Below are 121,896 nucleotides of genomic sequence, written 5' to 3'. Positions count from 1 at the left end.
TCCTCTCTACAGTTTATATATGTTGCTTTATTAAATTCAGTAGTTCTAAACCTGTGACTGCCTCCTGCCTGCTCCTCTCTACAGTTTATATATGTTGCTTTATTAAATTCAGTAGTTCTAAACCTGCGACTGGCTCCTGCCTGCTCCTCTCTACAGTTTATATATGTTGCTTTATTAAATTCAGTAGTTCTAAACCTGTGACTGCCTCCTGCCTGCTCCTCTCTACAGTTTATATATGTTGCTTTATTAAATTCAGTAGTTCTAAACCTGTGACTGCCTCCTGCCTGCTCCTCTCTACAGTTTATATATGTTGCTTTATTAAATTCAGTAGTTCTAAACCTGTGACTGCCTCCTGCCTGCTCCTCTCTACAGTTTATATATGTTGCTTTATTAAATTCAGTAGTTCTAAACCTGTGACTGCCTCCTGCCTGCTCCTCTCTACAGTTTATATATGTTGCTTTATTAAATTCAGTAGTTCTAAACCTGTGACTGCCTCCTGCCTGCTCCTCTCTACAGTTTATATATGTTGCTTTATTAAATTCAGTAGTTCTAAACCTGTGACTGCCTCCTGCCTGCTCCTCTCTACAGTTTATATATGTTGCTTTATTAAATTCAGTAGTTCTAAACCTGTGACTGCCTCCTGCCTGCTCCTCTCTACAGTTTATATATGTTGCTTTATTAAATTCAGTAGTTCTAAACCTGTGACTGCCTCCTGCCTGCTCCTCTCTACAGTTTATATATGTTGCTTTATTAAATTCAGTAGTTCTAAACCTGTGACTGCCTCCTGCCTGCTCCTCTCTACAGTTTATATATGTTGCTTTATTAAATTCAGTAGTTCTAAACCTGTGACTGCCTCCTGCCTGCTCCTCTCTACAGTTTATATATGTTGCTTTATTAAATTCAGTAGTTCTAAACCTGTGACTGCCTCCTGCCTGCTCCTCTCTACAGTTTATATATGTTGCTTTATTAAATTCAGTAGTTCTAAACCTGTGACTGCCTCCTGCCTGCTCCTCTCTACACTTGTGACAAGTAGGAAGAGATTCTTTCACATTTGATGGCTCTTCATTGTTCTTGCACAATTAAGTTATCAATGTGGTCATTTATGACCATTTGAACATCTTGGCCATGTTCTGTTATAATCTCCACCCGGCACAGCCAGAAGAGGACTGGCCACCCCACATAGCCTGGTTCCTCTCTAGGTTTCTTCCTAGGTTTTGGCCTTTCTAGGGAGTTTTTCCTAGCCACCGTGCTTCTACACCTGCATTGCTTGCTGTTTGGGGTTTTAGGCTGGGTTTCTGTACAGCACTTTGAGATATCAGCTGATGTACGAAGGGCTATATAAATACATTTGATTTGATTTGATTTGACCCTAGCCCCCCGACACATAAACTACTGCAGCATAAATACTGGAGGCTGAGACAGGAGGGGTCAGGAGACACTGTGGCCCCATCCAACAGGGCCAAACAGGAAAGATATAACCCCACCCACTTTGCCAAAGCATAGCCCCCACACCACTAGAGGGATATCTTCAACCACCAACATACCATCCTGAGACAAGGCCGAGTATAGCCCACTGTTTCATGCAACAGACTTAACAAAAGTTTAACCTTGAAAAGAAAACACTGCATAGGAGCATGCAAGGAGCAATGCTCCAGCGCCAGGACTGAAGGCGTTAGTTTTCAGTGCCCCACAGTGGTTTCACTACATAAACTACTCACTCATGTAGACATGGGGGGTTAGAGTCCACCCACAAACACATGCACACACACGCACGCACACACACACACACACACACACACACACACACACACACACACACACAGACACACACACACACACACACACACACACACACACACACACACACACACACACACACACACACACACACACACACACACACACACACACAAACAGAGCAGGCAGGGACTTTCCAGGGTCACTCATGTGAGAGCCTATTGAGGGCTGAAATGTGAAATTCTTTTGTGCAGCTTACAACTACAGTGGGCTAAAAACTGTCCAAGCTACGCCCAGAAATAAACATGTCACAAAAAGCTAGTGTTACCTAAAGCAACAGAGAGGGATTACAGCTCAAAACAGGGATTTAACTGACATGCAGCAGCAGCGAATTGCATTTCCGAATTTCATAATAGCTTATTACTTTATTATACAATATGCATATCTTTATCTATACTGAAGATGCCAATTGCATGCTCGCTCTAAACTTGAGACATACGTGGAATTGTGTTGTGTGACAAAACTGCACATTTTTAGAGTGGTGCAGGCCTACCTGCAGACTCTGTTGCCACGGCTGCAGGAGGGCACAGAGGAGCTCCTCTGGGAAGCGATGGAGGTGTCTCGCCTGCTTTCCCTGCTCTTGACAGATGTGGCCCGCGTCAACGGATGGGCCATGACGCAGGTGGCTACCTCCCGGCACCATCTCTGGCTGGCCCAATCCCGTCTGTCAGCTGCTCTCCAGAGCACATTTGCCACTCTCCCCCAGGGCGGACGTTTGGCCCAGGGGTTGATGATATTCTGGAGCGGACCGATAAGGTTCATAGGGACCGGGAGACGCTGAGACGGTTCATGCCGCCTCCTCAGGCCGGGTCCAAGGCAGACGGACCGTCGCCACCCACCTGCACTCGAACAATAGTGGGGTCCCTCTCCTGCTCATCGCCTCATGCCGAGGGATGACAGTAGGGAGGGGCACAGCATGCGGTGGAGCAACAACCTGTCAACCGTCACCACCACAGAGGGGAACCCAGGCGCTCGGGGCACCAGAGGCGGGCTACAGCAGGACCTCTGACACACCCTTCCCCGGCCTCGGCCGCTTTTCCCGGTCTCAAAGGGCAAAGTGGGGGGAGGGTGTGGAGTCCCACTGGGTGTTGTCAACAATGCTGGAGGGGTACCGACTCCAATTCCGGTGCCGGCCCTCATCCTTCAGGGGCCTTTGTGTCACCGCGGTGGCCGACCTCCTGAAGAAAACCCTGCTGCTGGAGATCTCCTCACTCCTGGACAAGCATCATTTATAATAATAATAATCCACCATAATTTGCAAATAAATTCATAAAAAATCCTACAATGTGATTTTCTGGTTTTTATTTTCTCATTTTGTCTGTCATAGTTGAAGTGTACCTATGATGAAAATTACAGGCCTCTCTCATCTTTTTAAGTGGGAGAACTTGCACAATTGATGGCTGACTAAATACTTTTTTGCCCCACTGTAGCTCACATAACCACGGTTACATACGTATCCTTTGTTTTTCATGGTTCGAGGTTAGGCCCCTTAGTTCCAGTGAAGGGTAATCTTAATGCTACAGCATACATTTTAGATGATTCTTTGCTTCCAACCTTGTGGAAACAGTTTGGGGGAAGGCCCTTTCCTGTTTCAGCATGACGTTGCCCCTGTGCACAAAGCGAAGTCCATACAGAAATGGTTTGTCGAGATCGGTGTGGAAGAACTTGACGTGCCTGCACAGAGCCCTGACCTCAACCCCATCGAACACCTTTGGGATGAATTGGAATTGAATTGGAAGGCTGTTATAGCAGCCAAAGGGGGACCAACTCCATATTAATGACCATGATTTTGGAAGATGTTCGATGAGCAGCTGTCCACATACTTTTGGTAATGTAGTGTATCTGTACAAAAAGGAGTTCCCATGCTCCCACTAAGACAAAACAGAATTAACAAGGTGTTTTCCCCACAGTAGTCTGTAGGTTATATTGTGTATAAAGGCTTTCACACATCGCAATGAATGTGTATCTAGCGTTCGTCTGCCGATCGTTCAGTGCGCTGTGTCCCACCCGCGGTAGACGTCTGACTACCAACATTTTCACAAAATTCTATATGTAAAATCGGTGGGCAAATTACGTTCAGAGGTGCTAAGTACTCTTAGACTGTAAATGCTATTGTTGTGTCTGAGCCCTAAGGAGTATTAGGTACATAAGATAAGACTCAGTCTCAAAGAATTGTGTGTTTCCTCCCATGCGTCTGTAGATTTCTTATTGATGAAACATAAATGTCCACATATAGGTACAGTGATAAATGGAGGTAAGCTAGATACTGTACAAATATTTTGACCTGAGAAGAGCTTACAAGCAGCTATCATCAAACACTGCATTTAGACAGGCGGAAGAATTCTGATATTTTTGACCAATCACATTAGATCTTTCCACATCAGCCCTTTTTCTGAGCTGATCTGATTGGTCAAAAGACCAATTAGTGAAAAAAAACTATCAGATTTGGGCTGCCTGTCTAACAAAGCCAATGAGGTGCAACAGGTCTTTGCCAGTAAAGGCTGAAATGTATTTGGTCACCTACATATTGACCAGCCTTTGCTAGTGTCTGCAATGTGTGGCTGGACTGAGCTGACTGACTATGAGCGGGCTCAGTGGGGGATGCATAGAGAGACACAGGGAGCTAAATGTGCTGCAACTGGAAATCCCCATAATCTCATCTAATTGTGAAACATGCTTGATTCTTTGGAGGACATCTGGCTATTTAATCAGTAGACACCCAGCTCATACAAGAGGCCCCCATGCAGCAAATGATCTTGTCTAATTCAGGAATGAGATAAATCGTTAAACTACAGCAAACTCTAAGACTAAAGCAAGATCAGCCCTGAACAACACTGTATCATGCAATAATGCATTTCTCAGCTGATTAGTTTGACCAATACTTTTAAAATGTTTGCCCAAACATCCAGCACCAAAGGAATAGTTCAATGCAAAATCAAAAATGTGCAAATCTCACTGCATGCATCTGGAGAAATGCAGGAGAAATCTGCAGTTGCTTGACAATACAACCCTTTTCCATTAAATTCACATCGTGCAGACTTGATTTAATACAACACTAGCACCATCTACTGGCTATTGTATCTATCTACTTTTACATGATGTGTTTTTTCAACCAAATGTACTCAAAAGGATCAGCTGATAAAAAAACATAAAGCTGACCTGTAGTGCAGACAGTTTGCATAATGTTTTTGGAGACTATCAGTGTGGTGATAGACAAGAGGGAGACAAATAAGAAAGAAAAAGAGGTTCCCAAACCTCTGGAGTGGTCTCATTTAAGACATCTCTGCCTTGGATCACATCCCCCATAATCCTGTCCTTGAGCTGGGCGTACTCCTCCTGACTCTGTGTGATGAATTCCAGCTCTGCCTGACAGCTCAGACATAATCCCCTGGTTACAGGGGGTAAAGAGGCCAGAGGTAAAAAATTTATTAAATTTTCCAGCCATCTAGATTGATTTTAGAAGTATAGAAGTAGCCTATGAAGTGCTGATTAAAAATATGAATTCATTAGGTCTAATGGTTTAATGAAGAGGAGAATGTTTATGTCGTTACCTGGGGTCTACGGTGGACCAGCTTCCACTCCACTTCTGGTCTAGAAGATTGGCAGAAGAGAGGAAGATATCATCATCAAACTAAAATAGGCACAACCCATGCTTTGTCCCAATAATATTGTGTGATTGTATGCCTATTCAGTAACCTATACTCAGGACTTACCTCTCAAACCAAGCTTTGATATCTTTATCCAGAGTCTCCATGGGATAGGTTGTCTGATAGGTTGTCTGGTTGTCTCTATATGAAGCAGGATGGACTGCAGCCTGTCCCCGTGGCCCTGATGAGAGAGGTCACACTGGAATAGGGCCTGCCATGTCTCCTGGTTGGGAATGAGGCCCTTCTCCATCAGTTCGGCATACAGGGCCCCGGCAGTGGCACCGTCACCATGCAGTACTGCCCCCATGATGGCATCGCCATACTTACGCGGTGATGGCCCTCTTGATGGGTGTGATAGCGCCTCCTTCCAGCGTTCTGATCGGCTGAAGTCCTTTATGAGCATTGATGCCATCATCGTCAAAGCGATGGGGGGTTTGGTGAAGTCAATTTGAGTCACTCCCATTCTGAGGCAGTGAGAGGGTGGTCTGGGGGTTCCACTCTCTTATTCTTTCTGGGGAAGTCTGGTTCTTCCTCCTACAGGGCCGCCTCAGCCCTCTTCTTTTGGTATTCAGTCAGGGAGGGGAGGACGGCAGGAAGGGACAGAAGAGAGGAGGCTATTTTTACAAGATTAAGGGTGGGACACAGCCTGTTGAATAAGTCCTTAAATGTGATAGGAAAGCATCCAACAGGAAAGTGTGATTATTGCCAGGAAACAGAGATGGTGGAGCATGTATTGCTACAGTGTGGGCAGATCAAGTATGAGGGAGAATTTTAATTATTTTATTTTATTTAACCCTTATTTATCTAGGCAAGTCAGTTAAGAACACATTCTTATTTACAATGATGGCCTTCCCCTGCCAAACCCGGACGACGCTGGGCCAATTGTGCGCCACACTATGTGACTCCCAATCACGGTCGGTTGTGATACAGGCCTGGAATCGAACCAGAGTCTGTAGTGACACTGGAGAAGGGGATACAGGAAATTAGTTGAAAGAGTATATTGATTAGAACGTCATTAGATATAGTCTCAAATATTTTATATTTTTTAAGAGCAATGTGGCAGGTAGAATTTTGTTCTCCGTCTCTGGTCTACACCCCCAGTACAGTAGGTGGCGGTAATGCACCATAACATTGGATGCCAAGCGCCGATAAACCCCCACCGAATAAGAAGAAGTCGCTAGCCGACCAATCCCAAGCGAGCTAACGATTGTTTAGACATTTCAGAGAAGCTGAACAAATAAGTTATCATAACATTGATTAGCTTGTTTTCATGTTATTAGGAATAAACAGAAGTTAAAATGTCAAACGAGACGGTAGTACACTGGAAGGAACTTTTGAAAAGAAGATTGGCATCCTCCAAGAAAGGTTTTCTACGTCCATAGCTAGATCTGTTGTGTTTATTTAGATAGCAAGTTAGCTAGCTAACGTTAGGCTCATTTCAGCTAGCTAGTCATATTTATGAATAGCTAGTTAGCTACTTATTTATTTTCGTGTTTAGAAAAACTAGATAACTAGCAATCTACCCACTCAATTATTGAACATTCACAAAGCCTTGTTGTGTCAACGTGTATCCATTTCTGTTCAGATGAGAGGACTGAGGAGGAGAAGAAAGCAGAGGAGACAGCACTTTTCACTAAATACTACACAGAGTGGAGGGGTGGAGGCAACAGAGAGAACTACAGGAACATTCCACGCTTCTACTACAGGGCAATTGAACATTCTGACAAACATTCTAGCTAACTAATCAGATAATTTTTGGGGGGTGTTTTGACATCTTTATAGCAATTGTGATATTCACAATGTGTCAATTTAAAAGAAATGTTAGGGTCATTTAGCAGACGCTCTTCTTCAGAGCGACTTACAGAATCAGTGCATACATATCCCCTGTGGGAATGGAATCCACAACCCTGGAGTTGCAAAGCACCAAGCTCTACCAACTGAGCCAAACAGGACTGAAGTGCTTTTGTGAGGGGCTGAAAGGATCATGGTTTCTGAAGTCTTATATATCTGTGTGATCCCTATAGCTTCCTGCAGAGGATGAAGTTCTCCTGCAGAAGCTGCGAGAGGAGTCCAGAGCCGTCTTTCTGCAGAGGAAGAGCCGGGAGCTTCTGGACAATGAGGAGTTACAGGTGAGTCTGACATCTGGTTCGATCAAACAACTATTTAGTGAAATAGAAAGATTTACAAGCACTGGAATCTGGTAAGTCCATGGCACTATTAAAGTAATCAAACCTAATTCTTTCTGTTATATAGAATCTGTGGTTTCTGCTGGACAAACATCAAGTGCCACCCATGACAGGAGAGGAGGCAATGATAAGCTATGACAGTTTTCTGAAGGTTGGAGAAAAAGCAGGAGTTAAGTGCAAGTGAGTACTCGGCATATTACGTTTTGGAGCCACACATTTTGTGCTAATCACTTGAGCAGAATTAACACTTTACATTCATATTAGCCCAAAAGCATGTTTTTAGCTGGTGTGAAAAGGCAACATGAATACCATAATGAGACATACTGTATGTGTAAACTAGGGGTGGATTTATTAGTCGTCGCAAAACGTTTTGCACCGTAGCAATTTTTATTTTGTAAATCTGCTCCAAAGTATTCCCACGAATAATAGAGAGGTACAGGATATGTGATTGTATACAAATGTAAGCAAGGTTTGAAAATATTTAGCTTTAGTCTAATATTATATTAGTTTCTTGTTGTAAATTTGCAGTCTACAAATGATTTGTAATTATGTTTCTGCCCACTTACCATCTGCTCAAGAAAACATTTGCCTGCAACTGAATCTAGTTGATGATCCCTGGTTTAGAGTAAATGTTTCCGTTGCAAAACGTTTTACACTGCAAAAAAAACACATTTTGCAATGGTGAGCAACTAATGAATACACCCCAGGACTATGTGTGTCACAAGCATATGGAACACTAAGCTCATTAACCATTTTTGACGTATCTTGGAATGGAACGTAGAATTCTTCTAACAGTTTTTTTTTGTCCTGCCTTTCGCTCCTAGGCAGTTCTTCACTGCCAGGGTGTATGCCAAACTTCTCCACAATGATCCATATGGCAGGATATCAATTATGCAGTTCTTTAACTATGTCATGAGAAAAGGTCAGTTTCTTATCCATGTCTCCTATTGTCTTGCATCCATAACTTTTTCAGTCAGAGCATCTGGATAATGGAACACCCTGCCAACCAAGAGAGTGCAGTACCTTTACTAGCATCAAAGCAAACATGAAAAAGTGGCGAAAGACAAACCAGTCATGTGAAAATTAATACATTCCTACACTTAAGATGTCAGATACCTTTAAACAAAATATTATCATTATATTGTCTATTATTGTATATTAGTGTTATATTGCTGTTTTCTGCCTAGGGACTACAGAAGAAAATTATCACATAAAATGTGCTATCTAACTAAGTCTGGTGTAATGGCATGTTATACATCAGGGATGGGCAACTTTGATGGGGTGGGAGCCACAAAAAATTGGAACTCATCATGAGGGCCGCAGTGGCTTGTGGGTCTGCGAACCCACATCCATACTTTTTGAGGGCCCTAAGTGAAAATGTGTTGAGTTTGGTGGGAAAGTGAAGTTGGTATTTTGTAACAGTGTTCGATAAGTGCCTTGTCCTGATTTTGATATTCATGTCTCTTCTTCCAGTATGGCTTCACCAGACGAGGATAGGACTGAGTCTCTATGACGTGGCTGGACAGGGCTACCTCCGTGAGTCTGTAAGCACTCTCACTACTTTACTTTTACACCAAAATCTTGTGATGGTGGCTCCTTAGCAAAATAGGGATATTCCTTCCCTCCCTACTTTCTCATGACTCCTATTGAGGCCCATTTGTGCTTTTCAGAGATGTGAAAGATGATATTTACTATGACCATGATGCAGGAATCACCCTCCTGTGAAGCATCTCTGGTTACAGGGTGGTGTTCTTCTCTGTGACATGTTCTTCTCAGTGACCCTTTTGCCTTTGGTTAACCAACCAATGGTGTTTTTTTGTTAATTTATTTGTGTTTGTAACTGATTTTTTAAACCTTCATTTGTACATAATGTTGCCGCTACCATCTCTTATCAGGACTGCGATTACTCACCACGGATTGACAGAATCCTTTTTTCCTTTTAACGAGTCTGATGAGATCGACACGAACGATATAATACTTTCTCTGGAACAGGCCCAGATCCCCGTGATTTGCATGAAGAGGAGGCGGCGAAAAAGAGGCCAGAGGCTGGGCTGCCTTCTGAGAATTTGTAGGCGATTGATTAAACCCCCACTTCCTTCCATTCTGCTTGCAAACGTGCAATCTTTGGTGAATAAAATTGATGACCTACACGCAGATTTAAACTACCAACAGGACATTCAAAACTGTAAAATCTTATGCTTCATGGAGTCGTGGCTGAATGACGACACTATCAACATACAGTTGTCTGGTTATACGCTTGCTCGCCTTATCTCATGATAAGCTGTAGACCACACTATCTACCTAGAGAGTTTTCATCTGTATTTTTTGTAGCTGTTTACATACCACCACAGTCAGAAGCTGAGCTGTATTCCACCATAAGCAAACAAGAAAATGCTCACCCAGAGGCGGCGCTCCCAGTAGCCAGGGACATTAATGCAGGGAAACTTAAATCCGTTTTACCAAATTTCTATCAGCGTGTTAAATCTGGACCACATTTACTCCACACACAGAGATGCATACCAAGCTGTCCCTCGCCCTCCATTTGGCAAATCTGACCATAATTCTATCTTCTAAAAATTTAAGCAGGAAGCACTAGTGACTAGATCAATAAAAAAGTGGTCAGAGGAAGCAGATGCTAAGCTACAGGACTGTTTTGCTAGCACAGACTGGAATATGTTCTGGGATTCCTCTGATGGCATTGAGTAGTACACCACATCAGTCATTGGCTTCATCAATAAGTGCATTGATGACGTCGTCCCAACAGTGACCTTACATACATAACCAATCTAGAAGCCATGGATTACAGGCAACATCCTCACTGAATTAAAGGGTAGAGCTGCCGCTTTCAAGGAGCTCTCTAACCCGGAAGCTTATAAGAAATCCCGCTTTGCCCTCAGACGAATCATCAAACGTCAATAAAAAAGCTTCAATAAATAATAACTAAGAACGAATATTACTACACCGACTCTGACTCTAATCGGATGTGGCAGGGCTTGCAAACCATTACAGACTACAAGAGCTGCCCAGTGACACGATCCTACCAGACGAGCTAAACTACTATGCTCACTTCGAGGCAAGCAACACTGAAGCATTTATGAGAGCACCAGCTGTTCCAGAAGACTGTGTGATCATTCTCTCCGCTCTCTTTAAAAAAAAAAAAAAAAAATTTTTAACTCCTTTTTCAAATCAAATCCAATTTTATTTATTTTTCTCACCAATTTCGTGGTATCCAATTGTTTTTAGTAGCTACTATCTTGTCTCATCGCTACAACTCCCGGGCTCGGGAGAGACGAAGGTTGAAAGTCATGCGTCCTCCGATACACAACCCAACCAAGCCGCACTGCTTCTTAACACAGCGTGCATCCAACCCGGAAGCCAGCCGCACCAATGTGTCGGAGGAAACACTGCACCTGGCAACCTTGGTTAGCGCGCACTGCGCCTGGCCCGCCACCGCCACAGGAGTCGATGGTGCGCGATGAGACAAGTATATCCCTACCGGCCTAACCCGGACGACGCTAGGCCAATTGTGCGTCGCCCCACGGACCTCCCGGTCGCGGACGGTTACGACAGAGCCTGGGCGCGAACCCAGAGTCTCTGGTGGCACAGCTGGCGCTGCAGTACAGCCCTTAACCACTGCGCCACCCAGGAGGCCGTGAGTAAGACAGGTCAACATTCACAAGGCCGCAGGGCCAGAATGTTTACCAGGACGTGTACTGCGAGCATGCGCTGACCAACTGGCAAGTGTCTTCACTGACATTTTCAACCTCTCCCTGTCCGAGTCTATAATAGCAACATGACCACCATAGTGCCTGTGCCGAAGAACACTAAGGTAACCTGCCTAAATGACTACCGACCCGTAGCTTTCACGTCTGTATCCTTGAAGTGCTTTGAAAGGCTGGTCATGACTCACATCAACAACATTATCCCAGAAACCCTAGACCCACACCAATTAACATACCGACGCCAACAGATCCACAGATGACGCAATCTCTATTGCACTCCACCCTGCCCTTTCCCACCTGGACAAAAGGAACACCTATGTGAGAATGCTATTCATTGACTACAGCTCAGCGTTCAACACCATAGTGCCCTCAAAGCTCATCAATAAGCTAAGGACCCTGGGACTAAACACCTCTCTCTGCAACTGGATCCTGGACTTCCTGACGGCCGCCCCCAGGTGGTAAGGGTAAGTAACAACACATCCACCACACTGATCCTCAACACAGGGGCCCCTCAGGGGTGCGTGCTCAGTCCCCTCCTGTACTCATGACTGTGTGGCCAGGCACGACTTCAACACCATCATTAAGTTTGCAAATGATTACCGGCAACGACGAGACAGGCTATAGGGAGGAGGTCAGAGACCTTGCCGTGTGGTGCCAGGACAACAACCTCTCCCTCAATGTGATCAAGACAAAGGAAATAATTGTGGACTACAGGAAAAAGAGGACCAAGCATGCTCCCATTCTCACCGACGGGGTTGCAGTGGAGCAGTTTGAGAGCTTCAAGTTCCTTGGTGTCCACATCACCAACAAACTAACATGGTCTAAGCACACCAAGACAATCGTGAAGAGGTCACGACAAAACCTATTCCCCCTCAGGAGACTGAAAAGATTTGGCATGGGTCCTCAGATCCTCAAAAGGTTCAACAGCTGCACCATCGAGAGCATCCTGACTGCTTGCATCACTGCCTGGTATGGCAACTGCTCTGCCTCCGACCACATGTGACTAATACAATTTTATTTTATTTGTTCTTTCCAGCAAAGCAACAAATATTATGACTTTTGGGGTGTAAATTGTCCAAGTTGCCCCAGATTCACTATAGGTTGAACATCAGACTGTTTAGAATTCAGATTTGACTTATTGTTGAGATGATATGTGTGTGTTTTGTAATGTAATAGGACTTGGAGAACTACATTTTAGAGCTGATTCCCACACTCCCTCAGCTGGATGGCCTGGAGAAGTCCTTCTATTCCTTCTATGTCTGCACCGCTGTCCGCAAGTTTTTCTTCTTCCTGGATCCCCTACGGACTGGTTTGTTACTTATGATAACTAACCAAAAAGATATTTGTCAAATGTGCACATTTCTGTAAGATTCCTATAACTCCTTTGTCATGCCTATAACTTGTTTGTCACTGCCTGCTCTGACAAAATAACATCTTGTTCCATTTATTCATGTTTATTCTCAGGGAAAATTAAGATTCAAGACATCTTGGCCTGCAGCTTTTTGGATGATCTACTCGAGCTGAGAGATGAGGAGCTTTCCAAGGAGAGCCAGGAATCCAACTGGTTCTCTGCACCCTCTGCTCTTAGAGTTTATGGTATGCAGCAGCTATTTGATAAAAAAAAAAATGCCTCATAGACATTAGGCTAATCTGAAGCCGGTAACACCTGAATGTTCAAATTAAAAAGAGATTCTAGATGATCTTTGTCCTTGCCCTCTTGGTAAGATGGTCGATCATGTGTTCCCTTTTGTAAGGTCAGTACCTGAATCTTGACAAGGACCACAACGGCATGCTCAGTAAGGAGGAGCTGTCTCGCTACGGCACTGGCACTCTGACCAGCATATTTCTGGACCGTGTGTACCAGGAGTGCCTCACCTACGACGGAGAGATGGTAAGAACCTTGCCTGCTGTTCTGACCTATTTTACTATACATGTGCGTACTTAGAATAGATGATTGATGTCAGTGTGTTGCAAAGACTGTCCTTTATTTGTCTAAATTTAAAATAGTTTAACCAAATACAATGACTTTGAACTATACGAAACCATCTAAAACACACTCTTACTCAGAATTGCTCAGATTCCACATGGCATAAGACCATTATCACATAGTCGTTCTAAGATTTTATCAAAGGACACAGTAAGTGCGAAATGTGTTATGACCTGATTTGATGCTTAATCTGGTCTTGACTCTGTGTCTCTCACAGGACTATAAGACGTACCTGGACTTTGTCCTGGCTCTGGAGAACAGGAAGGAGCCTGCAGCGCTGCAGTACATCTTCAAGCTGCTGGACATGGAGAATAAGGGCTACCTCAACGTCTTCGCACTCAACTACTTCTTCAGGGTGAGACATCAGAGGGATAAATAGAGACAGCAGAGTAGACAGTGGGACCTCTCCATCTGAAATCCTGCCCACTGAATAAAAAGTGTTGTCATGGGCCTCCCGAGTGGCGCAGCAGTCTAAGGCACTGCATGGCAGTGCTGAGGCATCACTACAGACTCGGGTTCGATCCCAGGCTGTGTCAGTCGGCTGTGCCCGGGAGACCCATGAGGCTGCGCACAATTGGCTCAGCGTCATCCGGGTTATGGGAGGGTTTGTCGGGCCTCATCGTGCTCTAGCGACTCCTTGTGGTGGGCCGGGCTTGGCAGGGTCGTGTTTCGGAGGACGCATGGCTCTCGACCTTCGCATCTCCCAAGTCTATAGAGGAGTTGAAGCGCTGACACAAGACTGTAACTACCAATTGGATACCACGAAATTGGGGAGAAAACAAAATATATATAACAATTATCAACTTTTTTTGTGAACAATTATTATTTATTAAGTCACTTTATCAAAACAATCAATGAGAGTAATAATAATTGATCTACATCTGAAAACTGTTGTAATCATGTATTTTTGCTTCATGTATTTTCCACCAGGCCATTCAGGAGCAGATGAAAATCCATGGCCAGGAGTCGGTGTCCTTCCAGGATGTCAAGGTAAATGGACTTTGTCCCCTGTTACCGTATTCACCATGGAGGAAGTAACTCTGAAGTATACTACTGGTTACTGTAAATCAGCTTAAAGTATCCATTTCCTCCAGAAATATTGTGTGGTTACACCATGCCCAAAAGCCATTGGGCGCAAATTGATTTTGTCCCCCCACACCAAATGCGATCACAACTCGCAGGTTGAAATATCACAACAAACTCTGAAGCAATTATATTAATTTGAAGAGAGGTCAAAAAGTATGAAAAATGTATGGCAATTTAGCTAGCTAGCTTGCAGTTGCTAGCAAATTTGTCCTGGGATATAAACGTTGAGTTGTTATTTTACCTGAAATACACAAGGTCATCTACTCCAACAATTAATCCACACATAAAACGGTCAACTGAATCATTTCTAGTCATCTCTCCTCCTTCCAGGGTTTTTCTTCTTTGGACTTTATATGGCGATTGGCATCTAGCTTTCATAATAAGGTGTATTACCACAACTGACCCACCAACCTCAGTTCATCTTTCAATTACCCACGTGGGTATAACCAATGAGGAGATGGGAGAGGCAGGAATTGCACTGCTTTCAGTGTCACAAATAGAACTGACTTCTATTTTAGCGCTTGGCAACACAGATGCTCGTTGGCGTGCACGAGCAGTGTGGGTGAAATTATTGAATAACATGCGTGTCCATTTATTTTGGAACGCACACGACGTGAATGTTCTGGTCAGCATGTTAGTGTGGGCATCAAGCATTTGTAGAAGGTATTGTGCTCAGTAGTTGTTCAGTGTTTCCCCAAGCTTTATTCTGTTTGTTTATACAAATTTTACATTGATGCAAATTTGTCATGCCATAAAATCGAAGTTCCCTGACGCTTTTTACAGTCTCAAACTGCATTCTCATTTGTACTAGTAGGGATTTTGTTTTTAAAACTGGAATCTTTAATGGTGATACTTTCATTTGCGATATTACAAGAAGTTACTGCAAAGAACAGTTTTTTCCCTCAGACGTCATTGCATGCGTGATAGAACAGCAGCATATCTTCTGACATTTCTTTTACCATGATGCGTGATGCTCCCCAGCTCTGCTTCAACAAAACAAAAACAACGGCTGTGGGGCAGACAGTGGCGCTGTTTTCCCCACTGTGGATTCCATCTTTAATAATGATTTCAATAATTAACTCAAATGATTTTAATAAGTTGTTTTAAAAAAAAGTTGCAATGTTGTGCCTTCAGGATGAGATCTTTGACATGGTGAAGCCAAAGGATCCCTACAAGATCACGCTGCAGGATCTAGTGAACAGCAGCCAAGGAGACACAGTAACCAGCATCCTCATTGATCTCAACGGATTCTGGACTTATGAAAACAGGGAAGTTCTGGTTGCTAATGACAACGACAGCAACACAGCTGACCTTGACGATACATGAATCTTCAGTCAAACTGGGGACTACTAGACTCAGCAAGAAGAAGATAAATGTTACGGTAAAGATTCTAGACACACTCACTGGAACTCAGTTGTTTAAAAAATAACTTGTCAAGACTTCGAAATACAACAGTTGTATGACCTGTTTATTAATGTAGTGTACATACTATAGAAAATGAAAATACTATGTATTTTACTCTAAAAATGACTATAAAAAGCCTTCAAATTAAACTGTTTTTCCATTAACACAAAATGATTTTACATAATTATGTTGGCCTTTCAGTTTTTCTTTCCTTGGGTAAAGGTGTGTAGTGTGAATACACCAGCCCTACTAAAGGGGCATTTCATATTATTTGGGGACTGCTGTTCAAAAGAAAAGCAGTAGATATTTTTTAAACATGTTTCGCTTTACCCTGGGCTTCCTTCTCAAGCCTTATACACACACTCAGAAGGGATCATGGCAGATTAGATCAACTTCAGCAAAGCTATTTCTAAATGTATGGTTCTGGACAATAGTAATGATTGAAGTGTGAGCACAGATGCCAACAAACAACGTGTGAAGTTTTGTTAAAGGAGAACTGGAGGACAGTTCTCAACATCATTTTGATGACCTTTCTGAAAAGTACTGGAGAACTAGTCATAGTAAAACAATACGATTTTTGTGGGTATTTTAAGGGGATAATTGTCACGGTTGACAATGAATATAAAAAACAATTTCCAACTGAAATAAATAAACTATTCCAATAACATTATGCACCTCTGGAATGGTTTTAGAAAGGTCACTTATCTCGCTGCTAACTTATTGTACAACAATGTTATTAAGTACCTGAAAAAATGTATCAGATCTCTTAAACCCGCAAATAGTTAAAATAAGCATCATATCTATAATGTGTGTGCTCATTCACTGACGCACAGCAATGTTCATTGCACACAAAAGTTCATGCATATTGACAACGCAGCAACTAAAAAATATGTATTCTGTCTCATGTCTGACTTATTAATAGAACATGATCAATATGATACAAAAATAAGAACTACACTTTAGCAGAAATGCTGAGGCTACATCGTGAAATGTGAAGATGTCCATTTAATTGAACTGTTAGGTGGGGATGGGGGCAGGGAATCTGTTGGCATCAGATGTGGCATCTTGATCCAGCTCAAAGGTGACGTTGACGAAGGAGGCTTTACCCTCCGGCTGCTCCATGGCTGGCTGCTGCATCTCCTGTTCACGCTCCTCCTCAAAACGACGCTCTGCCTCCTCAGACAGCCGGTTCTCCTCCTCCTCCTCCTCCTCCTGTCAGTCACAACATGAATGAGGAGCAGGGATACTAAACTACACCTTGGAGTAGTAACAAGTAGTGAAAATAGTGGTAACACATTAGTAGTAATTAAGCATTCCAAGGTCTGCCAGTAGATGCTTCCCCATTGACAAGACAACGTACCTCCTTTTTCATTCTGTAGTACTCGTCGATAGCATACTGGTACTTAGGTGACGTAATGCCAAACAATGAGGCCATTCTCTCCCCAAGATAGTCACAAACTGAAAGCACAAGGCAGATGCACAGTATTACCAAGACACAAAACATTACATTTATATAGGATATATTTTGACACTCATATGTGTGTATCTTTAGTCTAGTACACATAATACCATATTTACCTGAAATAGTGGAGGTTGCCACTCTCCACATGTGAAACAAAAAATATGGACCCCAAGTCAACCTGGACTATAACAAAATTATGACACAATAAGAAAAAGTTAACAAAATGCAGGAATATTTCATTCTATTCAAGCTCATGTCATGGAGTAAAGTCCAATTTGAATTTATAAGGACATAGAAACTAACAGGGTCAGCTGAGGTCTTAACAGCTATAGAAGCTTGCACTTCCTCCTCTTCTTCTTCATCTGTGCTGTATTCCTCCATGGTCTCTCCACTGGCAAAGTAAATTGTTCTTCGGGGCACCTTCTGCTTCTTCATCCCTATGTCTCCCAGCTCCACACTCTCAAACTCCTTCACCATATTGGAGCTCTGTCAATCATCATCACCAACAAAAACAGTATATTCTCAAAACATGTCTGGTTACAGCTGGTAGAAACAGGATTTTACTATCATGTTAGCGCTAGAAAACTTAGCAGCTACATTATAGGGCTGTTTACATTTGTCTCACGTTATTTTGAGGTTAGTAAATCACCATTTGAATGAAAATATTCCAACAGGTTTTTCAAGCAGTTTCTGTGAGTGATTGATTCATAGCCAGCTTTGTCTGTGTTATAATTGTGAACAAATAACCTACAGAATGCACATATTTATTCATGTTCGAGATAGCTGATATATAGCTAGCTGCTGATGCTACAGGGAAGTATTAACGTTAGATCGCTAGCTAAAACAAACACAACACACAATGTTTTTTTATTGGCTAAACTCATGAGAACAGGTCTAAAATTGGAATTATGACACAATCGCACCTTTTCAGCGTCCATAGTTTTCCCCAAAGAGATGTTGACATTAGTGAGATATAGCGACAGCTCTGCCATCTCACTTCTCTCTCAAATTTCGGAAGTGACGTAGATAGGGGTTTGGCCATAGAGATCCTATTAAATTACAAGACTGATTTCTCATAAACCCTCAAAGATCCAGAATGGAAACAATGGCAGCCACCTTGGTCAGGGAGAAATCCAAAACCTGTCGAATTGGAATGAATGGCAGTAAAGGCATAGGTGATGCATTTCCTGCTTTTACTTACACAGGACAATAAATGTAACGCATAAGTAAGTTACCAGGGGGCAGGGCTACCGACGTTAAAACGAATCTGAAGAGGGGGCTGGCTAAGGCTAAAACTGGCGAGTGTAGAGAGTATAGGGATATTGTTATCCACGTCGGCACCAACGATGTTCGGATGAAACAGCCAGAGGTCACCAAGCACAACATAGCTTCAGCGTGTAAATTAGCTAGAAAGATGTGTCGGCATTGATTAATTGTTTCTGGCCCCCTCCCAGTTAGGGGGAGTGATGAGCTCTACAACAGTCTCACAACTCAATCGCTGGTTGAAAACTGTTTTCTGTGCAACCCAAAAGATACAATATGTAGATAACATGCCCTCTTTCTGGGACTCATCCACAACATGTTGTCTAATCGGTTGTCCACAAACAGGACCAAGCTTGGCTTGCTGAGGAATGACAGGGCTCAAACTCCTCTAGCTCCACAATGAGATAAGGTGCAGACCAGGCAGCAGGCTGTCAGCAGCCTGCCAGTTTAGTGGAGTCTGCCACTAGCATAGTTAGTGTAGTCAGCTCAGCTATCCCCATTGAGACCGTGTCTGTGCCTCGATCTAGGTTCACTTTAGCAATCTCACTGGAATAAAGACCTCCATGCCTGTCATTATTGAAAAAGATTATGATATCTCAAAATAGGGCTACTTAATGTTAGATCCCTCACTTCCAAGGCAGTTAAAGTCAATGAACTAATCACTGATCATAATCTTGATGTGATTGGCTTGACTGGAACATGGCTTAAACCTGATGAATTTACTGTGTTAAATGAGACCTCTCCTCCTGGTTACGCTAGTGACCATATCCCCACGCATCCCGCAAAGGCGGAGGTGTTGCTAACATTTATGATAGCAAATTTCAATATACCTAAAACAAAATGGCTGTGTTTTTGTCTTTTGAGCTTCTAGTCATGAAATCTATGCAGCCTACTCATTCACTTTTTATGGCTACTGTTTACAGACCTCCAGGACCATATACAGAGTTCCTCACTGAGTTCCCTGAATTCTTATTGGACCTTGTAGTCATGGCAGATAATATTCACATTTTTGGTGACTTTAATATTCATGGAAAAGTCCACAGATCCAAAAGGCTTTCGGCGCAATCACCGACTCAGTGGGTTTTGTCTCCGGACCTACTCACTGCCAGAGTCATACCCTGGACCTAATTTTGTCCCGTGGCATAAATATTGTGGATCTTAATGTTTTTCCTCATAATCCTGGACCATCGGACCACCATCTTATTATGTTTACAATCGCAACAGGTAATCTACATAGACCCCAACCAAGGATCATCAAAAGCCATGCTATGAATTCTCAGATAACCCAAAGATTCCTAGATGCCCTTCCAGACTCCCTCCACCTACCCAAGGAGTACAAAAATTGGTTAACCACCTAACTGAGGAACTCAATTTAACCTTGCGTAATACCCGAGATGCAGTCACACCCCTAAAAACAAAAAACATTTGTCACAAGAAACTTGCTCCCTGGTATACAGAAAATACCAGAGGCCTGAAGCAAGCTTTCAGAATATTGGAATGGAAATGGAACTCCGCCAAACTGGAAGACGTCCGACTAGCTTGGAAAGACAGTACCGTGCAATATCGAAGGGCCCTCACTGCTTTTGATGAACATATCAATACTATTTCATAACATTGCAAAACTGAAACTTTTTGTCCAAAAATGATGCAGAAAATCTAATCCATGCTTTTGTTACTTCTAGATTAGACTACTGCAATGCTCTACTCCCCAGCTACCTGGATAAAGCACTAAATAAACTTCAGTTCGTGCTGAACATGGCTGCTAGAATCTTGACTAGAACCCAAAAATGTGATCATATTACTCCAGTGCTAGACTCTCTAAACTGTAAAGGCTAGGGCTGATTTCAGGGTTTTACTGCTAACCTACAAAGCATTACATGGGCTTGCTCCTACCCATCTCTCTGATTTGGTCCTGCCGTACATACCTACATGTACGCTACGGTCATAAGACGCAGGCCTCCTTATTGTCCCTAGGGCTTTCTATAGAGCTCTATTTTTATGGAATGGTCTGCCTATCCATGTGAGAGACGCAGACTCAACCTTTAAGTCTTTATTGAACACTCATCTCTTCAGTAGGTCCTATGATTGAGTGTAGTCTGGCCCAAGGGTGCGAAGGTGAACTGAAAGGCACTGGAGCGACGCACCACCCTTGCTGTCTGCCTGGTGGGTTCCCCTCTCTCCACTGGGATTCTCTGCCTCTGACCCTATTACGGGTGCTGAGTCACTGGCTTACTAGTGCTCCTCCATGCCGTCCCTAGGAGGGGTGCGTCACTTGAGTGGGTTGAGTCACTGACGTGATCTTCCTGTCCGAGTTGGCGTCCCCTCGGGTTTGTGCCGTGGGGGAGATCTTTGTGGGCTATACTCAGCCTTGCCTCAGGGTAGTAAGTTGGTGGTTTGCGGATATCCCTCTAGTGTTGTGGGGGCTGTGCTTTGGCAAAGTTGGTGGGGTTATATACTGCCTGGTTGGCCCTGTCCGGGGGTATCATTGGACGGGGCCGCAGTGTCTCCCGACCCCTCCTATCTCAGCCTCCAGTATCTATTTTGCAATAGTTTGTGTCAGGGGGCTAGAGTCAGTCTGTTATATCTGGTGTAATTCTCCTGTCTTATCCAGTGTCCTGTGTGAATTTAAGTTTTCTCCCTCTAATTCTCTCTCCCTTCCCTCCCCGGAGGACCTGAGGCCTAGGACCATGCCTCAGGACTACCTGGCCTGATGACTCCTTGCTGTCCCCAGTCCACTTAGTTGTGCTGCTGCTCCAGTTTCAACTGCTCTGCCTGCGGCTATGGAACCCTGACCTGTTCACAGGGTGTGCTACCTTGTCCTGGACCTGCTGTTTTCGACTCTCTCTCTCTACCACACCATAGCCGAGCTCTGAATGCTCGGCTATGAAAAGCCAATTGACATTTACTCCTGAGGTGCTGACCTGTTGCACCCTCTACAACCACTGTGATTATTATTATTTGACCCTGCTCAACTGCAATGTAAGTGCGGGGCTCAACTGCAATGTAAGTGCGGGGCTCAACTGCAATGTAAGTGCGGGGCTCAACTGCAATGTATGTGCGGGGCTCAACTGCAATGTAAGTGCGGGGCTCAACTGCAATGTAAGTGCGGGGCTCAACTGCAATGTAAGTGCGGGGCTCAACTGCAATGAAAGTCCTCCACCTTGCGCACTTGAGCGGTATGGCAAAAATAACAGCACTTGGGTCAAACCATTTCTCTAAATGGCTTGATAAAATAATACTACATTTGAAGATGTCGTCAGTACAACTAAATGGACAACATACTATAGAGAAACTAAACGTGTATCAAACAGATGTATTTTCATAAGGAAAACAAACTATGTCGGCCTGTTTCATGAGTGGGATTTTGCAGAGTATTGTTTTCATCCCCACGTAGTCATAGAAGTGGTATGATCCAATAGTATTGAACGCAAAGCTGCTGAATGTTGTTTGTTTTCCACACAGAGAGTAGCGGAACAGTACCGTTGTCGCACAATCTTACAACGGTTATATTTACACTTTTGTTTGCGAATAATAGTTTAGTGGCCTGCGCCATGGCTCTGTGCGGGGGTGTTGGAGCCATGGCTTTACCAAGCGAGCTTATCGTCCACATATTTTCATTCTTGTCCGACCGTGACAAGCTTCGGGCCTCGTCCGTATGCTCTCGCTGGAGGGAGTGTCTGTTTTACCCATCGCTTTGGATGGAGCTCAAGTTGCGTGTCGGAGGTGGCTCGAATGGGGGAGGCTATGGCTCCGAACAGACCCCAAGATTAGACTTTCTCATGAGGAAGTTTGGCTCCTTCGTGCGCGAGCTACAGCTCGAGTTTGCCCCAGTTGAAGGATATCTAAGGCCATTGAATGGCGTGGAGGGCAGGATGGAATCTGTCGAAAGCGACCCTCAGTTCCCTGGCCGCTGGAAAGAGGCAATTATCACCTATTTGGACCAGGTGTTGTGTGTCCTCGGATGTATTCGAAACAACAGGTAGTTGGATACATCAACATAATGTTTAATGCGAAGTGCGTCAGCTACGCCATACTCGACAATTTCAGTGTGTTGGGTCTGCGTAGTCAGTGAGCTAACCTTTAGCTAGCCTAACTATAAACAAACCCACCATGTCATTACGTAATCGGGCCATGTCGTTCTCTACGGATTTCTGCTTATACTGCCTGATTGACGTGTCGTTGTTCGCCTATTCAAGCTATAATCTAGCTACTTGGTATATAGGACATGTCAGTCTGAAGTCTGTTTTTCTGCCTGGTATGCAAATGTTGCTATGGCATGTTTATCATTTGAACTGCATTGCTGCAGCAGTGGTGGTCAAGCTCAGGTAATCTATTAACGGAACCACTAAGGTCAGCAATGACATTGGCAGCATGCTTTCATTTGAAAGTCCGGCTTCTCGAACCTGTACTAGCAATATGCCAATATCTTTTGGACACGTACTGTCCTGAAAAGTTCCAGTTGCATTGCCACATAGGGAGACTAAAGCTGTCTTGAGGCATTTTTTTGTTGGTAGTTCATTCCAGTACTCATTCAATAACAGCACACTTGTGAAAGAGAGCTCTAGAGATGTTGGTTGTACAGTCATGAGGAATGCTGAGTTTGTGGTGTACACCAGTGATGTTGAAAGGTGCTGATTGTCACAGGCCTTCTGGAAAATTGGTGAGGATGTGCTTGTTTGCAGTCGTGTTTGTTGCAGTGTACAATTAGTGTACTGACCTCCACTATGTATGATTGTGTCTGGTTTTGTCTAAAGCTCACTACTTTCTCGCTCTAGAAATCTCCAGAAGCTGAGTCTGTATGGGGATACCTGCATTCTTCAGGATGAGGGCATTCTGGACAGTGCCTATCTCAACCAGGTTGACCAAGGAGGAGTGAAAATCAAAGAGTGAGTGGCTTTATATCTTGCCCAAGTTGACAAAATCACAATCACAGTACAAACTGTCCTCAGTTGAAATTCTGCCTCATAGAATTACATAACTAGGTTATTTATTTAACCTTTATTTGATTAGGAAATTCTTATTTACAATGAAGGTGCCTTATGACAGATTTTGACCGTGTCTGCTCGGTGATTTGATCTAGCATTCTAGCAACCTTTCGGTTACTGGGCCAATGCTCTAACCACTAGGCTACCTGCTGCCCCAGGTAACCTAATAGGATTTATGTTCTGCCTAGTTTTTTTTTCCTGTATTAATTTAGAGTAGGCTTTTATTTGCAGATATGAGAGTTAGACGTTATAAAGATTTAAACTTTCTCTCTCCTCTCTCTCTCTCTGTCTTTGTGTTTGTATTCCTCTGGCCTGAAATAGGATCCAGCAGCTGTTAGTGGAAGTTTTGTCTAACAGCAGGCAGATGAAGTGGCTGTCCTCAGCCTTCATGCTGGGTGTGGTGACCCCCTGCTCCCTGGCCTCTCTGTCCAACCCCAGCGCTGCCTCCCTGGAGCACCTCAGCCTGTTGGACAACCAGCTGCCCTGCCTGTCCTCCCCTGTGGAGCTGGAGCGCCTTGTCCACCTGCGTTCCCTGGCCCTCGACTTCTGTGACTTCACCTCTGAGATGTGCCGCCTGCTGGCTGGAGGACACCGTGCTCCACTACACCGCCTCTCCTTGATGGTGAATGGCGCCGCTCTGGAGGCCAAGCCGCTGGATTGCACCGCCAGTGAGGATGACTGGAAGGCCCTGGTCCGACGCTGCGCTAACCTGCGGGTCTACATGATGGCCCTGGATGTGTCCAGCCAGGACCTGCTGAGGGTGCTCAAGCCCAGCCTGCCCCTGGAGAGGATCCACCTGGACAGCTACTCCACCCTGGTCACAGACGGCACTCTGGAGCTCATTTCCCAGCAGTACAACAAGACCCTGAGTCACTTCGTCCTGATGAGGGATGACACCGGCTTCCCTGACCTCAGCGTCAACCGCAACGAGGACCCGCTGGTCCTACTAGCCTGGCGCTGCGTACACCTCTCTGTCCTGGTTATCCATGGTGAGTCAGCCTGGGTCAAAAGCTAGTATTACATAGCTCAACACTTTTAGTGTAGCCTAACATTTTAATGGGAGTGATTTACATTTCAAATATCATGGGTTCTAGTTGCGCAGATAAAATAACCAGTTATAGATCTTTTCTATAGGAGTAATGTTATGTCTAGTGTGTGTATAGTGTAGAGGTCATATTGGCAGCATGTTTATTTGTATAGCACAGATCAAATGGAGTTGGTTTACATTCAGTATGCAGTATGTTTTTTCTACATTGGTGTTCAATGTGATTCTCCTCTGTCTGAACACCACAGGCTACACTGTGTGGTCCCACAACCTGGTGGCCATCTCCCGTCTACGTGGCTCCAGCCTCAAGGTCCTGGCTGTGTCCGAGGAGAGTATCGACTTCGACCCGGACCAGGGGGTCTTCATGGAGGGTGACCCCGTCCACAACCTGGTGAAGGAGGTGTCCCAGGGCCTGGGGCGTATCTGGCACCCCTCCATGGACTCCAACTTGGTGCTCAGCGAGCCCACCCAGCACTTCCACAGAGAGATGCAGAGCTTCAGCCTGGGCATGTAGACTAAAGCTACAACCGCCAGGCCGGGCCTCCATCTGGGTCGTGTTCATTAGGCACCAAACGGAAGAAAACAAGACAGGGAGGGACTACCCGGACTTGTCCAGTAAGAAACGCTCATCTTCTGTTTTCTGTTGCAAAACATTTTGAAATGTTTTCTGTTGCGTGCCCTAAAGAACACGACCCTGGTCTGGCCTGCTGCACATGCTCAGTGCTTGTCATGATGATATAATCTAAACCTTATGGGTCCTATCTCATTTGCATACTTTATTTTTAGTTTATATTTTCTTTCTTTGTAGAATGAACTAATCCTTTATATGTGCTGTGTTTAATCAGTATTAGCTCTATATTTATATCTATCTATATATATCCTGCTTATGAATAGGAGAGTATAGTTGGGTATTTGATTAGTAGCTAATTGAGCGATTGGTGTATGGAGGGGGCTTTTTTTTTTACACAGCTAGCTTACTTGTATTGCAAGTTTTCTTTTTGGTTTTGTCTGTTTGTTGTTTTTCTCTTAGCGAGTGCTGAGTTACCGTAAACTAACTTATCAGTTAATCCACCTTGGCTTTTTGCAATGACGGAATCCTTTGTAATTGCTTGTTCACCTTTTTAAGGGGAGATTAGTCCAGTGGTCTTCCGGCAGAGGGGGGGAGAGTGCTGGTGGACTGTTAGGCCCCTCTAACCCCTCCCTTCCTGTCTGCTCTTTACTTTTGTGTTTTGGAGATAATATGATTGCTATGTTACGGGACTAAGATCCTGCTGGTTCTTCTCAGCCTAGAGGTGGGATATGATACAGTTCTGTTGGTGAAACCAATTGCTGAGGTTTCCACACTGACACACTCATGCTGAGGCCCTTTGAGCTGCCTACGTACAGCTGCAGTACTTTAGTCAGGGGTCAGCATCGACAGTTATGTGTTGCAGTTTGCTCTCAGAAAAATCCTCTCTGTCTGTCTCAGGTAGGCAAAACATGATGATGATGAAGATGGTGGTGGTGGTGATGATGTATACTATGAAACAATCAGCTAGTCTGTCAGTTTAATCCAGTTTTTCTTGAGTCACAGTTGCCTTGGAAATCCCCTTGTGTTCTGGATTCAATCGTTTTTGCCATCAAATCTGCCCCTTTTACCACGGGGTAAACAAACTTAGTCGTACATTTGTTTTAAGATTAAGGTGTTGAAAGAGTTTAAAGAATGGCAAACTACTCCTTGCACGTATTTCTCTTGTTCACAGTTTTAGGGCAAAGTACTTGCTGTGTTGACTGACTCCAGGGCCACAGTGTTTCACCTGCTGAGCGTTGGATGGAGGGAGGCATATATTTGCTTGTTCCATATCTCAGGATTTTTGCACTTTCTGTACTTTTTTCCAATGAAGGCTTTATTTTAATGCAAAGCTATCTGTTGTTCTAAGGACCAGTGTGCGTGGTGGTGGGACTGAATACTGGATGCTAATACTGGGGAAAGAAATCTTCCAACACAACGCACACCAGAGGTTGTTGGTTTTATTTTTCTAGCCCCGCCTCGTTCCCTCAATTGAACTTTTAAGAAGGTTAAGATCTGTGATGTCCGTCTGTGAAAAGACTTTTAATGACGTTTTCTATTGTTGTGTACTTGCTGTTTTAGAGCTCAGAGTAGTAGAGGGAATCTGAAGTTGGTTGCTCAGTGGTAGAATGTAAGTGTGAAGCTAACAACCTTTTTTAATGTGTAAAGTTGTCTGCTATCCAGAATTCCCCCGACGTACGAATATCTTCTTCTTTATCCTCGCTTGTAAAGCTTAGGGAACCAGTCTTGACTGATAAGGCAGTACAGTGTGTGGGGCCTGGAATAGGTGACCTCTCTGGTAGGCCTCTGCTTGTTCTGTGCTGCTGAGATGTTGTAACATTCCAGAGAAACGAGAGTAGGCTACATCTCTTGACCTTGAGTGGTTATGAAGCCGTCGGTCGGCTATTGCTTCTTGTTGCGTTCCTCCGTGCCCATGACTTTCATTGGTACTACCAAAGCCAGCCATTTCAGTTAAAGAATAGATAAAGTACTGTATATTGAGGAAAAAATGATCTTTCATAGAAACATCTGACATCAGATGGCAAGAAGTGTGTGTGTGTGATCCATGTTTCAAACAATGTCACAATCAGCCTGTGGAATCCACTACTAATCTGTTTAGCTGTTGCAGTCAGATATGAGCCTGCATGCAAGGTTCCACTCGGAGTAAACTTAGTCTATCTACGGTTTATGCATGAGAAGCATCAATATGGGGAAAAAGTAATATTGAAACTATATGCATGTTAAGAGGGATTCTAAAAGTGTTCAAGTCCTGTCTATTTTTAGTACCACACCAAAAAGGATAGATAATATTCTATATTTGGAGTTAACTTGTTTGTGCTGAACAGGGGTAGGGTAAGACCTTGTTCGAGGTAGAGGATGACGAATGCCAGTCAATTGTTACAATGTGTAAAACATCCTAATGTTGCATTCATGCTGTGCCTAAATCCAGAGGAGCTTTAATTTCAAATGTTCCATTTGTTCTGCGTTCGTTTCCAGTTCATTGTCTAGTACCGCATTTGACTACCGTTACAAAAGCATAGCTCATTTACGCATCAGTGTTTGTTTTTTTGGTGTGTGTTTTGTTTAAAGTTTCAAAAGTGCATACATCAGAGAAGGGGGTGTATGGTGTGTTTGAAGTAAAACATGGTGTACCACTTTCTCACCAGTGAGCAGGAAACAGCCTTTCTCAGGGTTACTGTCAGTTGCGGGAGAGGAGGAAATGATTTCCATCGCTCAGGCCTCAACATCATAATGAAAGTTAGGATCAATCTTTTTTCCAACAAGTCACTGGATTTTAAAAACGTTGTGTCAGCGCGTCTGCCAAAGATCACGGTGTGAAACAACTCTTAAAGTGCCCACATGCTGGCAGAGGGCAGGGCCCATGGCTGATCAGCCGTGATGTACTACTACGACTACTCCTTTACAACTACTACTATACTTCTAGAAATATGATATACTTACTGAATAGGGGGTGAAGTTGGACCACATGTGGTGCACAGCTGAGCTGTGGTTTGGTCAACAACAGTAGAGCTCTCTCTCTTTACAAATGCACCTGTATCACTGTGAAGAGTGAATGTAATTTAAGTATAGATAAAATCAAGATTGGTTGATTCTATCAGACCAGTACGCTGCTAAGAAACGTGTAAGGAACATTCCACTGGGGAGTTAAAAACAAACAAAATGGCCAAATGTCTGCATGAGATGACTTACTTTTTTTACTGTTTTATTCTTTGTTTTGAAGGGTAACGGGATCCAGTAGGTAGGTCACAACTGGTCTTTTGATGAAAATAATTGTTTGCATAGAGGTTGTGTAGACCAGTCTTTCTGCATGTTAAAAGGCACAGGAGAGCAGACGGGATATTTTGTTACTATGGACAAAAAGACCAGTTGGGTTATTTGTAGGTTACAACTGTGAGGTTGAATCCCTTTTTTATTTGCTATTGTTTTATTATTTCTGAACACTTTTTATATGCATTTGCAATCCAAATCTCTCTTGAGTAGGATGAAGCTGTGTAGCTACAGTGAGCTGCTTGGAGGGCAGGTCTAACTGTTGCCTATAGAAGCGTATTGCACTCAGAAAGCTACAGTACCTTACAGCTAAATGAACTCATGCCAGCCTTAAGAGTGTAAATGCTTGAAGTTAAGAGACCTGAGTGAGGAGAACTGATGCTTTCTGTCTTTGGTTTTATTCCATTATTAAAAACCTGAACCACTGTAATACCACAGGTCCACTGTTGTGAGGGTCAGGAGGGAGGCGAGCTTAAAACAAGCCACATCTCTTAATGGCTGGCTTGCATTACAGCAGTCAAACTATGCAAGTGGAATGCATATAATCCAGTGGATTTTTTTTTTGTCACTTACAAATGGAAATAACTTGCTACGATACTTGGCCTTATTACAATTATTATTGTTTTAAGATCTTGATTCTTCGGAAGCCAAACTGTTTCAAAGGCAACCGTGGGTTACAGACATGGTCTCTATGAGACTGGCCAGCAGGCCCCAGTTAAGTGGTACGAATGTCGTGCATTTGTTTAAAATCAGGACAGTTTGCAATAAAATAAGTCATACATTACAAGTGGCAACCACGGGGGCACGAGCAGTGCGAACACCTGGGCTGCGTCCTTATACATTTTTGGGGAAGAAAATAACTCTCATTGCATATTTGTATATATCAATACATATACTCTTATGCAACATGTCTGGGTTCTATTTATGAACGAGGTTTGTTACCATCTTAAATGTTTAAATATTTGGACAGGTGTGTTCTGTTTCAACTGAGCACATAGCATTGGATTTTATATGTACATCTGCTAATGGGAAATCCACTGGCGCATGTGTGAAAATGCCAGGTGTGGAGAGAATTTTATTGATTTAGAAAAGTGATCCAAGGTTTCAAGATAGCTAAAGAAGGAAAATCCTATGAAAAAAAAACCCTAACTGACAGATTGGGTAAACCAGCCGAATGTTGATTTGAATCAATGTTGAATGCTTCTTTTAATCAGTGAATAAAAGCATTATAAAGACACATGGTCTTTTGTATTATTCATTAGTGCTAATGATCCTTAGTTTTTATTGCAGAGTTTAATCTTGTGCAACATCTCACCCTTAATATTCATCAGGTGTAATTTGACCTTACAGGAACATGTCAGAGCTAGACACCGTTGGACGTTTGACTTGGCACAGCTTATGGTTCAGATCATGAGGTTACAGCTATACCTGAATAGGAACAATGTCATTTTTAATGAAACATTTGATACTATATGAACATTACAACAGCAACAATTGAATTACTTGAGCATAACATTTTACATTTTTACAATAAATCTCTTCATATTCCATGACCTTTAATGATCAAACTATGGACGGTCAAGACCTCAATGCTAAAAGTTATTTTTTAGCTCAATTTAGACAATTCCTTCACAATCTCTATACCCATGTCAAGAATGCAAGGGACATAAGATTGATTTAAAAGGCCTTTAACAATACAAGCAAACGCACTCTTCAAGTTAGACCAAGTCGCCACTCAGAACAAGGCAGATTCACATAGCTAGTCATCATACCCATAACACCTAGTGGTCAGAGAAATCATTTTTCCACTTTTCCTGTAGGGATTTCAGAAACACTTAAGGTCTGTGTAGGCTTACCCTGGCGTGACATTTTGATAACTCTCTTGGACAAAGGAGACATAGTCGGCTCTATTTATTCAGATTCAAAAATGCTAATTACTAGACATCATGCAAAATTGCAAATCCCTGCAAGCCCCTGAACATCATTTTTAGGTGACACCTTTGCCAACAGATAAGGTCAATTTAAAACTTGCTCAAGACAGTTTACAGAAATGTAGCCAATTTATTACTGCACTGAAAAATATGAAACGCAACAAGTGTTGGGCCCATGTTTCACGAGCTGAAATAAGACCCCTGAAATTCTCCATATGTACAAAAAGCTTATTTCTCTCAAATGTTTCGCACACATCTGTTAGTGAGCATTTCTCCTCTGCCAAGATAATCCATCCACCTGAATGGCATATCAAGAAGTTGATTAAACAGCATCATTATTGGACAATAGAAGGCCACTCTAAAATGTGCAGTTGTCACATGCCACAGTTGAGGGAGCGTTCAATTGGAATGCCCACCAAAGCTATTTCAAGATAATTTCTCACCAGTAAGCCGCCTCCGCCGTTTTAGAGAATTTGGCATCCGCAGACCATGTGTATGGTGTCATGTGGGTGATCAGTTTGCTGATGTTTATGTTGTGAACTTGGTTTTGGTATGGGCAAGCATAAGCAAAATAGCATTTTATCAATTGCAATTTGAATGTACATAAATACCTTGACATGATCGGGAAGCCCTTTTCTTAAGGTAACTATGTCCAACAGTTGCATATCAATATTCCCAGTCATGTGAAATGCATAGATTAGGGCCTAATGAATTCATTTCAATTGACTGATTTCCTCATGAACTTTCAGTGAAATTCCTGCATGTTGTGTTCATATTTTGTTCAGTATACATTTTGTGAAAATTAGATCTTTAATAGAGATTCTTACCTTTGCCTCAATTCATCCATTTTAAGTGTTTCTAAAATCCCCTATGGGAAAAATGGTTGGAAAAACAACTGGAAACAATTCCCTGTTTGACTGCTAGGTTTTATGAGTATTATGACTCATACAGCTATGTGAATCTACAAAAAAAACTGTTACATAAATGATCGCTCAGTACTCCTAGTGGTACTGTATTGTTCTCTCATTAAGTCCTAAGACACAGTGATCTATGTTTGTGTGTGCAACAGACTGTGGGGGAAACAATTCCACTCCCAGCCTCTAGAAAAGGGAGAAAGAGTCATATGAATGTTGAAGTTACACTTCAGGAAACAGTCCCTGAACACACGCTCAGTCACTCACTACTATCACAACAACAGGAAATGAAGTTTCACACAGGAAGCGGGCCAAGAGAGTTTCTCCCACACAGAGAGAGAGAGAGAGATGGCTCAGATGACATCATGTGGAGAGGGAGATTGGTCAGAAGACACTTCACTGCCAGGTGGGGAGGGCCTTGGAGGGGGTCCAGGGGGAAAACTGTCTGGGTGGGGTCTCATGGGAGGGTACCCCATATGCTGCGGTGGTGGAGGGGGGACTCGCCCGAACATTCCCGGGGGAGGTGGTCCTCGCACTACAGGGGAAATAAGGGGGAAAGGATTACATTTAGTCAGTCTAACAGTATGAAGGCAGAGACATTTAATCTGCAAGATGTAGCAAATTATGTATGGAATGACAATCTTCATCTCCCACCCAAAACTTAATAGAAACAAATTACATAAAAACATGTAATACTACTTAACCTGCAGTTTAAATGCATTATAAATGTATATTTAATATACCCCCTTTTCTCCCCAATTGGTAGTTACAGTCTTGTCTCGTCTTGCTGTACGGACTCGGGAGAGATGAAGGTCGAGAGCCGTGAATCCTCCAAAACACAACCCAACCAAGCCGCACTGCTTCTTGTCACAATGTCCACTTAAACCGGAAGCCAGCCGCACCAATGTGTCGGAGGAAACACCGTACATCTGGTGACCGTGTCAGTGTGCTCTGCGCCCAGCCCGCCACAAGAGTCACTAGTGCGTGATGGGACAAGGCCAAACCCTCCCCTAACCCAGACGACGCTGGGCCAATTGTGCGCCGCCCGATGGGTCTCCCGGTCGCGGCCGGCAGCAACAGAGCCTGGACTCGAACCCAGAATCTCTAGTGGCACAGCTAGCACTGTGATGCAGTGCCTTGCGCCACTGGGAAGGCACGTAATGCCTTTATTATGTAGGGAAAACAGCATACTTACTGCCCATGGGGGCTGGACCTCGTGGGGAGAAAAAGTCTGGAGGTCCGTAAGGGCCTTTGTGTGCAAAGTAAGGGTCCCTGTGGTCCATGGGTGGGAGGGGACCCATACCAGGGGGTACTAAGAGAGGAGGTCCCATCCTCATGTCTCGCAGATCTCCAGGTGCTGACAGATGGGACTGAGGGAACACATTTCAAATACCCAATAATGGAGGGCACTGTAGTGGTACAACACTATTATCCCCATGGGGAAATTAGTTATATATAAATATGAGAAAGAGAGAGTGCATGACTGGACCCCTATTGTTAGTAGAAGGGTGAGAAAACTTACGTCTCTTTCATTTTCACCAGGACCCATACTGTTTCCCATAAATGACGAGTCTGCAAGAACACAAGAGAAAAAAACAGTAATAACCTAGCTAGATCCACTTCCGTCTTTGGTGGGTTTATTTGATGAAGAGGGCTCATTCATGCCTCGATAATGCTATTAGCTTAACTCTATTAAACCAAGGGAGTTTCCAGATTAGGCACAATATCCTGCCCATTCTCTAACATTGGATTGTTCTTCAGGGGTATACTAATCATCGACACTCCTACTATTCACTGCTGACGAAGGAGATCGGTCTGAATCACGTCAGCATTAAAGATCCTGTCTTCGAAATATATTAAATCACTTTAGTTACATACACCTAGCACAAACATATTTTTGAAGTTAATTTGACAGAGTGGCTATAGTGCAGACACAGAAATAATCTCAGACATTTTAAAACTAAATCTATGGTCCTGTAATACATGTTAGAAAGGAAGGTTCTCACCAGGTTGGTGGCCAAAGCTGTGGGGCTCAGCAGGACCGGGGCCCCTGGGTGGAAGGGGGCCCATAGGAAGGGCTCCGGGCAGAGGTCTCCTGTAGGGAAGGCCTGTGTCTAGATACATATACCCTTTATGAGAAAAAAAAGAGAGCACTGTTTCATCAGATTTATTTAGACCAGCTGAGCCAAAGGAGGGGATCACACAGTCAGAAGTGTACAAAGCACAGGAGGTTGGTGGCACCTTAATTGGAAAGGCTCATGGTAATGGCTGGAGCAGAATAATATCAAACACATGGTTTCTATGTGTTTAATGACATTCCATTCGCTCCATTCTAGCCATTATTATGAGCCATCCTCCCTTTAGCAACCTCCACTGGTCCAAAGGGGATTGGAGCAAAAAGCAAAAGCCTCTCCATCATATCAGAAACAAAAAACAAGCACACATTTAAATCATGATGCATTGAGTTAGTACACATCAAAACAGTGACAGTAGTAGGCAGGGTGGGCATGATGGAATTGTCAATGTATAATCAAAATACAGTGATGCCACATGCTAATTGCTCCCCCATGATAACTCAACTAAATAAATAATAGTTCCTAACTCAAGTGAATATTAGACATCTCAAACCAGGCTGAGGCCAGACTTGGGTTAGAGTAGCGTAGGGGCCCAGGTGACAAAGGCCAAAGTGTGGGTGGGGGAAAACTCTAGAACAAACCAGTGGAGGCTCAGGCTCCTCAATGCAGTGGTCTACAGTCAGTGTGCCCAACCTGCTGACTCTGCCCATCTCTGTGGTCCTGTCACATGACTCAGACAGAGATGAGGCTGGAACTACGACAACCGACCACATCAGTACTGGACAAATAGTAGTCATACACTCACTGACCTATGCCTCACAGACTGACAACCAAAAGACAGAATCTCAAACCTTTCACAGGGCCGGCTGACCACACTACAGCACCACAATCAAATCATATAAAAATGTATTTGTCACGTGTCAAATACAACAGATGTAGACTTCACCGTGAAATTGAAATAGTAACCCAACTGAGGGGAAATATTTTGCTGTGAACAAAATCTGACAGTTGGTTAACAAACATAATTAGTAATCAGGTTAGAGTGAGTTATCTAAAACCCAAAAGAAAGTCAGGACCTCTTTACGTAGAAAGATGGTAAAACATACTGAAGTAAATAAAGAACACAAACCCTTTAGGGCTGATATTAAAAAACAAATGAATGTGTCAAAGAGTAGACTAGAAGACTTGAATATCGTGTCTATTGTGATTGGAGCGGCTGCTGCCTGAGATCATAGGGGGGGGGCGATAGCGGGTGGTCATCACTGTACCTGGAGGGTGTATAGGTGGGCCCCTGCGATCCCTCTCCCAGGTGGGAGATATCGAGCCGCTGTCAGAGTGAGGACCACCACTACGATCAGAGTCCACCCCACCAGGGGGATCTAACAGGCCTCGAGATACTGGTTATGGGGGAGAGAGAAAGGGGGGGTGGGAGGTGGAGAGAAAGAGGGAGGGCAGAAAGAGAGAGCATGACAAAGAGCATATGAGAAAGAGGTGAGATATGTGGGAGTGGTTGGTGAGTAAGAAAGGGAGAGCCAGCATAATGTCAATGAGTTCATGAAGCATGGATGACAAGACCAAAACATGTGCAAAGACCACACTCCCCTCACTGTAGGTGATAGGAAATGCTATTCTGCTGCAGGCTCACTGCCAAGGCAATTTAGACTATAAAGATAAGCATCTTTAACAGATGTTGTGCCAATCTTACAGCCAATCAAGACTTGGTACGCATTTGTATTATGTGCTTAAGAACAGGTTTTCAGCGTTGTTTTAGTCAATAAGAAGACTATAAAAATCAAAACTCTAATATCATTGAATTATTTAAATTATCCTGCAGATCATTTTTCTTAATGTCATTTTTACAAGGTCATGGCACATAGGAAATTGGTACTAAATACAAAGGTAAAAATATTTATGCTAAATATAAACTCATAACACGGCATTCCAAGGAGTATAACATGGCACTGATGGTAAAAGGGCACACATGTCACAAGACATGTAAATTCAGCTGTGGTGTTATTGTATGACCGGAATGACCCAGGCCTGCAGTGCATTGGCGTGGACTGGAGAGGTCACCTCTGCCTCCTGGTCCCATGGGGGGGAAGTTTGGAGAGAGGCGGAGTGGGCCATCCATCAGGGTAGGCGGAGACAGGAAGGCTCTGTTCTCAGAGGCGGGGCGATGTAGGGGGGAGGGGCCATACGGTGACCTTTCACCTGCAGGACAGGGAGGGACATATGGTTCAATATACAGAATGACAGAAATTCTAAATCAACACCCAGAACATGATAGGCAAGCCATAAGATATCTAAATAGTTAACCAGTAGCTACAAGGACTACCTATCTACATTGAACCTTTTTGCACCAACTCTTTGACTGCTACTGTCCAACTATCCTGTTGCCTAGTCACTTTACCCCTACCTACATGTACAGTGGGAAAGTACGCAGACCTCTTGACCTTTTCCACATTTTGTTACATTAAAGCCTTTTTCTATAATGGATTACATTACAATGTATCATCTACATACAATACCCCATAATGACAGAGTGAAAACAGGTTCAGAACTTTTTCTAAATATGTAAATGAAGTATTTCTGTTTATACAAGTCTTCAGACCCTTTGCTATGAGCCTCAAAATCAAGCTCAGGTGCATTCTGTTTCCATTGATCATCCATTGATGTTTCTACAACTTGATTTGAGTCCACCTGTGGTCAATTCAATTGATTGGACATGATTTGGAAAGGCGCACACACCCGTATATAAGCTCCCACAGTTGACAGTGCAAGTCAGAGCAAAAACCAAGCCATGAGGTCGAAGGAATTGTCCGTAGAGCTCAGAGACAGGATTGTGTCGAGGCACAGATCTGGGGATGGGTACCAAAAACATTCTGCAGCAGTGAAGGTCACCAATGACACAGTGGCCTCCATCATTCTTAAAATGGAAGAAGTTTGGCTGCCTGGCCAAACTGAGCAATCGGGGGAGAAGGGCCTTGGTCAAGGAGGAGACCAAGAACCCGATGGTCACTGACAGAGCTCCAGAGTTTCTCTGAGGAGATGAGAGAACCTTCCAGAATGACAACCCTCTCTGCAGCACTCCACCAATCAGGCCTTTATGGTAGAGTGGCCAGACGGAAGCCACTCCTCAGTAAAAGACACATGACAGCCCGCTTGGTGTTTGCCAAAAGGCACCTAAAGGACTCAAGACCATGAGCAACAAGATTCTTTGGTCTGATGAAACCAAGATTGACATTTTTGGCCTGAATGCCAAGCCTTGAGGAAACCTGGCACCAACCCTACGGTGAAGCATTGTGGTGGCAGTATCATGCTGTGGGGATGATTTTCAGGGGCAGGGACTGGGAGACTAGTCAGGATGGAGGGAAAGATGAACGGAGCAAAGTACAGAGAGATGTTTGATGAAAACCTGCTCCAGAGAGCTCAGGACCTCAGACTGGGGCAAAGGTTCACCTTCCAACAGTACAAAGACCCTAAGCACAGAGCCAAGACAATGCACGAGTGGCTTCGGGAAAAGTCACTGAATGTCCTTGAGTGGCCCAGCCAGAGTCTGGACTTGAACCCGATCGAACATCTCTGGAGAGACCTGAAAATAGCTCTGCAGCGATGCTCCCCATCCAACCTGACAGAGCTTAATATGATCTGCAAAGAAGAAATGGGAGAAACTCTCCAAATACAGATGAGCCAAGCTTATAGCTTCATACCCAAGGAGACTTATTGCATAGGTTTTCCCCCTCACCAATCAATTATAGAATAAAGCTGTAACGTAACAAAATGTGGAAAAAGTCTAGGGGTCTGAATACTTTCCAGATCTACCTCAATTACCTCGTACCCCTGCACATCAACACAGTACTGGTACCCAGTGTATATAGATTTTAAAATTATAGCCAAGTTATCAATACTCATTGTGTATTTGTTATTCTTTTTCTCTGCATTGTTAGGAAGGGCCTGTAAGTAAGAATTTCACAGTTAGTCTACACCTGTTTTTATGAAGCATGTGACAAATAACATTTGATTTGATGCACTCCTGTAGATCTGAGAGGATGGATATTATACAAATAATAATTAGGTGGGTGCTTACATCTGTCCTATTTCACACATGTACAAGTGCATGTGTGAATTAGAAATGTGTATTTTTTGCATATTACACCCCCCCCCCCCAGTTAGGGAGGTTTATTAGAGACTCACCTCTGAACAGAGGTCTGTCCATGTTGTCCAGAGTATAGGGGTCCTTCTCCACAACATCCAGCTTGAACTGAGTATCAGTCAATCTGCATGGAGACAAACCACAGCTGGAGAATACTTCTCACTACAGGGAAATACTATTTTGTAGCGACAACTGCCATGTCTGGTGAAACTGACTTCAACAGAAAAGTATTCTTTAGTACTTACTTCTGCCTGAGGTGTGCATTCTCTCTTTTAACTTCAGCCAGGTCGCGGTCAGCACCTCGTGCTGCTAGCTACAATGCAGACAAAAGAAATTACAGATGAGTTGCCTGAGGTGTGCTCCATAGTGTATGTATGATGCAACTATGTACTTACCCAGTTATTGTGTGCCTTCTTTTCCTGAGAAGTTATCTGAAAGATGGAAAGAGAATATTAAATGAGTTATTGGCCATACATCATTGCACGTGATGAATGTTTTTGCCCTCTCCCAGTCTCTTATGATACAACAGTGTCAGATCTCCCACCTGGGTTTTGTAGGCCTGGTTAGTCTTCTCCAGCTCATCCTCCAGGTCTTGTGCCCTTTGCCTGTATGTGTGAAAACTGCACCCTGAGACAAGCACTCACAACAAAAACACCCAGCAAAGTAGAGTCTCATTGGATCTATTTGAATGACAAGAACTCCCTCTGGGGTGCACGCTTTGGGTTCTTGCCCTAGCACTTCACAGCTGATTCAAATAATCAAAGTTTGATGAGTTATTGGAATCAGCGGTCTAGTGCCAAGGCAAAAACCATGCAGAAACTGACCTGTAGCTGTTGAGCTCCTCCACGGCCAGGGTGATGCTCTTGTCAGCCTTGGTCAGCTTCTCGTCCTTCTGAAGACGCTCCCTCTCCTCCACAGTCAACATCCTGACACCAGGGGAGAACACCCAGTATCAGACAGACATTATCAGGCATAGTACAGTTCAATAGCCCCACTCTAATTAGTGAAACCTTGAAATGTGGGCTTTCCTTCTCTGTGGCCGAGAGACTAGTCAAGGATCATATCACCTCTACCTTACCTGCCACCCTAGACCCACCCAGACGGCATCCCTAGCCACGTCCTCAGAGCATGTGCAGATCAGCTGGCTGGTACTTAAAGATGGCCACCATTGTCCCTGTACCCAAGAAGGCAAAAGGTAACTGAACTTAATGACTATCGCCCCCCCGTAGCACTCACTTCTGTCATCTTGAAGTGCTTTGAGAGACTAGACAAGGATCATATCACCTCTACCTTACCTGCCACCCTAGACCCACTTCAGTTTGCTTACCACCCTAATAGAGACACAGAGGAGGCAGTCGCCATCACTCTGCACACTGCCCTATCCAATCCGGACAAGAGGAATACCTGTATATATATATTAGAATGCTGTTTATCGACTATAGCGCAGCCATCAACACCATAGTACCCTCCAAGCTCATCATTAAGCTCAAGGCCCTGGGTCTGAACCCTGCCCTGCGCAACTGGGTCCTGGACTTCCTGACGGGCCACCCCCAGGGGGTGAAGGAAGGAAACATCACATCCACTCCCTCTTGTACTCCCTGTTTACCCATGACTGCGTGGCAAAGCATGCCTCCAACTCAATCAAGTTTGCAGACAACAACGGTAGTAGGCTTGATGACCAACAATGATGAGACAGCCTTCAGGGAGGAAGTGAGGGCTCTGGGAGTGTGGTGCCAGGAAAACAACCTCAATGTCAACAAAACAAAAAGGAGATGATCGTGGACTTCAGGAAACAGCAGGTGCACCCCCCTATCTACATCGACGGGACTGCAGTGGAGAAGGTGGAAACCTTAAAGTTCCTTGGTGTACACACCACAGACAAACTGAAATGGTTCACCCACACAAACAGCGTGGTGAAGAAGGCACAACAGAGCCTCTAAAGAATTTTGGCTTGTCATCTAAAAACAGATGCACAATTGAGAGCATTCTGTCAGGCTGTATCACTACCTGCTATGGCAACTGCACTGCCCACAACAGCAAGGCTCTCCAGAGGGTGGTGCGATCTGCACAACGCATTACTGGGGGCAAACTACCCGACCTCCAGGACACCTACAGCACCCAATGTCATATTTTTTTATTTCACCTTTATTTAACCAGGTAGGCTAGTTGAGAACCCGTTCTCATTTACAACTGCGACCTGGCCAAGATAAAGCAAAGCAGTGCGGCACAAACAACAGAGTTACACATGGAATAAACAAACATACAGTCAGTAATACAATAGAAAAAGTATATATACAGTGTGGGCAAATGAGGTAGGATGAGGGAGGAAAGGCAATAAACAGGCCATAGTGGCAAAATAATTACATTATACCAATTAAACACTGGAGTGATAGATGTGCAGAAGATGAATGTGCAAGTAGAGATACTGGGGTGCAAAGGAGCAAAATAAATAAAATAACCGTATGGGGATGAGGTAGTGAGGATGGGCTATTTACAGATGGGCTGTGTACAGGTGCAGTGTTCTGTGAGCTGCTCTGACAGCTGGTGCTTAAAGTTAGTGAGGGAGATACGAGTCTCCAGCTTCAGTGATTTTTGCAGTTCGTTCTAGTCATTGACAGCAGAGAACTGGAAGGCGGCCAAAGGAGGAATTGCCTTTGGGTGTGACCAGTGAAATATACCTGCTGGAGCGTGTGCTACTGGTGGGTGCTGCTATGGTGACCAGTGAGCTGAGATAAGGCAATGCTTTACCTAGCAAAGACTTGTAGATGACCTGGAGCCAGTGAGTTTGGCGACGAACATGAAGCAAGGGCCAGCCAACGAGAGCATACAGGTCACAGTGGTGGGTAGTATATGGGGCTTTGGTGACAAAACGGATGGCACTGTGTTAGACTGCATCCAATTTGCTGAGTAGAGTGTTGGAGGCTATTTTGTAAATGACATCGCCGAAGTCGAGGATCGGTAGGATGGTCTGCTTTACGAGGGTATGTTTGGCAGCATGAGTGAAGGATGCTTTGTTGCGAAATTGGAAGCTGAGTCTAAATACAATTTTGGATTGGAGATGCTTAATGTGAGTCTGGAAGGAGAGTTTACAATCTAACCAGACACCTAGGTATTTGTCCACATATTCTAAGTCAGAAACGTCCAGAGTAGTGATGCTGGACGGGCATGCAGGGATCGGTTGAAGAGCATGCATTTAGTTTTACTTGCATTTAAAAGCAGTTGGAGGGCACGGAAGGAAAGTTGTATGGCATTGAAGCTTGTCTGGAGGTTAGTTAACTTCTTGCGACTAGGGGGCGATAGTTGAATTTTTTGGATGAAAAACGTTCCCGTTTTAAACAAGATATTGTCACGAAAAGATGCTCGACTATGCATATAATTGACAGCTTTGGATAGAAAACACTGACGTTTCCAAAACTGCAAAGATATTGTCTGTGAGTGCAACAGAACTGATGTTTTTTGAAACCGCCTCATGCCAATGACTCCTTATATGGCTGTGACTGAGCTACGAATGCGCTTACGTTTCCCACGTATTCCCCAAGGTGTCTACAGCATTCTATCGTCTTTTTACGCATTTCCGTTGAAGAATAGCCTTAAGGGACCATATTTAGCAAGTGGTCACATGGTGTCTCCCGCAGAAAATCTTTAAAATACGTAAAATACTGAGGTAGCCATTTTTCCAATCGCTTCTTATGAGAAACCAATTGCCTCGACGGATATATATGTTAAAAACACCTTCAGGATTGATCCTAAACAATGTTTGCCGTGTTTGTCGATATTATGGAGCTAATTTGGAAAAAAGTTTGGCGTTGTAGTGGTAGCATTTTCCGGTTGATTTCTCAGCCAAGCATGATGAACAAACGGGAGCTATTTTGCCTAGAAAAATAATCTTTTTGGAAAAAGGAACATTTGCTATCTAACTGGGAGTCTCCTGAGTGAAAACATCCGATGTTCTTCAAAGGTAAATGATTTAATTTGGTTGCTTTTCTTATTTTCGTGAAAATGTTGCCTGCTGCCAGCAGAGCCTAGCATAGCATTATGCCATGATAAACTTATGCTTGTCTAGCGTTGGCTGTAACGCATATTTTGAAAATCTGAGATGACAGTGTGATTAACAAAAGGCTAAGCTTGTGTTTGAATATATTTCATTTGCGATTTTCATGAATAGGAAAAGTTTCTAGGGGTATTTATGTCCGCTGCGTTATGCTAATTCGTTTGAGGCTATGATTACGCTCCTGGATTGCTAGTCGCAAAAGGTTAACAGTGTCCAAAGAAGGGCCAGAAGTATACAGAATGGTGTCGTCTGCGTAGAGATGGATCAGAGAATCACCAGCAGCAAGAGTGACATCATTGATGTATACAGAGAAGAGAGTCGGCCCGAGAATTGAACCCTGTGGCACCCCCACATAGACTGCCAGAGGTCCAGACAACAGGCCCTCCAACTTGACACACTGAACTCTATCAGAGAAGTAGTTGGTGAACCAGGCGAGGCAGTCATTTGAGAAACCAAGGCTATTGAGACTGCCAATAAGAATGTGGTGATTGACAGAGTCAAAAGCCTTGGTCAGGTCGATGAATACAGCTGCATAGTATTGTCTCTTATCGATGGCGGTTATGATATCTTTTAGGACCTTGAGCGCGGCGGAGGTGCAACCATGACCAGCTCAGAAACCAGATTGCATAGCGGAGAAGGGATGGTGGGATTTGAAATGGTCGGTGATCTGTTAACTTGGCTTTCGAAGACCTTAGAAAAAGCAGGGTAGGTTAGATATAGGTCTGTAGCAGTTTGGGTCTAGAGTGTCTCCCCTTTGAAGAGGGGGATGACCACGGCAGCCTTCCACTCTTTGGGGATCTCAGACGATATACGAAAGAGAGGTTGAACAGGCTAGTAATAGGGGTTGCAAAAATTTCGGCAGATAATTTTAGAAAGAGAGGGTACAGATTGTCTAGCCGGCTGATTTGTAGGGGTCCAGATTTTGCAGCTCTTTCAGAACATCAGCTATCTGGATTTGGGTGAAGGAGAAACGTGGGAGGCTTGGGCAAGAGGCTGTGGGGGGTGCAGGGCTGTTTTGACCGGGGTAGGGTAGCCAGGTGGAAAGCATGGCCAGCTGTAGAAAAATGCTTATTGAAATTCTCAATTATTGTGGATTTATCGGTGGTGACAGTGTTTCCTAGCCTCAGTGCAGTGGGCAGCTGGAGGAGGTGCTCTTATTCTCCATGGACTTTACAGTGTCCCAGAACTTTTTATATTGTCCCAGAACTTGTATATTGCTTTCCATATTGCCCGTATATATTGTTTCCTAACTTCCCTGAAAAGTTACATATCATGGGGGCTATTCGATGCTAATGCAGTACACCACAGGATGTTTTTGTGCTGGTCAAGGGCAGTCAGGTCTGGAGTGAACCAAGGGCTATATCGGTTTCTTGGTTCTACATTTTTTGAACGGGGAGTAAGGAAGGCCAAAAATATCATCAAGGACATCAACCACCCGAAGCTACTGCCTGTTCACTCCGCTATCATCCAGAGGGCGAGGTCAGTACAGGTGCATCAAAGCTGGGACCGAGAGACTGAAAAACCGCTTCTAACAGCCATCACTAGCACATTAGAGACTGCTGCCTATAGGTATAGACTAGGAATCACTGGCCACTTTAAGGAATGGAACACTAGTCACTTGAATAATGTTTTACATATCTGGCATTACACATCTCATATGTACAGTGGGGCAAAAAAGTATTTAGTCAGCCACCAATTGTGCAAGTTCTCCCACTTAAAAAGATGAGGCCTATAATTTTCATCATAGGTACACTTCAACTATAACAGACAAAATGAAGAAAAAAAAATCCAGAAAAATCACATTGTAGGATTTTTTATGAATTTATTTGCAAATTATGGTGGAAAATAAGTATTTGGTCACCTACAAACAAGCAAGATTTCTGGCTCTCACAGACCTGTAATTTCTTTAAGAGGCTCCTCTTGTCCTCCACTCGTTACCTGTATTAATGGCACCTGTTTGAACTTGTTATCAGTATAAAAAAAGACACCTGTCCACAACCGCAAACAGTCACACTCCAAACTCCACTATGGCCAAGACCAAAGAGCTGTCAAAGGACACCAGAAACAAAATTGTAGACCTGCACCAGGCTGGGAAGACTGAATCTGCAATAGGTAAGCAGCTTGGTTTGAAGAAATCAACTGTGGGAGCAATTATTAGGAAATGGAAGATACAAGACCACTGATAATCTCCCTCGATCTGGGGCTCCATGCAAGATCTCACCCCGTGGGGTCAAAATGATCACAAGAACGGTGGGCAAAAATCCCAGAACCACGCGGGGGGACCCAGTGAATGACCTGCAGAGAGCTGGGACCAAAGTAACAAAGCCTACCATCAGTAACACACTACGCCGCCAGGGACTCAAATCCTGCAGTGCCAGACATGTCCCCCTACTTAAGCCAGTACATGTCCAGGCCCGTCTGAAGTTTGCTAGAGAGCATGTGGATGATCCAGAAGAAGATTGGGAGAATGTCATATGGTCAGATGAAACCAAAATATAACTTTTGGGTAAAAACTCAACTCGTCGTGTTTGGAGGACAAAGAATGCTGAGTTGCATCCAAAGAACACCATACCTACTGTGAAGCATGGGGGTGGAAACATCATGCTTTGGGGCTGTTTTTCTGCAAAGGGACCAGGACGACTGATCCGTGTAAAGGAAAGAATTAATGGGGCCATGTATCGTGAGATTTTGAGTGAAACCCTCCTTCCATCAGCAAGGGCATTGAAGATGAAACGTGGCTGGGTCTTTCAGCATGACAATGATCCCAAACACACCGTCCGGGCAACGAAGGAGTGGCTTCGTAAGAAGCATTTCAAGGTCCTGGAGTGGCCTAGCCAGTCTCCAGATCTCAACCCCATAGAAAATCTTTGGAGGGAGTTGAAAGTCCGTGTTGCCCAGCAACAGTCCCAAACATCACTGCTCTAGAGGAGATCTGCATGGAGGAATGGGCCAAAATACCAGCAACAGTGTGTGAAAACCTTGTGAAGACTTACAGAAAACATTTGACCTCTGTCATTGCCAAAGGGTATATAACAAAGTATTGAGATAAACTTTTGTTATTGACCAAATACTTATTTTCCACCATAATTTGCAAATAAATTCTTAAAAAATCCTACAATGTGATTTTCTGGATTTTTTTTTCTCATTTTGTCTGTCATAGTTGAAGTGTACCTATGATGAAAATTACAGGCCTCATCTTTTTAATTGGGAGAACTTGCACAATTGGTGGCTGACAATACTTTTTGCCCCACTGTATTCTATACTATTCTACGGTATCTTAGACACTTAATTCTTATATATCTTGCATTACTCATCCCATATGTATATACTGTTTTTCTATACTATTCTACTGTATCCGTTCCGCTCTGACATCGCTCGTCCATATGTATATAGTCTTAATTCATTCCTACTTAGATGTGTGTATATGTTGTGTAATTTCATATATATATATATATATATATAACTTGTTAGATATTACTGCACTGTCAGAGCTAGAAGCACAAGAATTGCGTTACACCCGCAATAACATCTGCCAGTCACGTGTATGTGACCAATAAAATGTTATTCGATTTGAATGTTTATAGATGAAGCTGTGCATTTGGGTCAGCGTTGGTGTGGCTCCCGTACAGTACCTGTGTAGTTTGAGCTCATTCTCCTGGTACATCTCTGTCATGATCTGCAGTTTCTGCTGGAGTTTCTGCACCTGGCCCGTGTACTTCTCACTGTCTGTCTGCAGAGAGGCCTTCTCATTCTCCAGTTTCTTAATCCCCTCTGCAAAACAACAGTAAAAGCTGTTAAATCCAGGTCTAGGCTCAAAGGGATACTTTGGGATTTTGGTAATGAGGCCCTTTAAATCGACTTCCCCAAAGTCAGATGAACTTGTGGATACCAGTTTTATGTAATCTCTGTCTAGTATGAAGGAAGTTAGAGGTAGTTTCACGAACCAATGCTAACTAGCTTTAGTGCAATAACTGGAAGTCTATGGGTATCTACTAGTAATGCTAAGTATCCCTTTAATCTGTGTCTGGGAAACCGACCATTTGTCTTTACATCTTGATTATTCCCAAAACACCCTCGCTTTTCTTGAACTAACCCTAGTATTTGGCTTTTCTTACTTGCACTGACTTCGCTAATAGCTACTTAATTGAGGAAAACGTTTACTTACTATGACTGCGATATGTGGTTCTCACCTAGCTATTTTAAGATTAATGCACTAACTGTAAGTCGCTCTGGATAATTGCATCTGCTAAATGACCAAAATGTAAAAATTGTCTGTTATCATGAAAACAGCTATTGAAGCATCTTTCAATAGACCTACATTTATGTACATTATAAAACAAACGTTGTTTTGTTACCCACCGTGATCAGAGGAATTACTATTGAACAGCAGACTACTCTGCTTACCTTGGAGGTCCTCCTTGGCCTTGACTTCATCTGCTAGCTTAGCAAACACCCTGTCCTTGTCTTCATCCACCGACTTCAAGTCTGCATTCATCTAAAGAGAAGGAAAAAAAAGTCTGATATCTTCCATTTATCGCTGATAAGAGTTTTGTTTTTAAGCCATAATTTCAGTTGTTGAAGAGAAGACATACCTTGGCTGCATGAATGAGTTTCTGTATTCTTCGTCGTTGATGGTTATCTGTGGACCAAAAAATACAAACAAATAAGTTACATCTGGGAAGACACATACACATATGTAGAGACACATCCCTCAGTCAATAGCTTGACTCCTTACATTTATTTTTAAAGTCCAATGATGGCTGTGCATAACGATCCAAAGAGATGGTGAGCAAAAGCCTGCTGACCATGCCTTACTCTCCTTTCGTGGCCTCCCAACCGCTCTTAATTAAAGTAAAACTAAATGCATGCTCTTCAACCGATCGCTGCCCGCACCTGCCCGCCTGTCCAGCATCACTACTCTGGACGGTTATGACTTAGAATATGTGGACAACTACCTAAGTGTCTGGTTAGACTGTAAACTCTCCTTCCAGACTCACATTAAGCATCTCCAATCCAAAATTGAATCGGCTTCCAATTTCACAACAAAGCCTCCTTCACTCCTTCAATGCTGCCAAACATACCCTTGTAAAACTGACCATCCTACCGATCCTTCAGCGATGTCATTTACAAAATAGCCTCCAACACTCTACTCAGCAAATTGGATGCAGTCTAACACAGTGCCATCCGTTTTGTCACCAAAGCCCCATATACGACCCACCACTGCAACCTGTATGCCCTCGTTGGCTGGCCCTCGCATCAGATTCGTCACCAAACTCACTGGCTACAGGTCATCTACAAGTCTTTGCTAGTTAAAGCCCCGTCTTATCTCAGCTCACTGGTCACCATAGCAGCACCCACCTGTAGCACACGCTCCAGCAGGTATATTTCACTGGTCACCACTGTCATGACTGTCCTGATCAGGTCAGGTTACAGGAGACCACAACCCTACAGATTATCTCTCAACCCCAAGAGAGGAGGAGAGATCTAGGGGTCTGAAGAAGTGGGGGTAAATCTTAGGCCACAGACAAATTCCTTTTGTCCTGTTACTATGGAGAACCTTAAACATGAAATAAAGGGACTTTGGAACATTGGTTTCCGTCAGCCACAATGGTGGTCATGACGATAGATGGAATATGAAAATGTCATTTTTGTTTTGTTATTAATAGATGACATTACGAAAACATTGTAACGTCAAAAGTTGACCTAGTATAGGTTTGATGTTAATACATTGTACGTTGTATGGAAAATGTCCAAATCAAAGAGAATGTTTTGGTAAAGATGAAATGTGAAGTTAGTTGTCTAAAATTGGATTTGAGTAAAATCTAGACCTTGCCTCTTAACTTGGTATGCCCAGAGAATTGCCCTAAAGGCGGTTACGCCCACTTCTGACCCGAGGGTATAAGACCTGTGAGTGAAGAATTTACAGATAAGACTAAGTGATCCAAGGTCTAAAAAGTCAACGAACCCAAAACGCAACACAAGTTTGAAGACAAATAAATATTTTTCTACCCAAGCTACGGATGAGTAGCTGTGTCTAAGAGGGTGAATTCAAGTCGAACCACCTAGCCTCCACCTCCCATCGAATCATGGCATCTACACTGTTTCATTCCTACGCTGTGAGCTCTGAGCTACAGAGCTGTCTGTTCTCAGAAGAGCCCTGCCAGAGCAAGGGCGAGGGAACAGACTCCTAAGCCAAAAGGACACTGACATCGTGAGGACGACCAGAGTTGCGCCGGAGAAGTGCGTCATTGAGCAGCCTGAACAGTCCACGCGGAGAATCCACGGAGACCTTCCCCACGTAATTACATCATTATCATTATATCCCATAAGAGCGGCAGTTTGGGGCAAGGCTACGGTTAGAATAAGCATAGTTGACAAATTCACCCAAATGTATATGTCTCTCGTGTACTTTCTTTTTCGCTCTCTTTTAAATCCCCATTTTGGGTAACACGCGCCATAGTGTGTTGGCCTAATCAAGTCCTAATCAATAGCCTAGAATGTGTTTTTGTGTGTGTGTGTATCTTTTATCATCATTTTAGCTTTCTAGTAAATAAATACTCAACTAAGATTGGTGTGGTATGAACTCATTGGTGAGACCCGGGTCCGTGCAGATTGCCGGATTATGCGACGTTCAGAGCGAGACTGTAGAGGTAACTGGTTAATTAGCGGCTGTTGTGAAATCGATATTCTGATATTCTTTGAGTTAATTTGGGAAATAGAAACTCAATAAAACAACTTTTCCCATGGTGCCCCAGGTTAATAATTGCTTGATTCAGTTAATCACGCAATTAGAAACCTTTAATAATTCGATGAGCAACAGTCGTCACGTTAACTAATACAATGTCACGACACCCCCAAAGCCAATTCCTCCTTTGGCCGCCTTTCCTTACAGTTCTCTGCTGACAATGACTTGAACGAATGACAAAAATCACTGAAGCTGGAGACTCATATCTCCCTCACTAACTTTAAGCATCAGCTGTCAGAGCAGCTCACAGATCATTGCACCTGTACATAGCCCATCTGTAAATAGCCCATCCAACTACCTCATCCCCATACTGTCATTTATTTTGCTCCCAGTATCTCTACTTATCTCTATCACTCCAGTGTTTAATTGCTAAATTGTAATTACTTCGCCACGACAGCCTATTTATTGCTTTACCTCATTTGCACACACTGAACATAGATTTTTTATATTGTGTTATTGACTATACGTTTGTTTATTCCATGTGTAACTCTGTTGTTTATGTCGCACTGCTTTAATTTATCTTGGCCAGGTTGCAGTTGTAAATGAGAACTTGTTCTCAACTGGCCTACCTGGTTAAATAAAGGTGAAATAAAAATAAAATGGGGTCAGCCTTGTGTACATCAAGAGAATCTCACCTTGTCCTTCTCCATTCTCTGTCCCTTGTGTCCCACTCCTCTCCTCTCTGTTGGCGCCGTCCTCCAGCACCGAGTCCCAGTCCTTCATCTTCAACAGGCAGTCTGTCAAGGACTGATGGAGAGAGAAGGCTTTACCATTCAAACTCAAACTTTATTTTAGTCTTGAGAACTTCTTGTGTTGTATACATGCAACAGAACACACACTACATGTCCAAAAGTACTTTGACACCTGCTTGTTGAACACCGCATTCCAAAATCATGGGCATTAACGTGGAGTTGCCCCTCCCCCCTTTGCTGCTCTAACAGCCTCCACTCTTCTGTTCCAATTCATCCAAAATGTGTTTGATGGGATTGAGGTTAGGGCTCTGTACAGGCCAGTAAAGTTCTTCCACACCAATCTTGACAAACCAAGGGCAGAAATTTGACTTACTGACTTGTTGGAAAGGTGCTATCCTATGACAGTGCCACGTTGGAAGTCACTAAGCTCTTCAGTAAGGCCATTCTACTGCCAATGTTTGTCTATGGAGATTGCATGGCTGTGCGTTAGATTTTATACACCTTTCAGCAACAGGTGTGGCTGAAATAGCCAAATCCACTAATTCAAAAGGTGTGTCCACATACATTTGCACATATATACATACAAAACACAGTACATACAATTTATAATTAAATAACAAGCAATAAAGGATTTCCATTATGAAGATTATCATAGCCTCAAATAGGTTGAGCCATTTAGGGTGTTTAACTTATGGTCAGTTGAAACCCCAAGTAATCTTCATAGTGGGTGTTGACTGGTTTTTCCAGTACAGGGCACGGTACACAAATATTTGTTTTAGACATGTGGTTTTTGCCAGTGCAGTAATATGAATGCAAACCTTGATGCGCTCATCTTTGTTGGTAGCATCCTGCAGCATTCCAGTGTAGGAGCTCTCACACATCCTCATTTCCTCCTCCAGCTCGCTCATCCGCTCCCCCCAGCCCTCTGCCTCCTGGACCAGCTGTGGGAAGAGGGGAGAGGGTGAGGACCCCACCAGACTATAGGACTCTTTCTGCTTAGGACAACCCATACAGGTTCTTTGTGTAACAAGAAACTTCAAATGCTTTGTTTTGCATTAATGGCAACAAAGGCTGATATGGAACTGGAGTATACACCACTACTAGTGACAGAGCCACCCACATAGATACTGTACCTATGGCTCTGATTTGTGAATAGGCCTAGATATAGATGAAAATTGACATTTTAGATGTCAGGTTACATACCTGGCCATTTTTCTCCTGGAGCAACACCTTCTCTTCTTTTGCTGCCTCCAGATTATTCTGATTCCTTTCACTGTTCATGTCAAATATTTTCAGGGTTGTCTGTGCCTGAAATGATAACAGAATGAGTTACATCTAACCTGGCTCTGACTGTGTCAGATTTAAAATGCATTATGGGAAGGAATTACAATTAACATTTTGTTCATAATATATAACATTGTAATGGGGACATCAGACTTTACCTGTTCTGTCTGGGACTTGAGGTCCCTGGTTTCTTCTTCTAAGGTTGTCAAGGTTTCCTGCATATCTGCAATCTGAAGAATTGCACACAACACCATATCTCAAAAACAAACTGAAATATGAGAGCAAAGAGGAAAATAATAACAATAGCTGAAACATGTCAAAGCATAAACATCAAAACACAGGAAAAGGGGATGAGAAAAAAGTCCTAAGCTAAACTCACTGTCTCCTCCTGCTGCAACCTCCTCGCTCTTTGGATATTCAGGTCCTCCTTTAACTTTTCTATATCATTTCCAAGCTGTGTATTTGACTGTTTCAGCCTCTGGGACATCACCTGAGGAGGACACCATTATAGTTTTACTGGGACTTGAAAGTCACACGCACACTGAGTCCTTTTATACCACTTGGCAGTGTTATTTAGCTGTGATATATGGGAATGTCTCTTCAGTATTGAGAACAATCATACCATGTAGTATCCCTGTCTTACCTCCAGATTCTCTCTCTCTGCGACATGAGCCAAAACACCACTATTCCGGAGGGCAGTTTCCAGTTCTTCATACTAAAAAGGTACATAAATAAACAAACAATAGCAAAGGCATTCATAACACACAGGTCCATACAAAACATGTAATTTCAAAGGGAATTGCATTGAATAGTTTGCAAATCTAGTCTGTCACACACAGGATTATTTGACATAGGCCTCACATTTTGTTGAACCTTACTCAAAGTCTCAAGGACTTTGCACTTTTCATCTAATAGTTCAGCCACCTTCAGGCCCATCCGCCTCTCTTTGCTTGAATACAGTCTGCTCTTTATCTGTGGAAACAATGGAACAATTTTGTGAGCTTGGTCACTCTCCAATCAAAATTAAGAATGTGGTTGTTCATCCCTATACTTGCATGCTGATAATAATATGACAACTTACACATTGGTAGAACCTGCAGCTGAACAATAGGAGGGTGCCCAACCCTAGTAAGGCAGTGACGATGACCGCTTCCCATGGCAGTCCATACAGGTTAGGACCTGGCTTTATGTCATCAGGAAGGGATGACAGGACCTAGGTAGGAAAAAATAAATAATAATAATACTAAATTTGGAAAAAATATCAACTAAATCAGAGAAATGACTTATAATCATTATAGATCTGCTATAGATTTTTGTTTCAGGCCCTGGATTGTGGATACATGACAGTTCAAACGGAAAGTGATTGTCAATGCTTTTAGGAGCCTCAACACGCTAACTAGATAGCCAGCTACTTAGATAGATAGCTAACTAACTAAAACCGTTAGCTAGTTATCTAGCTAAGTATTTAGCTAGCTTACGTTAGCTTACCAGGCAGCAGTGCTCTCATAGCCAACAAGACACGAGACATTGGCTAGATAAGCCTTTTCTGACGAATTAAATTATGTAGTAACGTTAGTTGGCTAGCTTGCTTGATAACACCAGTTGATGTTTTTAGCAGTGATGGGTCCAACTTAACGTAAGATATAATGACACGTGACTCACATCGTTCGCTTTCTCCAAGGCAAGAGTGTAATAGGTCCTTGCTGTCATTTTGAAATCAGTCACGTGAGTAGCGAATGTCTCGCCACTTGTTTGATCTTCCATTTGTCGAATATTTCATTTAAATATTATTTTCAGGATTATGTTAGCTAACATTGAAAAAACGAATGCTCAGCTGTTACTTGGATCTGATAGTAGTAGCGGGTAACGTCATGACGCTGAAACGTACGGTGGAGGTTGTTGCTATTTTATGCACGCCAAATTCCCTTAAACGACTCACTTTCGGATATTTTTTCCTAAAACGAATATTTATTGATTTATATAAATGTAAGCCTACACAATAATATATGTTATCTGACTTTTCAATCAAAATAGTTATTTGTAATTGTTACAACACTCCCACTTCCTGCCTAACGTTGAGTTGGTATATTCTCAACGTCACCAATCGTAGAACGCCACACTGGCAGACTGAGGCGTATTTAAAGTAACACTGAAACCTGACGAATTGTGGGAAAACAACACATATTAGTCAACCTCCATCCCTATTCTCAAATAGTCAAGGAAAAATTGACCTTTTTCTCCAGCTGAGACAGATTGTCACCAAAGTCCCTCTGCTGTCAACTGCCTTGCCCTATCAGAGTAGGCCAAGTTGTTGTTGTTGGTTGGGTGTTGACCTTTCCTGTAGCTTTTCAGTGCTGTCCCCAGTGTCCAAAACACTACCCTTTACTCACCTGGTCAACATCCTGAACCTCCATTTGTATTCTCAATTTAAAGTCCTCATGTTATTATTGCACTACCATAGTGTGAGGAAAAGCCTTGTCACCGAAGCCAGAGCCAACTACAACTCCTCAAAGTGTTGGATGACTCATAGGGGCAGTGCAGATGACATGTTGCATACCAGAGACACATACCAGAGGTTTTAAAGGACCAGCTTTTCCAGCTATCTAGTCAATGATTATTGTCATGTGTGTATTGTGCTGTTATGTATTTGTCTAAGTCCAATGCCACAACCGAAGTTCCCTATCTTGGAAAAATATGACATTATATTGAGGATGATGGAGACATCCATAGTGCAGTCCAATCATTTTAAATGTATGGTCTGTTTAGCTAATTTAATCTCAATAGATTACAAGGGGGATATAGTAGTCATATAACTTTCTTACCTGTACAGTGAGCCATTTTAGAAGAGCCATAACTGTCAGCATATGAGCAACAGCATCACCAGTGACTTGACGTGCAGAAGAAAAAAGATATTCCATCACTGCAGGCTCAGGTTTATCTGTTAAATATATTTAAAAGGTATACATAACACAATAGTGAGTGTCATAATAATTCATCATATATTTTTACCAGCCACAGATGGAACTATTTTCATCTATATAATTAGTATGTTCTTTTTAAGAATGGACATAAATGCATTACATTTGTCTGTTAGTGTTGGGGTTTGGATGTCTCCCTCCCCAGAGAAATGTTCTCCTTTCAGGTTGGTTAGGTCTTCGTTTTCATTGCGAGTGAAACAATCATCATTGATGCAGTTTGTCTTGTCTGTTTCTGCTGGATAACAAATAGACATTATGATACCAAATCATTTTAAAACATGTAAGACCTTGTCAATAAATGGTTGTCAGATATAACACTTTGACAACTGCTAACCTTTTCAATATTGACATGCAAAAGACATGGAAGAGACATGCAACCAAAATCAATAAATGTTTCTCATACTACTTGAGTAGTACCTTGATTGTCTTTTATACTGACAGGTGCTTTCACTTGGGTGATTCTGTTTTTTATGTTTGACAAGAGTATTTCTAGTTTTCGTAATGACACAAATTTTCTGGATTGATCTTCATCCTCCAGTACTCCACCAGATGGAGTTTTTGTCTCATCAATGTGATACTGCAGGAGCCTTTCAAAGTCTGATATAATAGCTAGGTCATTATCACCATCTTGGCCATCAGTAAAAGTCTCTGAGCTTCCTAGGCTGTAGTCAAGCCATAGGAATTTGTGCTTCCCAAACATGTCCAACAAAGTAGTTATTTCATCTGTGCTGATTTGCTTTAGGATATTCTTGTATTCTTTCAAAAATCCTGTAGCTTTCATCGAGTCTTCTACTGAGGTTGACTGAAACTGTGGTTCTGGTTCATGGAGGTCCAGGTAAGGAAGATCAGGTGGGGGTTCTTGTTCCTCCTCTTCTTGCCCCTTTGGTTCTGGGTCTTCTAAGTCTTTGGAGTCAGTGCTTGGGATCAAAAAGTCCATTGCATTTTCAAAGAAACTCCTAGTACCCTTGTTGACTGATGTGTCTGTAATTTCCCCTTGAGGGGGCCCTACTGAATACTGGTCAGATGGCATGTCTTGATTTTCAAGGGGTTCACTGTGAGAAGTTGATTTGTTCACAAGTTCTTCTTGAGTGGGGTCTAGGCCTACTATCTGATCTGATGGCATGTCTTGCTTTTCAGGGGGTTCACTGTGAGAAGTGGAAGTCTCACCCTCTCTTTCAACATTGTGCATAGATTCAATATCCCTATAACAGATTTTCTCAAAATCAACCTTCTCAATCACGTCCACGTTTTCAAAATCTTGCTGCCTATCTTCATCACTAATTGTGCTCTTTACATCTGTTACTTCTTGATAATTAGACCAACTGTCTGAGAGGAAATTCTCACCTGAATACAATGTATCATGGTCTATTGTTCTCTCTGATTGAGTAATGACATCATAAGCTTCATCAGTGGGGGAAAGCTGACTAACTGCATGTGACTGATCAAAGCTATTTCGTCCATCATTGGTTTCCCTATCCTGTAGGCCTAATTCCTGTGCTCTCTCGTTTTCTAGAGTGATCTCATTATACAATCCTTTGGTCCCTTTTGAATGTACTTCCTGGCTACTGACTGATGAGATGTGATTCCTGTCATCTAGCGGCAGATTATTGTCCTCAATTGCTGTCGTCTGGTCACTCGTCATCCCAGATCTATCATTCGGGACGTTTTTCTCATCACTGTCTTTTTGAGATTCATGGGACTCCCTGTGGACATGAATGAAATCTTCTACTGACATGTTTTCTGTGTCTGCCTCCTCAAGGATTTCTGTCTGTCGTTGTTCATTTCCAATTTCTGTCTCAGGGGGAACTAGCTCTGCGCTGTCAGGATACATTTCAATTTTAGCATCAGGTCTGGAACTGCTCTGTGTATTTTCAGAGACATGTGTAGGGAGAGTTGCTTGATCCCCGTGGTCTCTCTCAACTTCAACTATTTTCCCTGGTTCTATCCCCTCTGTCTCAGTAACTTCTTTAGTTGAATCTGCTTCCTCTATCTCAGATGCTTTGTCCACAATATAACGTCCCCCATCATCATTACCTTTATCAGATAGAAGATTGTTACTTGTAGTGTCAGCATTTAGTATAGTTGAGTCTAACACTGGGCCAAGGGTAATGTTTATCATCCCTATGTTATCTACAGGATCGGCCTCAACGTGCCACTCCTTGAAATGATCAGAGGAGGAAAATTCCTCTTGATCAACAACTTCCATTACATTGGAATTACTTTCCTCATAGTTAGAAGATAACCAGTCTTTCAGCAAAACTGAATCTATGTCTCCAAAATGAACATTCTTATCTGGTACCTCTAATGTATTCTCATTCTTGTCCTTACTTTCCCCATCCCCACTTGAGGTAATCAAATGAGGTCTTTCCTCTCCTGATACATTTTCAATGACTAGATCAACTCTGACAGGTTCAACTAAAGATAAGTTCAGGATACGTTCAGCTATGTGAGGGTCCTGGGCATCATGCAGATGTGGGTCAGGTGTCTGTGTGACCTCCTCCAGCACTGAAGCATCCTCTGTACCTGGCATGCTTGTCTGACTATATAGCATCCCTACTCTGTCCCCATTATCCTCTTCTGCTGGGCTCTGAGGCACTAGAATACTGCCGTCTCCTTTCTGATTGGAGGATACCACTTCAATACCTGTAGTGTCAATGTCAATGTCCTCCACCTCAGCATGCATTACAGATGTATCCTCTGATACATTAGGTAGCTCCTCTGTCAGTGTTTCTGCTTTTGTCTGAATAGGAATCGAATCAGAGAGATTTGGAATCCCTGATCCTTCTAAAGCATCCTGACCAACTGAATGATCAGTCTCAACATCATCCAGGCTATTTTCAGCAAGGTCAGCAGCAGGACTCTCTTGATGGTGATTAAGGGCATTCGCATCACTATCATGCAAAAGCGCTTCGGGGAGCACAGTTGATATTTTCACATCCTCTTCATTGTCTGGTTTGGGGTCCGACACTATTTGCTTTGGCTCTACATCTCCTTGGGAACTGACAGGTTCATTAGTAGTGACATCATCTAGCTCCAATCTACCTGCAGAATCGTGCTCATCATTGTCATTGATCTCAGCTATAGATTTTTCACGATCATCTTCAAGATTCACTATTCCGGTTGTGTCTTGTAATTGAGGGTTGTGGGACAAAGACATATACTTGCTATTTCCAAGTAGCTGTTTGAATGCCTCCAGCATTTCATTACTGTCATCTGTGTGATTTCTGTCATTTAGCGGCAGATTACTGTCCTCATTTGCTGTCGTCTGGTCATCCTTCATCCCAGATCTATCATTCAGGACGTTTTTCTCGTCACTGTCTTTTTGAGATTCATGGGACACCCAGTGGACATGAATGAAATTTTCCCCAAACATGTTTTCTGTGTCTGCCTCCTCAAGGATTTCTGTCTGTCTTTGTTCATTTCCTGTTACTGTCTCAGGGTGAACTAGATCTGAGCTGTCAGGATACATTTCAATTTTAGCATTGGGTCCGGAATTGCTCTGTGTATATTCAAAGACATGTGTAGAGAAAGTAGCTTCATCCCCGTGGTCTCTCTCAACTTCAACTATTTTCTTTGGTTCTATCCCCTCTGTCTCAGTAACTTCATTAGTTGAATCTGCTTCCCCTATCTCAGATGCTTTGTCCACAATATAACGTCCCCCATCATCATTACCTTTATCAGATAGAAGATTGTTACTTGTAGTGTCAGCATTTAGTATAGTTGAGTCTAACACTGGGTCAAGGATAATGTTTATAAACCCTGTGTTATCTATGGGATCGGTCTCAACGCGCCACTTCTTGGAATGATCAGAGGAGGGAAATTCCTCTTGATCAACAACTTCCATCTCAGCTATAGCTTTTTCAGGATCAACTTCAAGATTCACTATTCCGGTTGTGTCTTGTAATTGAGGGTCGTGGGACAAAGACATATACTTGCTAGTTTCAAGTATTTTATTGGCACTCTGAACCTTATCTATATCTAATGGAGGGGGATGTGGAACCTCATTGCTGTCATTACCATCATTATCATCCTTCATGCCTACAGAAGCCTCAGTAGAATCATATGGGATAGCCGTCTGAGAAGTTAGGGAGGTCTCTGTATCTCCATCTGCTTCTGCCGGTTTTATATCTGTTACCTCATCACTTTGGGCATTTTTATAATTGTTAGTTATATCGGCCTGAAACGGTGATACCAGAGTGTCAAACATGGATGAGAACACAGACTGTGACTCTGTTTCTGACTGAAGGCTGATATCTTTATCCTCTTCATCCTCAGCTATAAGTATATCCTCCTCCTCCTCCTCAACATAACCCTGTTCTCCATAAAGGCCTACAATATTGTTATAGATGCTACCATACCACCCTGCATCTTCCTCTTTTCTTAACTCACCATCTTCTTCCTGACTATGACGGTCCTCTTGGTTATAATCCTTAACAGGTTTTGAGGGGTGTGTCTCTGTTCTCTCTGCCTTCTTACCAGGGGTATCATCTCTCTGGTGCTCTGTTTCTTTTATTTGCTCCACTGTGGCATCATGATGAGACTGACTTGTGCCAAGGTCCTGTGGGTCTATTGTGCCTGTCGATTCATCTCTGCCTGCTGCTTCAATTCTCTCTTCAACCTTATCCTGATTAGATTGACCAAAATGTAAAACATCTCTAATGCCAATATTCAGCCAGGAGTTAGAGGGTGGGGGTTGCTCTTCCACTTCCTTTTCAATGGGCTTCTCCTCCTCTGGAGCTTTTTGACCAAAACCAAAGGCGCTAGTCAGTCCATCTCCAAACCAGCCAGAGTTTTCAGCATTTTTCTTCTCTTCCTTCAATTGGTTCGCATCAATGTCCAAAGCAAGTTTCCTGCTCCTGAAATACTCTTGTTCTGGGTTGTCTTCTTTGGGATTATCATCAGGGTTTTCACCACCTAAACTAAGCCATCCAGTTACTGTAGAGCCAATCCACTGAGACCCATCTTGTTCGCTAGGTTCAGGTTGGGTATCATCAGAGAAGTCTTCCATTACAACCTGAATGGCATCTTTGTTTCCTGTTTCATCACTGCTCTGTGCAAAACTTTGGGACAGAAAGGCATCTTTGGAAGTTTTAGAATCCTGAGCATCATTGGCTGCGATTTCCTGATATTCTGAAACTAGATTTTCTTCATTGTCCCACTCACTGGAGTCATTATCAATTAATGAGCCATACTCATCTATGCAGAAGAAGTCTTGTTTCTAAAAGGAACATAAGAGTACCTTTAATTAACAGAATGTGTTTAACAAAATAATTTAAAGCACTGCTTATTCACCCTTCAATACACATGTATAACCATACATTAAGTAGGCCTAAAATTAATAGAGTACTAAAGTGGAAAAATTACCTGTGTGGCCACTTCTTTCTCTGTGTTTGCATAAATTTCATCAACTTTCACAGCGTCTTTTGGGAAATAACCAAATCGTCTATCAATCTGAAATACAGCATAGGGCACAAAACATTATTGCAGAACAAACAAACAACAAAATATATGTTATTCAATGTGATTTCAGTGACAAAAAAAACACTTACACTTCCTGCCCATAAATCATCTCTTTTGCCAGAGAGTTTGTGGTAAACAAATATCACATCCCCTTTTTTGAAGTTCAGGAATCTACAATCCTTTCCTCTGTGATCTCTTGTGGCCCTGACCTGACTCAGCAAGCCTATACACACAAAGCCACATAAGGTAATGTATGAATAATTAATTTGTAATATGTGCTGCACATAGCCTAACCATTTATTTTCTTGTTATCTACTTACTTTCACATTCAGAGTCGCCACAAATTTTGAAGTCAGACAGCAATCCCCAAGTTAGAGTTGGAAAAAGGAAAATAGTAAATGTCCAAATGTATATCTGTGAAGCAGCCATATCGACCCTGGAAAGTCCAGTCATGTAGAATGGTCCACAGTGAAACTGGGTAGTTAAAAAACTGTGGTGAAATGGTGTTCCAAGTTGAATAGTCATGTTGCGTTGAATTCCATTGTGCCAAATGAACATTGCCTTCAAGTTGTTGCAGTCACATCTCAACAAGTAAACGTGTTTCAATGGCTAAATGAGGAGGGAATCAAGATACAAGGGAACTGAGGAGTAATGATTAACGTGGCAACAGTGCTTGCAACAAGAACGATTTAATTTACCAAGGCAAGGGCTGATCTATAAGCAATACAAACAATCAATGTTTTTTGGAGAAGTATCTCCCTTCAGGTGATTTTAATTATTTGTACAGTAATTATGGCGTAGTATATTTAGTTGTAAAAACGATAGGTTATTGGTCATTATGTTGGAAAGCAACGCGTGGAAAATGATGTTGTAGACCTTGACCTGTGGAATTTGGAATGCCAAAATACACATGTAGCGTTATCTTTAAATCACCATGGCAACGGGCACATTCTAAACGCGTCATGATTCGCACTTGAAACAAAATGGCGTCAAAGTTTATTTTGATGTGAGACTTGTGTCCTTATCCAACAAAACAACCTTTATAACGTGATAACAGAAGTACAGTAGTAAATACAAGTGTCATTAGTTGCCTGTTAATCTAACAGTATATCAATCCGACACTGAGCAAGTTTCAGCATGAAATCCGATGTGGAGGAACTGATGCCCAGGCTTCTGCCTGTGGAAACATGCGACACTGGCGAAGACTTCAATCTAAACGAGCCTCCAAGAAATCCCCAGGAGTATTTGAGACAGGTTCAGTAAGTCCCGCATAGCACTGTCTTTTCATAGTTTTCACGCATATTCCCAGGAAACACGCATTCATGTAATAAAAAAAATACGCTGCCTTTCTCTTTTTTTCAGATTAGAGGCGTCTCTCTGTCCTGATGTTGTGGTGGCGAAGATTGATCCAAAGAAATTGAGAAAGAAACAATCAGTGAACGTGTCGGTAAGTTTCACCATATAGGTAGGCCACTGCCACAAATAAAATGTAACTAAAGAGACAGACAGTCTATCTGACTATGTATGTATAATTTCTTGTCAACTTTTATTTGGTAGCTCACAGGTTGCCAAGCTGCTCCTCAAGGATTTTCGCCGAGTTTAAAATGGCAGCGACAGCAAGTCAGCAACTTCTCAGAAATAAGACAGGTATCTATAGATTGTATTATCCCCTATACATTTCAATTTATTTGTCACGTTGGGTTGAAGTGAGTTATTCTGATCATGTTTTACTACTTGCAGAGTATCAGTAAGCATAGACAACACTGGAGTGCTCATGCATTGGATGACAATGTGTTAATGGTGATTATGATTTTTTGTTGTTGTTATTGGTAAAAGTGAATTGTAAAATACAACATACACTCTCTAACTATGTGTTTTGTCTATCTCCAGCCAAAACAGGACGCGGAGGAACAATGGAAAAAGTTCTGCCTGGGCGAATTTTTTTATTTGAACTCCCCTCCCATTGACCCTGGTGCTGAAGATCGAGGCCTTGATTATGTGAAGGTAATCTTTTAGACCAGGTTTCTTAAACTATGGGTCCAGACCCAAAGCGGGCCCTGGGCATGTGAGCAGTGGGTCACGAGTTATGAGAATACATCTATAGTCTCACACTATTTTTTCTTAATTTTGGTCATGGGAGGACGATTTGGGTCATGGGAGGATGGTACATTTCTCATTTGGGGCTCGAGCTGAAAAGTTGAAAGAGTAACTTTAATGAAAAAACATTTATTTAATTGAAAACCAGATGTTTTGGAGTATAGTATAGTCATACGTCATTTATTGTCTTCATTTTTGACAGTTTGTTGCAAAAGTGAAATAGTTTAGCAGTAAATCTATCTCTTTCCCCATAGCGGTTCAACTCTACCATTGAAATCGTGATGTAGAGGCACCTTGAGAAGGTGCCTCTACGTCATGTCAAGGGAGGGTTTGGTATGAAATACATTCCCTTCTAGATGTGCTGGGTGGTCCCACCTCAAGGGAGGGGTTGGTATGAAATACACTCCCTTCAAGATGTGCTGGGGGGTTCCACCTCAAGGCTTACTATAAAAGCAGGTGAAAGTTTGACTAATTTGGCAATGGTCTTGCTAAGTGGAGTGTGCCAATATATTTTGAATGATACTTCCATGACTAAACTACGACCTTACACCAAATTCAAAATGCAGTAAGGCACATTTCCGCACATGACCAAATTCAATGTTTTTGCTTACCATTTTATACACTACTTTTACGAGAAAAAAACATGTAGGCTATGAGGATTATACATTTATATTCGTGTCTACATCCATCGTAACAAGAAATAGATGACAGTGGTGGTCATGTCAAAGTATTTGTTTTTTTCCCTCAGTTGTGATGACTGATTGGTGGTGCTCCTATGACACAGTTCAAATTGTATTTTTCACATGAGCCGAATACAACAGGTATTAACCAACAATGCAGTTCAAGAAATAGTTAAAGTATTTACTAAATAAACTAAAGTAAAAAATAAAATACAAAGTAACACAAAAAAATAACAATACCGAGGCTATATTTTTTTAAACATAAAAAATATACATTTAACCTTTATTTAACTAGGCAAGTCAGTTAAGAACAAATTCTTATCTCCAATGACGGCCTACTCCGGCCAAATCCGGACGACACTGAGCCAATTGTGAGCCGCCCTATGGGTCTCCCAATCACGGCCAGATGTGATACAGCCTGGAATCGAACCAGGTACTATAGTGACACCTCTTGCACTGCGATGCAGTGCCTTAGACCGCTGTGCCACTCGGGAGCCTATATACAGGGGGTACCGGTACTGAGTCAATGTGCAGGAGTACAGGTTAGTCGAGGTAATTTGTACATTTAGGTAGGGGTAAAGTGACTAAGCATAGATAATAAACAGTGAGTAGCAGCAGTGTAAAATAATTTGATTAATTGTTCAGCAGTCTTATGGCTTGGGGGTAGAAGCTGTTAAAGAGCCTTTTGGACCTAGACTTGGTGCTCTGGTACCGTTTGCTGTGCGGTAGCAGAGAGAACAGTCTATTGTTTGGTTGACTGACCCCCCCCCACAACTTCTCATCTGAATGCATTTTATTTTTTATTATTTGAAGGTTTTGGGCAAATGCTGAAATTGGGATTGAGAGTTCCCCTTTAAGAACCCTTGTTATAGTGGAAATATCTGACCATAGATAATATACATCATGTAACATTTTTGTATAAAGAGTTTGCCATTAATCACGCGTCTGATATTTAACCACTTGTTTCACCAGGTTGGTTTTCCACCTTTCCTTAGTATAGTGAGCAGATTAAATCAGGTGAGTGTTTTCACAGCATTGACATGGCACTCACTGCAATCCTCCCTCATCAGTTGATGCTTCTAATCATGACTTCAATGACGGTACTCGTGTTTGACACTCAATTATATCTTCCCTACTAGGCCACAATCTCTGCAGTTTTGGAGTACTTGATAAACTGGTTTGAAGAGAGAGAGTTTGTCCCGCAGTTGGTAAGTTCAGTTTCTTTAATGTCATCAACACAATTTGGCATTTTTAATACTTTCCATGTTTGGGGTCAATTTCATATCTATTCCAGTAAATTCAGAAAGTAAACCCAATTCCAAATTGCCTCTAATGAAAAAGCATTGAAGAGAATTTGGAATTGACTTTTGAATTTCAGTTTACTTTCTGAATTGACTGGAATTTTAAATGGAATTGACCCCAACCATGATGCTTTCATGGCTAATATGTGTTCAACTTCTCTAGGGAAGATGGCTGTATGCACTGCTGGCTTGCCTTGAGAAACCTCTTCTCCCTGAAGCACATTCCCTAATAAGACAGCTGGCCAGACGGAGTTCTGAAGTGCGGGCCAATCTGGTAGGATGATATAGTGGCTGGTATTAATGGATGTTGAGATGAGAGGTTACAAACCAACTTCCTTATGGGTAAAATTCAAATGTTCAAATACAGCAGATGCTCAAATGTTTGATAAGGATGAACAGGGTATGATAGTCATTCTTACTTTTTTATTTCTTTACCATTACAGGAAAGCCAGGAAGATGAAAGGTTGTCTCCTCTAAACTTGATGATCTGCCTTGTTGCTAGGTAAGCTACGTTATTTGACTTCACAAAAACTCACAGCCAGGAAAACTTGTCGTTTGATAATCATATATATATATATATATATATATATATATATTTTTTTTTACATAGGTACTTTGATCAGAACGACTTGGCCGATAAGGAGGACTAAATGGGTTAATGTGGTGAAATCCACGATTTGAGGCTGAAACTGATCACACCATGAACTGTAGCTCTATGAACCCATCATCATGCTCAGATTTGGGATCCATGGGAAGTTGCACTGTGGTGATTTGTGAAGAAAATGTACCCAATAAATGGTGAAATTGGACAGTTTTTTTTCTATTATAGTTAGTATTCAACTTCTGCTATTGTTGGAATTAAATAAAATGTTTGCTTTCACAATTGTTGTGTTTTCATCTTTACAAGCCCACCACTGCTATGTACCTTAAAGAAAAACTGTATGCCATACGGACATCAGACATACACATAAATCCATTGTTCTGAAGGAGTGTTTTAGTAACCAGATGTTTTAAATGCCACTTTTCTGTGGTGTAACTTTAGGATCAAAACAACCAAATTACTATTATTATTTGTCATCATTAGGGCCCTGTGTTTTGGTTAATAATGTGACATTATTAATTATAGCCTTTATTTTAAGTATTTTATTTTAAGTATTTTACAAAAATGAGAATTGGACCAAAAGTAAAAGTGTCTGAGGATGGTGCTGCTGACCAAAAGAAAACGGGACAGTTAGATGAAAAAGCGTCAAATCAAGGTCATGTGACCTAATTAAACAATATACAGGACCGAGTCAGAATCAATGGGCAAGTTCGTTTTGCATGGACCGGTGTCCGGGTGGAGATTTCACTTAAGGACCAATGGAATGGTCCCGGGGCACCGTGCCATGCAAACGATTTCGCCCAAAGAAAACATTTGATTATCGTCAAGAAAATACTGGACATGTGGCGATTGGAGAATGCTCACATTTATGGTCATTGCTTTCTGGAATCCTTGGGACGTCCTTACCCCCATTGCAGTAAACATTGCAAATGGTTGGGGTGGGGATGTCCCAAGGATTTCGGAAAACAGTAACCCACAATTTATGGACGTGTGCGTTTAACTACGCTAATGAATTTGCCAATTGGGCATTTGAGTTGTCAATCAACGTAGTGAAACGCGTTTATCACCCCCCATGATGCATTGCGGCGAGCGACCTGTGAGAGGAAATCTTGTTAGTTAGCTAAGATGGCGGTGGCAGTAGGTTCTTTGCAAGCCCAGCTTGAGAAAGCTAAAGAGAGTTTGAAAAATGTAGACGATAATATCCGTAAATTAACTGGCCGGGATCCTAATGAATTGAGGTAAGACATACTGCATTTTGAAACGCAACATTGTATTCTATGTGTCAGCCTTTATTCGTCTAACGTTATCTAGCAATACGCCAGTCCCAAGAAAAAAATGGCATCTCCCATTCTCGTGGACAACCAGGGTGCGTGCTATATAATCGAATCGGCCTTGTGGTAGTTGTCTAGTTAAATGGAAGTACATATACTTAAATGGCTTACTGGAGTTTTTACTTACCGGTAGGTGACAGCTTGGTGGTTGCGGTTGCCCATTCATTATTGTTGAACTGGCGTAGTAACGTTAAATTAGCGAGATTAGTAGTAATATTATATTTTTTCTGCTAGCAAGTTAACTTACTCAGTCCTTGTCAGTTACGTTTTATTCTCCCATTAACGTTAGCTTGCTAATTAATAACTGTACTAGCCACGAGTTGGCTAGTTTCGATTCAGTTTCATGTCCAGACTTATCGGAGTAGAAGTAACGGTAGTTAGCTTTTCCACGCGGATTTATTGTCTATCTCCATTCCAAATGGATTAACACCCCTATATAACGTCAGCTAGCTAGGTTTTCTCAAATCTATCGCTAGCTATGACTACAGCTCTGGTCCATCTATGTATGTTACAGCTAAATCATAAGAAGTAACTAATCTCTCTACCTTTCTTTCAGACCTGGCCAAGCTAGAAGGCCAACCATCCCAGGTGTTGGAGGTAGGGGACGAGGAATCAACTTGTTGAGGTAAAACATTTAGCCTTACTTTCCATCAGTTGGTGTCAATACCTCTGTCAGAGCTTTATGTAACATTCATACTTGTCTACAGACGTGGACTCTCCGACATTGGTGGAGGACCTGGAGGACCCCCAGCTAAACAGAGGGACATTGAAGTGGCCCTTCTGAGGTTAGAATAATCTATAGATCTGGCCCTTTTCCTGCTGCAGCAAAAATGAGTGGTACTCCCTCTGCTCAAATCAAATGACTTGTCGCATGGTTAGCAGATGATAATTTGAGTGTAACGAGATGCTTGTGCTTCTAGTTCCGACAGTGCAGTAATATGTAACAAGTAATCAAACAATCCCCCAACTACCCCATGTAAAGGGGTGAATATGTAGATGTAAGTATATGGCTGAGAGGCATAGGCAAGGTGCAATAGAGGGTATAAAATAGTGTGATATGAGTAATATGTGATATGAGTAATGTAAGATATGTATACATTTAAGTGCATTGTATGAAGTGACTAATGATCCACTTAATAAAGTGGCCAGTGATTGGTCTCAATGTAGGCAGCAGCCTCTGTTAGTGATTGCTGTTTAGCAGTCTGATGGTCGAGAGATTTTTTTTTTGTCTCTTGGCCCCAGCTTTGATGCACCTGTACTGACTTTGCCTTCTGGGTGATAGTGGGGTGAACAGGCAGTGGCTTGGGTGGTTATTGTTCTTGATGATCTTTTCGGCCTTTGTCATTGGGTGCTGAAGGTGTCATGGAGGGTAGGTAGTTTGCCCCCAGATGATGTGCTGTACAGACCGCACCACTCTCTGGATAGCCTTGCAGTTGCTGTACCAGGCTGTCATACAGCCTGACAGGATGCTCTTGATTGTGGATCTGTAAAAGTTAGTCAGGGTTTTAGGTGAGGAGACAAATTTCTTTAGCCTCTTGAGGTTGAGGCGTTGTTGGGTGGACCATTTCAGTTTGTCTGTGATGTGTACGCCCAGGAACTTAACTTTCCACCTTCACCACTGCTGTCCCTTTGATGTGGCTAGGGGGGGGGGCGCTCCCTCTGCTGTTTCCTGAAGTCCAGGATCATCTCCTTTTTGTTAACTTTGTGTGAGAGGTTGTTTTCTTGACACCACACTCAGAGTGCCCTCACCTCCTCCCTGTAGGCTGTCGCATTGTTGGTGATCAAGGCCACTACTGTTGTGTCGTCTGCAAACTTGAGGATTAAGTTGGATGCATGCATGGCCACAGTCATGGGTGAACAGGGAGTACAGGAGGGGGCTGAGCACGCACCCATGTGGGGCCCCAGTGTTGCGGATCAGTTAAGTGGAGATGCTGTTTCCTACCATCACCACCTGGGGGCGGCCCGTCAGGAAGTCCAGGACTCGATTGCACAGGGAGGGGTTGTGACCGAGGGCCCCCAGCTTGATGATGTATTTGGAGGATACTATGGTGTTGAATCCTTTTGTCCAGATGGGTAAGAGCAGTGTGATGGCGATTGCATCATCTGTGGACCTGTTGGGGTGGTATGCAAACGGAAGTGGGTCTAGGGTGGCTGGTAAGGTGGTCATATGATCCTTGGCTACTCAAAGCACTTCATGATGACAGAAGTGAGTTCTCAAGTGATGTCTCTGCCTGCAACTTCAAAATCATTTTTGCTCTATTGACGTGCCTCTAAGTAAATCGGGATACCTTTACTACTGTTTTGGTTGGTTTCCTGAGCTGAAGACTGCGGTTCAGATCTCACCCTTGACAGAGAATTGCATCAATGTTTTTCAGCCTTGGATACACCTTCACAGCAAAAAATCACATGCAATGTAGGGTATATAGCCGGGCCTGTTTGGTTTTCAGCATGAATCTGCTATCCATTACTGCAGGGGGCTTTCTCCCTGGCCTTAGAGCTTGGTCTTTCTGATTGTGATTTGTTTAGGGAGTGTAGTTGCGTTTCCTTTAGCCAGCCGTTGGCTCATTTTTAAATAATTACAATAAGAAGAAATTGTCAGAAAATACACAGAAAATAAATATCCTCAATCATATTTGCTTTGTGTGGAATTTGGTTCAGGTTGTCTTTCATTTTAGTCATCTTTCTACTCTGCCTGTCCACACTGTCTTGAGTGGTCTGTCAATTGGATATCAACTGGTTCTGGGCGCAAACTTTCCCGTGCCATCAGCTCCGTGACAGCATAAGCTGTATGTGTGCATGGGTGAAGTGTTGTGGTATTTTTGGATGTTATGCTGGGTTAATATCCCTGAAAGAGAATTCCCTCATATTTAAATGAAGTCATTTTTGCTTCTCTCCCTCTAAAGCCTGGTCAAGTAGTTGGCTTTAAAAAAATCGGTGGCAATCAGTTAGCTACTGTACCAAAGATGGATGCCCGGACAAGTAAAAAAAATAGACATAGAGCCCAAATAGATGGAGATGTGCAAGAAGCCAACTTTCACTTGGTAGGCTGCCATTCCTCCTTACACACTTACACTTATTGCAGTCACTTCCATGTGGTGTCAATGAATCGTCAGGGTGCTCTCCTACAACGACATTAGGGTGGCAGGGTAGCCTAGTGGTTAGAGCATTGGACTAGTAACCGAAAGGTTGCAAGTTCAAATCCCCGAGCTGACAAGGTACAAAATCTGTCGTTCTGCCCCTGAACAGGCAGTTAACCCACTGTTCCTAGGCCGTCATTGAAAATAAGAATTTGTTCTTAACTGACTTTCCTAGTAAAATAAAGTTATTTTACATTTTTAATTACCTACACCTGGTGGTATTCAAACAGATTTCTATTTCATATTGTATAGGCTGGCCGGTGACCAGCGAGCGAGGAGAGATTCACGCCATGACAGTGACGCTGAGGATGATGACGATGTCAAGAAGGTAAATCATTGTATACTGAATGTCTAATCTTTCCCTCAATGTTTTAACTCCCTGCTTGCCATTCTCCATACATAGCCAGCGTTGCAGTCATCAGTAGTAGCTACCTCCAAGGAGCGTACACGTCGAGACCTGATTCAGGATCAGACCATGGATGAGAGGGGAAAACAAAGGTAATGCATCATTACGTATGTGTAAGGAATAAGTGGGTGTCAGGTAGCCTAGTGATTAAGAGCGCCAGTAACCGAAAGGTCGCTGGTTCGAATCCCTTAGCCGACTAAGTGCTAATCTGTGCCCTTGAGTAAGTCACTTTACCCTAATTCTGCCTCTTAAGTTGCTCTGGGTAAGAGCATGTGCTAAATTGAACTTTTCTATTTCCAATAAATCATCTAACTGTTATCATGCTAGTCATTGCTTTTGCTTCTTTTTCCCTATAGGAATCGACGCATGTTTGGCCTGTTGATGGGAACGTTACAGAAATTTAAGCAGGAATCTAATGTGGCAACAGATAGGGTAGGGATAACACTTTACTCCAATATGTGCATCAATAAAACGAATCACTGCTGTTCGAATACTGTAAATGCATAAAAATTGGCCTTAGCTTTATGCTTGGTGAAAATGATTCCAGCCATTAAGCTATAGTTTGGAATATTTCCCAATGGGAAATTCATTTTTGTTTAATGTTTTATCTCGTCTTAGCAAAAGAAACGCATTGAGATTGAACAGAAATTGGAAGTTCAAGCTGAACAAGAACGCAAGAAAGTAGAGGGCGAAAGACGAGAGCTCTTTGATGAGAGGCGTGCCAAGCAGACAGAGCTAAAACTGTTGGAACAGAAAGTGGAGCTTGCTCACTTGGTAAGGACCTTTCTTGAAAGCAATATTCAATCTTATTGTTTATGGTGTAGCCTTAGAAAAACAAAGGAAATGTTAAACCAGTAGGAACATTGCAGTAAGATGAAATTAAACCCTCATGTGTTTTTCCCCACATGTCAATGAGGAGATTCTGTGCTCATTAACTTTTTTGTATTCTAGCAAGAGGAGTGGAATGAGCACAATACAAAAATTGTCAAGTACATCCGCACAAAGACCAAGCCACCCATATTCTATCTGCCTGGGAGGATGTGCTCAGCCACTCAGAAGCTCTTTGATGAGTCGCAGAAAAAAATGAATGGTAAGCAATTGTGCCTTTAGCCATTCCTCTGCACTCGACAAGTGGCAATAATACACGTCCTTGGTTTGCGTTGTCTGTCACTGAATCTGTTTTTGTTTTATCCCTGTTTCCAGTTATGTTTGAGGAGAGATGCGAGGCGTTTGCCGAGTATCTGAATAAGATGGAGGCTCGGCCTCGACGCCAGTCTCTGAGGGACAACGCTCTGGGTAAGGACCTGAAGAAAGAAGAACAAGAGGAGGGTAAGCCCACGGGTCAGGTAGTCAAAGCGACAGGTAATCGGTTTAATGTGGAGATGGAGGACGAGGCAACACTAGAGGGGGATGTGGGTGTAAAGTGTAAGGAGGACAGAAAGAAAAAGCCAGGAGAGAAAGTCAGGGAGCAGGCACCTAAGAAGGGGGAGAATGAGGAAAATGGTCAAGACATTAGAATAATAGAGTTCAGAGAGGTGGAAGAGCAGATGGAGGTTACTGCAGTGGTGAGGGAGGCTGAATGGCAGGTCGGGGATCAGGATAAGAAGATGGAGAATAGTTTGGTAATAGGTGGGGCAGAGGTAGATAATGAGAAGGAATCAGAACAGCAGCAACAGGTTAAGGTAGAAAAGGAAAATAAGCCGCTTCAGAATCAGGACCCCACAGCTGTGTCAGACGACCAGGAGAAAAGCTTTGAAATGCAACCAACTGAAGATGAAGAGCCACATACAGAAGTGTCCATACCCCTGCTCTCAGAGCCCAACCCTAGTCTGGAAGTCTCTGATGGAGCATCTATAGCCCCTGAGGTTCAGATCCCCCTGCTGGAGGCTGGAACAGAGCCTCTCACAACAGAGCAGAGCCAAGAGGCTGATCAAGGTGCAATGAAGCAGACTGTTGATGTCCAGCCTGCCCAGTATGATGCTGCCCCCAAGGAGCTGGAGCCTCTGATCGAGGAATCAAGCAGGGGACGTGGAAAGTCAAAGGACAAGGGAGATGGTGGTGGCAGCAGTAGCTCCTCAAGTAGCTCTTCTGGCTCCTCATCCAGCGGGAGCTCCGGCTCCTCTAGCGGCTCCTCCAGCAGGAGCAGCTCCTCCAGCGGCAGCTCCTCTTCCAGCTCCTCTAGTAGGAGCCGCAGCCGGGGGAGGAAGGACAGGAAGCACAGGAGGAAGCCGTCCGAGAGGAAGAAGGGAGGTGGTGACAAGAGCCAGAAGTCGTCCATGGCCAGTGGTCGTGAATCCAAAGGTTCCAAAGAGAAGGGCTCTAAGTCTGACAGGAAGAGGACCAGCTCTGAGGGCTGCCGGTCAGGGAAAATGTCCTCTCGCAGTGACCGGGATCGCAAGTCTGATAGGAAGGAAAAAAGACGTTAAAAGTTGAAAGTTGGTTCTGTCATGCTTAGTTTTGTTTATCCTTTTGATAAATACATTTTCATAAGTGAAATGTTGTGGATTTCCATAAATGGAGTTCCACAGGGTAGGGAAACTTAACTGCCTTAGTGTATTTCTTGGAACAATGTGGGTTTTTAATCAAATCTTTCTTTCTCTAGTCCCCATTCAGTTGACAGCCCTGCTGCGCTGGGGTCTGGACTTATTCTACCTAGATTTATTTTATTTGATTTATTTTTTTTTTTAATTGTTCCTAAACAGGTGCAATGTGAAGAGGATGTGTTTTCTTTGACTCCAGTGTTAAGGTATAGGGTAGTAGTGTAATGTTGAAGAAGTGTAACATGCAGCTTTTTTTATTCATCCAAAGCCTCAGTCTGACTGCAATGTCTAGCTTTGCATTGTGCATGACACTTGTTTTGGAAAGTAATGTAAAAAAATAAAATCAAATGAAATCTAAGCATCAATTAAAAGAAGAAAAAAAATGGTCATATTCTTGTCATTAATGGCTCACATCTGAATGATTTCTTATAGCCTAATGGTAATTAAATGCTACTTGTTGGTTATGATGCAGAACTACTTAAACCACATGCATATTCAATGTATATGGTTTTAGGTTAACTGATTTAAAAGCCTGTTATTATATAATTGGTGGACACCCTCTGGCAGACCGGTACCCTTTTTAGAATGGATACGTGACGCATGATGCTCCAGACATAGTGCCTTTGGAAAATGTTCGGTCCCCTTTACTTTTTTCACACTTTGTTACATTACAGCCTTATTCTAAAATGGATAAAATGATTTTAATCAGCAATCTATACACAATACCCTATGATAAAGCAAAAACAGGTTATGAATTTTTGCAAACATATTACCTTTATACTTCTATTTCAACAAGGAACACAGACTGAGACCAAGGTCTCTTACAGCTTGTCCCTGCGTATACAATTTAGGTACAATGATTAAGAAACTACATAAGACAAACAAAACGATCACAGATAATACAGCAATAGATTACATTTACACATGGGTTATTGCCCTAACAGCACAAGAACTTGCATTACCCGAAACAGTTGCAAGCGTTACAAAAATAAAAATCGCTTAAATATTTAAAATGGACAAGTCTTAAGTTTAGTGGCATGGTCTACAGTGTCACAAGCTTTCGATAAGTATGAACAAGGCGGCACAGTACTTTCTATCTCGAGTATTAGTAATATAATTTACAACACGTACAGTGGCCGTAGTAGTACTGTGTTTAGGTCTGAAGCCAGATTGATTATTAGTGTTAACAGTTAAAGATTGTAGTTGCTTTTTCACCAATGACTAGAATTTTAGCCAAACAGGAGAGCTTAGAGATGGGCTGATAATTATCCAATTTACCACCATCACTACCATCAGTGGTAAAACAAAAGCTGATTTCCAAGATTTGGGTGTCTATCTTATGACAAATGTTTGATTTTAAGATATGCGTCAAATTATTCAAACCCTTTGCTATGAGACTCAATTGAGCACGGGTGCATTCTGTTTTCATCGATTTATCCTTGACGTTTCTACAACTTGATTGGAGTGAACCTGTGGTAAATTCAATTGATTGGACATGATTTGGAAAAGCTCGCACACACCTGTCTATTTAAGACGCACAGTTGACTGTGCATGCCACGAGGTCAAAGGAATTGTCTGTAGAGCTCCAAGACAGGATTGTGTCCAGGCACAGGTATGGGAAAGGGTACCAAAAAATTCCTGCAGTTTGGCTTCAATTCTTAAATCGAAGAAGTTTGGAACCATCAAGACTCTTCCTTGAGCAGGCTTCCCGGCAAAACTGAGCAATTGGAGAAGTCCCTTAGGGAGTTGACCAAGAAACCTGATGATCACTCTGACAGAGCTCTTCTGTGGAGATGGGAGAAACTTCAAGAAGGACAACAGTCTGCAGCACCCCACCAATTAGGCCTTTATGGTAGAGTGGCCAGACGGAAGCCACTCCTCAGTAACAGGCACATGACAGCCCGCTTGGACTTTGCCAAAAGGCACCTGAAGACTCTCAGACCATGAGAAACCAGATTGAACTCTGTCCTGAATGCCAGGTGTCACGTTTGGAGGAAACCTGGCACCATCCTTACGGTGAAGCATTGTGGTGGCAGCATCATGCTGTGGGGATGTTTTTTAGCGGCAGGGACTGGGAGATTAGTCAGGATTGAGGCGACGATGAACAGAGCAAAGATCCTTGCTGAAAACCTGGAGCAGGTTGGGGGGCGAAGATTCACCTTCCAACAGGACAACAACCCTAAGCACACATCCAAGACAACACAGGAGTGGCATCGGGGCAAGTCTCTGAATGTCCTTGAGTGGCCCAGCCAGAGCCTGGACTTGAACCCGATCGAACATCTGGGGAGAGACCTGAAAATAGCGGTGCAGCGACGATCCCATCCAACCTGAGAGAGCTTGATATGGTCTGCAGAGAAGAATGTGAGAAACTCCCCAAATACAGGTGTGCCAAGCTTGCCGCGTCATACCCAAGAAGACTCTAGGCTGAATACTTATGTAAATGTAATATTTCAGTTGTATTTTTAATACTTTTGCAAAAATGTGTAAACAGTTTTTGCTTTGTCATTATGAGGTATTGTGTGTAGATTGATGGGGAAAACAATTACCTTTTTAGAATAAGGCTTTTACCTAACAAAATGTGGAAAAAGTCCAGGGGTCTGGATACATTCCGAAGGCACTGTACATTCAACCTGTAATATGTCATTCACTGCCATACTGCCCAGCCCTTATATACTGCGTCCTGCAAAATGACTTGATTAAAGGTAGTCCGGTTTTGAACATGCTGCAGGCAAAGAGTCACGTTGTTGCAAATGGTAATGCTAATTATATTATTCTGCTCAAGTGACTTGGAACGAGTCCGATACTAAATATACAGGTGATGCACAATGAAGCTCATGATAACAGGACAGTTTGACAGTGACTAGATTAAAAAGTAATGAACCTGTACTGCTGATCACATTGGACACAAGGTTTCACAGTCTCTCTCCAATGTCAAATTCAAGAATGCGAAGACTGATGTTTTGGATGTTTTATGCCAGGGGTACTCAACTCTTACCCTACGAGGTCCGGAGCCTGCTTGTTTTCTGTTCTACCTGATTATTAATTGCACATCTAGTGTCACGGGACAATAAAAAAATGCAGTGGAACTGGCTTCGAGGTCCAGAGTTGAGTTTGAGGGTTCTATGCAGTCCTTCGGAAATAGAAGCACAAGCATTTCGCTACACTCGCATTAACATCTGCTAACCATGTGTATTTGACCAATTACATTTTATTTGATGAATTATACCAGAGGTGCAGTAGCTGTAATGTCCACTTGGTGACAGTAGTGCCCCAGGGGTATAAAACCCAAAGCCCCATCTGCGTTTTCCTTGCTCACTAAGCACTCATGGACAAACAATATTATTGCTAGAATCACTAGGCTAGACTGTATAACCAACTGCAACATTGTTCATTATCTTTAATAGTATAGAAAATAAATATACTTTTGATTTGGGGTCAGTGCAAGGATACAGATGGTTTACTGGGGCTACTAATGAAGAGTGAGGTCTCAGGGTTGGGTAGGTTACTTTCTAAATGTAATCTGTTACTAGTTAACTGTCCAAAATTGTAATCAGTAACAACTTTTGGATTACCCAAACTCAGTAACGTAATCTGATTACATTCCGATTACTTTCCCTTTAAAAGGCATAGAGAAGAGAACAATGTATGTTACCAATTGAACGACATCTATTGCAGGAGTTATCAGTGTTCAAGTTTACACGTTCATAAAGTTTACATGGCCATATATGGATGTTAAATTTTACTTTGTCGGCTTCTTCTAACCCAACGCTTTCTACTACATATAATACGATTAAATTATATCTTTACATTAAAACGAAAGTCTTTCAGAATTCCAATAAATGTTATACCCCTTGAACTTCAAGAATAGGTCTTGGAAATATGGAAGTACAATGGGGCAAAAAAGTATTTAGTCAGCCACCAATTGTGCAAGTTCTCCCACTTAAAAAGATGAGAGAGGCCTGTAATTTTCATCACCGGTACACTTCAACTATGACAGACAAAATGAGAAGAAAGAAATCCAGAAAATCACATTGTAGGATTTTTTATGAATTTATTTGCAAATGATGGTGGAAAATAAGTATTTGGTCAATAACAAAAGTTTATCTCAATACTTTGTTATATACCCTTTGTTGGCAATGACAGAGGTCAAACGTTTTCTGTAAGTCTTCACACGGTTTTCACACACTGTTGCTGGTATTTTGGCCCATTCCTCCATGCAGATCTCCTCTAGAGCAGTGATGTTTTGGGGCTGTTGCTGGGTAACATGGAGTTTCAACTCCCTCCAAAGATTTTCTATGGGGTTGAGATCTGGAGAATGGCTAGGCCACCTCAGGACCTTGAAATGCTTCTTACAAAGCCACTCCTTCGTTGCCCGGGCGGTGTGTTTGGGATCATTGTCATGCTGAAAGACCCAGCCACGTTTCATCTTCAATGCCCTTGCTGATGGAAGGAGGTTTTCACTCAAAATCTCACGATACATGGCCCCATTCATTCTTTCCTTTACACGGATCAGTCATCCTGATCCTTTTGCAGAAAAACAGCCCCAAAGCATGATGTTTCCACCCCCATGCTTCACAGTAGGTATGGTGTTCTTTGGATGCAACTCAGCATTCTTTGTCCTCCAAACACGACAAGTTGAGTTTTTACCAAAAAGTTCTATTTTGGTTTCATCTGACCATATGACATTCTCCCAATCTTCTTCTGGATCATCCAAATGCTCTCTAGCAAACTTCAGACAGGCCTGGACATGTACTGGCTTAAGCAGGGGCACACATCTGGCACTGCAGGATTTGAGTCCCTGGCGGCGTAGTGTGTTACTGATGGTAAGCTTTGTTACTTTGGTCCCAGCTCTCTGCAGATCATTCACTAGGTCCCCCCGTGTGGTTCTGGGATTTTTGCTCACCGTTCTTGTGATCATTTTGACCCCACGGGGTGAGATCTTGCATGGAGCCCCAGATCGAGGGAGATTATCAGTGGTCTTGTATGTCTTCCATTTCCTAATAATTGCTCCCACAGTTGATTTCTTCAAACCAAGCTGCTTACCTATTGCAGATTCAGTCTTCTCAGCCTGGTGCAGGTCTACAATTTAGTTTCTGGTGTCCTTTGACAGCTCTTTGGTCTTGACCATGGTGGAGTTTGGAGTGTGACTGTTTGAGGTTTTGGACAGGTGTCTTTTATACTGATAACAAGTTCAAGCAGGTGCCATTAATACAGGTAACGAGTGGAGGACAAGAGGAGCCTCTTAAAGAAATTACAGGTTTGTGAGAGCCAGAAATCTTGCTTGTTTGTAGGTGACCAAATACTTATTTTCCACCATAATTTGCAAATAAATTCATAAAAAATCCTACAATGTGATTTTCTGGATTTTTTTCTTCTCATTTTGTCTGTCATAGTTGATGAAAATTACCTATGATGTAAATTACAGGCCTCTCATCTTTTTAAGTGGGAGAACTTGCACAATTGGTGGCTGACTAAATACCTTTTTTACCCACTGTGTATACATATATATATGTATATATATATACAGTGGGGAGAACAAGTATTTGATACGCTGCCGATTTTGCAGGTTTTCCTACTTACAAAGCATGTAGAGGTCTGTCATTTTTATCATAGGTACACTTCAACTGTGAGAGACAGAATCTAAAACAAGAATACAGAAAATCACATTGTATGATTTTTAAGTAATTAATTAGCATTTTATTGAATGACATAAGTATTTGATACATCAGAAAAGCATAACTTAATATTTGGTACAGAAACCTTTGTTTGCAATTACAGAGATCATACGTTTCCTGTAGTTCTTGACCAGGTTTGCACACACTGCAGCAGGGATTTTGGCCCACTCCTCCATACAGAGCTTCTCCAGATCCTTCAGGTTTCGGGGCTGTAGCTGGGCAATACGGACTTTGAGCTCCCTCAAAAGATTTTCTATTGGGTTCAGGTGTGGAGACTGGCTAGGCCACTCCAGGACCTTGAGATGCTTCTTACGGAGCCAGTCCTTAGTTGTTTTTCAACCACTCCACTAATTCCTTGTTAACAAACTATAGTTTTGGCAAGTCGGTTAGGACATCTACTTTGTGCATGACACAATAAATTTTTACAGACAGATTATTTCACTTGTAATTCACTGTATCACAATTCCAGTGGGTCAGAAGTTTACATACACTAAGTTGACTGTGCCTTTAAACAGGAAATTTAAAAACTAGGAAATTTCAAGAAAACGATGTCACGGCTTTAGAAGCTTCTGATTTTTATTTTATTTTTATTTCACCTTTATTTAACCAGGTAGGCTAGTTGAGAACAAGTTCTCATTTGCAACTGCGACCTGGCCAAGATAAAGCATAGCAGTGTGAGCAGACAACAAAGAGTTACACATGGAGTAAACAATTAACAAGTCAATAACACAGTAGAAACCAAAGGGGGAGTCTATATACAATGTGTGCAAAAGGCATGAGGAGGTAGGCAAATAATTACAATTTTGCAGATTAACACTGGAGTGATGAATGATCAGATGGTCATGTACAGGTAGAGATATTGGTGTGCAAAAGAGCAGAAAAGTAAATAAATAAAAACAGTATGGGGATGAGGTAGGTGAAAAGGGTGGGCTATTTACCAATAGACTATGTACAGCTGCAGCGATCGGTTAGCTGCTCAGATAGCTGATGTTTGAAGTTGGTGAGGGAGATAAAAGTCTCCAACTTCAGCGATTTTTGCAATTCGTTCCAGTCACAGGCAGCAGAGTACTGGAACGAAAGGCGGCCAAATGAGGTGTTGGCTTTAGGGATGATCAGTGAGATACACCTGCTGGAGCGCGTGCTACGGATGGGTGTTGCCATCGTGACCAGTGAGCTGAGATAAGGCGGAGCTTTACCTAGCATGGACTTGTAGATGACCTGGAGCCAGTGGGTCTGGCGACGAATATGTAGCGAGGGCCAGCCGACTAGAGCATACAAGTCGCAGTGGTGGGTGGTATAAGGTGCTTTAGTGACAAAACGGATGGCACTGTGATAGACTGACATCCAGTTTGCTGAGTAGAGTGTTGGAAGCCATTTTGTAGATGACGTCGCCGAAGTCGAGGATCGGTTGGATAGTCAGTTTTACTAGGGTAAGCTTGGCGGCGCGAGTGAAGGAGGCTTTGTTGCGGAATAGAAAGCCGACTCTTGATTTGATTTTCGATTGGAGATGTTTGATATGAGTCTGGAAGGAGAGTTTGCAGTCTAGCCAGACACCTAGGTACTTATAGACGTCCACATATTCTAGGTCGGAACCATCCAGGGTGGTGATGCTAGTCGGGCATGCGGGTGCAGGCAGCGACCGGTTGAAAAGCATGCATTTGGTTTTACTAGCGTTTAAGAGCAGTTGGAGGCCACGGAAGGAGTGTTGTATGGCATTGAAGCTTGTTTGGAGGTTAGATAGCACAGTGTCCAAAGACGGGCCGAAAGTATATAGAATGGTGTCGTCTGCGTAGAGGTGGATCAGGGAATCGCCCGCAGCAAGAGCAACATCATTGATATACACAGAGAAAAGAGTCGGGCCGAGAATTGAACCCTGTGGCACCCCCATAGAGACTGCCAGAGGACCAGACAGCATGCCCTCCGATTTGACGCACTGAACTCTGTCTGCAAAGTAATTGGTGAACCAGGCAAGGCAGTCATCCGAAAAACCGAGGCTCCTGAGTCTGCCTATAAGAATATGGTGATTGACAGAGTCGAAAGCCTTGGCAAGGTCGATGAAGACGGCTGCACAGTACTGTCTTTTATCGATGGCGGTTATGATATCGTTGAGTACCTTGAGTGTGGCTGAGGTGCACCCATGACCGGCTCGGAAACCAGACTGCACAGCGGAGAAGGTGCGGTGGGATTCGAGATGGTCAGTGACCTGTTTGTTGACTTGGCTTTCGAAGACCTTAGATAGGCAGGGCAGGATGGATATAGGTCTTTAACAGTTTGGGTCCAGGGTGTCTCCCCCTTTGAAGAGGGGGATGACTGCGGCAGCTTTCCAATCCTTGGGGATCTCAGACGATATGAAAGAGAGGTTGAACAGGCTGGTAATAGGGGTTGCGACAATGGTGGCAGATAGTTTCAGAAATAGAGGGTCCAGATTGTCAAGCCCAGCTGATTTGTACGGGTCCAGGTTTTGCAGCTCTTTCAGAACATCTGCTATCTGGATTTGGTTAATGTAGAACCTGGAGAGGCTTGGGCGAGGAGCTGCGGGGGGGGGCGGAGCTGTTGGCCGAGGTTGAAGTAGCCAGGCTAATTGACATCATTTGAGTCAATTGCAGGTGTACCTGTGGATGTATTTCAAGGCCTACCTTCAAACCCAGTGCCTCTTTGCTTGACATCATGGGAAAATCAAAATAAATCAGCCAAGACTTCAGAAAAAAAATTGTAGACCTTCACAAGTCTGGTTCATCCTTGGGAGCAATTTCCAAAAGCCTGTAGCTGAAGGTATCATATTCATCTGTACAAACAAACAATAGTATGCAAGTATAAACACCATGGGGCCATCATACTGCTCAGGAAGGAGACGCGTTCTGTCTCCTAGAGATGAGCGTACTTTGGTGCGAACAGTGCAAATCAATCCCAGAACAACAGCAAAGGACCTTGTGAAGATGCTGGAGAAAACTGGTACAACTGGTATCCACAGTAAATCGAGTCCTATACCCCTCAGCAAAGAAGAAGCCACTGCTCCAAAACCACCATAAAAAAGTCAGACTACGGTTTGCAGCTGCACATGGGGACAAAGATCATACTTTTTGGAGAAATATCGTCTGGTCTGAGAACAAAATAGAACTGTTTGGCCATAATGACCATCTTTATGTTTGTAGGATAAAGGGGGAGGCTTGCGAGCCAAAGAACAACATCCCAACCGTGAAGCACGGGGATGGCAGCGTCATGTTGTGGGGGTGCTTTGCTGCAGGAGGGACTGGTGCACTTCACAAAATAGATTGCATCATGAGGCAGGAAAATTATGTGGATATATTGAAGCAACATCAAGACATCAGTCAGGTTAAAGCTTGGTCGCAAATGGGTCTTCCAAATGGACAATGACCCCAAGCATACTTCCAAAGTTGTGGCAAAATGTCTTAAGGACAACAAAGTCAAGGTCGTGGAATGGCCATCACAAAGCCCTGACCTTAATCCTACAGAAAATGTGTGTGCAGAACTGAAAAGTGTGTGAGCAAGGAGGCCTGCAAACCTGACTCAGTTACACCAGCTCTGTCAGGAGGAATAGGGGGAAGCTGTGGAAGGCTACCCAAAACGTTTGACCCAAGTTAAACAATTTACAGGCAATGCTACCAAATACTAATTGAGTGTATGTAAACTTCTGACTTCTAACGGAATATTTACTAGGATTAAATGTCAGGAATCGTGAAAAACTGAGTTTACATGTATTTGGCTAAGGTGTATGTAAACTTCTGACTTCAACTATATATTGATATATATATATCATACACATACCCACATATACACACATATATATATATATATATATATATATATATACATACATACATAATACACACACTTTAATAAAAATATATACCTTCCTTTTGTATTCCCTGCAAACCCAACCACCCCTCCCCCAGTTGGAGGAAACTAATAAACAACACCACTTAGGCTTCTACTTCCAGCGTATACATACTATACACATTTTACAGACACAATCTATTTTACAATAGTTATATTTTGTTTGTTTTAGTCCTGGCCTTCCTCTATTTCTGATGTCCACCCAATTTGATTTCTATTTGCTATATACACTGCTCAAAAAAATAAAGGGAACACAAACAACATAAGTCCAAGTCAATCACACTTCTGTGAAATCAAACTGTCCACTTAGGAAGCAACACTGATTGAAAATAAATGTCAAATGCTGTTGTGCAAATGGAATAGGCAACAGGTGGAAATTATAGGCAATTAGCAAGACACCCCCAATAAAGGAGTGGTTCTGCAGGTGGTGACCACAGACCACTTCTCAGTTCCCATGCTTCCTGGCTGATGTTTTGGTCACTTTTTAATGCTGGCGGTGCTTTCACTCTAGTGGTAGCATGAGACGGAGTCTACAACCCACACAAGTGGCTCAGGTAGTGCAGCTCATCCAGCATGGCACATCAATGCGAGCTGTGGCAAGAAGGTTTGCTGTGTCTGTCAGCGTAGTCTCCAGAGCATGGAGGCGCTACCAGGAGACAGGCCAGTACATCAGGAGACGTGGAGGAGGCCGTAGGAGGGCAACAACCCAGCAGCAGGACCGCTACCTCCGCCTTTGTGCAAGGAGGAGCAGGAGGAGCACTGCCAGAGCCCTGCAAAATGACCTCCAGCAGGCCACAATGTGCATGTGTCTGCTCAAACGGTCAGAAACAGACTCCATGAGGGTGGTATATGAGGGCCCGACGTCCACAGGTGGGGGTTGTGCTTACAGCCCAACACCGTGCAGGACGTTTGGCATTTGCCAGAGAACACCAAGATTGGCAAATTCGCCACTGGCGCCCTGTACTCTTCACAAATGAAAGCAGGTTCACACTGAGCACATGTGACAGACGTGACAGAGTCTGGAGACACCGTGGAGAACGTTCTGCTGCCTAAAACATCCTCCAGCATGACCGGTTTGGCGGTGGCATTTCTTTGGGGGCCACACAGCCCTCCATGTGCTCGCCAGAGGTAGCCTGACTGCCATTAAGTAACGAGATGAGATCCTCAGACCCTTTGTGAGACCATATGCTGGTGCGGTTGGCCCTGGGTTCCTCCTAATGCAAGACAATGATAGACCTCATGTGGCTGGAGTGTGTCAGCAATTCCTGCAAGAGGAAGGCATTGATGCTATGGACTGGCCCGCCCGTTCCCCAGACCTGAATCCAATTGAACACATCTGGGACATCATGTCTCGCTCCATCCACCAACGCCACATTGCACCACAGACTGTCCAGGAGTTGGCGGATGCTTTAGTCCAGGTCTGGGAGGAAATCCCTCAGGAGACCATCCTCCACCTCATCAGGAGCATGCCCAGGCATTGTAGGGAGGTCATACAGGCATGTGGAGGCCACACACACACCTCATTTGGACTTGTTTTAAGGACATTACATCAAAGTTGGATCAGCCTGTAGTGTGGTTTTCCACTTTAATTTTGAGTGTGACTCCAAATCCAGACCTCCATGGGTTGATACATTTGAATTCCATTGATAATTTTTGTGTGATTTTGTTGTCAGCACATTCAACTATGTAAAGAAAAAAGTATTTAATAAGAATATTTCATTCATTCAGATCTAGGATGTGTTATTTTAGTGTTCCCTTTATTTTTTGGAGCAGTGTAGTTTGGTGAATCATGAGTGACTCCATCATTTGTAAGAAGTTTCAATACATTTTTGGGGGTAGCATTTCCATATTGAACATAAAAAAATCATTTGGTGCATTTTTCCCCATATTCCATCCATTTCGCTTTATTTTTACTTATTTTTAGTTCCTCCATTTATTTGTGCTTTTCCTCTAACTTACTCTGAGCCTCTATGGTACAGTTTTTATTGCTATCTATCTGTACTGTTAGTCCTTCAATATCCTTTGTTAATATGGACTCTTTTGACCTAAATTGCTTTTGTTTTATAGATGAGTACTGAATTGCATGGCCTTTAAAGGCACATTTAAAAGTGTCCCATACAATAAGGGGATCTGCTGTACCTATGTTATGTTGGAAAGGTCAGTTATAAATTATTCTGTCTTAGTTAAAAACAAGTTATCATCCAGTAGGCTTTGATTACATTTCCAATATCCTCACCCACGTGGAAATTCTGTAAGAGTAATATATATGCCAATTATGTGATGGTCCAACTGCTTTCTGTCCCCTATCAACACTTTTTAAACTTTTGGTGCCAGAGAGAATGACATAAGAAAGTAATCAAGACGACTAGCTTGATTAAGCCTCCTCCATGTATATCTCACTAGGTCAGGGTATTTAAGCCTCCATATATCCACTAATTCCAACATATCCATGACATTTATTTCCTATACGGTCCATAGAGGTATTTAAAACCATATTATAATCTCCCACCATAATAATATAGTCTTGTGTTGCTTGTAGAGTTGATCAATTATTATTTGGACCATATAGGTTAATAAGCCATGTCTGTTTATGGTCCAATAACATATTTAAAATCATCCGTCTACCTTGAAGATCTGTTTGGACAATTTGCACATTTGGATCAAAATTACTGTTAATTAATATCATCACCCCTTTTGAATTTCTTTACCCATGGGAGAAATATATTACCCCCCCCCCCCCCCCCCCCCCCAGTCCCTTTTCCACAAAACTTCATCTGAAATTGTTGAATGAGTTTCCTGTAAACAATAGATATTATATTCCTTCTCTTTTAGCCAGGTAAATACTTATAGTCTTTTCTTATTATCTGCTATTACAATTATAACTGGCTATAATTATATCACCAATTACCATACTGAGACACACGTTTCAATTCTATTTATCAACAAGACTCTTACAATAACTGTCTTCTAACTTTCATTTTAATGAGAGGCCTGCATTCAAATCAAATCAAATCAAATGTATTTATATAGCCCTTCGTACATCAGCTGATATCTCAAAGTGCTGTACAGAAACCCAGCCTAAAACCCCAAACAGCAAGCAATGCAGGTGTAGAAGCACGGTGGCTAGGAAAAACTCCCTAGAAAGGCCAATACCTAGGAAGAAACCTAGAGAGGAACCAGGCTATGTGGGGTGGCCAGTCCTCTTCTGGCTGTGCCGGGTGGAGATTATAACAGAACATGGCCAAGATGTTCAAATGTTCATAAATGACCAGCATGGTCGAATAATAATAAGGCAGAACAGTTGAAACTGGAGCAGCAGCACAGTCAGGTGGAAGTTGAAACTGGAGCAGCAGCATGGCCAGGTGGACTGGGGACAGCAAGGAGTCATCATGTCAGGTAGTCCTGGGGCATGGTCCTAGGGCTCAGGTCAGTTGAAACTGGAACAGCAGCATGGCCAGGTGGACTGGGGACAGCAAGGAGTCATCATGTCAGGTAGTCCTGGGGCATGGTCCTAGGGCTCAGGTCCTCCGAGAGAGAGAAAGAAAGAGAGGAGAGAATTAGAGAACGCACACTTAGATTCACACAGGACACCGAATAGGACAGGAGAAGTACTCCAGATATAACAAACTGACCCCAGCCCCCCGACACATAAACTACTGCAGCATAAATACTGGAGGCTGAGACAGGAGGGGTCAGGAGACACTGTGGCCCCATCCGAGGACACCCCCGGACAGGGCCAAACAGGAAGGATATAACCCCACCCACTTTGCCAAAGCACAGCCCCCACACCACTAGAGGGATATCTTCAACCACCAACTTACCATCCTGAGACAAGGCTGAGTATAGCCCACAAAGATCTCCGCCACGGCACAACCCAAGGGGGGGGCGCCAACCCAGACAGGATGACCACAACAGTGAATCAACCCACTCAGGTGACGCACCCCCTCCAGGGACGGCATGAGAGAGCCCCAGCAAGCCAGTGACTCAGCCCCTGTAATAGGGTTAGAGGCAGAGAATCCCAGTGGAAAGAGGGGAACAGGCCAGGCAGAGACAGCAAGGGCGGTTCGTTGCTCCAGAGCCTTTCCGTTCACCTTCCCACTCCTGGGCCAGACTACACTCAATCATATGACCCACTGAAGAGATGAGTCTTCAGTAAAGACTTAAAGGTTGAGACCGAGTTTGCGTCTCTGACATGGGTATGCAGACCGTTCCATAAAAATGGAGCTCTATAGGAGAAAGCCCTGCCTCCAGCTGTTTGCTTAGAAATTCTAGGGACAATTAGGAGGCCTGCGTCTTGTGACCGTAGCGTACGTGTAGGTATGTACGGCAGGACCAAATCAGAGAGATAGGTAGGAGCAAGCCCATGTAATGCTTTGTAGGTTAGCAGTAAAACCTTGAAATCAGCCCTTGCTTTGACAGGAAGCCAGTGTAGAGAGGCTAGCACTGGAGTAATATGATCAAATTTTTGGGTTCTAGTCAGGATTCTAGCAGCCGTATTTAGCACTAACTGAAGTTTATTTAGTGCTTTATCCGGGTAGCCGGAAAATAGAGCATTGCAGTAAGTCTAACCTAGAAGTGACAAAAGCATGGATTAATTTTTCTGCATCATTTTTGGACAGAAAGTTTCTGATTTTTGCAATGTTACGTAGATGGAAAAAAGCTGTCCTCGAAATGGTCTTGATATGTTCTTCAAAAGAGAGATCAGGGTCCAGAGTAACGCCGAGGTCCTTCACAGTTTTATTTGAGACGACTGTACAACCATTAAGATTAATTGTCAGATTCAACAGAAGATCTCTTTGTTTCTTGGGACCTAGAACAAGCATCTCTGTTTTGTCCGAGTTTAATAGTAGAATGTTTGCAGCCATCCACTTCCTTATGTCTGAAACACATGCTTCTAGCGAGGGCAATTTTGGGGCTTCACCATGTTTCATTGAAATGTACAGCTGTGTGTCATCCGCATAGCAGTGAAAGTTTACATTATGTTTTCGAATAACATCCCCAAGAGGTAAAATATATAGTGAAAACAATAGTGGTCCTAAAACGGAACCTTGAGGAACACCGAAATTTACAGTTGATTTGTCAGAGGACAAACCATTCACAGAGACAAACTGATATCTTTCCGACAGATAAGATCTAAACCAGGCCAGAACATGTCCGTGTAGACCAATTTGGGTTTCCAATCTCTCCAAAAGAATGTGGTGATCGATGGTATCAAAAGCAGCACTAAGGTCTAGGAGCACGAGGACAGATGCAGAGCCTCGGTCCGATGCCATTAAAATGTCATTTACCACCTTCACAAGTGCCGTCTCAGTGCTATGATGGGGTCTAAAACCAGACTGAAGCATTTCGTATACATTGTTTGTCTTCAGGAAGGCAGTGAGTTGCTGCGCAACAGCCTTCTCAAAATTTTTTGAGAGGAATGGAAGATTCGATATAGGCCGATAGTTTTTTATATTTTCTGGGGCAAGGTTTGGCTTTTTCAAGAGAGGCTTTATTACTGCCACTTTTAGTGAGTTTGGTACACATCCAGTGGATAGAGAGCCGTTTATTATGTTCAACATAGGAGGGCCAAGCACAGGAAGCAGCTCTTTCAGTAGTTTAGTTGGAATAGGGTCCAGTATGCAGCTTGAAGGTTTAGAGGCCATGATTATTTTCATCATTGTGTCAAGAGATATAATACTAAAACACTTGAGCGTCTCTCTTGATCCTAGGTCCTGGCAGAGTTGTGCAGACTCAGGACAACTGAGGTTTGGAGGAATACGCAGGTTTAAAGAGGAGTCCGTAATTTGCTTTCTAATAATCATAATCTTTTCCTCAAAGAAGTGCATGAATTTATCACTGCTAAAGTGAAAGTCATCCTCTCTTGGGGAATGCTGCTTTTTAGTTAGCTTTGCGACAGTATTAAAAAGGAATTTCGGATTGTTCTTATTTTCCTCAATTAAGTTAGAAAAATAGGATGATCGAGCAGCAGTAAGGGCTCTACAGTACTGCACGGTACCGTCCTTCCAAGCTAGTCGGAAGACTTCCAGTTTGGTGTGGCGCCATTTCCGTTCCAATTTTCTGGAAGCTTGCCTCAGAGCTCGGGTATTTTCTGTGTACCAGGGAGCTAGTTTCTTATGAGACATTTTTTTTAGTTTTTAGGGGTGCAACTGCATCTAGGGTATTGCGCAAGGTTAAATTGAGATCCTCAGTTAGGTGGTTAACTGATTTTTGTCCTCTGGCGTCCTTGGGTAGGCAGAGGGAGTCTGGAAGGGCATCAAGGAATCTTTGTGTTGTCTGTGAATTTATAGCACGACTTTTGATGTTCCTTGGTTGGGGTCTAAGCAGATTATTTGTTGCAATTGCAAACGTAATAAAATGGTGGTCCGATAGTCCAGGATTATGAGGAAAAACATTAAGATCCACCACATTTATTCCATGGGACAAAACTAGGTCCAGCGTATGACTGTGACAGTGAGTGGGTCCAGAGACATGTTGGACAAAACCCACTGAGTCGATGATGGCTCCGAAAGCCTTTTGGAGTGGGTCTGTGGACTTTTCCATGTGAATATTAAAGTCACCAAAGATTAGAATATTATCTGCTATGACTACAAGGTCCGATAGGAATTCAGGGAACTCAGTGAGAAACGCTGTATATGGCCCAGGAGGCCTGTAAACAGTAGCTATAAAAAGTGATTGAGTAGGCTGCATAGATTTCATGACTAGAAGCTCAAAAGACGAAAATGTCATTTTTTTTTTGTAAATTGAAATTTGCTATCGTAAATGTTAGCAACACCTCCGCCTTTGCGGGATGCACGGGGGATATGGTCACTAGTGTAGCCAGGAGGTGAGGCCTCATTTAAAACAGTAAATTCATCAGGCTTAAGCCATGTTTCAGTCAGGCCAATCACATCAAGATTATGATCAGTGATTAGTTAATTGACTATAATTGCCTTTGAAGTAAGGGATCTAACATTAAGTAGCCCTATTTTGAGATGTGAGGTATCATGATCTCTTTCAGTAATGACAGGAATGGAGGTGGTCTTTATCCTAGTGAGATTGCTAAGGCGAACACCGCCATGTTTAGTTTTGCCCAACCTAGGTCGAGGCACAGACACGGTCTCAATGGTGATAGCTGAGCTGACTACACTGACTGTGCTAATGGCAGACTCCACTATGCTGGCAGGCTGGCTAACAGCCTGCTGCCTGGCCTGCACCCTATTTCATTGTGGAGCTAGAGGAGTTAGAGCCCTGTCTATGTTGGTAGATAAGATGAGAGCACCCCTCCAGCTAGGATGGAGTCCGTCACTCCTCAGCAGGTCAGGCTTGGTCCTGTTTGTGGGTGAGTCCCAGAAAGAGGGCCAATTATCTACAAATTCTAACTTTTGGGAGGGGCAGAAAACAGTTTTCAACCAGCGATTGAGTTGTGAGACTCTGCTGTAGAGCTCATCACTCCCCCTAACTGGGAGGGGGCCAGAGACAATTACTCGATGCCGACACATCTTTGTAGCTGATATGCACGCAGAAGCTATGTTGCGCTTGGTGATTTCTGACTGTTTCATCCTAACATCGTTGGTGCCGACGTGGATAACAAAATCTCTATACTCTCTACACTCGCCAGTTTTAGCTTTAGCCAGCACCATCTTCAGATTAGCCTTAACGTCGGTAGCCCTGCCCCCGGGTAAACAGTGTATGATCGCTGGATGATTCGCTTTAAGTCTAATACTGCGGGTAATGGAGTCGCCAATGACTAGAGTTTTCAATTTGTCAGAGCTAATGGTGGGAAGCTTCGGCGTCTCAGACCCCGTAACGGGAGGAGTAGAGACCTTTAAATGTTTTAAAACCTTTATAGTATTCCTAGGCTACTGCTATGCATTGTGGAGTGGGGTAGTGAGAGGTTAAACAAAGGAATGTGGCTGCATGATGTTTTTTGTTCCTCCATGGTTCGCTCCGATATGAGTCAATGATCCATGCAGCAACTCATTTGCATATCACCCTGCAATCTGCTTTCACTTTGTCCCAGTACAGTGTGTGCGTGTGTGTGTAAGTCCGAGTCCCCTGTGGTCCGACCGGGGTGTATACGGGACGGAAAGTGAGTAGTCAGCTGTTCTTTCTCTCGGCTCATTAGCGTCCTGCGTCTCGGATGAAACCGGACGAGGAAGCCCTTCTATTGATCCTCATCCTCCCTCTCTCCCTCCACCTAACGGCCCACCAACTGACCCACCGGAGGAAAGCTGCTGTATAAACATTACCAGACCTGGGTTCAAATACTTGATATTTTTTCTAATACTTTATCTAAGCTTGATTGAGCTTGCCTGGCACAATGGAACCAATAGAATAGTCCAATAACTGCACCCCGGCACTCCAGGGCAGGCTAGAGTATTTGAAAGATTTGAAATAGTAGTTGAACCCATGTCTGAATGGGACAGGAGTAGAGTAGTCTAAGGAACGGGTTTGTTCTGGGAGTGCTGCCCACCTGAGGAGATGGGTGTTGCGGAAGAGGGGCAGAGAAATGCTGTGTGAGGGAGGAACAGGAGTGGGTTGCGGATAGTTCTTGGAGGGCTGCCCATCGGTGCGGAGAGGTGCTAGGGCCAGGAAGGGAGGGACAGTGATCTTTTTTGTTCCAAGCAACTGCAAGTTATTGGATGTGCGTACACTGCGTTTGAAACTAGAGGCAGTGAGTGACAGGAGAAGCCTGTTACCATCAACTTATGCCAAGTATGTATACATTCCACCACATTAGATACAATATATGTTAGACATACTCTTTTGTTGACTTACTTTATGTATTTGGTTCCTGGCCTTCCTACAAAATCAAGTACTTGCCAAAATGTTCAGGTGACTGTGTGAAAGATGTAAGCTAATGACTGTATGCTGCGTATTGGAAAAACTATGTCAACAGTAATTTCAGAGGTTAATAATAAGTTATGATACTTCTCTTCTTGGCCCTTTGTCATATGCAGAGGAACGTAATTATGTAATCCTCCTGACTTGCATTTAGGTGTACTTTTCGCTGCAGTACTTTCTCAGTGGTCAGCGGTTTGCTGTTCTAGGGAGAGTAGTCCGATTTTCAGATCAATAGTGAGATTCTTCCCTTCAAGCTTCAAAGCCAGGGGGGTTGAGCTGGGCTTAATGAGACAACAGGGCTCTTTAGAAGGTGCTGCGTGTCCCTTAAAGCCACCCCGAAGAAGCTGGAACACACTAGATATGCTGCTAGCTATACGGTGCCTTTGGAAAGTATTCAGACCCCTTGACTTATCCCACATTTTGGGAAATCCTTATTCTAAAATGGATTAAATAAATAAAAATCCTCAGCAATCTACACACAATACCCCACAATGACAGTGAAAACAGGTTTTTAGAATTTTTGCAAATGCATTAAAAAAAACAGATACCTTATTTTCATAAGTATTCAGACCCATTGCTATGAGACTCGAAATTGAGCTCAGGTTCATCCTGTTTCCATTGATCATCCTTGAGATGTTTTTACAACTTGATTGGAGTTCACCTGTGGTAAATCAATTGATTACACATAGTTTGGAAAGGAACATGCCTAACAATATAATGACAGTGCATGTCAGAGCAATAACCAAGCCATGAGGTCGAAGGAATTGTCCGTAGAGCTCAGAGACAGGATTGTGTCGAGGCACAGAAGGAAAAAAATCACAGTGGCCTTCATCATTCTTAAATGGAAGAAGTTTGGAACCACCAAGACTCTTCCTAGAGCTTGCCGCCCGACAAACTGAGCAATCGGGGGAGAAGGGCCTTGGTTAGGGAGGTGACCAAGAACCTAATGGTCACTCTGACAGAGCTCTAGAGTTCTTCTGTGGAGATGGGAGAACCTTCCAGAAGGACAACCATCTCGGCAGCACTCCACAAAACAGGCTTTATGGTAGAGTGGCCAGACGGAAGCCACTCCTCAGTAAAAGGCACATGACAGCTTCCTTGGAGTTTGCCAAAAGCCACCTAAAGACTATCAGACCATGAGAACATTCTCTGGTCTGATGAAAACAAGATTGAACTCTTTGGCCTGAATGTCAAGCATCATGTCTAGAGGAAACCTGGCACTATCCCTATGGTGAAGCATGGTGAAGGCCTCATCAAACTGTGGGGTTGTTTTTCAGCGCCAGGGACTGGGAGACTAGTCAGGATCAAGGGAAAGATGAACGGAGCAAAGTACAGAGATCCTTGATGAAAACCTGCTCCAGATCACTCAGGACCTCAGACTGGGGTGAAGGTTCACCTTCCAACAGGACAACGACCCTAAGCACACAGCCAAGACAACACAGGAGTCGCTTCGGTACAAGTCTCTGAATGTCTTTGAGTGGCCCAGCCAGAGCCTGGACTTGAACCCGATCGAACATCTCTGGAGAGACCTGAAAATAGTGACGCTCCCCATCCAACCTGACAGAGCTTGAGAGGATCTGCAGAGAAGAATGGGAGAAACTCCCCAAATACAGGTGTGCCACACTTGTAGTGTCATACCCAAGAAGACTCTAGGCTGTAATCACTGTCAAAGGGGCTTCAACAAAGTCCTGAGTAAAGGGTGTGAATACTTATGTAAATGTAATATTTCAGTTTTTTATTTGTAATAAATTAGCCAACATTTCTAAAGTCCTGTTTTTGTTTTGTTATTACGAGGTATTGTGTGTACAGTCGTGGCCAAAAGTTTTGAGAAAGAGTCCATATTTGCAGTGTTGATCCTTCTTTTTCAAGACCTCTGTAGTCCGCCCGGGCATGCTGTCAATTAACTTCTGGGCCACACCCTAACTGATGGCAGCCCATTCTTGCATAATCAATGCTTGGAGTTTGTCAGAATTTGTGGGGTTTTGTTTGTCCACCCACCTCTTGAGGATTGACCACAAGTTCTCAATAGGATTAAGGTCTAGGGAGTTTCCTGGCCATGGACACAAAATATCGATGTTTTGTTCCCCGAGCCATTTAGTTATCACTTTTGGCTTATGGCAAGGTGCTCCATCATGCTGGAAAAGGCATTGTTTGTCACCAAACTGTTCCTTGATGGTTGGGAGACGTTGCTCTCGGAGGAGGAGTTGGTACCATTCTTTATTCATGGCTGTGTTCTTAGGCAAAATTGTGAGTGAGCCCACTCCCTTGGCTGAAAAGCAACCCCACACATGAATGGTCTCAGGATGCTTTAATGTTGGCAAGACACAGGACTGATGGTAGCGCTCACCTTGTCTTCTCCGGACAAGTTTTTTTCCAGGTGACCCAAACAATTGGAAAGGGGATTCATCAGAGAAAGTGACTTTACCCCAGTCCTCAGCAGTCCAATCCCTGTACCTTTTGCAAAATATCGGTCTGTCCCTGATGCTTTTCCTGTAGAGAAGTGGCTTTTTTGCTGCCCTTCTTGACACCAGGCCATCCTCCAAAAGTCTTCGCCTCACTGTGCATGCAGATGTACTCACACCTGCCTGCTGCCATTCCTGAGCAAGCTCTGTACTGGTGATGCCCCGATCCCGCAGCTGAATCAACTTTAGGAGACGGTCCTGATGTCAGCTGGTCCTTTTGTGGCAGGTCTGAAATGCAGTAGAAATGTTTTTTGGGGATTCAGTTAATTTTCATGGCAAAGAGGGACTGCAATTAATTGCAATTCATCTGATCACTCTTCATAACATTCTGGAGTATATGCAAATTGCCATCATACAAACTGAGGTTGCAGACTTTGTGAAAATTAATATTTGTGTCATTCTCAAAACTTTTGGCCACGACTGTAGATTGATGAATGGAAAAAACAATTTAATGCATTTTAGAATAAGGCTGTAATGTAACAAAATGGGGAAAAAGTCAAGGGATCTGAATACTTTCCGAATGCACTGTATATGCTGACCAGTGGGGAATTGGTGGATCCCATCACACATTCATTTTTGTTATGTTCCATATTGTGCCCTATTCCCTTTATAGCATACTCCTTTTGACCAGGGCCCATAGGGTTAGGTCACACTTCAAATTAGGGCTCAGCATGAAAGGATATATCAATATCAATGTGACTTCCCTGGTTAAAAGGATAAAAACAGATTTGCACTACACGCTCCTGGAGACCTTACAGAACGATGAAGACATCACCTGCAGACAGTGCCATGGCAACAGCAGGATTGTGACTATAAAAGGCTACCATTTCCTTGACTTGTACCACCCATTAACATCCATCCTTACTATACCTAACCGGCTTCCCTTGCGTGCGGAGGCACTCAGATCAGCTCCACTTATAGCTGTTAGCGGGAAAGTGCTACAGCACCAACATGTTAGCAGAGAGAGTGTGGATGTAAGGTATGGAACACTATTATGGTCTTATGTTGCCTGTGAGTATCAAAATGTTTCCAGAAATAATGTTATTTGCCAAGCAAACATTCCAATGAAGTGCACCCATCATATGATGCTGTATTGAAGCACTGCAGCTATCTGTATTTAGTAAAATGGATTCCTGGGCCACACGTTTGGCAGTGAATATATATAAACCATTAATATTCCAAATGTGCATTTTCCCCATGCATAACTTACACACACACACACACACACACACACACACACACACACACACACACACACACACACACACACACACACACACACACACACACACACACACACACACACACACACACACACACACACACACACACACACACACACACACACCACTCTCAATTGTGTCTATTACCTCTCTCTTAGCATTACACATGCATACACACAGGCCTTCAATTACTCAAGAGAGGAAGAGAGACATGAATATCCTATTCCATTTGTAGTGTTGGCCAGCTGAAGTAGGTTGGCAGTACTGTCCCTTTTACACAAAGGGCAGCACCAGACAGGCAGAGTATAGGAGTTACTCATGTTCCCATTGTCTTTCTGACAGTTCCTACTACAAAGCCTGGGCCTGACTGGTCCCCGCATGCAGCCAGCAGCCTGGATACAAACACACCTACAACCCAGTGGCTGAGCCTGTCTGGTGGGATGTGAATCAAAGCCTGTGGCTGAGCCATGTGATACTGCGGGGGTACTGTAGCCTATCCTCTGCTCTAACCACTTGGGCTGAGACACCAAGTCAGGAAAGTGGCAGTAGGATAGCAGAGAAAAGTGTGGATAATCTGAGCTACCATTTGATTTACAGTATCAGGGTAGGGATGTTAGAATGAAAAACCCTTGTGTACTTTTGTGCTGCTACACTGATTTTTTTCAGCTCTAGTTGGCGATATCGTTTTTGCTAGCTTTTTCATAGAACAATGTCCATTTGATGTCCATCTTGCAGTTAGACACAATGGTAAGCATTGGTATTACCATGTGTAAACATAACAGTTGTATGAATAAAGCACTGTGCTCAATGTGAAATGAGGAGGACAGAGAAAGCTACAAATGCTTAACACTATCTGCATGTTTGCATTCAGTGTGCGTTGAAATATTAACAAAATGAATCCATACATTATGCTATGTACAATGTGATGGATCTACATCATCAGCCAAAGAGTAATATCCTATAGTGAGTGATGGAGACAGCTGCGTTGTGCACAGTGCTGTAGCTGGAGAGACATAAAGTGTTAAAAGATGAGCTGCCAGACCAAGTGCTCTTTTCACCTTGGAATAGAGTTTAGCAAGTCTCGTTGGGTCTGTGGGTTTTGTCACAGAGAATATCTACCAGTTGTAAATGACTGAGTTTCTTATTCCTTAACTCATTTTGGGCAAGGATTTTGTGTCGTGGCAGTGCTGTGTCACAGCCAGTTACAGGATGAATATTAGGATAAGAACAGTCATTTTGTGCGGTTCTAATCTGAATCTTGTGACCATGTCCCTGTCTCATGTCAGGCATCCTCAGAGGGCTGCATGAAGAATCCAAATGGCAACCTATTCCCTATATAGTGCACTACTTTTGACCAGAGTCCATATGGAATAGGGTGCCAAATAGGGTGGAAACTATTAGTGCACTACTTTTGGCCAGAGGGAATAGGGTGCCATTTGGGATGTAACCATACTCCCCAGGTTACTTTATCTAAATTTGAGAATTTTAAGGCTTTCAGGTGAAAAATATGATGCTTCTCTTCAGTGAAGCAAAATGTTTTAAATATAGAGAGGAAAGGGTTATTGAGGATTTACATTTGTGGAAGTGAGGGCTGTTGTGGAATGTTGGCCAGGGATAAAGTTTTTGAGCTCAGGTCTCCTCTGAGGAATGGGAGTGTTTTCTTAACAACTATTGGTCTATTGGCAGTCTATCAGATACTTCCTGCTCATATCAGAACAGTGAGTGGCAAACAAATCCCTGTTATCTTATTGCTGCAAGTTGAGTGTTAGTTCTACATAACTTTTCTATTGTTTTTCGTACAGTACAACACCTCTCATGACTTTTTCTGTCTAAATTGTGTTTTATATGATATAATAATACCTATACTTTGTTATTTCTGCCTTTTGCCTTTTGGTCTGAAAAGTAGCACAGCTGCTTGAAGAAAGTGACCATTATTTTTTGAGTCTTCACCATATTTCTCTAGCTGAGACTCTAGTGTATTGACGTTAACATCTGATAAGGTGTTCTGACTGTGGCGCCGTCAGTTTTTCTTTTCTGAGTGCCTCCCGCCCGTGCGGCAGGTTCTGCATACGGTTTCTAATGGCGTTCTATTTTTAAACATCCGAGAGCCTCAGGTGAGTTTCATTCCTGTACCAAATAGACAGAAGCCAGCCAGCCAGCTCCTATCAAAGAGACAGATAATGCTGGTTGCCTTGGAAACCAATCCACTGTTAAGTTATACATCACACTCCACTCTAGAGATTTTTTAAGTGGTTGAAAATGGATTTTCATTGTTTTTTCTTTCTCCTTGTTTGTCCTGGGCAGGTCACTGATGATCTGTTTGTACAGTTTTGGGGATTGTGTAAATTGTTCTACCTGCACCCTCCTGCCCGACTAGCATCATTACTCTGGACGGTTCTGACTTAGAATATGTGGTCAACTACAAATACCTAGGTGTCTGGTTAGACTGTAAACTCTCCTTCCAGACTCACGTTAAGCATCTCCAATCCAAAATGTAATCTAGAATCGGCTTCCTATTTCAATTTTGTGGATTGTGTAAATTGTTCAATCTAGCCCTATAGAGATTGCTGCCTGCACTCTCCCGCCCAACTAGCGTCACTACTCTGGACGGTTCTGACTTAGAATATGTGGACAACTACAAATACCTAGGTGTCTGGTTAGACTGTAAACTCTCCTTCCAGACTCACATTAAGCATCTCCAATCCAAATTTAAATCTAGAATTGGCCTCCTACTTCGAAACAAAGCCTCCTTCAGTCATGCTGGGGCGGCAGGGTAGCCTAGTGGTTAGAGTGTTGGGTTAGTAACCGGAAGGTTGCAAGTTCAAATCGCCGATCTGACAAGGTACAAATCTGTCGTTTTGCCCCTGAACAGGCAGTTAACCCACTGTTCCTAGGCCGTCATTGAAAATAAGAATTTTTTCTTAACTGACTTGCCTAGTTAAATAAAGGTAGAATTAAATTTTAAAAATGCTGCCTAACATACCCTCGTAAAACTGGCTATCTACTGATCCTCCTCATGCCTTTTTTTCTACTGTGTTATTGACTTGTTTATTGTTTACTCCATGTGTAACTCTGTGTTGTTGTCTGTTCACACTGCTATGCTTTATCTTGGCCATGTCGCACTCGGAAATGAGAACTTGTTCTCAACTAGCCTACCTGGGTAAATAAAGGTGAAATAAATAAATAAATCCTTGACTTCGGCAATGTCATTTACAAAATAGCCTCCAACACTCTACTCAGCAAATTGGATGCAGTCTATCACAGTGCCATCCGTCTTGCCACCAAAGCCCCATATACAACCCACTCCTGCGACCTCTATCCTCTCGTTGGCCTGCCATTGCTTCATATTCGTTGCCAAACTCACTGGCTCCAGGTCATCTATAAGTCTTTGCTAGGTAAAGCCCCGCCTTATCTCAGTTCACTGGTCACCATCGCAGCACCTACCCGTAGCACGCGCTCCAGCAGGTATATCTCACTGGTCATCCCCAAAGCCAACACTTCCTTTGGCTGCCTTTCCTTCCAGTTCTCTGCTGCCAATGACTGGAACGAATTGCAAAAATATCTCTTATATCTCCCTCTCTAAAGTTAAGCATCAGCTATCAGAGCAGCTCACCGATCACTGTACCTGTACACAGCCAATCTGTAAATAGCACACCCAACAACCGCATCCCCATAGTATTACTTAATCTCTTGCTCTTTTGCACCCCAGTATCTCTACTTGCACATCATCATCTGAACATCTGTCACTACAGTGTTAATGGTAAAATGTAATTATTTCGCTTCTATGGCATATTTATTGCCTTACCTCCCTACTCTTCTACATTTTCACACTCTGTACATATATTTTTCTATTGTGTTATTGACTGTATGTTTGTTTATGTGTAACTCTGTGTTGTTGTTTGTGTCACACTGCTTTGCTTTATCTTGGCCAGGTTTCGCAGTTGTAAATGAAAACTTCTACCTTGTTAAAAATAAAGGTGAAATAAAATAAAATCGCTTTTGAATGGATCTCCACAAGCAGATGATGTGATTTGGATAGATCTCTGTTCTCTGTACTCCCCTATTATAAACTGTGAGGCAGTGTGGAGAAGTAACTGTAACTGTGAGGCTGGGAAAATGGTTGTAGGCCACTCTAGTAAAATGTTTGTAGAAAGAGCCAGATAGAAGAATAGACCCAAATGACTATGTTCATGCATTTAGTTAACATGTGAAAAATCACCACTTGAAAACACCCTGCTCCTCCAACAACAGCGGTTATTGAACGGAAGTGCCTTTGCTTTCCAAACCTTTAACCTTCACTTTGTTTACCTTGTCCTTTCAGGCCAATTGATCACTCTTGCCCCATAGTCTATGGAGGGAGACTTTGATCTGGTGGTAAGACTCTTGTTGTGGCACTGAATCACATAACTGTTCCTCATCCTATCTCTACCTTTGTTTGCTGCTCCCAGGCTCTCGGAGCCATTAGGGCCTCAGCCGGGGGTCGACAAGCCAGCCACCTCAAGCACTATCTGGCAGCCAGCCTTAATCGCTCCACTGTCACCTGGTGAAAAATGAACTTCCCTTCCTAATTACAGTCCTATGCTGATTCAGGGGGTTCTGTTCTAGTCTGTTCATTTACCTTAGCCGAAGTAGGGAGATTCAGACACAGTTCATGTTATGAGTTACTTGATGGATCTGTTGTGTTGTGTGTCCCTCTGGTCTGAGCTGCCAAAATAACAAAAATATGGTCATTTTGACTGTATGAAAATGGTAATCTAAAATAAAAAATTACGCATTTTTTTCTTTCTTCTGATAATGAAAACAGTCAATCTACAGTTGTTTGTAGTGATGGGAATTATGTGCATTGTTGTCTCTACGATATTCAGATATTCACACAGAATGCCAATTGGTTTGGTGTGTTTAATAATGTTTTAATAAACCTGATGTAAAACACTACCGAGTTGAGGTGCTGTCTGGTGCGACTCATTTGTTTGAGTACTGCTGTCTCTCTCTCTCTCTCTCTCTCTCTCTCTCTCTCTCTCTCTCTCTCCGTCTCTCTCTCGCTCTCTCTCTGTCTTTTTCTCTCTGTCTCTCTCTCTTCATTGTCTCTCGCTCTTTCTCTGTCTCTCTGTCGCTCTCTCTTTCTGTCTCTCAATTTCAATTTAAGGGGCTTCATTAGCATGGGAAACATTGCCAAAGCAAGTGAAATAGATAATAAACAAAAGTTGAATAAACAATAAAAAATGAACAGTAAACATTACACTCACAAAAGTTCCAAAAAGAATAAAGACATTTTAAATGTCATATTATGTCTATATACAGTGTTGTAACAATGTGGATATAGTTGAAGTACAAAAAGGAAAATAAATCAACATAAATATGGGTTGTATTTACAATGGTGTTTGTTCTTCACTGGTTGCCTTTTTCTTTTGACAACAGGTCAACTGTGATTGTGATTGCACACTGTATAAGGATCGACACTGGAAGACGAGAAGCAGGTACAAGGAGTGAACATTTAATTACCAACAGACATGGAACAGGACAAAACAGTGTCGACATGAACACATAACGACATTAATGCAGACACAGGGAACAAACGGGGGGAGCAGACAGTTATAGACGGGGCAATCAACAAAGGGAAGGAGTCCAATGAGCGCTGCTGCATGTAATGATGGTGACAGGTGTGCGTAATGAAGTCTGGCGCCCTGGAGCGCTGGCGGGAGAGAGCGGGAGCAGGCGTGACACACTGTGATATTTCACCCAATAGATATTGGAGTTTATCAAAATCGGGTTTGTTTTCAAATTCTTTGTGGATCTGTGTAATCTGAGGGAAATATGTGTCTCTAATATGGTCATACATTTAGCAGGAGGTTGGGAAGTGCAGCTCAGTTTCCACCTCGTTTTGTGGGCAGTGTGCACATAGCCTGTCTTCTCTTGAGAGCCAGGTCTGCCTACGACGGCCTTTCTCAAGAGCAAGGCTATGCTCACTGTACATAACATAGTCCAAGCTTTCCTTAAGTTTGGGTCCGTCACAGTGGTCAGGTATTCTGCCACTGTGTACTCTCTGTTTAGGGCCAAATAGCATTCTAGTTTGCTCTGTTTTTTTGTTAATTCTTTCCAATGTGTCAAGTAATTATCTTTTTGTTTTCTCATGATTTGTTTGGGGCTAATTGTGTTGCTGTCCTGGGGCTCTGTGGGGTCTGTTTGTGTTTGTGAACAGAGCCCCAGGACCAGCTTGCTTAGGGGACTCTTCTCTACGTTCATCTCTCTGTAGGTGATGGCTTTGTTATGGAAGGTTTGGGAATCGCTTCCTTTTAGGTGGTTGTAGAATTTAATGGCTCTTTTATGAATTTTGATCATTAGCGGGTATCGGCCTAATTCTGCTCTGCATGCATTATTTGGTGTTTTACGTTGTACACTGAGGATATTTGTACACTGAGTCTCAATTTGGTGTTTGTCCAATTTTGTGAATTCTTGGTTGGTGAGCGGACCCCAGACCTCACAACCATAAAGGGCAATGGGTTCTATAACTTATTCAAGTATTTTTAGCCAGATCCTAATTGGGATGTCGAATTTTATGTTCCTTTTGATGGCATAGAATACCCTTCTTGCCTTGTCTCTGAGATTGTCTCACAGCTTTGTGGAAGTTACCTGTGGCACTGATGTTTAGGCCAAGGTATGTATAGTTTTTTGTGTGCTCTATGGCAACGGTGTCTAGATGGAATTTGTATTTGTGGTCCTGGCGTCTGGACCTTTTTTGGAACACCATTATTTTGGTCTTACTGAGATTTACTGTCAGGGCCCAGGTCTGGCAGAATCTGTGCAGTAGATCTAGGTGCTGCTGTAGGCCCTCCTTGGTTGGTGACAGAAGCACCAGATCATCAGCAAACAGTAGACATTTGACTTAAGATTCTAGTAGGGTGAGGCCGGGTGCTGCAGACTGTTCTGGTGCCCTCACCAATTTGTTGATATATATGTTGAAGAGGGTGGAGCTTAAGCTGCATCCCTGTCTCACCCCACAGCCCTGTGAGAAGAAATGTGGGTGTTTTTGCTTATTTTATCTGCACACCGGTTGTTTGTGTACATTAATTTTATAATGTCGGATGTTTTTCCCCCAACACCACTTTCCATCAATTTGTATAGCAGACAAATGCCAAATTGCGTCAAATACTTTTTTGAAATCAACAAAGCATGAGAAGACTTTGCCTTTGTTTCTGTTTGTTTGTTTGTCAATCAGGGTGTGCAGGGTGAATACGTGGTCTGTCGTATGATAATTTGGTAAAAAGTCAATTTGGCATTTGCTCAGTACATTGTTTTCACTGGGGAAATGTACGAGTCTGCAGTTAATGATAATGCAGAGGATTTTCCCAAGGTTGCTGTTGACGCATATCCCACGGTAGTTATTGGGGTCAAATTTGTCTCCACTTTTGCAGATTGGGGTAATCAGTCCTTGGTTCCAAATATTGGGGAAGATGCCAGAGCTAAGGCTGATGCTAAAGAGTTTTAGTATAGCCAATTGGAATTTGTTGTCTGTATATTTTATAATTTCATTGAGGATACCATCAACACCACAGGCCTTTTTGTTTTTTTTATTTATTTTGTCCTGTAGTTCATTCAAGGTAATTGGAGAATCCAATGGGCTCTGGTCTTTAATAGTTGATTCTAAGATTTGTATTTGATCATGTATATGTTTTTGCTGTTTGTTCTTTGTTATAGAGCCAAAAATATTGGAGAAGTGGTTTACCCATACCTCTCTATTTTGGATAGATAATTCTTTGTGTTGTTGTTTGTTTAGTGTTTTCCAATTTTCCCAGAAGTGTTAGAGTCTATGGATTCTTCAATTACATTGAGCTGATTTCTGATGTGATGTTCTCTATCTCTGTCTTGCTCCTCCCTTTCTCTCCCCACATTCAAACAGCAGATGTTTGGATCCAGAGTTGTTGTCTGGCCAGGGCTGTGAGTGTTTTGCTTTCAGTAGCACTGCATAAAGAAGTAGTGCCACTTCTATAGAATAGAGGTGGATACAGAGTGCTCTGTGACTGTTTGTTTAATATATTCCTACTTTAATATACATTCAGCATGAACGGAATTTAAAACAAGGGGGAATTCCATCACCAAGAATCATATGTGTTCTACTTGTACTAGTGTTCTACTTGTACCGAAAGGTTGCAAGTTCGAATCGGTACAAATCTGTCGTTCTGCCCCTAACCCACTGTTCCTCGGCCATCATTGAAAATAAGAATTTGTTCTTAACTGACTTGCCTAGTTAAATAAAGGTAAAATAAATAAATAAATGAACTTGTACAATCATCTTCTGCACATCTATCACTCCAGTGATTAATTGCTAAATTGTAATTATTTCGCCACTATGGCGTATTTATTGCCTTACCTCCCTAATCTTACTACATTTGCACACACTGTATATAGATTTTTCTATTGTGTTATTGACTGTATGTTTGTTTATCCCATGTGTAACTCTGTGTTGTTTGTGTCGCACTGCTTTGCTTTATCTTGGCCAGGTCGCAGTTGTAAATGAGAACTTGTTCTCAACTGGCCTACCTGGTTAAATAAAGGTTAAATATATATATTTTTTAAGTGTTCACATCTTGTGTTTGAAAAATGTATGAACTTTTTCACATTTTCGAATAAATGGTGAGAAAGTCACTGTTTAGTAACGAAGTAAATAACTGAGAAAGTCACTGTGACTAGTAATGGAGTAAATAACAGAGTAATAACTTGTGAGTAATAAATGAGAACATGTCTGTCCAAAACATCTGCTGGCTTCTTGAGCTGCTGTGATGTTTTAGCCACAGTACAGTACTTCATGCCCTCTTTTTAAGATAAAGGTCACCAGACAGTATGTGGTGGTCTGACTGACAGAGGAGGAGGGTTGTAATATAAAGTAGTGTGCTGCCTGTTGTAGCGTAGATAATGAATTGTTGCGTAGATAATGAAATGTAGCTCCCCTGTTAAAGACTGTAGGATAATTAGAGCGAATGATTCTCTTTCGTGTTTCTGCATGCACTGTGAAGTTCATGTTGCTGGTCATTTTCCCGTGGTGGTCGTTCTGTCACTTCACAGCCATCATGTTGTCTCACTCCTGCACCGCCACTTGAGACTTCCTTTACCATTATTACTTTTAAAAAATCTAAATAACATGCTAAATAGGACTAATCACTGGGGCTTTACTGCTTAGTATGGTTGAACATTTTTGTCTGAGAGATTGTCCTTGTTGACATACCAAATATTAGTCAGGCTTACCCTAGCTGTGTGTGAAATTCCGCTAAAATCTGCCTCCGAGCCGCTCTACTATAAATTGTTATAAATTGCTTTACTACTCAATACGGTCTGCAGATGATGCTGTCGTAATAAATATAATCCTATTGTAACTACTATTGTTTTCGCAGGCAAGACAAAATGCATGTCCTCATTGGAGATGCAATGGAGCACAACAACATGTTTGTTTTATCAAGAGGGAGTTGCTAGTTGATTAGATTATCTAGTTTAGCCCGATCAATTGATCCAATCCCAGTCGCTGATTCTCAGTCAAATGTTTCTTCTCCAATGGCTTTGTTCTGCAGTTGACATTAAGATGGACGTTGGACCCACTCTAAGAGCACCTCCGAAGGGGTGAAATGAACAACTGGAGCCCCGTGGACAACAGTCAGTCTGTGTGGTGCTCTGAGCTGAGCGCTCTGTTTGGTGGTTTGTGAAAATACCTTCTCTAAATGTCACACCCTGGCCTTAGTTATCTTTGTTTTCTGTATTATTTTGGTTAGGTCAGGGTGTGACATGGGGGATTTATGTGTTTTGTCTGGTCTAGGGGTTTTGTATGTTTATGGGGTGTTTTCTAGTCTAGGTGATTATGTGAGGCTATGGTTGCCTAGATTGGTTCTCAATTAGAGGCAGGTGTTTATCGTTGTCTCTGATTGGGAACCATATTTAGGCAGCCATGTTCTTTGGGCATTTTGTGGGTGGTTGTCTTCTGTCTATGCACCAGATAGGACTGGTTTGTTTTTTTCACATTTGTTGTTTTGTATTTTGTATTTTGCATTTTGGTCCTCCTCTCCTTCAACGGAAGAAAACCGTTACACTAAAGCTACAGTCCTAGATTTGAAAAACAACAAAATGGGGTCCCTGACACTTTTTTTTTGTATACATCTGAAGGATGGGGCTAGGGAAATGTAACCTCTCTCAAATCCATATACAGCACTGTAGGTGCAATGAGGGACAGATCATGACATCTAAGAGGCTGTTTTGATCATATTTTGAAGCTATACATTGTATACGTTGTTTGTTGACATTCTTGCTGTTTGTAAACAATGGAATAATAATTTATATTTTGGGTTGTGATAAAGACAGACACTTGTGCTCAGCTCATGAGGAGTTTCTAAGTCATGTTCTTCAAGAATCAGTGGGTAAATATCAAGAATTGAAAAGACCCTTGCACAGTTCCCCAAATCCCAGACTGTAGCTTTAAGATCCTGGCTGTCCAGTAACAAGCTGCAGGATGAATTGTGCTCTTATAGATAAACTCCTGGGGGATTGTGGGAAGGAGAGAAGTGATTCTCATTAATGAGGAGAGTACAGAGAGAGGCCTGTAGCAAGCAGAGTGGCCAGTCCTCTCTACAGATCACAGATCACAGGGGAGATGGAGGGATGGAGAGAGATTGAGGGAAGGGAGAGACAGAGACAGAGAAGCCTGTAGCAAGCAGAGTGGCCAGTCCTCAGTCTCTACAGCCCACGGATTGGAGGGAGGGATGGAGAGAAAGATTGTGGGAGGGGAGGGAGAGAAGACTAGCAAACGGAGCGGCCAGTCCTTGGATTTGAGGGAGGGATGGAGAGAAAGATTGTGGGAGGGGAGAGAGAGGAAGAGAAGACTAGCAAATGGAGCGGCCAGTCCTCAGTCTCTACAGCCCACGAATTGGAGGGAGGAATGGAGAGAAAGATTGTGGGAGGGGAGAGAGAGAAGACTAGCAAACGGAGCGGCCAGTACTCAGTCTCTACAGCCCATGGATTGGATGGAGGGATGGAGAGAAAGATTGTGGGAGGGGAGAGAAGACTAGCAAATGGAGCGGCCAGTCCTCAGTCTCTACAGCCCACGGATTGGAGGGAGGGATGGAGAGAAAGATTGTGGGAGGGGAGGGAGAGAAGACTAGCAAACGGAGCGGCCAGTCCTCAGTCTCTACAGCCCATGGATTGGAGGGAGGGATGGAGAGAAAGATTGTGGGAGGGGAGAGAGAGGAAGAGAAGACTAGCAAATGGAGCGGCCAATCCTCAGTCTCTACAGCCCACGGATTGGAGGGAGGGATGGAGAGAAAGATTGTGGGAGGGGAGAGAATACTAGAAAATGCAGCGGCCAGTCCTCAGTCTCTACAGCCCACGGATTGGAGGGAGGGATGGAGAGAAAGATTGTGGGAGGGGAGAGAGAGAAGACTAGCAAACGGAGCGGCCAGTCCTCAGTCTATACAGCCCAAAGATCACAGGGAGATGGAGGAAAGAATGGAGAAAAAAACAGAAGATGGAAATGGAGGGATGGAGAGAAAGAGGGAGATGGGAGATGGACTGCTTGTCAGTTAGCTCTCTTAACACAGTAGTTTATGAGTATCACTGCTGGAGAGCTGGGACCCTGGAGGTTTTTGACTGTGTGTGTGTGTAAATATATGTACATTATGTAAATGTGTGTGTTTTGGAAGGGAAGGGTAAGGAAAGTGACACTGAGTGAGAGAATGTGCTCTCCCTGCTTCCCTCCTGTTCACAGTCATTAAGTTGTGTGTGGAATTCATTTGTCTCTGAGTTTTGATTCCTTCCACCTCAAAAAATACATAATTCATTTCCACAGCTGCAGTGCAGGCCCCCTATGTCTGTTTATGAGTGTGTGTGTGTGTGTGTGTGTGTCAGGAATTAATACCGTATCGCATCCTGTTCCAAATAAACCAGCAGAAACAGAGGGGAGGCTTGTTTGCATTAGCGTGTCCCCGCTAGGCTAGTTGTCGGGCATTAAAACATGCAGATGAATGGATAATTCAGATTTTGGAAGATGTTGTTCACGACAACATCAGCACAGACAGGAGGGCAGGAGCCAACAAAGTTACCCCCAAGCAAGTGGGACACTGGGTTTGTTTTGATTAGGATGTAACTGGGTTTTGAGTGGAGAGGACACCTGAACCTCATTCATTATTGCACTACTATGCCACAAACGAATTACAGATAGTCTACACACAGTTTGCACCACTGCAGCATGCTGCCACTGCAGATTTAACTCTGCTTGTTTCATTCTGCATCTGTTATATGAAAACTCAGACCTGATCTGCATCTTGTGAAACTGCTGTGACAGATTTACTGTCACTGATCCAGTTCTACCAAGCTTTTTCAATAGTTCAGGTGGAACTTACATTTGTTCAATGTACTTTACTTTCTAATATCAATATTGTATAAAGGATTGAGGAAAAAAGCTCCTCTCTCCTCATATCCTCTGACATAGTTTTCCTCCTCGAGATCAACCATTCTCCCATCACTTACTCTGTCTGTCTCTCTCTCTCTCTCTCTCTCTCTCTTTCTCACTCAACTGAATTATAGAATGTTTCAAATTCAATGGACCAGATTAATGGAAGTGTCTGACATAATTGTATTTCTGAAAACGTAATCGCTCTTCTTGGTTTAGATAGAAGGACATATAGACACACTAGCACATAGCCCAACATAGACACACAAGATGTTTGTTACAGTAGCTAGGTTTCCATCCGATTGGGGACAGATTTTCATGCCAATATTCTGAAATCCGCATAAAGTCAGTATGTTCAACTCTACCTATAGTTAATAGCAAATGTTCCTAAACTCTGGTCTTGACACATGCGCTTTAGCAAACACCTAGCAGATACTCTGCGGGTAGGCTGTGTGAGTACTGGGTAGGTTAGTCTACATGATGAGATTATTATGAATAAGGGCGAGAATATTTTCATTAGTCAAATGGCAGTCAAGCATCGACATTGACAGATTTAGGTATAGGCAACATGGGTAGCCACCCAGGGAGGCATATTGCTGGGGGCGGCACAGGGCGCCTGCACAACAAATATCGGAATGGTGACATTTGTGCATTGGTTTTCTATTGCACATTTGCACATCACGTCAATGATATCATGTCACTGTGTGGGACTGTGGGTCAATTAACCTTGTCGGAGTGGGCACCCTGATTCTAGTTTCTGCGCTAGGCAGACTACTGCCTGGGAATGTCTCCCACTCAGAAGTACGAGATGGGGAGGGGGCAGTGGTAGATTGACCTCAGGTCTCCCCACTGGAAACCGAGGTAGGGTGAGTGGGGGAATCTATCAAATAGCGTACCTCTAACTCTGTGCTGTACTAATGCAATTAGTAAAATCAGTCACATTACGCAATGCTACCTAATAAACCATAATTCAGGCGGGAGACTCCGGCAGCGTCGGGCGGCTCCGGCAGCTCCTGGCTGACGGGCGGCTCCGGCAGCTCAGGAAAGACCGGAGACTCCTTCAGCTCAGGACAGATGGGAGACTCTGGCAGCTCAGGACAGACGGGAGACTCTGGCAGCTCAGGACAGACGGGAGACTCTGTCAGCACTGGACAGGCGGGAGCACCTGTAGGGAGGAGACAGCCAGCCTGGTGCAGGGGGCTGCCACCGGAGGGCTGGTGCATGGAGGTGGCACCGGATAGACCGGACCGTGAAGGCGCACTGGAGGTCTCAAGCACCGAGCCTGCCCAACCCTACCTGGCTGAATGCTCCCCGTAGCCAGGCCAGTGCGGCAAGGTGGAATAGCCCGCACTGGGCTGTGCTGGTGAACCGGGGACACCATGCATAGGGCTGGTGCCATGTACCCCGGCCCGAGGAGACGCAGTGGAGACCAGATGCGCTGAGCCGGCTTCATGGCAACTGGCTCGATGCCCACTCTAGCCCAGCCGATACGAGGCGCTGCTATGTACCGCACTGGGCTATGCCTGCGCACTAGGGACACCGTGCACCTCACGGCATAACATGGTGCCTGCCCGGTCCACCTCTCTCCACGGTAAGCACGGGGAGTTGGCTCAGGTTTCCTACCTGACTTAGCCACACTCCCCGTGTGCCCCCCCCAATAGATTTTTGGGGTTGCCTCTCGTGCTTCCAGCCGCGCTGCCGTGCTGCCTCCTCATACCTCCGCTTTCGCTGCCTCCAGCTCTGCCTTGGGGCGGCGATATTCCCCAGTCTGTGCCCAGGGTCCTTTGCCGTCCAAAATCTCCTCCCATGTCCAGGAGTCTGGAGATCGCTGCTGCTGCCCGTTACCACGCTGCTTGGTCCTTGGTTGGTGGGTGATTCTGTAACGCTCGTCTTCTTCCTCTGAGGAGGAGTAGGAGAGATCGGACCAATGCACAACGTGGTAAGATCCTTTATTTACATGAACACTAAACTACAAAATAACAACGTGAAATACCGAAAACAAACGAAACAGTCCCGGACACGGAAAATAATCACCCACAACTCAAAAGTGAAACTAGGCTACCTAAGTATGGTTCTCAATCAGGGACAACGATTGACAGCTGCCTCTGATTGAGAACCATACCAGGCCAAACACAGAAATCCCAAAACATAGATAAAGGAACATAGACAACCCACCCAACTCACGCCCTGACCATACTAAACAAAGACAGAACCAAATAACTAAGGTCAGAACGTGACACTTTTCTCGCGTAAAAACTGTGGATGGAAACGTGGTTAATGACAGTAATTGAGTTCCAGAGGGGAATGCACATGCTCAGTGAAGAGCAGAAACAGCAGTCTAATGTAATAATGCTGGATGTGCATCATGCAGCTCTCAGAGATGGTAAATGTCCTTGTGAACCCAATGGAGGTGAAGTTTGAGCACAAAGTAGCAAATTACTATTGAATAACAGTTAGGTTAGAGCACTAAATAACAGTTAGGTTAGAGCACTAAATAACAGTTAGGTTAGAGCACTAAATAACAGTTAGGTTAGAGCACTAAATAACAGTTAGGTTAGAGCACTAAATAACAGTTAGGTTAGAGCACTAAATAACAGTTAGGTTAGAGCACTAAATAACAGTTAGGTTAGAGCACTAAATAACTGTTACGTTAGAGCACTCTTTGAGTCACTGACACAAAACCTTGAGAGCCTTGACTTTATTGCCCCATACTAAGCATGGCTTTATGGACTCTTGATGACTTTATGGACTCTTGATGGCTTTATGGACTCTTGATGGCTTAGAGGCTTTACATTTTCAATGTGTCCTCTCTCTCTCTCTCTCTCTCTCTCTCTCTGTTGTGAGGCAGATGACTACATGAGCCATCACTGTGCAGGGCCATTGTTACGGATACAGGTATCCTGTGTGTGTGTATATCCTGTGTTCTTTTCTCTCCTTCTCCCCTCACAGGTGAAAATCATCACTCCCCAATCAGTCACCAATCAATCATCAATCAGAAGACACACCTCCTCCTGTTTCCTACCCAATCACAGTTCCTTTCCCTTGGTTTAAAAACCCTGTCAGTTGTTTGCTCTAGAGCTCAATCTCTCTGTAAATGCCATATGTCTGTAGATCTCTCTGTTTCACCCTCTCCTATTATGTCTCTCTATCACTCTTTATGTATAGAGCTCTCTTTTGTTTGAGCACCTCCATATCACTTTGTCCTCACCTCTGAGTATTGTTTTTGGTTATGGTGTTTGTTTGCTGGTGGGAAAAGGGGGAACCAAGACAAGTCGCCCATGGGCATACACTACCCGTAGGTAAACTTTGTTAAAAACACTAGTTAGAACTGGGTGGACCACCCACTGTATTTTTGATTAGTTAGTTAGCTGTTGTTGAGCTAGGCTAGTCTAGATTAGGGGTGTTTTGGATGCTTATTGTTTCTTTCTTTGGGTCCAGGGCCCTTTTCCTGCTCCCCCCCCATTACCGTGTGTTTTCTAGTAAACCATGTGTTTGATGGTAATGTAGTTGTCTGTGGTTATTTCGTTCTCACTTTTTCACTATTATAATTTGCATAAGTTATGTTACGGGTCTCGTTACCATCTCCCCTAGACTGTCGGGCCAAAAGGGATTCGTAACATAAGTGGGGGCTCATCCGGGATTTGTCATTACTGACACCCATGCCATTCGTGCAAATTGTTGTAGTGGTATAGTTCAGTGTTGAGTGTCATAGCTGATGAAGCATTAGTGTTTGCTATTTTGTTGGCTCTTGTCTGGTAGTTCAAAATGGATACATTTGATTTGAAATCCTTTTTGGATAACCCTTCGTGGGAGGTTTTTGACAAATGTCGTAGAGTTGATTTAATGACCTTGGCTGGCCATTATTCTATATCGATTCCACAGAGTGTAGTTAAGGCGGAGGTTAATTAAACAGCTGGTGTTAAATGTTTTGTTGGAAGAGCAGGTGCGTGTTTTACCGCTGCCTGAGCCTACTACCCCTGTTGCGGATGTTGCTGCTCCTGTAAGATTGTCAATGTCTGAGAACGAGTGCGAGGCTAAAACACCAGCCACCTTGTCCCGTTTTGATCCACTCTCCCCACTGTCAAACGGTGATGCCAGGAGGGATGTCCGTTTGACACAGCTCCAACTGGAGGCGGAAGAGAGCCCAAATTAGGCAAGAGAAATGTGTAAAACAGCGGCAGTTGGAGATGTGTAAAATTGAGGCAGACAGAGAACAAAGGCAGTTGGAGTTCAAAATGCGCCAGATGGAACTGGAGGCAGAGACAGCGAGGCTAGCCTTCGTCCCTATTGTGCCTGTTAGTGAGCCGTCCTCACCAGCTGTGTCCTCAAACACGTTTGACATTAGTAGGCAGATTGCCTTAGTACCTTTGTTCAGAGTCGGCGGTTGACTCCTATTTTTGTGTATTTGAGTGTTTAGCCGCAGCATTGAAATGGCCTGAAGAGGTATGGTGCCTATTACTTCAGTGTAAATTAACTGGTAAAGCCCAAGAGGTTTTGTCAGCGCTACCTCTGGAGGACAGTTTGAATTATGAAGTGGTCAAAGCTACTGTTCTTCGTGCCTATGAGCTTGTGCCTGAGGCATACCGACAGAGATTTAGGTCTCATAGAAAGTCTTCTAGTAAGACTTATGTGGAATTTGCTAGAGACAAGGGAAATCTGTTTGATAAATGGCATGCTGCTAGTAAGGTAACTGATTTCAACTCTCTCCGGGAGTTAAACTTGTTGGAAGAGTTTAAAAATTGTTTACCCGAACGCATTGTAGTTTACCTAAACGAACAGAAAGTATCCTCCCTGGCAGAAGCGTCTGTGTTGGCAGACGAGTTTGTGTTGACGCACAAGAGTGTGTTTTCGGCTCATACTGAGAGTAGAGCCACTGAGTTGCCTACCTTTAGCCCTAGTCGACCAGGAATATATCAAGCACGCCAGAAGAATGGGCGTCCCTGTTTCTATTGGCATAAAGTGGGACATATGATTAATGATTGCTTCCTGCTTAAACGCAAACAAGGGATGCCTCTTCGTGCCAAGCCGCCAACAGGTGTTGCTCTAATTCATACAGTTGTGAGGTCTGCAACGAAACAGGTGCCTCAGGGTAACTGCAGTTTGAAAGTCTCAGTCCCCGACCGCAGTTATGAACCGTTCCTTTGAGGGGTTTGTGTCCCAAACGAATGACGAAGCGTCTCAGCATCCGGTTAAAATCCTTAGAGATACTGGTGCGGCACAGTCGTTTATATTGTCTGATGTGTTGCCCTTATCTGACGATACATACTGTGGTTCCAGTGTGTTAGTGCAGGGTATTGAAATGGGTTTTGTCCCAGTGCCATTGCACTTTGTGAAAGTACACTCTGAGTTAATCAGTGGAATATTCAGAGTGGGGGTACGTCCTATGTTGCCAGTGAAAGGTGTGACCTTTATAATGGGTAACGATATTGCCGGAGGAAAGGTAGTACCCGTATTGGAAGTATTGGATAAAAGTGACCACTCTCTCTCGAATGAGCTGGCACAGAGTTATCCACATGTGTTCCCCGCTTGTGCTGTCACTCCTGCTCAGGCACGACAAGAGGGTGATGAGATAGATTTGTCGAACACTGTTCTGTTCAAAGAGGTTGATCAAGAGGCTGGGTTGTGTGCTACCTCTGGGAATCTGATCACCTCTGACAAACAATCCCGGAAAGAATTGAAGAATGTTGAACTTATTGCTGATGCAATACAGTTACCAGTCACTCGTGAGCAGCTGATTGCTAACCAAAAGGTTGACAACAAGCTTGCTAAATGTTTTTCTAGTGTTGTCTCATTGGAAGATGTAAAGAAAAAGAACGTGGCTTACTTCATTGATGGCAATCTCCTCTTGCGTAAATGGAAATCCCATGTTGACGCGGGTGGAGATTGGAATGCTGTTTACCAAATAGTGATTCCTACAGCCTTTCGACAAAATGTGTTATCCCTTGCTCATGATCACCAGTGGTCTGGTCATTTAGGAATCACAAAGACTTATGATCGGATCCTTTCGACATTTCTTTTGGCCGGGTTTAAAACAAGATGTGGCTCAGTTCTGTCGGACATGTCACACCTGTCAGATAACAGGAAAACCAAATCCGGTTATTCCTCCCGCTCCTCTTTGTCCAATACCTGTCATAGGTGAACCATTCGAACATGTGGTGGTTGATTGTGTCAGACCGTTACCGAAGACAAAATCGGGTAACCAGTTTTTGTTAACGATTATGTGTATGGCTACAAGATACCCTGAGGCCATTCCTCTAAGAAGGATTGCAGCTCCGATAGTGAGTAAAGGCTTAATTAAATTCTTCATGACATTCGGGTTACCTAAGGTGGTACAAAGTGATTAAGGTACCAATTTCCTATCCAAGCTCTTCAAGCAGGTGTTAAAATTCTTGTCAATTACGCACCGTATGGCAAGCGCATATCACCCAGAGTCTCAGGGTGCGCTTGAAAGATGGCATCAGACACTGGAGTCTATGCTAAGTAAATATTGTTTGGAATCTGAGAAAGATTGGGATGAGGGAGTTCCTCTAGTTTTGTTTGCTGCTCGTGAAACTGTGCAGGAGTCCCTACGTTTCAGCCCGTCTGAACTAGTGTTTGGTCACACAGTGAGAGGACCAATAAAGGCCTTAAAGAACAGTTCTTGTCCCAAGAGTTGTGTACAGGAGATGAGAATGTGTTGGACTATGTTAGTCGCTTTCGTGAGCACCTACACCAAGCTTGTGGTCTCGCAAAGGAATCTCTGTCTTCCTCACAGAGGAGCATGAAAAGACACTATGATAAAGAGGCTGTTTCTCGTCCACTACAGCCAGGTGACCAAGTACTGGTGTTATTGCCTGTTCCAGGATCTTCACTGTCAGCTGGTTTCTCTGGTCCCTATTTAATTGAAAAGAAAATAAGTGAAACTGACTATGTGCTCCTGATAGTGCTCCTGATAGACAACGCCAATCTCGTGTGTGTCACATTAACATGTTGAAAGCATACCACACCCGACCCATCACACAGTTAGATAGTTCAAAAACAGAGGAAGGTACTGCTGTCCCTCTGCTACTTCTGCTATGATAGTGGACTGTCATATTGATGAGGTTGATGGAGATGGATTGGAGTTGCGCAATACTCAGCAGCAGTGTGTTAGATTGCCCAACTCAGAAATGCTGCTGTCTATCCAGTCAGGTCTGGTTCATTTAATGGACGGACAGGCCGATGATATTGTGAGGCTACTACACAGTTTTCCATGTCTCTTTAATGACGTTCCTACTCGCACAAACGTGTTGGAACATGACATTAATGTTGGAAATGCTACACCTATCAAGCAACACCCATATCGTATCAACGCTTCCAAGAGGAAGATAATGAGGGATGAGGTGAGATATTTGTTGGAGAATGACCTGGCTAAGCCAAGTTCAAGCCCTTGGAGTTCTCCTTGCATTCTGGTTCCTAAACCTGATGGTATGTCCAGGTTATGTACGGATTATCGAATGGTAAATTCTGTCACAATGCCAGATTCGTTCCCGTTACCCAAACTGGATGACTGTATCGACACTATTGGTGCTGCTAAGTATGTAACTAAGTTGGACCTCTTAAAAGGTTACTGGCAGGTTCCGTTAACTCCACGTGCTTCTGAGATTTCTGCCTTTGTGACCCCAGATAACTTCCTACAGTACTCAGTCATGGCTTTTGGGATGCGAAATGCACCAGCCACTTTCCAACGACTGGTTAACTCCGTATTAGCTGGCGTTCCTAATTGTAGTGCATACCTTGATGACCTAGTAATTTATTAATCTGAGTGGTCAGATCATGTTGACTCTCTAAGGGTAGTATGTGAACGGTTGGCAGCTGCTTCTCTAACCCTGAACTTGGCAAAGTGCGAGTTTGGGAAGGCTACTGTTACCTATCTCGGTAAAGATGTCGGCCATGGACAGGTGCGCCCTGTTGATGCCAAGGTCTTGGCTATAACTGCATTCCCCTGAGAGCTACGCCGCTTTTTAGGGATGGTTGGCTACTACCGTAGTTTCTGTAAGAACTTCTCTGCTGTAGTTGCTCCATTAACCAATTTGCTCAGTCCGGCTAGATCATTTGTGTGGTCCCCTGATTGTAAGAGAGCTTTTGAATCTGCAAAAGCCCTCTTATGTAATACCCTGTACTTGCTGCTCTGGATTTTGAACAACCATTCAAACTTGAGGTAGATGCTAGTGCCAGAGGTGCTGGTGCTGTTCTACTGCAGCAGGACAAGAGTGGAGTGGATCATCCCGTTTGTTATTTTTCACGAAAATGTTATAAATGTCAAACAAACTATGCGACAATAGAACAAGAAGCTCTTGCTTTATTGTTATCTCTGCAATACTTTGAGGTATATATTGGTTCCAGTGCCCTACCAGTGATTGTATATACTGACCACAACCCCTTAGTGTTTCTCCACCGAATGTACAACCAGAACCAGCGCCTTATGCGTTGGGCGCTTATTGTACAGAATTATAATTTGGAGATCCGCCACAAAAAGGGTTCAGATAATGTGTTAGCAGATGCTTTGTCTCGTGTGTAAATGATGATTTTTGTATGTTTAGTAAGGTTGATTTCGTTGTTGATCTTGTGGGTATTCATTGTAATACTGTGGTCGCAATCCCCCCATGGGTTGCTCTTTTAAGGGTGGGAGTGTTACGGATACAGGTATCCTGTGTGTGTGTGTGTGTGTGTGTGTGTGTGTGTGTGTGTGTATCCTGTGTTCTTTTCTCTCCTTCTCCCCTCACAGGTGAAAATCATCACTCCCCAATCAGTCACCAACAAATCATCAATCAGAAGACACACCTGTTTCCTACCCAATCACATTTCCTTTCCCTTGGTTTAAAAACCCTGTCAGTTGTTGCTCTAGAGCTCAATCTCTCTGTAAATGCCATATGTCTAGATCGCTCTGTTTCACCCTCTCCTACTATGTCTCTTTATGTATTGAGCTCTATTTTGTTTGAGCACCTCCATATCACTTTGTCCTCACCTGTGAGGTGATGGTGTTTGTTTGCTGGTTGGAAAAGGGGGAACCAAGACAAGTCGCCCATGGGCATACACTACCCGTAGGTAAACTTAGTTAAAAACACTAGTTAGAACTGGGCGGGACACCCACTGTATTTTTGGTTAGTTAGTTAGCTGTTGAACTAGTCTAGATTAGGGGTGTTTTGGATGCTTATTGTTTCTTTCTTTGGGTCCAGCTCAGCCCCTTTTCCTGCCCCCCCCCATTACCGTGTGTTTTCCAATAAACCATGTGTTTGACAGTAATTTAGTTGTCTGTGGTTATTTCGTTCTCACTTTTACTTTTTTTTGTTATGTTACGGGTCTCATTACCATCTCCCCTAGACTGTCGGGCCAAAAGGGATTCGTAACAGCCATGCACAGACCTTTAATGGAGCAGGTGTTCAAAGTGGAAAAAGTGAGGCAACATGTTTGAAGTTTTTAAAGTCATCTTTATGGAATACACATTGTATTCAGTGCATTCGGAAAGTATTCAAACCCCTTGACTTTTTCCATATTTTGTTACGTTACAGCCTTATTTTAAAATTGATCAAATGGTTTTTATCCCTCATCGATCTACACACAATACCCACAATGAGAAAGCAAAAATCGTTTTTTAGATTTTTTTATTGTGCTCATTTATATAAAAAAAACCTGAAATATCACATTTACATAACTATTCAGACTCTTTACTCAGTACTTTGTTGAAACACCTTTGGCAGCGATTACAGCCTAGACTCTTCTTGGGTATGACGCTACAAGATCCTAAACATTCTGGAGCAGGTTTTCATCAAGGATCTCTCTATACTTTGCTCCGTTCATCTTTCCCTCGATCTTGACTAGTCTCCCAGCTGAAAACCATCCCCACAGCATGATGCTGCCACCACTATGCTTCACTGTAGGGATGGTGCCAGCTTTCCTCCAGACGTGATGCTTGGCATTCAGGCCAAAGAGTTCAATCTTGGTTTCAACAGACCAGAGAATCTTGTTTCTCATGGTCTATTAGTCCTTTAAGTTTATTTTGGCAAACTCCAACAGGTAAGTAAAGAAATAAAACAACAGTTAAAAGACAGGCTATATACAGTAGCGAGGCTACATACAGACACCGGTTAGTCAGGCTGATTGAGGTAGTATGTACATGTAGATATGGTTAAAGTGACTATGCATATATGATGAACAGAGAGTAGCAGTAGCGTAGAAGAGTGGTTGGCGGGTGGTGGGTTGGACACAATGCAGATAGCCCGGTTAGCCAATGTGCGGGAGCACTGGTTGGTCGGCCCAATTGAGGTAGTATGTACATGAATGTATAGCTAAAGTGACTATGCATATACAGTGCCTTGCGAAAGTATTCGGCCCCCTTGAACTTTGTGACCTTTTGCCACATTTCAGGCTTCAAACATAAAGATATAAAACTGTATTTTTTGTGAAGAATCAACAACAAGTGGGACACAATCATGAAGTGGAACAACATTTATTGGATATTTCAAACTTTTTTTACAAATCAAAAACTGAAAAATTGGGCGTGCAAAATTATTCAGCTTTCAGTGCAGCAAACTCTCTCCAGAAGTTCAGTGAGGATCTGAATGATCCAATGTTGACCTAAATGACTAATGATGATAATCTGTACCCAGTGGAATGTCTATTCAAAATGAGACATTCCAAGGAAATGGTTCATAAGAATGCTTTCACACTGGGATCTCGTTTATTTCAATGACGGTTGTTTTTAGACAGGTTTTGACTGATAAGATAAAGACTGAATCTAAAGACAAAGATAAGAGTCTTTCTGATTTATTAGAATTATACAATATTTATTTGCAACGATACTTAGGCTGAACCTACTTTCTCTCGGGTGATGTTTTGGCTTCCAGGCCTCTTTAAACACCTTTTGCAAGCTCTGGCCTCGTTCTCCATCTTGCCCAAAACCCTGAGAAATGGAAACGTGAAAGAACACAAATCTTCAAACTGATTCAAAACATCCACGGTCTGGAAACCGTACCAGAGAAATGCTTATCTGAATTTGAACACATTGTAACGCTTTTGACACCAACCCCAGAGAGCGAGTCAGACCGACACACTCACACACAACAACAGTCCCATGCCAGCTGCAAAGTGGAGAGTGGACGCCTGCTGATGAGTCGAGCGATAAACTCCATTCAGACTCTCACTGCAAACAGCTACGTGCTGCCAAGTGTGACTTATGGAGGGGATTTTCAAAGCAGCGTATCATAACTGAGTAAATATTATTTGTAGCAGATACGGGATAGGGCCAGGCAGCGGGGATGCAATGCATGCATTCAAACAAGCCTCCCAGTTCTCTCCAACTTTGGGAGGAAAGTAACCTGCTGGTTCTGCTCTGTTCTTAAAAAAAAAAATGGAATTCTGGAACTGGTGCTGTGTTTATCAGTTCTCTTTCAGTGCCTGTGTGAAGGACGTCAAATCTGCCACACTAATTAAAATTAAACAGACTAAAAGCAGGTATGTGTATTTACTAGAAGATACATAATTACAAACCTCTAGTCTACATGACAAATACACCAACAAGTGTTGACAATGATAGAAGCTATGTATCAGAACTGAGTGAAGGATTGTTTTAATGAACTCATTAAATAGTGGTTGGAACATGAGACCCAACTCCCTCAGGTACTGCTTCATAAAACCTGGCAGAGAGACATGTGTGCATCCCAAATAGCACCCTATTCCCTATATAGTGCACTACTTTTGACCAGGGCCCATATATGACTGGTCAAAAGTAGCACACTATGTAGGGAATAGGGTGCCATTTGAGACACAGACATGCTCTTTCAGAGGCCAGTTGTGAATGGAACAGTAGATTGAATCATCTTCAGACGTGATTGAAATGATGTAGAGGTGTATCATTTATCATGAATGTGTGAATAGCATCTCTACGAGTGGAAACAGGTGGATATGGGGAAAGGGAAGAGATGGGGGGAACGACTGTACAATTAACTAGAGGAGTAGATGGAGGGAGGCATTGGGGGAGTGAAGTTGGTAGTATGTGGTAGAGGGGGAGGAAAAGAGGAAGAGAGTTGAAGTACAGAATTCTGCATCTGAGATGACACATGCTTCAGTGATGATGGAGGGAAAATGGAAGAGAGGGAGGCTTCAGACAGATGGATGATGATAATTCCAACCTGTCTGTCTGCCTGTCTGCCTGTCTGTCTGTCCAACACTTGATCTCATTATCTTGTTCTCTCTCTAGGAGAGGAGAGAGTCCATCACGTACATGACTTCTGATCATTGTGACACACATCAAACACACAGATCATGCTAAATCAAATCAAATCAAATTTTATTTGTCACATACACATGGTTAGCAGATGTTAATGCGAGTGTAGCGAAATGCTTGTGCTTCTAGTTCCGACAATGCAGTAATAACGGACAAGTAATCTAACTAACAATTCCAAAAAACTACTGTCTTATACACAGTGTAAGGGGGTAAAGAATATGTACATAAGGATATATGAATGAGTGATGATACAGAGCAGCATAGGCAAGATACAGTAGGTGATATCGAGTACAGTATATACATATGAGATGAGTATGTAAACCAAGTGCATAGTTAAAGTGGCTAGTGATACATGTATTACATAAGGATGCAGTCGATGATATAGAGTACAGTATCTACGTATGCATATGAGATGAATAATGTAGGGTAAGTAACATTATATAAGGTAGCATTGTTTAAAGTGGCTAGTGATATATTTACATCATTTCCCATCAATTCCCATTATTAAAGTGGCTGGAGTAGAGTCAGTGTCATTGACAGTGTGTTGGCAGTAGCCACTCAATGTTAGTGGTGGCTGTTTAACAGTCTGATGGCCTTGAGATAGAAGCTGTTTTTCAGTCTCTCGGTCCCAGCTTTGATGCACCTGTACTGACCTCGCCTTCTGGATGACAGCGGGGTGAACAGGCAGTGGCTCGGGTGGTTGATGTCCTTGATGATCTTTATGGCCTTCCTGTAGCATCGGGTGGTGTAGGTGTCCTGGAGGGCAGGTAGTTTGCCCCCGGTGATGCGTTGTGCAGACCTCACTACCCTCTGGAGAGCCTTACGGTTGAGGGCGGTGCAGTTGCCATACCAGGCGGTGATACAGAATTGAGATTCTACTTTGTCTCTGTACTGGCGCTTAGCTTGTTTGATAGCCTTGCGGAGGGAATAGCTGCACTGTTTGTATTCAGTCATGTTACCAGACACCTTGCCCTGATTAAAAGCAGTGGTTTGCGCCTTCAGTTTCACACGAATGCTGCCATCAATCCACGGTTTCTGGTTAGGGAATGTTTTAATCGTTGCTATGGGAACGACATCTTCAACGCACGTTCTAATGAACTCGCACACCGAATCAGCGTATTCGTCAATGTTGTTGTCTGACGCGATACGAAACATCTCCCAGTCCACGTGATGGAAGCAGTCTTGGAGTGTGGAGTCAGCTTGGTCAGACCAGCGTTGGACAGACCTCAGCGTGGGAGCTTCTTGTTTTAGTTTCTGTCTGTAGGCAGGGATCAACAAAATGGAGTCGTGGTCAGCTTTTCCGAAAGGGGGGCGGGGCAGGGCCTTATATGCGTCGCGGAAGATAGAGTAACAATGATCCAGGGTCTTTCCACCCCTGGTTGCGCAATCGATATGCTGATAAAATTTAGGGAGTCTTGTTTTCAGATTAGCCTTGTTAAAATCCCCAGCTACAATGAATGCAGCCTCCGGATAAATCGTTTCCAGTTTGCAGAGAGTTAAATAAAGTTCGTTCAGAGCCATCGATGTGTCTGCTTGGGGGGGGGATATATACGGCTGTGATTATAATCGAAGAGAATTCTCTTGGTAGATAATGCGGTCTACATTTGATTGTGAGGAATTCCAAATCAGGTGAACAGAAGGATTTGAGTTCCTGTATGTTTCTTTCATCACACCATGTCACGTTGGTCATAAGGCATACGCCCCCGCCCCTCTTCTTACCAGAAAGATGTTTGTTTCTGTCGGCGCGATGCGTGGAGAAACCCGCTGGCTGCACCGCTTCGGATAGCGTCTCTCCAGTTAGCCATGTTTCCGTGAAGCAGAGAACGTTACAGTCTCTGATGTCCCTCTGGAATGCTACCCTTGCTCGGATTTCATCAACCTTGTTGTCAAGAGACTGGACATTGGCAAGAAGAATGCTAGGGAGTGGTGCACGGTGTGCCCGTCTCCGGAGTCTGACCAGAAGACCGCTTCGTTTCCCTCTTTTTCTGAGTCGTTTTTTTGGGTCGCTGCATGTAATCCGCTCCGTTGCACTGGTTGTAAGGCAGAACACAGGATCCGCATCGCGAAAAACATATTCTTGGTCGTACTGATGGTGAGTTGACGCTGATCTTATATTCAGTAGTTCTTCTCGGCTGTATGTAATGAAACCTAAGATGACCTGGGGTACTAGTGTAAGAAATAACACGTAAAAAAACAAAAAACTGCATAGTTTCCTAGGAACGCGAAGCGAGGCGGCCATCTCTGTCGGCGCCGGAAGTAAATAATGCTACATCATATCCTGTGTTTTTGACAGCCTTTCCTTCACATAACCTTGTAACTCCCAATCATAAACTCTGAAGAGATTTTGCCGCTCTCCAATCCCTTTCAGGGGGAGAGACCCTTCACAGGTTCCAAGCAATCTGCGAGACTCTGGAAATACTCTTTGTAGTGCAGTTTGGCTCTAAAAACACACTCTGCTCTGTGGTGGAACATTTTTAGGAAGAAAAGACTTGAATCCCAGTAGAGAAGGCCCTCCAGAACACTCTACCAGAGCATGGCTTTTAAAACATTCTCTTAGTTGAAACGTTTTTACTTGTCTGCAAAAACACCCATTGGATTGTGAAATATGTCTTGAGAATCACTCTGTTGGAAAACATTAATCTAGAATACAATCATTGCATGTGGCAGAGTTCTGATAAGAGAAACGGTTTCTCTGGGTGTCTTGTGGCATTTTGTATTTCCTTTCAATGCACAGCAGTGTCCTAGAATATTGGACAGTTGGATTTCATCTGTTTGAATTCTGAGTGCAGCACAAGCATTTTCTCCAACTGTCAAAACATTCAAATTAATTTAGAATGCATACCGGAGATGTGTTGGTTGCAGTTTTTGGGGAGGTGTGCTTTTGGCTGTTACTATTAACATAATACTCACTTATAGGAATGGGTAATTGTTTACCAGTTGATAGCTATCATTATGGTTTTAAGGAGGTAGCATTGAATTGGGTACAGTCATATCTAACTGACAGGAAACAGTCCACCTATATCAAAGGTTAATTTTCTACCCCTCATGTGTTAAACTGTGGAATACCGCAGGGCAGCTGCCTTGGGCCACTTCTTTATTTAACATATACCAGCGACCTTCCCTGAAACTCAAGCTACTATATTTGCAGATGATACTACAATTTATGAAGCAAGACAATCGGTTCAACAGGTACAGCAAGCTTTACAAGGAGATTTGGAGAATATCAAGGAGTGGGTTTGCCAGAACAAACTTGTTTTAAACACCAAGAAAACCAAAGTTATGTTGGTCTGTTCCACTAGGAAAAGGACAAAACAGCATGGGATATGATTAAGTATGGGAGGAGTACAAATTGAAGAAGTGGGCAGAAACCAAACTATTGGGAGTGCAGCCAGACAACTGCTTATCATGGTCCTCTCAAATAACTCATCTATGTAAAACAATTATTAAAACAGCATGCATAATCAGAAGGATAGCTAAATATTTACCAGGAAAAATTGAGAGTCAGGTGAACTACTGTCCTGTGGTCTGGGGAAATGCATCATCAAGTGAAGTTCGGAGGCTGCAGAATGCACAGAACAAAGCAGCAAGGATTGTTTTAAGGTGGAGCTATGGTTCTTCTGTTGCAGTCATGCGCAATGTTCTTGTTTGGTCATCAATCGACAAGATAATTGGAAAAAACATGCTTATTTTATTTCAGAATATACATAATTTAAAACGGCCAAGTTCTATTCACAACGGTATTCAGTTGGTAAGAGACAGACATTATGTAAATACTAGGAATAGATTGTCCACCATCTATGCGTTATCCAGACAGAAATAGGAAAAGTAACATTTCGATTTAGAGCAATAAAGAAATTGAATAAATTAACTGAGCAAACCAGAAATCTTTCAATATATAAATTTAAACATTATTTTAAAACCATTTTAATATAATACAAAGAAATGTTGTGGGACTACAGTAGATGAAGAATCAATATTTTTTAGATTGAGTATTTATTGGGTCATTATGTTTGTAATAGTGTGTTATATGTGAAAATGTGTTCGTATTATAAATTGTATTTGAATGTTTAAGGACTCTTGGAAGATTAGTCCAAATGGGGACTAAAAGAGATCCAAATCAAATCCCATAAAGCCATCAATGAAAACCACATATTTTCATCTTCGTCTGTGGTTTGATAACTTCCTGTTCTTCCACAGACTCCGGCTGGACCAAAGGGGATGTTGCGATTCCACTCCATTATGGACGTTCCCATTGCAAAAAAAATATTGTAATCAGATTACTAGATTATTACTTCTAGGATTACTTTTAAATTCAGAATGGATATTTGCTATTTTTTGGGGGGGAGACGTTTTTGTGATATTGATATTCAAAGTGATTATGATATGAGG

General features: G+C 43.0%; 6 protein-coding genes across 16 annotated transcripts; 4 read left to right on the top strand and 2 right to left on the bottom strand.

Moving 5' to 3' along the window:
• Positions 1–6,619: 6,619 nt before the first annotated feature.
• On the top strand, positions 6,620–16,016 carry ppp2r3c (protein phosphatase 2, regulatory subunit B'', gamma). Its single transcript, XM_020501415.2, has 12 exons — positions 6,620–6,809; positions 7,030–7,151; positions 7,469–7,573; positions 7,698–7,810; positions 8,455–8,552; positions 9,104–9,174; positions 12,529–12,661; positions 12,817–12,948; positions 13,107–13,243; positions 13,557–13,694; positions 14,270–14,329; positions 15,560–16,016. Exons 1-12 carry the CDS (start codon positions 6,743–6,745, stop codon positions 15,749–15,751), a joined length of 1,368 nt encoding a protein of 455 aa, XP_020357004.1. The 5' UTR covers positions 6,620–6,742; the 3' UTR covers positions 15,752–16,016.
• Positions 15,108–28,194, bottom strand: fam177a1 (family with sequence similarity 177 member A1). 3 transcript variants are annotated; one of them, XM_020501417.2, is made up of 5 exons: positions 18,215–18,346; positions 17,595–17,777; positions 17,408–17,474; positions 17,190–17,287; positions 15,108–17,041 (listed from the first exon to the last, which is right to left on the bottom strand). In XM_020501417.2, the coding sequence occupies exons 1-5, from the start codon at positions 18,281–18,283 to the stop codon at positions 16,847–16,849; spliced, it is 612 nt and encodes a 203-aa protein (XP_020357006.1). In that variant the 5' UTR covers positions 18,284–18,346; the 3' UTR covers positions 15,108–16,846. The 3 variants fall into 3 exon arrangements, with proteins under 3 accessions (XP_020357006.1, XP_020357005.1, XP_031643858.1); XM_031787998.1 differs by lacking the exon at positions 18,215–18,346 and adding an exon at positions 28,096–28,194 and having other exon boundaries at positions 15,866–17,041; XM_020501416.2 differs by having other exon boundaries at positions 17,190–17,474.
• Positions 21,995–29,659, top strand: LOC109904210 (F-box only protein 33). Its single transcript, XM_020501418.2, has 4 exons — positions 21,995–22,533; positions 23,330–23,440; positions 23,861–24,528; positions 24,833–29,659. Exons 1-4 carry the CDS (start codon positions 21,995–21,997, stop codon positions 25,096–25,098), a joined length of 1,584 nt encoding a protein of 527 aa, XP_020357007.2. The 3' UTR covers positions 25,099–29,659.
• On the bottom strand, positions 29,600–59,303 carry mia2 (MIA SH3 domain ER export factor 2). 9 transcript variants are annotated; one of them, XM_031787992.1, is made up of 28 exons: positions 59,026–59,303; positions 58,795–58,928; positions 58,610–58,696; positions 57,635–58,463; positions 53,349–53,480; positions 53,090–53,205; positions 51,349–51,480; positions 51,129–51,239; positions 50,911–50,982; positions 50,647–50,757; positions 50,426–50,497; positions 50,187–50,291; positions 49,802–49,924; positions 48,927–49,038; positions 46,139–46,185; positions 45,951–46,041; positions 45,179–45,317; positions 38,320–38,421; positions 38,040–38,100; positions 37,891–37,926; positions 37,741–37,808; positions 37,537–37,619; positions 35,416–35,553; positions 34,611–34,739; positions 33,274–33,396; positions 32,790–32,839; positions 32,463–32,637; positions 29,600–31,802 (listed from the first exon to the last, which is right to left on the bottom strand). In XM_031787992.1, the coding sequence occupies exons 1-28, from the start codon at positions 59,261–59,263 to the stop codon at positions 31,621–31,623; spliced, it is 3,798 nt and encodes a 1,265-aa protein (XP_031643852.1). In that variant the 5' UTR covers positions 59,264–59,303; the 3' UTR covers positions 29,600–31,620. The 9 variants fall into 9 exon arrangements, with proteins under 9 accessions (XP_031643852.1, XP_031643853.1, XP_031643854.1 ...); XM_031787993.1 differs by having other exon boundaries at positions 53,349–53,477; XM_031787994.1 differs by having other exon boundaries at positions 57,722–58,463.
• gemin2 (gem (nuclear organelle) associated protein 2) lies at positions 58,840–63,666 on the top strand. The gene is made up of 11 exons (XM_020501422.2): positions 58,840–58,951; positions 59,836–59,964; positions 60,068–60,152; positions 60,263–60,352; positions 60,446–60,505; positions 60,596–60,709; positions 62,455–62,499; positions 62,622–62,690; positions 62,947–63,057; positions 63,227–63,285; positions 63,394–63,666. Exons 2-11 carry the CDS (start codon positions 59,843–59,845, stop codon positions 63,431–63,433), a joined length of 795 nt encoding a protein of 264 aa, XP_020357011.1. The 5' UTR covers positions 58,840–58,951; positions 59,836–59,842; the 3' UTR covers positions 63,434–63,666.
• A 792-nt stretch (positions 63,667–64,458) lies between these two features.
• On the top strand, positions 64,459–71,187 carry LOC109904213 (pinin-like). Its single transcript, XM_020501423.2, has 9 exons — positions 64,459–64,622; positions 65,272–65,340; positions 65,423–65,500; positions 68,105–68,180; positions 68,256–68,350; positions 68,615–68,690; positions 68,877–69,032; positions 69,210–69,348; positions 69,462–71,187. Exons 1-9 carry the CDS (start codon positions 64,510–64,512, stop codon positions 70,682–70,684), a joined length of 2,025 nt encoding a protein of 674 aa, XP_020357012.1. The 5' UTR covers positions 64,459–64,509; the 3' UTR covers positions 70,685–71,187.
• Positions 71,188–121,896: the final 50,709 nt, after the last annotated feature.

The sequence above is a fragment of the Oncorhynchus kisutch genome, linkage group LG14 (genome assembly GCF_002021735.2).
Source record: "Oncorhynchus kisutch isolate 150728-3 linkage group LG14, Okis_V2, whole genome shotgun sequence".
Taxonomy (NCBI): domain Eukaryota; kingdom Metazoa; phylum Chordata; class Actinopteri; order Salmoniformes; family Salmonidae; genus Oncorhynchus; species Oncorhynchus kisutch.
The sequence above is the reverse complement of the archived record's forward strand: the minus strand, read 5'-3'. Positions and strand labels throughout refer to the sequence as shown.

What these genes read in the sequence shown, in the direction of transcription:
- ppp2r3c (XM_020501415.2), top strand. Translation starts at nt 6,743, where the DNA reads ATGTCAAACGAGACGGTAGTACACTGGAAGGAACTTTTGAAAAGAAGA. An exon ending in CACTCAACTACTTCTTCAGG is followed by an intron (nt 13,695 to 14,269) that starts GTGAGACATCAG and finishes ATTTTCCACCAG; the next exon opens with GCCATTCAGGAGCAGATGAA. An exon ending in TGTCCTTCCAGGATGTCAAG is followed by an intron (nt 14,330 to 15,559) that starts GTAAATGGACTT and finishes TTGTGCCTTCAG; the next exon opens with GATGAGATCTTTGACATGGT.
- fam177a1 (XM_020501416.2), bottom strand. Translation starts at nt 18,283, where the DNA reads ATGGCAGAGCTGTCGCTATATCTCACTAATGTCAACATCTCTTTGGGG. An exon ending in AAACTATGGACGCTGAAAAG is followed by an intron (nt 17,778 to 18,214) that starts GTGCGATTGTGT and finishes GATGATTGACAG; the next exon opens with AGCTCCAATATGGTGAAGGA. An exon ending in ACTACAGAATGAAAAAGGAG is followed by an intron (nt 17,042 to 17,189) that starts GTACGTTGTCTT and finishes TGTGACTGACAG; the next exon opens with GAGGAGGAGGAGGAGGAGGA.
- LOC109904210 (XM_020501418.2), top strand. Translation starts at nt 21,995, where the DNA reads ATGTTGTTTGTTTTCCACACAGAGAGTAGCGGAACAGTACCGTTGTCG. An exon ending in GGATGTATTCGAAACAACAG is followed by an intron (nt 22,534 to 23,329) that starts GTAGTTGGATAC and finishes TTCTCGCTCTAG; the next exon opens with AAATCTCCAGAAGCTGAGTC. An exon ending in GGAGGAGTGAAAATCAAAGA is followed by an intron (nt 23,441 to 23,860) that starts GTGAGTGGCTTT and finishes GGCCTGAAATAG; the next exon opens with GATCCAGCAGCTGTTAGTGG.
- mia2 (XM_031787988.1), bottom strand. Translation starts at nt 57,452, where the DNA reads ATGTTTGACACTCTGGTATCACCGTTTCAGGCCGATATAACTAACAAT. An exon ending in TCAAGTCCCAGACAGAACAG is followed by an intron (nt 50,292 to 50,425) that starts GTAAAGTCTGAT and finishes TTATCATTTCAG; the next exon opens with GCACAGACAACCCTGAAAAT. An exon ending in CATGGGACCAGGAGGCAGAG is followed by an intron (nt 34,740 to 35,415) that starts GTGACCTCTCCA and finishes CCCCATAACCAG; the next exon opens with TATCTCGAGGCCTGTTAGAT.
- gemin2 (XM_020501422.2), top strand. Translation starts at nt 59,843, where the DNA reads ATGAAATCCGATGTGGAGGAACTGATGCCCAGGCTTCTGCCTGTGGAA. An exon ending in ACTTCTCAGAAATAAGACAG is followed by an intron (nt 60,353 to 60,445) that starts GTATCTATAGAT and finishes TACTACTTGCAG; the next exon opens with AGTATCAGTAAGCATAGACA. An exon ending in GAGAGTTTGTCCCGCAGTTG is followed by an intron (nt 62,691 to 62,946) that starts GTAAGTTCAGTT and finishes CAACTTCTCTAG; the next exon opens with GGAAGATGGCTGTATGCACT.
- LOC109904213 (XM_020501423.2), top strand. Translation starts at nt 64,510, where the DNA reads ATGGCGGTGGCAGTAGGTTCTTTGCAAGCCCAGCTTGAGAAAGCTAAA. An exon ending in CTAATGTGGCAACAGATAGG is followed by an intron (nt 68,691 to 68,876) that starts GTAGGGATAACA and finishes ATCTCGTCTTAG; the next exon opens with CAAAAGAAACGCATTGAGAT. An exon ending in GTCGCAGAAAAAAATGAATG is followed by an intron (nt 69,349 to 69,461) that starts GTAAGCAATTGT and finishes CCCTGTTTCCAG; the next exon opens with TTATGTTTGAGGAGAGATGC.